General features: G+C 49.4%; 2 protein-coding genes and 1 pseudogene across 12 annotated transcripts; 1 reads left to right on the top strand and 2 right to left on the bottom strand.

The window, feature by feature from the left end:
• The first annotated feature begins 33,202 nt into the window (after positions 1-33,202).
• On the top strand, positions 33,203-82,600 carry PFKP (phosphofructokinase, platelet). Of its 2 annotated transcripts, XM_054507387.2 has the most exons (23): positions 33,203-33,394; positions 44,716-44,789; positions 54,950-55,027; positions 57,522-57,711; positions 58,851-59,016; positions 59,758-59,802; positions 60,002-60,110; positions 62,843-62,938; positions 64,163-64,255; positions 64,838-64,963; positions 66,168-66,232; positions 66,656-66,725; positions 66,865-67,011; positions 68,513-68,583; positions 69,064-69,151; positions 69,672-69,824; positions 73,922-74,074; positions 75,761-75,925; positions 77,480-77,541; positions 77,887-77,998; positions 78,921-79,020; positions 81,814-81,916; positions 82,192-82,600. In XM_054507387.2, exons 1-23 carry the CDS (start codon positions 33,283-33,285, stop codon positions 82,337-82,339), a joined length of 2,526 nt encoding a protein of 841 aa, XP_054363362.1. In that variant the 5' UTR covers positions 33,203-33,282; the 3' UTR covers positions 82,340-82,600. The 2 variants fall into 2 exon arrangements, with proteins under 2 accessions (XP_054363362.1, XP_045730453.1); XM_045874497.3 differs by lacking the exon at positions 73,922-74,074 and having other exon boundaries at positions 33,206-33,394.
• An 800-nt stretch (positions 82,601-83,400) lies between these two features.
• PITRM1 (pitrilysin metallopeptidase 1) lies at positions 83,401-127,496 on the bottom strand. 10 transcript variants are annotated; one of them, XM_045874493.2, is made up of 27 exons: positions 127,398-127,496; positions 124,962-125,061; positions 122,984-123,108; positions 122,523-122,674; positions 121,844-121,958; positions 121,673-121,769; positions 120,346-120,506; positions 111,422-111,548; positions 111,060-111,148; positions 110,130-110,258; positions 109,442-109,555; positions 108,143-108,239; positions 107,398-107,532; positions 97,811-97,949; positions 92,997-93,113; positions 91,819-91,951; positions 90,531-90,651; positions 90,352-90,428; positions 89,952-90,117; positions 89,611-89,711; positions 87,928-88,048; positions 87,119-87,190; positions 86,453-86,565; positions 85,199-85,324; positions 84,294-84,439; positions 83,850-83,952; positions 83,401-83,752 (listed from the first exon to the last, which is right to left on the bottom strand). In XM_045874493.2, exons 1-27 carry the CDS (start codon positions 127,448-127,450, stop codon positions 83,659-83,661), a joined length of 3,123 nt encoding a protein of 1,040 aa, XP_045730449.1. In that variant the 5' UTR covers positions 127,451-127,496; the 3' UTR covers positions 83,401-83,658. The 10 variants fall into 10 exon arrangements, with proteins under 10 accessions (XP_045730449.1, XP_045730450.1, XP_045730451.1 ...); XM_045874494.2 differs by having other exon boundaries at positions 122,984-123,090; XM_045874495.2 differs by having other exon boundaries at positions 122,984-123,090; positions 124,998-125,061.
• Positions 95,718-95,886, bottom strand: LOC123845191 (U2 spliceosomal RNA; annotated as a pseudogene).
• Positions 127,497-142,929: the final 15,433 nt, after the last annotated feature.

Below are 142,929 nucleotides of genomic sequence, written 5' to 3'. Positions count from 1 at the left end.
AGTCTGGGCTCTCTCTGCCCCTACAGTGATCCTACAGCCCTTGTGATGACAGGGAGAGGCCAGGGGGTCTCCTTTCGCCCCCACCCCTGCCCTGCCCAGTCCAGGAATGCACTGGGCTTCCCTCTGCACCTGCCCAGGAAGGGTGCAGAGAACACGTGGGCCGGTCCTGCTGTGCACTCCCCAGGTATCCTCACTGTGCCAGATAGCAATCCCTTCCCAGCCTTGTCCCCTCCCGGCCTGTCCCCCTCCCCCTCTCCTTTCTCCCACTCCCAACCTTTCTGCTGAAGCCCTGCATCCCTGGGCTCTCCCCATAGCCATCCCTAAGGCCAGCCTCTCTGTCTGAGCCCCAGCTCCCAGGGAGGGTGAGTCACACCATCCCAACCCCCAAAGTCACAGCAGAGTCACTGTCCCCCTCCCTTCAAACAGAGGAGGAGCCAAGGCATTAGCAGACCCATGGCTGAGCTGCAGGAGGGCCGAGCATCTACAGCCCTTTTTAGATGAAAAATGCACAAAAGGGCTCTCCAAAATGACAGCAAGATCTGTGTGGAAGGTGTGAAATTCAACTCACCAATAACAATTTTTTGCAATCACCTGAACTGGTCATTGATAATAGAATACAGGCCAAGCTTATGGATTTGTATACAACCTTCACTGATGGTTATTTACATGAACAGACCTTCTCTTTAGAAATGGCAAAATGGTAAAGCCAATTTATCATTAATTCTTTTAAATCTAAAGTTCATCTAAAGTCGTTCATTGAACATTGTACAAAACTGGCCATCACAACGGGGCGCCTGGGTGGCTCAGTCATTAAGCGTCTGCCTTCGGCTCAGGTCATGATCTCAGGGTCCTGGGATCCAGCCCCACATCGGGTTCCTTGCTCGGCAGGGAGTCTGCTTCTCCCTCTCCCACTCCCCCTGCTTGTGTTCCCTCTCTCGCTGTCTCTCTCTCTGTGTCAAAAAATAAATTAAAAAATCCTTAAAAAAAAAAAAAAACTGGCCATCACTACCATCAATCTAATATAAAAGCAGTCTCCTCCTCCGCGGATAAATGACATATTCATAGGCTTTATGGAGAGCTGCCATACAGAGCAAAATATTCCACCCACCCCCAGCTGGGACTGCCTGAGTATAGGACAGCCCAGGAAGCTGAAGCAAAGACGATTTCGTATTTAACCTGAGCCGCTTGATACAAACAGACCTCTCCTCATCCCAGATCTCCTCCTCTATCCAATCTGGGGATGGAGAAGCGAAAGATTTATCTAAAGCAGTACACTTCTGAGAGCAAGATTTAAACAGTAGTATCCATGCCCCTTAAGAATTTAGCTCATCTTAATAACTATCATACCCATTACTGTACATTCTTACAAGCTTGATTTTGTTACTAGTTTCCTATAATCCAATATCCCTTTACCCAACTCACCTGGAACAAACAGATTCCTACCTGCTGCCTGGCCTGTCCTCTCTTCCCAGGTCCTCGCCCACTTGGGGACCCCCTTGCTCCCTCAGACCTTCCCTGATGGCAAGCTGACACCCACCCTCAGTGCTGGGGTCCCACGGTTCACGATATCAGCCCCTGTCCTTGTATGTGTCCCAGATCTTCGCGTGTCTTTTCCTGATCTGTGCAGCAATTCTAGATTCCTTGAGGCAGAGACTGGGTCTGGAGAATGCGAATCTCTCCGTCACCATTCACGGACCTCAATACTCCTCACTAACTCCGCCGCTGATAAGCATTAGCGCGGATCGTGGTTTTCAAAGCAGCGGAGCCGAGGGGCAGGCGCCGATTGTAAGTATGGAAAGTAAGAGCAGAAACTCAGAATCATCACGGCGATCACCCACGATCATTGGTTTGTTCTGCATCGTGTGCACAAATACCTGAATGACTGATTGGATGTTTCACTTCTGAAGGTCACGCTAACGGCCTTGCAGGTCTACGTCCTTCTTACACGCACATCCACACAGATGCGTGTGCTTCTAGCTGCTCGTAACTTACACAGTGGGGCTTCTGGTCAAATCAAACCGAAGATTTGTCCGTTTCTTAAATGGTAACCTTCTAGGTTAGGTGAATTTGCTTTTATTTTGTTGCAAGTAACAAAATGCCTTCTGAGTGAGGCGTAACCAACAAGGACACGTAACTGTCCCGTGTAACAAGATGTTCAGAGGCGAGCTGTTCCAGAAGAGTCTGTTCTGGATCAGTTTCTCTAAGATGCTCTTGACTTCTGGCTCGTGGTCACAAAGAGGCAAACATAGCTCCAGACATCACATCCTCATGCCAAGTGTCCCCCCTTTGCCATGGAAGAAATCATTCCCCGCACACTTCCCACAGGCACCCTTGGCCACAGTGGGGTGATTTGCCCACCCCTAAAACAAGCCCTGACAAAGGGAGGCAGAGTGAGTGTGAGCAGCCTAGACTCATCACAGCTCAGTCCTCAGGATTGCGGGGGGGGGGGTCATTATCCCCAAACACATTGTCCCCCCTCCTCACACCAGAGCAAAACCAGGGTCCTAATAGGAAGAAAGGCCCTGTGGAGAGGTGGCTTTCGGGTATGCAACCAGCAGCACTGCTGTGGGTCCCCCGACCCAGAAGAAGTACCAATTACCTTTGTTCAGGTGCATCTCGTCGTCAACAGCTGAAAAGGACTAGAAAGGAGACAGTTCTTTCATCTCCATAAGACAGGAGCTGAGCTCCTGGAACTCACTAGCCTCGGCCCCGTTTACTTCGACTAAATACACCTCCAGTCAGAGAAGCTGTTCTTCCTCCTCTCCCAGCAGAGATTCACAGTGCGAGAAGACCTTTCTGGCTCCAGAAAGAAGCCGCGAGCTACTCCGTGTTGCAGAGCAGGTTCAAATTTCAAAGGAATCCCTGACCTCTTGGGGTCCAGGGGCCCCCGTCTATATCGGGCCAAACTCACAGTGGAAGCCACAGTGGGCATCAACCAACCATGTCTCAACTGTCCACACAGCCATGACTCGAATTTCACATTAGTGAATCCTTACTTCTGAATTCAGACAATGAAATCGGAAGCTTCCAGGTTACCGCAGGTTACCTTACGCACAGCTGTCTGGGAATAACGTTCTCAATGGCCCTCTCCCACGGAAAACAACAGCCAGGACTTCCGCTCCCCAAGCCCCAAATTACAAAGAGAGAACACAAAGCTCTCTGTCGCACAGCCCCCAAAATGGACTAACTTGCCCGAGTTACAGGTCAATTCCAGGTCCGGCAAGGCTGTTCCCTACAAGGTCCAGACTCACCGCAGCTGCTCCCCGGGAGGGAGTGCCTGGCCTCTCCACACCAAATGTCATGCTGACGTGGAGTCCAGGCTTGCTCTGGTCACCTGAGGCCCCAGTGTGCAGCCCAGAACTGAATTTCATGTGAATTCAGTAAACCTTCGAAAGAAAGAGTGTAATGTGTCTTCAAGAGTCATCCACCCAGAAATGACTTCGAAAGGACATTCAGTAATTCATTCACCAAATATGAGTTTTACTCTATCAAGGGCTGAGCACCGGGTATTCAAGAGGAACAGGAAAGACCCTGCATCTTGCTGTCTGGGCACACGTGTGGTCAACACAGAGGCTAAAGCTCATTGTTCCCTAAAACCACATAGTGCTAACACCCTAAACTTCTTCCTGAAACTCTGATTAAGCAAGCCAGCTGCTTTTCAGTGACCACATACCCATCTTTGATCTAGCATTTTTAGGCTTCCTGGAAAGTGTCCTGGGTAAACACTTGTAATATTAGCAGAGATGATTATCTGAGAAATTGAGCAATTATCTTATGTAGTCAGTTTATAAGGAAATGGTACTTGCTTTTGGGAACTGAAAGTATAATGTTGGCATAACCTAAAACAAAACAAAACAAAACAAAAAAAAAACCCTTCTAAAACCAGGACCAGAAAGCTAAAATTTAAAGAAATATTGCTAATTTCTTTTTATTTTTGTGGTAAAACAATTTAGCATTTTAACCATTTTTAGGTGTACAGCTCAATGGCATTAAGCACATTCATGTACAACCTTCGCCACCATCCATCTCCAGAACTTTCTCATCGTCTCAAACTGAAACTCTGTCCTCAGGAAAAACTAACTCCAGACACCCTCCCCAGCCCCGGACACCCCCCATTCTACTTTCTATTTTTTGACTCCTCTAGGGACATCGATAAGTGGATCAGACAGTATTTGTCTTTCTGTGACCAGGTTATTTCACTGAGCATAACGTCCTCCAGGTTCGTCCCTATTGTAGCAGATGTCAAATTTCCTTCGCATTTTAAGGCTGAATCATGTTTGTTGTATGGATATACCACATTATCCATTGATAACCACTTGGGTTGCTTTTAAAAGCGACTGTGAATCATGTTGCTCTGAATATGGGTGATAAATATGTTTGAGTCTCTGCTTTCGGCTGTTTTGGATATATACTCAGAAGTGGAATTGCTGGATGGTATGGTAATATTCCGTCATTCTGTTTTCCCAGGACTTCTGCATTCCCACCAGCAGATCACGAGGGTTCCGATTTCTCCACATCCTCCCAATGCTTGTTATTCTGGGGGTTTCTTTGTCTTTTATAGTAGCCATCCTAATGCGTGAGGTGATAGCTCACTGTGGTTTTGATTTGCATTTCCCTGATGCTGAGTGATGCTGAGCATCTTTCCATGGGCTTATTGGCCATTTGTATGTCTTCTTTGGAGAAATGTCTGTTCGGGGCCTGCTCCGTTTTTTATTCGGGTTTGTTTTTTGTGTTAATAATGTTAATCTCTTAACTAACAAGAACCTATTATAAAATTTCAAATGTTCACTCATGAAAGATTTTTTTTAAAGATTTATTTACTTATTTATTTTAAAGAGAGAGCAAGCAAGGGGGCAGGGGCAGAGGGAGAGAGAGAATCTCAAGTAGACTCTGTGCCGATTGTGGAGCCCGATATGGGGCTCAATCTCAGGACCCCGAGATCACGTCCTGAGCCAGAACCAAGAGTCGGACACTTAACCAAATGAGCACACCCAAGCGCCCCTCATGAAAGATTTTTATTTTTAAAAAAATCTCAAGGAAAGTCTTAGGAATGCCTGGATGGCTCAGTCAGTTAAGCATCTACCTTTGGCTCAGCTTATGATCACAGGGTCCTGGGATCTAGTCCCACACGTAGAGGACTACATTCCCATGTAGAGGAGCCTGCTTCTCCCTCTGCCTCTGCCTGACACTCTCCCTGCTTGTGCTCTCTCACTTGTTGCTCTCTCTCTCTGACAAATAAATAAATAAAATCTTAAAAAAAAAAAAAAAGAAAAATCTTAGACATGAGTTATGAAAGCAGAGGGAAGGGTGCTTCACACCGTTAAGCATACAGGGGCCCTGGGGAAATGTACAAAGCAAACCTGGACTTTGCCTTTTGTAACATTTGGCAGTGGGAGAAATTAGTTTTCAGCCCCCTGACAGAGTGGAGATGGCGGCCAGGCTGCACGGTGGGGGCATGAAATCAGCTCGTGCATCCCTCTTCTGCACTTAGACACACAGATGGACAAACAGCTTTCAGATCTCACTTGAATATTTTTTTTTAACCAAGTAAGTTATTTACTTTCCTTCTCCATTCAGCTGCTGTAAAAGGAGAGGAAAATGAACAGGACATCCACAATTTAAACCAGAAGAAAACACCAAAATTTTGTTCCGACCAACCTTCTACAGACTTGTCGATTTCATAGACCTCAACCATCTACAGACTTCATGGTGAGTAGAATAAGGCACCCCTGCCCGCCACGAAGATGTCCATGTCCAAATTGCTGGAACCTGTGAATACATTACCTGATGGCAGAAAGGACTTTATAGATGTGATTTTATTAAGTATTTTGAGATGATCAGGTTATTCTGGATTATCAGGATGGGCTCAGTGTGATCCCAAGGATCCTTAGAAGAGAGAGATCAGGGATGAGAGAAGAAGCTACATTCCCAGCTTTGAAGATGTGGAAAGCAGGTGGCTTCTAGAAGCCAGAGGAGAGAAGGAAACAGATTCCCCCCTAGAGCCGAAGGAAGGTTCCAGCCTGCCAGCACCTGCATCTGACGCCAGTGAAACCCACTGTGAACTTCTGACCCCCCAGGGCTATAAGATATTAAGTTTCTGGGCTTTTTTCTGTGTGTTTGTGTGTGCGTGTGTGCGTATTTGGAATTGTGAGCTCATCTTCGGTGGACTCGGTGGTAAGACCATGTGATCTGGGGCACGGGAATGTTTTTTCCAGAGAGGTTTTGCGCTTACTGCTGGCGGGCATCACAGAGATAGTTCTGAGCGTCCTAGTTATGGGTAGCTTCTCGGGTAGTGTACATTTCAGATGCAAGTCTGCGCAAGCAGCGAAGTTAATATTACATTTCTCAGGGGAGATGTTACTCTGCTGGAAGGACTCCATCAGAGCCCGCTATCTTTGTCCCCCTACCCCCTCATCTTCCCGCTAGGTTACTTGCACTCCACCTCGTGCACCAAGGGACAGACCCTTGAAGGGTCCGGGCTTCCTGCAGGATTCTCACCCTGTGCACCTCCCTGCCTGAGGCCGCAGGTGGTTAAACGCCTTGCGCAACCCCGAATTCATTCACTCACCACAACAGCATCTGCTCATCCACTTACCACACTGACTTTCACTCTCTTTGTCTCATCTGCCTCTGGAGAGTTTCCTTTCTTTCTTGAGAACTTAGCTATGAATTTACATTTCCGCCCTGAATCCAGCATTTCCAAATGTTTGTAGCAGAAGGGGTTTCAAGTGTATTCTTTTCTCTTTTTTTAACATATTTATTTATTTGTTTGTTTGTTTGTTTGTTTATTTATTTATTAGAGAGAGAGCATGCAAGTGGGGGGAGGGGCCCAGGGAGAGGGAGAAAGAAAATCTCAAGCAGACTCTGCACTGAGCACGGCACCTGACATGAGGCTCAATCTCATGACCCTGAGATCATGACCTAAGCCAAAACCAGGAGTCAGATGCTTAACCCACTGAGCCACCCAGGCGCCCCTCTTTTTTTATTTTAAGTAGACTCCCCACCAAGTGGGGAGCCCAGTGCAGAGCTGGAACTCACCACCCCGAGATCATGACCTGAGCTGAGATCAAGAGTTGGACACTTAACTGACAGAGCCACCCAGGCTCCCCTTGAACTCCATATTATTTTCTTAATAAAATCTTTATATATTTCTTGCTAGATGTATTTCTGTTTGCTTACTTTTGTTGGTATTTGGTTGCTTTGAGAAATAGAATATTTTCCGTTTTTACTGTTTATTGCTGATATGTAGGATAAGAACTGATTTTTATACCTTTTTTAAGCCATTAATAGTACTGGATATAATAAGTTGCTTCGATGGACAATGAGGTGATTTAAATTTGTGCTGTTGTGAGCCACCACATTTGTGATACTTTGTCTCAGCAGCCTGAGGCCAACAGGGGTTAAACAGCTTCCCACAGTCACCTGGTCACAACTTAGACCAGAGGAAGGAGTCCCCTTTGAGTGAGCCTGGTGGAAACTCCAACAAAGGACGCTATGGAAGCAATTATCTGATATGAGTAGACTGTAGGTGGTCTCAACTTCACACGCTGGGATATTGTGGTACCTGTAATATCTGTGATAATTCTGTGTAGCTTACGTACCTCGGGGAGGTTCATTCCTCCCTGAGCAGTACCGTGGTTCACATCACCAAGTCAGAAATGAGTTCCAGACCCACCTCTTACTCGCTGTGTGGCCTTGGGGCTTGTGACCTACCCTCTCGGTGCTGTATTTCTTCCTCTGCACAATGAGGAGAATAATACGACCTGCTATATCAGGTTGTCATGGACATCGACTTCCGGGAAGCTCCTGGGGCAGTACCTGCGTATCGAGGACCCCGACGGGAGTTAGCTCTTACAATTCCTTGTGTCACGAGAGTTATAAATATGTCAAGGAAATGGGCGCCTGGGTGGCTCAGTTGGTTGAGCGTCTGCCTTCGGTTCAGGTCATGATCCTGGAGTCCCAGGATCGAGTCCCGCATCGGGCTCCCTGCTCGGCAGGGAGTCTGCTTCTCCCTCTGACCCTCCCCGCTCTCATGTGCTCTCTCTCATTCTCTCTCTCTCAAATAAATAAATAAAATCTTAAAAAAAAAAAAATGTCAAGGAAATACAGTGCTTTGCTGACCTAGGATCTGCTATGAAAGTTTATAAAATAAATAGACCATTTTACTATTTTCGAAACCAAAGTGTACCCTTCCTTGTGATTATACCCTAAGAATTTGGTTTTGTTTCTGATAAGTAGCACAATTTCTAGGATAACGTATTTGGAATGACTCCACTTGGGTGAAGGTACACGTTCTCACAAAGAAGCTTGTCCGTCACCCACATGTCTCCACGCCCCACTTCCTGGGAGTGGAGGTACTGATACAGAGGAAGAAGGTTCACATTCCATCAGCAGAAATGCCCTGATATCCCAGGATGGGGGAAGGCAGGAAGGCGGGTGGGAGGGTTTCCACGCTGGTCCTGGTCCCAGCAGAGGGAGACGGTGGTCAGAGAGGGGCCCCTTTGCTCACTCACAGTCAGAAAGAAAGGGTCTCACAATTTTAAATATTCCTTCGCTTGGCTTTAAATACCTGAAGACTTTTAATGTTTGATTACCTTTTCTTTTGATATTATAATTCTCCCATTTGCATTAGAGTCCTTGACGTGTTTCCTGCTGTATTAATGATTAAACTCTTCCATTTTTATATGAAATCTTGTCTAAAATGTTTTTAGATAAAAGCTTTTCTGGGGCGCCGGGCTGGCTCAGTTGGAAAAGCGTGCGACTCTTGATCTTGGTCTGTGAGTGCGAGCCCCACGTTGGGTGTGGAAATTACTTAAATAAATAAACTTTAAAAAAAAAGCTTCTTTGGGTTTACAAGTTATCTTAATAACATAGGCCTTATCTGTGACCACTAGAAGGTTATATCTTCTCCTTATCTCATTAGACAAAGACACATGATGTACACATTGGTGTAAAAGGCAGTAAAGCAAATAATTAAATCCTAGCCAGAAAAGCCAGGCTGCTCAGCATAGTCCTATTCGACCCCATCCTAATGCCCCAAAATGACCAAGTCAGATGGTATAAGCTGATAATTCGAATGATTAATTATCATAAAGTACAAAAGACTCCATTAAAGACCTCTTTATCCTGGTCCTGGCTCTGTGAGGCGAAGGTAAATTACGGATCTTACCTGAATAGATAACTCATCTAAGGGGATAATTTCCAACACGGGAAATCCTCCCTGAATAAAAGGAAGACTAGGTGCCCAGGCCATAGTGCGTGCGGTCGATCTGGGCACGGCTGCATACAGCAGGCACTCAATAAACGGGTATGGAGCACACAGATGGGAGGAGAGACCAGGTGAGACAGCGCGTGTGCAAAGATGAACTGGTGCCCCGGCCCGGGTGGGGCGCTCGCGGGTGGGAAAGTGCTGATGTCCGTCCAAGGGCTCCCCTGGCCTGCCCCCTGCTTGGACACCGTCCAGGGATGTGCGGTGTGAAGCACACACAGAATAGACCCTCCAGGCAGCTCCTTCCTGCCTCCCACAGGCCTCACGCCCCCCGCTCCCCCCTGCACCTGACCCACCGTCAGCCCCCGTGTGAGATGCCGTTCGTGCACGCTGTCCTTCTGAGCCGCTTCCCTTCCCGACCTCACCGAGGGCAGCACCCAGCACCCACACGCCCCGGACCCTTCCTCTCTCTGAACACACCCATTCCACCCTAATGCTCGCGGACACCTGCCTCCAGCCACAGGGCGAGCTCGAAATATGAGCAGTCGGCAGCGAAATATGATGAAATATGCTTGTTGAGAGATGAGGAATACAAGAGCCAGTTTCAAAGAACATCAAATAGTATTCGAAAGTAAGGTCATACTTCTGCTTCAGCAGATACGCTGTACCCAGCCCCCATCTCACCCGGTTCCAGGAATATGATCGCATCCTGGCACCGATTCTAAAACCTTTTTATGAAATCATAGTAACGTAAGATGATAGACTGTTTTGTTTGCTTATCCTTGGACCAAATGAAAAGTTATCGACCTCTGTCATCCCCGAACATTTTGAAAATCTTCCTGGTGGTTGGCCTTCAAAAGTCAACCGACGCGCTATTCTGGAAGATCAGTGGCAGGAGTGAACATTGGGACCCTGCTCTACATGCTAGTTTTCCCTCAGTCTCCTTCGTGGTGCTGTTCAGGTGTCCACCAAAACGCAGCAGAAAGGACTGCACACTTTCCTCCAAACACATCGCCTTGTGCACGTTAAATACGTACAACCTTTTACGCGTCAGTCACACCTCAACAAAGTGGTTTATTTTTTTAAAAAAGATTTATTTATTTATTTATTTATTTTTTTATTTTAGAGAGGTGGGGAGAGGGGCAGAGGGGGAGAGAGACTCTCCAAAATACCCGTGGTAAAAACAAAACAGATCAAATATCCCAGCGCTCCAGGATGATTCGGCACGGACCGGGAGAGCAGGTGGACGGAGCAAAGCAACAGAGACAGACTGTGTCAGGTGGCGGTGAGGACTACTGGGAGGACTCCAGGGAAGGACGGCCGTGGGAGCACTCCACAAAAGGAGCCAGAGAGCCTCCCGATAACTCTCCGGGAGACGGCTCATAAAAGTTAGGATGCACGCAAAGTGCAGGTTTGCTCAAAACTGGACAGTAGACAGGAAATTAGATGGGCTATAGAGGTCCCCGCAAGAGCATCTCAGGACAGCTTGAAGTAAAATGAAACTCAGCCCGCGGAGCACGTGCAAATAAACTGACTGGCCTCCCTGAGAGAACCAACAGTCTACACCTTCCTGAGGGAACCAACAGTCTACACCTCCTTAAGGGAACCAACAAGGTCTACCCCTCCCTGAGGGAACCAACAGTCTATACCTCCCTGAGGGAACCAACACGGTCTACCCTTCCCTAAGGGAACCAACAGTCTACACCTCCCTGAGGGAACCAAAGGTCTACCCCTCCCTGAGGAAACCAACATGGTCTACCCCTCCCTGAGGGAACCCACACAGTCTACCCCTCCCTGAGGGAGCCAACAGTCTACACCTCCCTGAGGGAACCAAAGGTCTACCCCTCCCTGAGGAAACCAACATGGTCTACCCCTCCCTGAGCAAACCAACACAGTCTACCCCTCCCTGAGGGAACCAACAGTCTATACCTCCCTGAGGGAACCCACACAGTCTACCCCTCCCTGAGGGAACCAACAGTCTTCACCTCCCTGAGGAAACCAACATGGTCTACCCCTCCCTGAGGGAACCCACACAGTCTACCCCTCCCTGAGGGAGCCAACAGTCTACACCTCCCTGAGGGAACCAAAGGTCTACCCCTCCCTGAGGAAACCAACATGGTCTACCCCTCCCTGAGCAAACCAACACAGTCTACCCCTCCCTGAGGGAACCAACAGTCTATACCTCCCTGAGGGAACCCACACAGTCTACCCCTCCCTGAGGGAACCAACAGTCTTCACCTCCCTGAGGAAACCAACATGGTCTACCCCTCCCTGAGGGAACCCACACAGTCTACCCCTCCCTGAGGGAGCCAACAGTCTACACCTCCCTGAGGAAACCAACATGGTCTACCCCTCCTTGAGGGAACCAAAGGTCTACACCTCCCTGAGAGAACCAACATTCTACGCCTCCCTGAGGGAACCAACATGGTCTACACCAGTCAGTCACTACCCACGACCCCCTCTGTTTAAGGTGACGAAGGGCTTTCTACATGGCATTTCCTTTCCTCCTCAAAAGGTGAGCCCTGTGTGATCTTATTCCAGCTCAGTAGGCCTACAGCCTCCCCCAGAGCAAATCTGAGCTGTGTGTTAAGTACTTGAGGGGGGAATCTTTTAAAAAAAACACAAGTTCTGATAGGTGCCATCTCCTCATATCTGTGTGCATGTCCCTGTTGTTACAGACACTTCATCCCAGTTACTGTTATAATTTATTGATTTAAATGGTATACGCAGTGGGATTGCCAGCATTTGAGAGTTATGTCTTCAAAACTTTGCATGACCGTGCTCAACTGAACACCAGCTCATAGTCTGTCGCTAGTTCATTTTCCTCTTTAAATATGGCTTCCTAAGAATGATATTATATTTAATATAAATAAAGCATTATCAGAAAAGGTTTAAATCAAACAAATTGGCATTGACCCAATTGAACTAAATGTTTATGCACCTTTGAAACATATTCACACAAATACTTTCATCAGTGTCTGTTAGGAATATGATATCCAAAAGGCCGTGTGAAATGAGAATAATTTTTAAAAACTACAGTTAGCAATCTCGTATCAAATACTTAAAGTTATTTTTGTACAAATGTGGACAGAATGCCACAAATCATTGAATTGTTATCCATGAAAACTTTAAGCAGTTTTAATCTTGGATTTGAAATATGCAACCATATTTGTGCTTTCTCCCCACCCCCATCCCCAGAATAACATAATCACTTGTGCCTGTAAAACAAGAAATCAACAGACTGACCACATACCACAGAAGATTCAAGTAATGGTAAGTGGAGACTTGTCTAATTCACTTAAGAAGATAAACTCTGACTGTTTGTCCTTCAATAATTCATAATCTCATTAAAGTGTGAAGCATAAAGTAGGTTTAAGAAAAACACCTACCGCAAATATTTGTGCATGATAAATGACTGATTTAAGGTCATATGAAGCAAGTGACAGGTTTGCACCTTAACCTCTTTCCATACAGAGGAGGGCAGATGGTTCTGCTTGGCCCCATAGGGACCGTCTGGTCACGGGGAGACCCTCGGGGTGCCTTCTGTGAGGAGGGATGGAGCTCACTAGCGTCATTGCATCATAAACAGGATCAGTAAACAGTCTCACAACTAGAAAATACTTTTCTCAGAAATACCTCATTTATTCTGCATTTTTTGTGGAACCTAAATTATTTCGGAATCTATCTTTAAAACTATTTTTAAAATACCAAAAATAATTGTAATAAAGGAACACAGAGAGAGATTTTGTTCTTGCTGCCAGATTTGAGGGGGCTCTACATGACTGCTATTGCATTTACATTTACAATGTGATTAATTTGAAATGTACAAATGGTTAATTAGTTAGGGTGAGTCCTGAACAACACCATCCACGTGTTTCCCCCTACACTAGATGCGTAAGGTTTACTTTGCTTTTACTCTGTTGGAATATTGAATAATATCAATGAGCAAGAATTACCGAACACCAGCATGGTAAATAAGTGAGAACCTAGGGATTGTTTACTACAATGATAATGGTGTTAAGTCCTCACAAAGATGAAAGAAGTGCTTTTAGCTTAAAATGTAATAGATTGCTTCCTGTAATGTTCTCAGCCAACAACGAGAAGCTGTAGAAGAAAAAGGAACACGTTCTGCTTAATCCACAGTGACAATTCAAATTGCTGACAGGTATCAAAATGGAATGTGGTCTGCACCTAAAAGCTAGTGGCAGACCAAATACCATGAGTACCCAAGACACCGTGCTGGACGACCACAGAAAATCACATCTGTGGCAGCCCCAACCTTGGGGAGAAACTTCCAAACTCATATTGGATAAGAAGTGTGCAAATTCAGGGTGCTTGGGAGGCTCAATCGGTTAAGCATCTGCCTTTGGCTCAGGTCACGATCCCAGGGTCCTGGGATCGAGCCCCACATCGGGCTCTCTGCTCAGGGGGAGGCCTGCTTCTCCCTCTGCGTGCCACACCCCCTGCTTGTGCTCTCTTTCTGACAAATAAATAAATAAAATCTTAAAAAAAAAAAAAGAAGTGTGAATATTCGATAATACAATGTGACATCATAAAAGCTGCACAAATATTAACATACTTCAAGAAAAGGACAGTTCACCTCAAACCTGTTGGGTGAGGGAGGCTGATACTGATACAAACTCATATAAATGGACGACTTAGGAAGTGTCCTTATATAGGACTTAAGAAATGTTCTTTCTTTGTTTTTTTCACTGCAAATCATTTTTATTTTTTTAAGTGTTCTTTCTTTTGAACTTATCAAAGAGTGCAAATATAAGATTTCTGCTATCAGTAAATCGTCTGTTATTCCACAAATACCTTGGAAGTCAGCTTGAACCTGCTCAGTAATGGACAACAAGACACTAATGAAGTGTTTGGGGTAAAAAAGGAAACCAGACTCGCTCACCACCTTCTGGCTCCCCCCACAGTGAAGGGTCTGGCACCTAGCCATGTCGCCTCTGTCTGACTGCGGCCAGTAGGGATAGAAAAACCCACAGGGACTGACTCAACTGTTTCTGGGCAGGGCAGCTGGTTTCAAAAATTCCTTGTTTTTAGCCATACTTTTCCCACCCCTGTTTGCCTTTTTATTAATAATTAATCAATGGTTATTGATAATTACTTCCGAAGTGCCAGGAAAGCTCAGGTGTCATGCCTTGGATGAAAGTAGGTTCTCTAATTATCTCGACAGCCCTTCCGGTTGGCTTATCTTCACGTCCTTGATAAGATCCTGCAGACAGAGGCACTTAAATCCCTTCCTGAAAGGCACCCAGCTAGGAAGTGGCTGGGCTAGACTCACACCAGAGACTCACTCCCCAGCTCACACTTGTGACGAGGAAGTTATTTTTTGTTATATGTAAAAACCCCAAATTACTTGCATATCAGGAGGTCCTAGAAGAGCAGCAGAGCGTTGTGGCCAAGTGCCGGGGCCATGGACCAGCTGGATCGGGCCCTCCCAGTGGGTGACTGTGGGCAAGATAAAACGGTCTGTCACTCAGTGTCCCTGTCTAGTTACTGGGAACACAAGCAGGACTTCCTTCATAGGGATAGTAGGTGGTTGTATGAGTTAAAAACGCTTATAGGGCTTTAGAACAGTGTCCCACACATAGCAGAACACTCACTGAAAAATGATTTAATTTGATGCATCTCGATGGAAAAGTCCACACTCAAATTGAGATCCTGTTTCTGAGACCCAGTACTTGTCAGTGCAAAGCTTTTTTCAACGTAAGAGCCCCACACTGACCGAGGTGATTCTGAATTATATCATATTAGGATCTGCACAGTAGCTGTTGGATATGATTTACAAACATAAGTGACCTGACAGGAAAAGAGACAATGCAAAGGAAAGTCAACTCATGATTTGTGTTTCCCTCCTATAATAAAGCCCCACGTTTCTGAGCACACCCGTGATCTCTTGTGAAGAGAAACTTTAAGGATGTAAATTCTTTCTAGGATCAAGTAAGTACAACAGATACTTGGGAAAGAATCTCAATTATCTCAAGGTCAAATAAACCGGGATCCTTGTTCAACAAAGTGGAAGCTAAGATGCGGTTAGGAGATTGGGCGGGAAGTTCCCCTTGATTACCACATAAGTTTAAAATAGCCTTGTTTTAATAAGAACTTTGAGGAACCTTAAGGAGTGGAGTTAGTCAGAATGACTCATTACCCCAAGGACAAGGAGAAATAGTAAAGACTTTACTGTCTGGTCTTGGCTCATCACTGAACTCCATTTGCTCCTTGTGACCAAAATAGCCAAAACTATTTGAGAGACCGTGAACTTGCAACGTGGACCCTCTCATCTTCCCTTTAAAAGCATAAGATAACCTAAAACGAATAAGCAGCAAAATGCCCATTGTTCTCAATTCATACAATGAATTAGTTACCGGGGAGTCCAAAGGCCATTATACTGTTGATCGTTCCCAAGACTGCACATTTTGTGTGTGTGTGTGGTTTTAAATCAAGTCATTTTTCCTCTCTCTCAAATAAATAAATAAAATCTTTCCGGGCGCCTGGGTGGCTCAGTTGGTTAAATCAAGTCATTTTTTTTTTAAACAAACCTCTAGGCATGTTTACCCTCCCCCATCTTAATATTTCAAGGGCCAAGTTCTTCTATAAACATGGGAACTTCAAGTCCAGAGGGAATAATCAGCTCCAAAAGACATTCGTCATGAGTCAGCATCTCCTTAAAAAGTTTATCCAAAGGGCTCGGAGTAATAATTAATTCATATCTCTCTAAAGCAAATATTGCCTTCATGAGGTCCAGAGAAACGCTTAGGGTGGAATCACAATGGTCTGAAAAATAATGCGGTAGAAACGCCTATATAACACGGCACCCTCAGACAGAAATCACCTTCCTAAAGTCCACATTCTTTCGGGGGGGATTTTAACCCGATGTTTTATATGCTTTGGCACCAGAGTCTCCGTCGTCAGGTGGTGTCAACCCCATACATCTTAAGCAATTTACTTAAGTGGAACTTGGGTGAAAACAGAAATCACAAAGTGCTCATAGTGTGCAATAGAATATGCACATATATATAAATAGATTCCATTCACTCAGTTCTCAGTAAAGAATCGGTGATGAGCTATATCTACCGTCACTCCAGGAACATTCCTGCTGGTCAAGATTGTGTTTTCTCTGGCTCCTCCCTGCTTCCCAGACCTCCTACCACTGACATGTTTACTTCTCCGTTCAGGATTCTTATTCCTAAGTGTAGTCTTTGCTTATATATTTGTTCCAAGTGGAGTCTGTATATCCCATTGCTTTATGCCAAGCCAGGCTTCTCTTCCGTATGTTCTAGAAGATTTTGGACATGATTTGCGGGAATTATGCATCTCTACCCTGAGAGTATTCCCTCTGTTCCCCTTAGAGGATTTGTCTCCTTCTTTCTATTATGGCAACAGGGGTGGTGTTTGGGGTTCATTTTTACTAGGAAACCACTTCCTACCAAGAAAAGGAATTGAAAATGAGTCCTTTGTTTGAATAGCGCTGTGACTTGTCTTACGTGACAACAGTAGACTCGGTCTGTCTTGCTGTCTCTGTCTCACACACACTCCATACTACTCAGAACATCACTGTGTGATCATTTCGAGCTCAATGTCATGAGGGTTAAACACCATCATAAAACATCTGAGATTCCGTAATTATATTTCTATATCAGCCAGCCAGATGTATAATGAGAACCATTCACTAAAGGGCTCCATGTAACATCAGAGCCTCGACCTACGCATGGCGCGTAACTACTTTTTTCACAGAACAAACACCATGTGTGCTGGGAAGCGATCCATTTCAGAACCAGGGAGACTTTCCAGCAAATGTAAGATTCCGGAGAAAAATATTGTTGTTCTGCACTTACAAGTGACTGATGCCATGCATCTATTATAATTAATTTGTGATCGCGTACGTTTTCCCCTGGAAAGTATCCGGTAGGGGTATATTGTTTTATAAACACATAAGCAATAATGAGCCACTTCATTGTCAAAGTGTCTATGTAGGAGCATGAGATGCAAGGCTGTGTCATCTCAGCCTTAAAGATTTGTGTTTAGAAGATTTGAATTGAACAGATTATAGAGCACCTGACTCTCCACCTCATTCAGAACCATGCACACATGGTTCCAGGATAGTTTGTAAGTATTTCCCATGTGAAGAAAGGAATACTTTCTGGAAATGTATTTTTAAATGTAGGTTTTATTATTATTCAGGATGGTGAGATCAACAGAGCAGGAAGACTGTTGCTGAAAACCTAGTTTGTCTGCGGGGAGGAGCGCCCCGATGCCTTGCTGTGCCCAGTGGGGAAGCACTAGGGTGCGCGGGAGGCAGCGGGAGCGAGGGGGCATGCAGGCAGGAGCCTTTACTTGTGGGTTCTGCAAGAAGGAACCCACGAGGCAGCATGCACAGGGCTAGGAATGGCTAGTTTGATTAATTTTGGTGGGTTCAGGGAGAAGGAGCTGTCCCCAGCCGTCAGATACCTGACTCTGCAGGGATAAGGGTTGCGGACGGTAGCCCAGGAGTGTAATAGTTAACAAAGGAGCGTGGGGGTGCCGGATTGGGCTGGCTTGGTTTGCTTTCGAAAGGTGAAAGGCAAGCCCCCAGGCAAGTCTTTCACCAGTTTAGGAGTTGGCTTCCTCTGGGAGGGGCAGGCCCTCAGCAAGACCACAGAGGTCAAAGCATCAGAATAAAATGTTAAGAAAAAAAAAAGAAGAAGAAGAAGAAGATAGCAGGAGCGGAAGAATGAAGGGGGGGAAATCGGAGGGGTAGACGAACCATGAGAGACGATGGACTCTGAAAAACAAACTGAGGGTTCTAGAGGGGAGGGGGGGTGGGAGGATGGGTTAGCCTGGTGATGGGTATTGAGGAGGGCACGTTCTGCATGGAGCACTGGGTGTTATGCACAAACAATGAATCATGGAACACTACATCTAAAACTAATGATGTAATGTATGGGGATTAACATAACAATAAAAATATATATATTTACTATAATCTTAAAAAAAATTAATGATGTACTATATGTTGGCTACTTGCACTTAATAAGAAAAAAAAAAGAAAAAAAAAAACACACGTTTAACCGACTAAGGAAGAGCATAGGAACTGGTGCCCTTAAGATTGCGATGTTGCAGAGCCTGGGCGGGGGTGGGGAAGTTTGCAAGAAGAAAGGAGAAAATAGAATTTTAGCAAAAGGCAAAAGGAAATGATACACCCCAGCCCCTAGCTAGGGAGGGATGTGAGGAGGAAAATATATATAGAAAACATAGCAATTCAGGATAGTCGAAGCATCCATATGATGTGACAAATTAGGGTAGTTTAGACTCTAGAATCTTCTTCTGGAAGATTCTGCACAACTAAGGTCACGACATTGAAAGCCACAAATAAGTACCGAGGAATAAAAAATGATGTTATCCATAACTGTTCTATAAAAATAAAAGCAGTAATGTGGGTCATGAATAAAAGATGGCAACCAAATATTCTCTGTTCAAACATAGGTAACTCTGAAATCATGGTTTATTTGTAAAGCTTTCTAGGGAACGACTTTTCTAGAATCACCAGCTGGCCTCATATCCCAGGCACAAGGTGAAGTGGCTTGGGTCGGGGGCAGACCGGGTTCCTGGGGGTGAGAGCCTGGCTCTGAGGTTTGGCCGCCATTCTGCTGTGTGGCCACCGGAAAGTTTCTAACCTCTCTGAGACTCAGCTTCCTCCGCGATAAAATGTGGGTCCTGGAGGTCCTGCTTCATAAGACAGTCTGAGGGCTACATAAGATCATCCACAGGATTGTTCAGAGCCGCATTTCACATACAGCATGCGTGCAATAAACTTCAGCTGTATTTATACTGCAATAACGTGATCCTAACATTCCTAGGAAATCACCCATGACTATAATCTGGCAGGTCTGTCTAGTGATAAGCAGATGAACTAATGCGGGAGGGGCCATGATAAAGGTCGATGGACTACCCCAAGGTCAAAGCACACGTAGCTACAAGATATGATAGAGCTGGGAGCACACACGTGCCTATGTGCCAGACATCTCCCACAACGAATTAGTTAACCAATGAAGAATGTCTGAACATCTTGAAGAACCGAAATAAGAAACCAAAAAATACAGTGAAAGGTGGCACCAGGGGCCCCTGGTTATTAGTCACAGTTGGAGACACGTAGTCTCTACGTAAAGATGTGATCTCTAGTTTTCTAGGTTTCTAGAGAAGAAAAAGCAGTCCCTTTCAGCTGAAGGAGATTCTGCTCATTCATGAAATCGAGAGAATTTTCCGCCTCTCTGGGGACGATGCCACCAAGATGAGTCGGCCCTTTGCATTATCATTTTCTACCGTTGACCATTTCTCATTAAGACTAGACAGCACGTTTTTAATGTTCTGATGTGTCCAACTCAGGGTGCATATTACACTCAGAGGTTTTTCCTTTCTCTCTTTCTGAATTGGTACGGAAAACAGTGGTGGGTCTTAGAGGAGACGGAGTTCAAGATTCAGTGAAATCGTTTTCCTGGTGTAAGCCATACATGGACAAAGCCCACTTGGAAAAACAAGCAGAGTGCGCCAAAACGTCAGCCCAACGTCCTCGGGAAACTTTTATCATGAAAGGTTCAAAACAAGACCCAGTTAAAAAGAAAAACAAGGCAAGACTCATAGGACTTCATTTGGAGCTTTCGGAAGTCCTGAGAGAAGCTGGAGCAGGCAGTGTGGGGAGGGGAGAGGCGCGTGGATCAGTGGTGGAGAGCGAGGCACACGCTCACACTTACATGGCCCCTTAGTCGTCAACAAGAGTGAGGACGTGATTCGGGGAGAAAGGTTAGTCGTTCAACCAGTGGTTGTGAAGCAGCACAACCTGTTCGTTGCAAATGAAGAAAACAAACCAAGAAAGATGAAATTTAAGCTCTACTTCACGGTACGTACGAAAAATAACTGTGGAGGCCAACAGATTATTTTTAAGGATTTATTTATCTACTTACTTGAGGGAGAGCAAGCACAAGCAGGGGAGTGGGAGAGGGAGAGGCAGACTCCCCGCTGAGCAGGGAGCCCAATGTGGGGCTCCATCCCAGGACCCTGAGATCGTGACCTGGGCCGAAGGCAGATGCTTCACCGACTGAGCCACCCAGGTGCCCCTCTTCTCGTTTTTTTTTTTTTTTTTTTAATGGAGGTGCAGTTGATGGAGAGGTTGGTCAGAAGGCACCAAGTTTCAGCTCTAAAATGAGTAAGTTCTGCGGATCTGAAGTCGAGCGCGGAGACTGTGACTAGTAACACTGTGTCCCATCCTATCATGTGGCCAGCCCTGGCCAGGCAAAGATGCCAAGTGCCCTAACTTTCCCATCAGGGAATCACCTACGCAATCTGGCCCCAGAGGGTTGTAGAGGTGGGGTCCAGGGCCCCACTGGCAGGGGTCTGGGACCCTTGTGTGGTGGGTGAGCAGGAAGAGTACACACAGCTAGAGGAGGGGACGCAGGAAAGACCTAAGGGGCTGTCAGCGGCTGCAGTTATCAAAGATCAGGGGTCTTCTTCACATGCCGAGGCCATTTCTTGGTCAGTAATGCAAAGTGATTGAAGTGCTTCTCGGATCCTAAAATGCGTATAATCACCTGGAGAACCGTGTTGAAATGAAGCCTTGGATTCTGCATCCCTCGGAGGGATGTGGGTTCCGGGGAGCCCAGACAGCACTTGCAGTAACAGGGGACAGAGGGCAGTGAGGACAGATGGAACCACATTCCAAAGCATCATTTTTTTTAAGTAGTCTCTACACCCAGCACAGAGCCCAACATGCAGCTTGAGCTCTCGCCCCTGAGAGCTGAGATCAAGAGTCGGACGCCTAGCCTAACCGACTGAGCCACCCAGGTGCCCCTCAAAGGGTCGTTTTTAATATCTTGAGATAAATCTGAAGAATAATATAATATAATATTGTGTCACACACACACACACACACACACACACACACACACTGCACGTTTTCCTGATTGCAATGAAAAACAGGCTTTGTCCAGCTTGGAGCATCCCATGGTGCTCAGCGCAGAGACTCTGGATGTTTCTGGCCAGATCCAGCCGACCAACAGACAGAACCTTGCCAGCTCTCCAGAAATTAATGAAATCCCAAGTCTGCTTGATCAGGATTTTGCTTTCTCAAGATTCCAGTCACGGTAACACTTATATAAAGCTTATTGATTTGAAATTGCTCTTTACATATGTATGTATTTTCTAAATTCCAACTTTAGCTAGCTGGGGAAAAGAGCCAAGACAATGTATCTGGATTCCTGTTAGTTCCCATGTCATAAAAAGGGAAATGCACACACAGCTCAGTCAATGTGTGAGAGCGTCTCCATGTTGGACAACAGGTGGGCCACTGGGTCCTACGGACAGCCCCTTCCTCAAAAGCCTGTCACCGAGCTGCCTCATAGATGAGCTGGCATCCTTCTCTGTGAACAGAGACCGTGTCCGTCCTGATCTTTGTCTACACAGTGGGCCCTTTGGGGCCTGGGCCCAGCCTTCCAGTCCCAACCAGAAGGCACAACAGCCTGTGCCCTGCTCTCCCCGCTCCCTGCTCCCTCCCTTCCTGGCCTTTGGAACTTGCCCAGGGCACCCGCTGCCCCAGTGGCCTCCCAAGGAAGTCCCTGCCCAGGATGACTTCAGCCCTGGCCCAGGGGAGGGAGGCCTGGCCTGGCGGTCACACACGTTTCCTTTGAATTGTCCTTGGTGGAAAGCCAGGTCCCCACCTAGTGACCGCCTCCTTTCCCTGGAAGAGTGGGGCGGGCTGAGGGCTGGGAGGGAGGGGGGTCATCAGTGCCCTGGGCCTGAGAGCTCCAGCTTTTCTGCCATCCCCCACCAGGTGAGCAGACCGCAGCCCGACTAGTCTTCACCTCTAACTCACCAATCTCCCTCCTGTGGAGCTCAGTGCCCGTTTAGACTGGGAACATTGAGGGCCTGCCTCGCCCCCACCCCGCATGGTCAGCCAGGACCCCATCTGCTCCCTCTGCTCTGCCCAAACTGCCCCTTGCCCTGCCCCTGCACTCCCTTCTCCCCTCCACCCTGTCACTCCTCCCCCTGCTCTCCCCAACTGCCCTCCCGCCCCAGCCCCTGCTCTCCTCCCTGCACTCCCTTCTCTCCTCCACCCTGTCACTTCTCCCCCTGCTCTCTCTGTTCTCCCCTTGGTCTCAGTGCACTCCCCCCTACTCTCCCTGCCCTTACCCCGCTCTCCCTCTTTCTCCTCCTGTCTCCCCCTGCCCTCTCTGCTCTCCCCCTGCTCTGTCTGCTCTCCTTGCTTTCACCCTGATCTCCCTACACTCCCCCAACTCTCTTCCTACTCTCCCTGCTCTCCCCGCCCCGTTCTCCCCCTGCTCTCTCCCTGTTCTCCCCCTGCTCTGCCTGCTCTTCCCTCTCTCCCTACACTCTTTCTCCACTTGGCTGCAGCCTCTCCTCATGCCTGCAGACAACTCTTGCTGACTCCCACCTGCACAGTGTGCCCACACAGCTTGCTTTCTCCTTACACACATCCTTCTGCCCCATTATTCCCCACCCTTATCTGTCCTTCTAGTCACAGGTCACATGGCCATTTCTGGAAGCCAGTTAAACCCCTGGGCCCGGGTCTGACCCTCAGACATCCCACCACCAGTATCGGTCACCCCCCTGAGCCCAGGGAGGGGCAGACCCCATGCTGGCCAGGCTGCCCCCAGGGCACGGTCAGTAGGAGACATAACAGGGGAATATATGGAGGCGGCCAGGGCCCAGAAAGGGACTGGAAGGCCTGAGTGCTTGAAAAATGTCCCTGATCCTGGAAAACAGGCTGCTCTGCGGCTGGGAGCCTGGTGCTTACTGACACAGGACACACGCTGAGTCCTGCTTCTCCGCCTCGTGAAAGCCAGGAGTACAAATGCAGCTTGCTAATCTGCCCCAGCATGTGTGGGTGTGTAGACATGAGCCTGCGCGCATGCACACATATACACACACACGCACAGACACACACACAGCAGCGGGGGAGCCAGAACTAGTCCGGGAAGACAGCGAACTTGAAGGAGATCTCAGGAGCTCATAAACGCTATCTGGAATTAGCCCCCTCCAGGAAGATTTCCTGAAGCACCTCTCACGGAAGGTAATCCGAGGACCCATTTGCTCCTATAATCAAAGTCATTTCTGGAATGTCACCAAGCCATAGCTAACAAGATGCGAAAATAAGCTCTAAACATAAGAGCCTCATTTCTAAAGTGGAGAGTAAAGAGCAGAACCAGAGCAGCCTGAGAACGGTCATATTCTAGAAAAAGGATAATGGCGTGAACTGTACCAGCCCCTCTCCAAAACGCTTCAAGGGAAGGCTCTGGACAGTCAGTCCCAGATCTTTAGGCAAGAGTGATCAACCGTTCTCTCTTCCTCTCCGTCTCTGTTTCTCTCTGTGTGTCTCTCTGTCTCCCTGTCTTTCTCTGTCTGTTTCTCCAGTTAACATTTTGGTGGGAAATTCCTTTAAAATAATCCAGCATCTTTTTTACTCATCCCCATATACCAAACTGCCCTCTGATTTGTACATTGGTTTCCAATGATTTTGCCCACCTGCAAATGTCCACACTACTTGTAAAAACTCCTGTTGTATTATTTCAGTGATTCCAAATCACTAGACGTCAAAGGGAAAAAACCCTGCAAAACCCATCATCCAAAAGCGAGACTTTAGGGTGAAGCGGAATCTGAGTGCCCCGTCCCCGGTCAGAGCCGTGCTGACCGCTAGCGGGCACGCATAGGCCATTTCAATACCTACACTTTGGACTCGCAGTTGATTCTTCTTACTTTAGTTGTGTACTTTATTTTTTGGTTGTCTGCCTTAAAAAACAAAACAAAACAAAACAAAAAAACCCGAGAATAAGTTTTAAAAGAAAGTTTCTGAACCCTCTCCTGAGGTCAGAATGTTGGAGCTAAGCGGAAGACCAGGAGCCAGGCAGCCCCAGAGCGGTGCCTCCCGCGCCAGGACCAGGCGGCCGGTGCGGGGACAAAGGTTCCTGTGTGCGGTTCCACAGGCCCGCGCGCCCGGGAGGCACTGTGTTCTGGCCAGAGGGGCAGAGATCAAGTGAGGCAATGACACAGACTGGCCTCGGAGTGGGGTTGAGGCCCACGGGTCGGGGCAGTGAGGCCGGAATCACGAGATTCTTCTCTGGGAGAGCAGAGACTCTGCCTGCAGAGCGGACCTCCCTCCAAGTCCCCAGGGCCAGGGACACCGTGAGTGCCGGCATCCTGGACCAGACTGAGCACTCAGATTACCTGGAACCCCCGTCGCCCCCGTTAGTGGGGACCACGTGAATCAGCATCATGTTTCCAGTGACTAATTACTCCTGTCTCCAGAATAACGTTGTCTTCCTTGCTCACAGCAATGCTTGTCTGTTTCCTGCCCTTCTCAGCAGGGCGGTGCTCAGCTGTTCCCACGCCGGCCATTGGAGTGGGTGCAGGAAGCCGAGCAGACAGGTGTAGGACGTTGCTGAGCACAACCACAGAGCCAAGGAGGTCTGGAGCACAATAAGGGGACAACAGAAAGGAGACGCAGCAGAGAGAAATTCTAGTCACAGTGTTTCCCCGGGACCCACCAGCTAAGCTTCTGGGGGGATGTTACTGAAAGCAGGTTTCATTTCTTACTTCTGATAATTTGCCAAATTAAAAATAAACAGGAGCAGGTATGCATGCAGAGGAAAGGGAAGCAGGTGGGTGTCCCCTAGTGCTGAGTCCTTCCGGGCGTGGGGGTCACAGTCCTGCTTCCGGCCCTGCACGTGGAGGCCGGGCTGCAAGGGCCACAGACTTGTTCCTGGCTGGCGTCCGCTTAACATGTGCGCTTGACTGTGGGAAGAACCTGCTCTCTCCCTGCCTGTAGCTACAGCAGGGACATCTCCTTCTCTGTCTGCGGCTCTTTAAGCAAAAAGAAAATAAAATAAAGAATCAAAGTACTAGATAATAAAACAACTAAAACTAGATTTTTGTTTAAAAAAGAGGCTCTGGAATTTCTTTTATTGGCATTAAAATCAGATGGCACTGGGCCCCTAGAGCTCAGTTTAAGGGCAAATACTGAGAAAAGAAATTAGGTAGAAAATAATCCTACCTAATAATAGCAGTGGGAGGGGGTCTTCTATATTGTTCTTTCCCATGTAAGACATGGAGTGGGGGGAGAGGCTCGCGTTCTGTTTATTGAGTTACTAAATTCCTCTCTAGCCCCACGTCCCACTGCCCGCAGGTGTTGTGAGCAGATCAGAACTTGGTAGGCGTGGCTAGTCGGGGCGGTTGCGGGTCCCGGGACCCAGTAATTCTGAGTCAGGGTGTGATAAACCACAAACAGCAGACCCAGAATCGTGAGGGGCTCAGAGAAGGCAGAGCACTTCTGGCCAGAAGCATCACACAGGGCTTCGGCGGGGAAGAACGGCCTCGTGGGGGCCAGGACCGAGGATTGAGCTGCATCTGCCCATAGTGTGTTCAGACTTCCTTTTCCTTGCCATGTTCAGAACACCTTGCACTGTCAGTGGTAAATTTCTTTCTTTCTTTCTTTCTTTCTTCCTTTCTTTCTTTCTTTCTTTCTTTCTTTCTTTCTTTCTTTCTTTCTTTCTTTCTTTCTTCTTTCTTTCTTTCTTTCTTTCTTTCTTTCTTTCTTTCTTTCTTTCTTTCTTTCTTTCTCCTTTCTTTCTCTTTCTTAAGATTTATTTATTTGAGATGGGGGAGAGGCAGAGGGAGAGGGAGAGAGAGAATCTCAAGCTGACTCTCTGCTGAGAGCTTGGAGCCTGATGCAGGGCTCGGTCTCAGGACCCTGAGATCATGACCTGAGCTGAAACTAGGAGTCGGTCGCTGAACCCCCTGAGCCACTCAGGTGCTCAGTGGTCAATTTCAGTGGTCAGTTTCAACTTCGGTGTCCCCTAAGCAATTCCAGAGGGCAAGGAAGAGATGAGGCCATGGAAGCCATACAATTCTAGGCCTGAACAACCATTTTATTCCCCCACCCACCCCCACCTTCATGTCCTCGTTTATCCAATGAGGAAGATGGGTTATGTGATCCTAAAAGCCCCTTCTACTCTCTAGGAGTTTCTAGGAGTTCCCTGACAGATCAGCCTAAAATGTAAGCAGGAGGTACATGCCAGTAAGGGTCAGGTTCAGCTCGTAGAACAAAAAACTCAAGCTCAGAGTAGTTTACACATGTAAAGGTCTATCCTTTCCCATCAGAGGAATCTGAAGACAGGCAATCCGCCGCTGTGCACCAGATCCACAGACTTCAGAGGGCCAAGCCTCTTCTGTAGCTTCCTCTGCTTTACTGTCTTTACTGAGGATCTTCTAGAGCACCGCATGCTCCACTGTGGTGACTTGGATCTTGCCATCACATCTGCATTCCAAGCAGCAAGAAGAGGGAAAAGGCTGGTAGTTGGACTCTTTTTAAGCAGTCTTTCTGAAAGTCCTCCTCAACAATCCCACTTGCATCTCCTAGCCCAGAATAGTCACTCGGCCAGCTATATAGACAAAGAAGCCTGGGAGGTGTCCTCTTCTACTGCGCTGGCCCATGTGCTTAGTTAGGAGAGACAGGAGACTCAGCTGCATCTGCTTTTGAGTTGTGCCTTGAGAGAGGGGTGGAAATTCGTGGATGCCCTGGGCATTTATCACGAGCTCGGACCAGGGACAGAAGGAGTGAGGTCAATTTATGGGATATTGAGTGATCCGCCCTCATCTTGCTGAAAACTCCTGTGCTTGTGAATGTTTTCTTTTTCTTTTTTCTGAATTTGGAAGATTTGTAGGTCAACTATATGTAATGGTAAGACATATTTTTTCTTGGGGGCTCATGCAAAAGCAGCTTCGTGGGGAGTTGGGAAGAGAAGCCTAAACCCCAATGGAGGGTGGACAGAGACAGAAGGCTCAGGCAAGGCTGGAAGGAATCAAGGACTTCTCCACGGACTTGAAGCTGTTCCCTTGCACCTGCCTAAAGGCTGTGACGTTCAGGTGAGTATCCACACTCTGAAAGCCTTTCCAGGAACTGTCGTGAGCTTTGCTGAGTCTTTAGGGCCCTGGCTGTGGGATCGTGCCACCCTCCTGACGCCGGGGGGCAGGGGGGGGAACTCCTGACAGACCGCGTGGGACTAATCGGGGCTTCCTGAATGCTTTTTCCTCCATAAATCTATGGGACACAGAGATCCAGGCAGCCCTAAGCCAGGGTAATGACAGCAAAACACTGACCCAACACTTGGACGGAAGGAGAAACCTTGATGTTTACGACGTTTATTTGGCATTTTACGTGCCACCAAAAGAGAGCTAAAGTATAGGCTTCTCCCTGAAACTGGGAGGGAAGGGGACCCCAAGCTTGATAATCCCGGGAGACGGTAAGTGTGTTCTGTCTTCAAGTGAATGGATGCAGAAGGCAAATGACTGCAACCAACCCCACCAGAGAGAAGGTTTGGGGGCGCAGGGAGGATGTAGGAAATAGTACCACATCCTTTACACCTGAGAAACAAGAACAAGTGGAGTAATGGCTTTCAGAAGCTTTCTTGTTTGCTGATGGTTTGGGCAGACCTGGGATGGTCAGGGTCAGGGAGATGTTCCCAGACAGTGGAGGTCAGGAAGGCGGGCCACAGGGAGTGAGCTTCCGAGTCAGGGTGAGCTTCTGCTTCCTCCCTGCCCGTCTGTTTGCATCTCCCTGTCTCTGCCTCTCTCTGTCTGCAGCCCTCCAGTCTCCTAGGCTAAGCGAGCTGACTCCCCACATAATGAGCAAATGGCTCCAGAAATGGCCCTTCACTGAAGCCAGCAGAGGCCGGGGGCGTGGAGCCTGGCGGGTTGTGCAGTGGAACCCCTATGTGAACCTGTGGGTGCCATGCCAGGGAAACAGGAGCGGGGCCCCTGTGCGCCCTGCCTGTCAGACCCACGTGAGGAGGGACCCCACTTGAGGGGGTGAGCAGGTCACCAGGAAGTGGCCTGAGGGCACCCCTGTGCAGAGATGGTCAGCGTGTTCCACTGTAGAGTGCCTCAGAAGAGAGGAAGAAAGGCCTAAGTGAATGCCGGTCGGGCTAGAGAGGGTTGTTCATAAGGGGATAGCATGCCCAGGAGCGTCCCCATGCCCCCTCTCTGCTCCGCGGGAGAAACACGGAGCTCTGCAGGGCTCTCGGGCTGCAGGGGTTGGGAGGGGGACAAAGCACAAATGGCCGACCCGGCAACAGACTCAGGCCCAAGACCCCCAGCTCCCTCCCCAGGGAGCAGGACCCCGAGTCCCCATTTGGCCTGGGCTCAAACACCACCCGCCAGGCTTGCCCTCCTAAGATAAGAGGGGTTGCAGGTGGGCAGCCAAACAGAGACCGAGCACAAGTCAGAGGCGTCCGGCCCTTGGGCCTGCGAGCCCAGCTCTGCCCTCCAGCCGTCAGCCCTGGGCCGGCCCTGGCCACTCACGGCCTGCGAGTTCCCTCAGCTGTGTGCAGCACGCATATATGTACTTTGGGGGCAGAGGCAGAGGTCTGTGGCTTACATCAGAATCTCAGAAAGTTCACCCCCAAGTGTTAATAACTCCCGCTGGGTGCTGGCACGTGCCTCTACCACATGCATGGCCCGCGTGCTCGTTTGCAAACTGAAAACGGGTTATCGTTATTAGCTTGGCTTTCCGGTATTTCGGACTGTTTGCCCTTCAACGCCTCAGCCACGAATCATTTCAATTCTGATGGGGATGTAAGGAGCCACACAAACCAGCCATTACAAATCCAAACTTCCGAATGCCAATGGAGGGCACAGGCCTGTGGAGGCAATATGCAAATCAGCATTCAGAGTGAGCATTTCACAACTAACACGGGACAAGTCTTTAACCTGGCTGTACGTCCGAGGCAAGGTTCTCTGGAGAAACAGAACCAGTGAGATATACTTATATACATATGAGGCGGTTTCTCATACGGAATTGGCTCAGGCAGCTTTGGAGGCTGAGATGTCCCATGGTGTCCCATGTGCAGGCTGGAGATCCAGAAAAGTGGCTAGTGTGATTCTCGTCCAAACCCTGCACCCAGGAGTGCAGGACAACAGGGTGTCCCAGCTCAAGCAGAGAGAGCAAATTATCCTTCCCTCTGCCTTTTTAGTCTCTTCATGCGCTCAGTGGGCTGGCTGAGCCCCCTGACATTGGGGAGGGAAATCTGCTGCTCTGAGTCGCTGGATTCCAATGCTAACCGTATCCAGAGACACCCTCAGAGTAATGTTTAACCAAACCTCGTCTCAGGAAGTTATCCATCACTCTGTCATGTGGCTAGAATCATCATTTCCTTTTCTAACTGGGAGATCCCTCTATAACGTATTCTTCAAGACGGCCATCTCTCTTTCCTTCTGCTTTCTGAGGAAAGAAGCACCAGCAAGCCTGGAAAGGCCCAGATGATGTTCCTGGGAAACGGACCAACCCCTCCACCTACTCACCACGGACGCTGCACGCATGACTGGGGCCTCCTGTTACCCTAACCGCGCTGCTAGTATGGGGCAGTCTCCATTGGCCAACCTGCACCAACGTACCATGAAGGAAATAAAGTTATTCAGTGAGAGGCTCCAGGTTACTAATGGAGATGCCCAGAGGGTCAAAACTCTGAACAGCCACATACTTGGCAGAAATAGTGAGACTGTCTTCCTCTCCATCTTCCCCCCCAGTTTCTAGATATTCTCATTAGCTTCGACAATGTGATTCTGCATCAAGGTTTTGGAAAGCCTCCAAATGTTCTATATATAATTTAAAGTTTAGCTGTTAGATGCAGAGCAGAATTATTTTTAAATTTGGACAAGGACACTGAAAGACAACAGGCCCCAGGAAGCAGGGGCGGCGGCCACATTCCCTAGGTTAGCGGATGATGGAGCGTTGGTGCATGGACTTTCCAAATTCTAGGGAGCAGGAGAGGAACATGGGGCATGCGGAAAAGGCAAGGCCATGTGGTGTGGTTGCAGATTAGCTCGAAGCTAGCTGGATGGCTGGAAGGGAAGGAAATTGCCAAGATGAGGGGCAGAGTTATAGCCTGCAGGCCGGAAGGACTAGGACCGTTCCTCTAGCAGCCCTGAAGAAAACAAATCCTGCCAGCAACCTGGGAGTGTGTGCAGAGGGGAGCCTTCAGATGAGCCTTCAGACCCTGGCCCACAGCTGGCTGCAGCCTGGGCAGGTTATGGGCAGGGGCCAGCGAAGCCCACCTGAATTCCTGACCACGGGACAATACTTCCTGTGACATAAGCGTGTGCTGCCGTGTGCCACAGAAGTTTGGGGTAAATTTTAGGCAGCAACAGAGAACTAGCGCACATGTCCTATCCTGCTAGAGGTAAGCGATGCAGTCAGGAGGCCATGCAATTGTCCCCTCTGGTATCAGTTTCTCTTCCAAGGCCAAAGTTAAACAAACACCCCGCAAAAACCATCCAGTTGAAGGGTCTGAAGAACTATTAAAATACACGTATTGCAAGAGAATAAGAAAGGAGAGGGCTCCGTCTCTCCATATTAGCTGGCGGTCTCTGTACATGGCACTCTGATACTCTGAACAATGGGTCAGAGCTCTAGGCGGCAGCTGGGGGAGAGCGACGGGTGACTCCCCTGAGCCACAACTCTGCATCCATACATCTTAGCTTTTGCGAAACAGACAGAGCCTTGGGCGTCTGAAGACAGTTAACCTTACTGTTTTTAATTAACTATCACATATTTATCCCAAAACAATACTTGTTCATTGCAGGATAAGAGAATACCCACAATAAGCAAAAGAAAGAGAATAGAAATATCTAGATCTGTTTACATATACATGCACACTTGTGCACGCACACGCAGGGGCTCACGGTATTTGCCTCTTACGGATATATCCTGGACATATTTCCATGTCAATAAATGTTTATGCTCATAATAGTAACAGCAATTGAAAACTATTCCAGTACATATTTTTACCATAATTTACTTAACCTATTGTCATGTTTGGACTCCATTTATAGCCATTGTTTTCTTTTTTTTTTTTTTAAGATTTTATTTATTTATTGACAGACACAGGGAGAGAGGGAACACAAGCAGGGGAAGTGGGAGGGGACAAGCAGGTCTCCAGCGGAGCACAGAGCCCAATGTGGGCCTGGATGTGGGGCTGGATGTGGGGCTGGATGTGGGGCTGGATCCCAGGACCCTGGGATCATGACCTGAGCCGAAGGCAGACACTTAACGACTGAGCCACCCAGGCGCCCCTATATCCATTGTTTTCTATATTACAGGCAATTCAGTGACAAAAGGCCAACCTCTGACTTTACATTACAAAAATACCAATTGTATACGAAGTTAAAGGGCTTTCAGCTAAGATAGAATTCAGTGTGCCCCAACGTTTTAAAGTGTAGGATGCCCTAGGAAGGAGTGGGTGATTCTAGAGCAAAAATCCTAGGCTGCGGGTGTGGGACCTCTGGGTGCAGCCTGGTTCTGTTCCCCTGCCCTGGGAGAGTGAAGGGCACCCACCCAGGACTCCCAAAAGGCCCAGTGTTTCTTTCCAGCGGCCCCTAAGCTGCTCAGGCTTAATCCATTTGAGCAGTCACTCTCAGGCTTTGCAATAATTAGAACACACGGGGAGCTTGTTAAAAATACATATTCCCTGGTGTCAGTAATTCTGGTGGGGCTGGGAAAAACCAGGCCAGGGTGATTCTGATGACCCTGGGGTTGAGGGATTCACCAATAATACTGACCAGCAGAGGTCAGACCTCCAGCTCTAAGGCAGGTAGTTCTTTCTCTTTTACAATAAATTTTTGATGCTCAGAGAGATGAGCTAGAGGATCAGGTGTAGCTGGGAGGAGGTAAGCTCCTAAATGTGCGTATGGCCATCTTTTGGCGGGGGGGGGGGGGGGGGGGGGGGGGGGGGGGGGGGCTATGTAGATAGCTTGTTTGTGTTGCTATTACACACTTCTCTGGGTTAACTCAAGTCTTTCCTTGAGCTTTTTTCCCCTCTTGTATCCACTGGATAAACATTTATTGAGCCACTATCTGTAAGCTGAGGCCTGGTGCCACCCTACCGTGAACTGTCAATGGGGCATTTCTGAAACTCTTTTCTTGGGGTAACCTGCACTCCAAGCACAGTGCTGGGTGCCTGGTGACCCTAGGCCCCTGAAAGGGACGGGCTCCATATCCGAAGCAGTTAACTGGCATTGAGCTGAGCTCGGTGAAGAGTCGGCTGGTCGTTCATCCTTCACCCGAGGATACTGGATACGAATGTTTTAGGTTCGGAGATTCCCCGCAGAGCTGTGGGAGTTTCTAGCTGACAACACACGTACAAGCCAGTGTCCTTAGGTAAGAGCTTCGGTCTAATCTCCCCCGACAAGTCTTCCCTGCGCCCTCCACCGCCCCACTGTCTTCTCTGCAACCAGGTCCTGCTGGCTGGCTGGCTGGTGTCGCTAAGACCATCTCCTTGGTCACTTCCTGCTCCTCCTCTAGCCGGAGGCAGGCCCAGGGCTTGGTCATCGCCAACCAGCGACGCCCACTTTTGCCACCAGCTTGAGGATCCGCTGCACGTCCTCCCAACCCCAGGCCACAGGTGAAACCTGGGGGAGCCGTAGAAAAAGCTGGGGCGCCCTCGGCTCCGAGCGGGGAGGAATCCCGCGGGGAGCGCCTCCGTTGCGTTCTGCTTCCCTAGTAGCCGCGGGCCCCGCGCCCCCCCCCACCTGCCACCCGCAATGCTCCCACAATTGCTGTGATCCCGCCCATCTAAGATGCTCCGCCCACCTGCCATGCTTTTCTTTCCCCCGGGGATGCTCCCCAGGGGACCTTGATCCTCCTCCACCCAGCGATGCACCCTCCACCTGCCGCCCCGCCCCTCTCAGACCATCCGCTGCCCCCGCCCCCACCTGTGGCGCTCCTCCGCCGCGCTCCTCCCGCCCACGTTCGGCGCTGGGTCCGCCCGCTCCCCTCGTACCTCCCCCCACCTGCGGCGCTCCCCCACCCTGGACGCACCACCACCCGCCGAGCTCCCCGACTGGCCTGAGGCGCGCCCCCGCCCCGCGCGTCCCGCCGGCCGGCCCCCGCGCCCTGGAGCCCGCCCTTGGCCGCCCATTGGCGCGCGCCGAGCGGGCGGGGCGGACGGTTCCGAGTCGCAGTGGCGCGGGCGGGGGCACTGCCTGCTGAGCACCCGCCCCAGCACAGTCTCGGCCTGCTCGCCATGGACGACGAAGATGTCGCCAACCGCAAGGTCTCCTTCCGAAAGTGCCTGGAGCACCTCTCCGGGGCCGGCAAGGCCATCGGAGTGCTGACCAGCGGCGGGGATGCCCAAGGTGCGCGACCGCCTGACCGGGCCGGGGGATAAGTGATGGGAGGAGGGACCGGGAAGAGGGGATGGGGTACGCGGGGCAAGCGGGGACAAGCGATGGGAGCCCCAGGAGGAAGCGAGGGAGAGGGGGTACTGCGGCTCAGAGCAGGGTGGGGGAGAAATCCTGGCGCCCGGGAACCGCAGGGGTACCTTCCGGGGCAGGAGTGGGCGGTGCAGCCTCAGGAGGAGTCTGGAGGAGTCTTCCCTCCCGCAGGAGGAGGGAAGAATGTGGCCTTAGGATCCTTTATCGGGAAGATCAATTAATTTCCCCCCTCCACGTTTAGTTTTTAAATTGAGACTGGCTGTGGGGTCTCCTGGACGGCCCTTGGAGGTCATTTCTCGTCCGAGTCGTAGGGTGGGGCCGACACCCCTGGGAAGCTTAGGAGTTGCGCGGCCACCTGGATGCCGCGGCCCCCACCCCCCTCGCACCCCGCCCCCACCGGGTGGAAACAACGGATCCCCGCCGCGCGTCCTGCGGATTCGCGTCCCCCGCGCGGCGCGGGCGGGGTCCCCGCTGTTGCCTGGTGGGGCGCGGCGAGGGGCGCGAGGGGACCCCGCCCGGGATGCCCACGGCCCAGTTTCCGCTGGAGGCTTTCCACCGCTCTCCTGACAAAACCGAAAACTGAAATAGGTCACAAGGCCCGCCCCGCCAGCCTCCTCCGGCTGGGAAGGACCAGGAAGCCGGGTCTCTGGGACGTCACCAGCACCCGGGTTGCGGACTCCAGCCCTCCTCCCCCCACCATGTGGAGGCAGATTTGGGGGAGAAGGGGACCCAAGCCCAGGGCCCGCGGATACCTAAAGAGTATTTAAATTTAAAGGAGGGGGTGACATGGCCACGCCCGGGCCCCTGGCGCTGGGTGCACGTGGGGCACAGGGATTTCCAGGCGGTGGGGTTTCCTGATCCAGGTAAATCCCTGGGTGGGGCGAGCCGCCCGCTAGAAAGTGGATCGCCGCTTTGCGGGCGGATGCGTCCCTGGAGCCTAAGATCGCCCTGGCTGGGGACGCCTCCCCAAGCTGGGTTTGGTTTTTCTTTCCTCCTCTTTCTCCTACCCCTGGTGCCCGATTTTTCCAGATTTCCAGGACACACCAGGTGGAGGGATGCTCAGGTGCTGCGCCGGGCGCCCTCGCCTGCTGCCCACCGTCCGCGGTGCGCCTGACCTTGCCTTCGCCCTTGAGTCGGGCGGGGCTGGCAGGTTGGGGCGCTGTGGCCGCAGCCCCGCCCGCCGCGCGTCTACGTGATGCCCGGCCAGTCGCCGCCCGCGCGCCCTGCGCCCTTGGCCCTAGGCATCAAGTCCCGCAGCCGGCGCGCGGGGCGCAGTAGGTGAGGGGATGGCGCTTCAGCGCGGGCAGCGTCCCCGGAGCCTGAGTCCCCGGAGCGTGAATCCTCGGTGAGACCCGCCTCGTCCTGTTGTGGGCGGGGACCGCGGCGCCAGTCACCGCCCCCACCGCACAGGCCGCTTTTGCGCCCGCGAGCGAAGCCGGGCTGTTCTGCCTGAACTGGTATTCTAGTAAAGTGAGCCCCGGTGTAAAAACATTCCGGAGAAGGAAAAGGTGGTAGAGCCAAGGCCCGGATTGGGGAAATGCAGTGACACCGAGGATATCGCCCACGTGACGTAAATGAACACTTAGAGGTGTGCCACGTGGAGCCCTGTGGGGTCGCGGTGGGGCTAAGAGTGGCTTCCTACCACATGGCATAAAAAGCATGTGCGTCTGGAGACCTGCCCTAGCACGAATTAGGAAGCACAATTGGGGCCCTGCAAGGGAATACAACGTTGGCACAGGAAGAGGAACTAGTCTCTAAAACCACCAGGCTTCAAGGCCAGAGTTTCAAGGTTATTTGACAATTAAGGTGCTGTGTCTGTTGGGGAAAAAAAAAAAAAAAGCATTTATGTGTCCACTCTTTGGAATCCCTGTCCAAGAGTTTGCTCAGCTACTTGGTAAATGACGTGCAGGCACTGGGGACCGTGGTGCAACACACAGAACCTAGCCCGGCTCAGCCACTTGTGAGTAGTTCCAGTAGGGGCCAGGAAGTCCACCTGTCTTCTGCTTAGTGGAACAGGATACTCTGAGAACCCAAATTACATGAGAAGCCTGCTTGGTTGGTGTCAGGGCCACGGGAGATGCTCTCAGCTGATACCTCAGGGCTGGCCCAGGGAGAGCCCCTGTGCTCCCGGCATTTCACCCCAGGCAGAAGGGAGGTTTTCTTGGACTTCGTGCAAAGCACGGTCTCCCGCTTTTTTGCTGCTCTGACCTGATGGAGCATCTGAGCACATGTCCTTCTGAGAAGGCTTGTCTAGACATGTGCTCAGAGGGGCTGGTCTTAGCAGCAACATGTTTACAGACCCTTAGACAAGGTCATTCTTAGAGATATTGTCTGAGACGCTTGGTTCTTTTGCCATTTTATCCTGACTCCAAATTCTGTCAGTACTTGATTTTCCCTGCAGTAGAGAGAATTTGGCTCCTTGCTAAAGATCCAGGGGAGCATATGTAAGTCTTAATGTCAGGTTTTCCAATCAGATGTAAAATTTTGGTCAAATTCCAACTGGGGCGGGGCGGCGGGGGAGGTGAGCATAGCTACTATTTATTGGGCACATTTTGTGTCCCAGGAGCTTTACAGTTATCTCCAGGCCTGATCACATTGCTTCCAGATATGTATGTCTTCGTTTTGGAGGTGGGGAGAGAGACCTACGGAGACATAAGCAACTTGGTTTGGGTTACACAGCTCATATGTGGCCTCTATCAGTATTTAAACCAACTTCTGTCAGATTTCAGTCCCAGGGACTTCCCAGGAGGCCATGCTCTTCAGGGGCCTTGTAAAGTGAAAGTCCAAGTTTTAAAGGTTCTATTTATGTATGCTGTACTTACTTATTACAGAGAGAGAGAGAGAGAGACAGTGGGGTTGGGGGGAAGGGGGAGAGGGAGAGAGAGAATCCCAAGCAGACTCCCTGCTGAGGGCAGGGTCTGGCTCGTGGCTCCATCTCAAGACCCTGAGATCAAGACCTGAGCCAAAATCAAGAGTCAGATGCTTAACCCACTGAGCCACTCAGGGGCGTCCAGATGATTTTTAAACAGCTTTGGTAGTAGAGCAGAAAATACCTTTTTACAGGGATAGCACTAGGTCAGCCAAAGCCAGAGTGATGAAACACTTTGTTTTCCAGTCGAATTTAGTAATTATTAAAAAACAAAAGTAAATCCTGCATCTCTATTCTTACTGCCCCAGCCCCGCCCACTAAGGAAGACTATTTCCAGGGCTAATTACTTTTCTCATTCTTCGGGTTTCTTCTGCTGTCACAAGGCATGTCTGCAAGTTAAAACTGAATTTCCACCTTGCTGGACAGACAGCCTTTCCATGACTAAGTAAGTAGCTACCCTCGAGCAAGATTGTGTCATCCACCAAAAATGATTCATGGGCATAGACACAGTCTGTGGGATCAGCCAGGTGCAGATGAGAAGGTGGAGAAATTGAGTGCCCCCTGCAGGCAGCGTGGCTATAAAGTCCTCTTGCCTAAGGCGAAGCAAACATGAATACAGTATCCAGAGAATTCACATAAATTGAGTCTGTGTCAGTCTTTAAAAGAACAGCAAGAATCACTAACGTTTGCTGGTGGCGGGCGCTACGCTTGTGTGCACTAACTTTTTCTTGGTTCACGCGGGAGTGAGCGAGCTTTGCGAGGAACTGGCTTCCTTGAGTTCTAAGTGGTAGACGGGGCTGAGCCCTGAGGCTGCAGAGAGGATGGGAGGTCGTCTTCAGTGCATTTCTGGTGTCCAGCACAGGATGCGGCAGGAGGCAGGCTCTCAGATGTTTGCTGGATGGCTCCCTCTGAATCCCTCCAGGGCCCTATGGGCCACTCCCTTTCGTAAAATGCTGGGTGACTGCAATCCGGGCTCCTTCCTTCTCATTAAGTCATTCCAGTGACTTGAACCTTCACTAATCAGAAGCACTCTTCTATCTGCAGAGCAGGATCTGGGAATGGCTAATGCCTCAAAGCTTGGAACTTTATAGCGGTCGGCAGAAATGCGGGGCACTGGTGGCTGGAGCCCAGCACGGGGCGGTTCGGCCATTGATCACGTACTGCTTGAATATGGCACTGGGGCCCCGCTTGTGCAGGATCCTTCTGTATTCATTCGGAGGTGTGCTGGCTGCAAAACCCAGCTCGGTGCAGAGGGAAACGGGGGCCCAGGCCTGGGGGCCCCTTACTATCCTGGAACTCTGTACACATACGTTCTAGAGTAGGAGGATTTTTTTCCATGTAAAATTTAGTAATTAATTTAGCAAGCACGGTTGCATCTAGGAGGCGGTGTGTTAGAACTACAGTGCTCACCCCATGAGTGCCTTGGGCCATCAGCCACTGCACCCTCTTCTGTAATGCACACACTCTGCGGGGCACCCCCAGGCGACTCTCAGAAGCTAGACGCTTCTGTCTTCTTTCAGAAAAACTCAATCCTGCCTTGGGGGGAACAAACAGCTTTGGTTCAGAACTGAAACCTTTCATCAGGGAGAACTGGGGCCGGTGGGACACGCTCCACCAACCTGATGGACCGTCAGAAGCAATCACCATTAGAAGCCTGGAGATGGGCCAGCAACGTGGTAAGGGCAGACGTCGGGACACAAAACTGTAGGCCTAGTGCGGTTGTAACTAGGTTGGGAAGGTGTATTTGGATAAAGAACAGGCAGTCTTATGTTGAGAAAAAGCAAGCTTGGCACAGGGCTCCCTTTTTATTTGCTGCAGCGCCCCTGCCAGGAAGCTCCCGTGTCCTCCCACTGCCCCTTCGGGCCCTGCATCTTCGCCACTGTCTACTTAGCTTGCTGGGAATTACAGTAATTGTGCTTGTCAGGATAAGAAGCAGCAAAGCGTGTGGCAGAGCAGAGCCTCGAGAGTCGCAAGACTGATTAATAGGTCCTGGTTCCTGGTTCTGCTCTCTGCTAGCCTTGGGCAGGGCCTCTGTTTTTCGTTTGCAAAATGAAGGACGCAGAGTCACTCACCCGCTGTCCTCTTCCATCCTCCCTTCTTCCTCTTCCCTTCAGTGGAAGGAGGAGGACAGGGGGAGGCGCAGAAGAGAAAGGGCAGCACACCGCTCAGGACCCCGCCAGCCCTCCTGCCCCTGGGGGCTCGCGAGCTTCCTCCCTCCCGGTTGCATAGCCCTTCTGATTTTGTGGGTCTGGGTCTAGTGGGGGCCTGAGAATCACACCTGGTCCCCCACGCTTGCGTCCCGGGTGCATGGGGCAGTTTCGGAGGATGGCTTTCTGACCTTGATGAGAACCTTGACTGGGAAGGTTAATGACCCTAGGACCCCTTGTATAAAAAGGTGTAAATAAGTGACGTGGCTGGACGTTTCTTTTGGCCAGAAAATGGTCGGATGAGTGGTGTAGGGTGACTGGTTCAGCTCTGGGTTAACATTCCTATGGTCTGGTTCCCCTTTTCATATCCTCATCCCACCAATGAATGATGACCGTGGAGGTGCGAGGCCATGCCTCAGGCCGACAGTGGACCCCCGTCTCTCAGGGGGCTGGCACTGAGTGCTGGAAGCAAGCCAGACCTAGGAAGGAGCCCCTTTTTCTGCAAGGCCCCGGGCACCTGTGGTCAGGGACTGTGCACCGACCCCCAACCCACAGGGGCTGAGGCGTGAGCTGGGGCAAAGCAGCCCTGCTGAGGGGGGAAGTGTGTGTAGGGGCTGGGAGGAGGAGGTCAGGGCCAGATGGGTGAGGCTCCCGGGAGGGCCAGGCAATGAGGACTTTGGATTTACCTCGTGGGAGCAAGAAAACCCCTGCAGGTCCTGGCTGCTTCTGATAAGGGTCGTTTTGTGGGGCAGCCAGGAGGGGTGGGGTTGGGAGCCCAAGTTTAGGGTCTCATGGGGAGTGGATTGGGCCATGGCTGGAGGGCTGTAGGGGTGGAGCTGGGCCCGCCTGCCGCAGGGTGCCCCTGTGGCGAGGACCCAGGGATGTGGGGTGGATTTTGTAAGTGGAGGGTTTTGCCTCAGATAGGAGCTTACCTGTACTGCAGGAGGAAAGGCCGAGGACGGGAGCAGAGGTGGAAGCAGGTAGGCTGGTGAGAGAATGTTCTTTACAGCGGTGCTTACACTAGTGAGCAATGGGAAGACCCGCGGAAACCCATCAGTAGGAGCTTAGCTACTTTAGGTACCTGGAAGGGAATATTCATCCCCTTCTGCAAAGAGCTCTGCACTGATGCCCGCAGTAAGGTAAACACACTACTGCTACAGAGTAGATTCAGAACTAGATCCCATGCTGTGTGGGAGAAACAGGCTCCCACGCGAAGCCCGTTATGTATGTGACTTTACCCTGTCACCACACGAAAACAATTAATTGTAAATGTATATTTTATCCAACCTAGTAGTCAATCCCTCATCAGTATAAAGATCGTCAATAAGATATCCCACATTCTTTTTTTTCCATGCTGAGCCATGCAGTCCGCTCTGACTCGGCCAGGTGCCGCCGTCCCAGGGACAGTGGGGTTCCAGCACCTGGGGTGGCCATCTCAAGGGGAAGGTGATGAGCCGGGGGAAATAGCTCCAGACAGTCTGGTCTAAAGGGTTAAATAAGGAGACTGATTGTACTCTTCAGATCACGTGGGAAACAACAAGAATGAACCCCCATTATTTTATTAGAATCAACATATCCTTTGCTTCTTGCAGAATATCCCAAGTTTAAATGTTATCAGAGCAGATCTCCGGAGGCATTTGGAAACAGGTCCGCTGCACTCCATGACCTCAAGGAAGGAATGATCTTTCTTCTTATTTTAAATTATTAATTTTTTTATTATAATGTTTTAAGTTTTTGTTTTCATTCCGGTATAGTTCACATGCAGTGTCCTATTAGTGTCAGATATACAATATAGTGACTGATTGAACAACTCTTTTTTTTTTTTTAAGTGTTTATTTTAATTCAGGAAGGAATGATCTTAACGGCCCTGCTTCCCTGCAGGATATTTTAGTAAGAAGCAGTGGATATGTAAAATCAAGACAGCAGTTTAATGGCCTGTTTTGTCTGTCTCATCTCAAGTACTGATCACACAGTTCCCACTCAGCTGCTCCTAATTTTTTCAAGGTCTGTTCATTTCATTTTTGGTTTCCATAACCAACCTCTCCATTCCCTGCGGGCCAGGGTCTAAATTTTTACAAATGACAAGGAGGTTACTTTCCAAATATTACGATTCTGACCTGGTAGCAGGATTACATTTTCCCATGGTAGTAATGAGGAGAGTTGTTTGAATTCCCAGATCTGGCTACCAACACAAAAGCAAAAGCACGAGGAATGAAGCCCATCGTCCAAACTGTGTGTGACAGAGGCCATGGGGGAACATCGGGGTGTTCTCTGCTGTGCTTGGTTTTTGTCCTCCAGGGGCCCCTCCTTGGAAGATGTCCACCCGCAGGGCCCAACCCTACACCCCACTGGCAGGGAGCCCTGGCAGACCCAGCAGGCCCCGCCCCAAACAGTGAAACCCAGAACTGGGGACCAGCAGCCCTTTTTATTCCTCAGGTTTCCCTTAGGAGATTCTAATGCACAGCCATTGTACCAGAGGGAATTCGCTCGTCTTTTAAGTTAAAATATAACGGAGACTAAGGTTTATACTGCAGGTGTGCCCTTTATCATTTCTGTTCCCTTGGCTTTCCGTTTGTCTGCTCAGAGCCTGACTTCCTCATCACCCCTGGGGGACTCCGGACCCCACGGGCTTGCTGTGAGCATCCATCCGCCCTGAGCTGGAGGCACAGGCCCGCCCCACGCCCCACGCCCGGGGCTGGCCCCAGCTGTGGGAAGAGGTCAGCAGGTTTAACTCAACTGCACTCACTTTCAGTAAAAGCCCGGGGAGGCTGGAAGGTGGTTCTTAGGTGGTTCTTAGGCATCTTGTGGAAGATGCCGAGTCCGGCTCCTCCGTCCCTGCCCTCCGGAAGGTTCCACCCCCTCCCCGGAGGCTCTGGCAGCGCTGAGGGGACCCCCATTGCCGCAGGTGACCAGCTCCTTCTCAGGTGAGCACAGGTTCACCCCAAGAGGCTGGGGTGCGAGTCAGGTGCTGGGGCTGGTGTGAAGGTGTGCGGGCCACCCATGACAGGTCTCCTGGGCGTCCCCTCCGGATCACGTGTACTTGTCACAGTTTCCTCCTGCCATTGCTTACATTGGTTAGAACCCCCCAATTTATCGTGCCTTTAGGAGCGACCCCCTGGAGCTGTGTCCTCATAAAGGGGTGCTCAGGAGGGCGAAGGCCTGACGTCGGGTATTAATCATGCTGGTCACCTGGTGATCGTGCTGGTGTGGTTGAAGCGTTTGGGGTTAACTTCCCTGGGACAGTGGCCGCCGAGCGAGTCCTAGAATCCTGGAGTCTGTCCGAAGGGCCCGCGAGGAGCTGGGCCTCTCCATCCCCGTAAGGTCTGCGGGCGAGGCTGCGTGCGCCCTGGACCAGCTGCGGAGGCGCTAACGCCCCACACGTGTGGCCTTGCCCCACAGCGCGCGCGGGCGTGGGGCGCTCTCCCATCAAGAAGGGGAGTGGGTGGGCTTTCTGGAGGTCAGGAGCCCCGTCTCGAGGTCGCATCCGGCAGTCCTGGGGGAGCTGTGGGTTGTGCTGTGTAGAGGGCCCTGAGGTTCAAGGATGAGCATCCGGGGGGCGGGGCCAAGCAGGTAGGAGTCCCGAGGTGGAAAATCTCTCCCTGCAGATTGGCGTGCAAGCCCCGTAGGACCCACAGCAGGAACGTGGGCGAATTCGTGCTTGCGGAGGCTGATACGGTCAACCTCCGGCTGGTGCCAGGACAGTGCCACAGCGTGGGACCACGTTTCTACGGGGGTCCCTTGGCTGGCTCCAGGGGGCAGGCAAGGGGAAAAGACGCAGGGCAGCTTTTGCTTTTTAAGATGTTGTTTCTGGGGCGCCCGGGTGGCTCAGTCAGTTAAGGGTCTGACTCTTGGTTTTGGCTCAGGTCAGGATCTCAGCCCTGGGTAGGGCTCTGTGTGCAGTATGGAGTCCGCTTGGGATTTTCTCTGTCCCTCTGCCCCTCCTCTGGACCACTCTCTTTGTCTAAAATAAATAAAATCTTAAAAAAAAAGAAAGATTTTATTTCTAAGTAATCTCTGCACCCAAAGTGAGGCTTGAACTCACAACCCGGAGACCTAGAGTCACATGCTGCTGGGGCTGAGCCAGCCAGGCCCCCCTGATTTTTTTTTTAAGGATTTTATTTTTTGGCGCAGTTTTGTTTCATAGCAAAATTGAGTGGAAGGTGCAGACAGTGCCTGTATCCCCCGCCACACAGGTGCACAGCTCTCCCCACTCCCCACGTCCCCACCTTGTGGCACGTGTGTTATAGACGATGAACCTGCACTGACTCCCCATCCTCCCCCAAAGCCCATGGTTTCCACCAGAGTCCCTGCTGGTGGTGTGTGTCCTGTGGGTTTGGACAGATGTGGAATGACCGCAACCACCCGTGTAGCATCAGAATAGCATCACTACCTCTCCTGTCGCCCCAAGCTCCTGGTGACCCTGATCTTTTTGCTGTCTCCATAGTTGTGCCTTTTCCAAAATCTATTTTTTTTTTAACAAAAAGAATGTACTTATAAATTACTTGTGTAATTGCTAACCAAAGAGAAAAAGCCATTTCAAGTCCTTCTGGCCATGGTGTGGATAACGTTAGAGGGACATGTCAGGATTCGGGGCAAAGGTCAGGAGAAATGTCAGTTTTAGGGGCAGGGGCTGGGGAGGGCGTGCATACTGGGCGTGAGTCACAGGGAGCCATACCTGCAGCAAGAGAGCAAACACGGGCAGAAGGTGGGGGCGTGAGGGGGGAACAGGAGTCCATCGCGTCTTGATCTATGGAGTTTGCGGGGTCTGGAGGGACGAACACCTGTTAATCAGTAGGTCATTCAAATTCTTCATGTCATAAGCGAGGTTTGAACATGAAGTAGTGAGACTCCGGACACACACATGTCCACGTCCATGTAGATTTTATCTGTGCGTGAGCCGTGGACTGACTTCTAAGGTCCACAGCTCGTCCAGCTTTGGGCCTATGGCAGCCTTTCAGACTCGGCGCCTTCGAGAGCCAATGGCCTTATTCTCGCATCTCAGAGGAGGATCAGTGCGGCGTGAACATTTCTACCCCATCTTCCGAGCAGGTTTACCATTCCTGTACACACGAATGGAGTCTCCGTGTCTGTTAACGCCCCTGGGAGCCACGGCGCCTTCCATATGCCGTTACCAGGAGTGGCCTTTACTTCATGGCTGGTGTTCTCAGCATCTTCAGTCCCGATGTTGGTTTCTGAAATGTAAACTCGTGGAGAAGGCAGACTGGAGCTGTTGGGTGGGTGTGCTCGTGGAGTTTGGCTGGGAGCCCAGGGGCTCTACGCTGGAGGCTGGGGACTGTGTCCTCCCCGAGGCCCCGGCCCGGCCCTTGTCCTCATAGGCCTAACTCTTAGCCACGGTGATGACACAGGATTCTGCAGGGGCGAAATCCACGCCTGTTCACTTAGGTCTCCACAGTGGTCGTACCGCTCAGATGGGCTGCTCACAAGTGCAGCTCCCGGGGAGAGCAAATGAGTGTGGTGGACACACGAGACCATGTTGCACGAAGCTGCTTTGAGGGGTGCCTGGGTGGCTCAGTTGGTTAAGCTTCTGCCTTGGGCTCAGGTCATGGTCTCAGGGTCCTGGGATCGAGTCCCACATCGGGCTCCCTCCTCGGCGGGAAGCCTGCTTCCCCCTCTCCCACTCCCCCTGCTTGTGTTCCCTCTCTCGCTGTGTCTCTCTCTGTCAAATAAATAAATCTTAAAAAAAAAAATGCCACTTTAAATCCCCTTTAAGTAATAGCCCCTGGGAAAGTGTGGAAAATGTCCTAGATTATCTTGAGTAGGTATTTATAGTATATTGGTTTAATTTTTCTTTTACTAAAACAGCATTACTTATTTTGAATATAAGGCCATTGACTAAAAATTGTTTTCCCCTGGTAGCTGCTAATGAAATCATGTATTTTTCTTTCATCTCCTCCTCAAATCACCGAAATTGTCCTTTTCCATATAAATTTGAGTAAGGCTAACTGCACATAAACACCCCTCCCCGCTGGTGTCTAGTGAGCGGGCCGTGTTGCCTACAGCCCCCCGCGACTCTAAGGTGCCCCGGGCTCTCTCATGATGACACGCACCGGGCTGACATCGACCCCAGAGGGATGCGCCAGGCCCGTCCTCCACGTGAGGAGCCTTCTGTGCGGGCCCGCGGTTCACCCTTGGGCCCAGCGGGTCCAATGTTAGCGCCAGAGTCGTCCCAGCCTGGTCACTGATTCCTGTCCCTGTTCCTTCCACAGGTATGAACGCCGCTGTCCGTGCCGTGGTGCGCATGGGAATATACGTGGGGGCCAAAGTGTACTTTATCTATGAGGTCAGTGTTGCGTCTCCCTTGCACTTTCTCTGACTCAGGGACCTGTGCCTCGCGCCTTCCCCGGGCTCTGCTGACCCAGATGGGCTCTGCTGACCCAGATGGGCTCTGCTGACCCAGATGCGCAGGCTCAGGCCAGGCCAGGGCCCCAGGGGCCGGCGGCCGGGGGGCGGGGGGGGGGGTTCCCGCAGGGATGCGGGACGGGGGTGGCGCTCCCTGGTCTAGGTACAGGCCTGTGACATCTGTGGCAGGGAGGGCTCAGGAAGGGGAGAGCCCATGGGGCGCAAAATGGTCTCGTGGGATTAATGTATTTATTTGTAGCCCTTCTTCCCTAAAGAGGAGATATATTCATTTAATATGGGGGTGAATTTGAATAAGTGTTAAGGTAAGTGGAAGAAAACAGCCACTTTGAGCTTTTCATCATTACTGTAGAACCCAGACCGCCTCCCTAACAACCGTTTATGTGTTAACTTTGAAACCAAGCGCCTGAAACAAGACAACAGCCCTGGCCCATTAGCTCCTGGGGTCCTGATCATGGAGAAGTAAGCCAAGTTTGGAGGGAAAGCGCCAGTGTAGTTTGGGCTGTGCTAGTTATTTCAAAAACTATCAGGAAAAAATAATTTATATTTACTTTTTAAATTTTGAAATCTCATAAAGCTGAAAACACAGAAAGAAGAGCATATGTTTTTTAAATGGCTTGGTTCCTGCAAAACCACCATTAGTATTTTTTTTTTTTTAAAGATTTTATTTATTTATTTGAGAGAGAGAGAGAATGAGAGACAGAGAGCACAAGAGGGAGGAGGGTCAGAGGGAGAAGCAGACTCCCCACTGAGCAGGGAGCCTGATGCGGGACTTGATCCCAGGACTCCAGGATCATGACCTGAGCCGAAGGCAGTCGCTTAACCGACTGAGCCACCCAGGCGCCCAGTATTTTGTATTCTGATTCTTCCTGGGTGCCTGTCCTGTGTGCAGCACCGACCTAAACCCCCCGCGCCCCCCGCCCTCCAGGAGCTGACTGTCCAGGTCCTTTTCTCCTTCTGGGAAGTGGCTGTTCATAAGTCTGTGCTCACTGGGCCACATAATGGTTTGTGTATTGTTTGCTGGAAAAAGGTTTTGTTTTTTTTTTTTGCCGTGGGCTTTGGTGTGCTTTTCTGAGCTGTGGTTCTGTGAGTTTGGGGTTTGCATTTATCTGATTTGGGTGATGTTACAGGATGGGCCCAACCAAAGCTCTCCCAGACTATTGTTTGGTCCTGTTCTGTTTGCAGCTCTTTGGGGTCACGTTGCGCCCTTAAGCGTCGGCCCTGGGCTGAGGCGCTGGCCACCAGCTGCCCCCTCACCAGCGCGGACAGAGTGCCAGGCTCCCCAGGCTCCCTCCCCTGTCCCCTCCATTCGACGTCTAGTGTCCTACAGGTGTCCACATGTGTGTGCGTTCCTGCTACTTCTGGAGACTGCATGCACACAGACCTCTCTGCCTTTTTATCTTATTTTATCTTATTTTATTCCATTTTGGGGAGGGGTTGCCTTCTGCCTGAGGGCTGAGAGAGACCACCACCCCCTGGCCTGACCACAGTTCCTCTGTGAACCTGGTTTTAAAAATCTTCTAGGGGTTGGGGCACCCTCAGATGAGGTTCTTCTGTTGTAATTAACGGCGTGTTTTCAGATCTGCCGATCTGGACCCCCCGGCTTACAACGTGCCCTGCAGCGGGTGTCACCCTGGTCGGGGGCGCTGCAATGGTGTGTGGGCTGAGCTTCTGTCCTCGGCCCCCCCTGGGTCTTTGAGGTGACAGCGGGTGTGGGAGGGAAGGGAAGGAAGTCATATCCGGTATTTTATAGTGAAAGAAACTGACGCGTGTTTCTTTAAAAAAAGTTTGCTTTTTCCGTGTCTTCTGTCACCGGCAGGGCTGGGAGAAAGCTCCCATGCCCCATCAAACCAGTAACAGGGCTGGGATCTACCCCCCAGGGGCGTGGGTGTCTGGAGGCATTTTTTGACTGTCCCGTTATCGGGTGGGAGTGGTGCTCCCGGCATCTCACGCACAGAGAGCAGGGATGCTGCTCAGCAGCCTGATGCCCAGAACAGCTCGCACAACAAGGAATTCGTGATCTGGCCCCCAGGGCCCACAGTGCCGAGGTCTGGAAGCCCCGCATTGAACCAAGGGCTGGATGTGTCCTTGCTGTGAGTGTCCTTGCTGTGAGAGCAGGGTGGGCCTGTGCGCATGCTGAATTTTTGAGTGTGGAAACTGACATAGGAACTGTCGACGTTAATCCTTCAGACTTAAGTCTTGTGTTTCTGTTGGTTTTATTGGCTCTGTATTCTGGCAGTTTTAGATAGGATATTTAGTGGGACCTCTGTTACCAGACTGCACACATTTCCAGTTAAGGAATTGAGCAGGAACATAGCAGCTTTGCCCACACATAAGGACATTGGGGCTTCCTTAGGAGAAGAGCATCTTGGATTTTCTTCAGAGGAATCCTGACCTAGGAAACCAGATGCCTCCATCCCATTGTCCGCTGGGAGAGGTGGCCTGCTCTCCATGGCCTGCTTTCCTCCTGGCCACTTTTTTTTTTTTTAAGATTTTATTTATTCATTTGAGACACAGAGATACAGAGAGAGAGAGAGCATGAGCAGGGAGAGAGGCAGAGGGAGAGGGAGAAGCAGGCTTCCCGCTGAGCAGGGAGCCTGATGCGGGGCTCGATCCCAGGACCCTGGGATTATGACCCAAACCGACTGAACCACCCAGGCGCCCCCCTCCTGCCCACTTTAGGGGCTGTGTTCTGCCCACTTTAGAGGCCGTGTTCTTCACGCCCTCTCTGAAAGGTGGGGTGGGCTTGGCATCTTGCCCCTTCCCGCCCACAGATGGGCAGCGAGGAGTCCTGACTCTGAATGGATCCCATGTCTTTCAGGGAAATGCAGGGGTTCGTGCAGTTTCTCCATCAGGAAGAGCCAGAGAGAATCCAGGCTTAGGGTAGTGAATGTCAGGATGACTATTTTCGTAATAACTGGTTTACTGGTAATTGGGCCTTGGGTGGAAGATAGAGGGTGCATGGGGAGAAGAGCAGAGCCTCCAGGAACCAGGAACAGTCCGCCCGTGAGTCCTGGAGACGGGAAGCAGACGGGAGCAGCCTGGAGCTGGACTCACGTGAACTGAAGTCATCGGTCTGGAGAGTGGACCGTGCTTCTCGCGACACCCCTCCCCCTCCCCCTCCCCCCAGAAAAGAGAAATTGTAGGGAACCAGGGCTGTTCTTTACAGCTGCATGGGAGGTGGTCTTGGACTCACTGGAGACCAAGCCCTCGGCCGGCCTCAGACCCTCGGGCTTTGCCCTGGGAGACAGTTTGGAGTGCACCAGTTTGGGGTAACATCAGCTCTTCGGGACAGACGTCGACGACCCTGTCTCTGAAATCCAAGCCTCTCTAAAATCTGCCAGTTTTACCTGACTCATCCGTACCCTCCTAGCATGACTGCCCCTAAGACGGGGCCACGGGCCACCGGCCAGGACCACCCCGTGCCCCACAGTCGTGCCAGGTTTGTCCTCTGGGGGGGCAAACACACCCCTGTCGGGGACGCCCATCCGAGACCGATTTGGACTCAAATTGAGAAGATGTTTGGTTTTGTTTTTTAAAACCTCATTCAGCAACCTGTCCCACACGTGTGTTCATTTGTGGTCCAGTTTCTAAGCTTGCCTAGAGCTTTCAAGGTTGCCGGCACACCTAAACAGTTAAACAGGTTAGTGTTATGTAAACAAAGGGTTTGGGGTTTTTTCCTTAGCAGAAAGTTTGTGGGAAGCGGATTGATTAGAGAACACTGACGTTTCTGCCGAGGGCCTGGCACTGGCTTCGTGCTGTCTGGCTGGCAGCTGGGGAGGGCTGTAAATCTGGGCCAGGTCTACGTGTGGTGCATGACGAGCCCAAGGGCGCCATCTGGGAAGGCTGGGGCGGGTGGTGGATTAACCCATTCTTTCCACCTATGGAGCCAGTTGATTTTTTTTTTTTCCCCTTCTAGGCTAGGGTTTTTCCTTAGAGACCTACAGATGTCTTTAGCAACTTGGGGATGGTGATGGCAAGGACATCACGTGGCTTTTCAAGACTATGCTCAGTAGACCACCCTGGCTTCAGGTGGACCAGGGGGAGGAGATATGTTCTCTGTTCCTGTGATCTTGGTCGGAGAGACAGGCTAGTCCTATTTCATGCAATCTGTGGGCTCAAAATCCTATTAGCTGAAGGTTTTCCTGCAGATTGACAAAAATTACAGCTCTTTAAATAGGACTCACTTAAAAAGTGTTTTCTCTTTATAATAACACTTCCCCATTGGGCATGCTCATGCCAACCTGTAAATCTCCACAGGGCCCATATCCCTGTTTTCTGAGGCTCAAAGAAAGGCTGGAGTGGTGCCCATCACATTTAGCAGCTGATTGGGTTAAAAACAAGCATCTCCGTGTGTGCTGGTCAGGACTTCCTACTGAGAGGGCCTCAGAGCAGCTCAGAGCGCTGTTCTGGCCTCACCAGCTTCCGGCTGCAGGTGCAGGGTCTGGCCTTGCCCCAGAGGCCGGGGAAGGCTTTCTCTTTGGACCCTGGCCTCCCACAGAGCTCAGCGGGCTGGGGTCCTGGGCATCAGGGCTGACTTAATACTCCGATAAACAAGCTTTAATAATGTGTCTGCTAATAGGTTAATATCATTTTCCCCTTCCGAACAGAAACCCTCTGTTTGCCACAGGGCCCGTGACTTCTCGGATCTGATGAGCTGCCTGCTTTCACAATTTTGAAAGTCAGAAATGGCATGCTTGTGGCAGAAACACAGACAACCCAAACCCCACATTTCCCAACGGAGGCTGGGCAGGCCTTTTCAGATGTGGTGGTTCCCCTCCTGGCCTGACCTCCCGTCGGGGCCGGGCTCTGGGCTTCCCCGAGTGTCATGTGAGGCAGACACTGCCTGAGCGGCTGGACGCCACCCGACGGCAGGAGAGGGGCCCGGATGCCGGGGTGACCTCTGGGGGGGCGTGTCTGGTTTGTGATCCCTGCCCTGACCCATCCCGTCCCTGCCTCCCCCTGCCCCCAAGTGCCGGGAAGGTGTGACCTTCTGGTCACAGTGTGACCAGAACCACACTGTTGCCTCTGCCAGAGGTTTTACACGTAACTCTGCACCTTCACTTCCTTAAAGTCAGAGCTGCTTCACCACAAAACGTCTATCTGAAAATAGTACCAGGATGCCTGCACATGCAGTGAAATTATCAGTCTGCAGGTGACCAGGAGGTGAGACCGCCGAGCTGGAGCAGGTCCGGCCCTTTGGTTGGTGCACGGCTAGATAATGGAACCCAGCCCTGCTCGCCCTGAGCACCAGCTCTGACTGCCCACCTGCTCTGTGACCGGTCCTCCTGCTGCCCCCATGGTGCCCTGGGCTTTTCACAGGCTTGTACTAGTTACCGTTGCCATGTTTTAATCACAAAAGGATGGTCTCCTTCACCGCCTGCACCCCTCCTGTGTGTTATCACCATGCGGCTGGGTGAGGGGCTGTCTGAGAGGTAGCAGGCTCTCTGACCTGGAGGAGGTGCACCTGCTGTGTCCTGCTTTGGGTTTTATAACTTACCCGGAACTGGGGATTAGCAGCTTTGGTGTCAAGAAATCTGATAGTGCCGGACGGCTAAATCAATCCCACTGGTCTCTGTTGTCAGGTTTCCACAAGCACGAAGTGCTTGACCTTGCACGTTCTGACCTATTTTAGAAGGTCAGAGTTTGACCACCTCTTGCCAGAGACACGTGCAAAGGTGACTCTGAAGTCATGGGTTCCTTGAGCAGGAGTGGCTGTCGGGCCCTCCAGGCCAGGGCATCTGTGCCCCAAAGGGTCCTGGCGGGGGCCGAGTGGGGGCTGGGTGTGGGGGCGGGAAGGACTGCGGTGAACTTCCTGTAGCAGAAGAGTCATGATTCCTGAACTTTGAAAACCGCTGCCCACCCAGAGGACCTCTGGCCACCTCTTTCATGCTCACCTAGTCTTGCACGATGGCATTTACCAACTCTAACACTTGAGCAGTTCAGAGCTGACCTGTCTATGTGCTTGCCCTCAAGTTCTGTAAGCGAAATGCTTTAACTTACTAAGAAATAAGCCAGGAAGACAAAAATATGTATTTACTCAAGGCAGCAAAGCACGGGGAGAAGTCTCTGGTGTTGGTCACCGTGATATCTAGAAAATACTTTTGAAGGACGCTATCTTTGGTAGATTGTTTCCGCTGGTAGTTGGAGTGTTTGCCACTCAGTGAGCTCTTGACCCAGTAATTCAGGAAATCAGATGCAGAAAAAACCATTATCAAGTTGAGAAGACAGGTGCACTCATCAAACATACGTGTTCAAGGGGAAAAGCCCACTTGGCCATATAGCGCGGGACTATGATTTCTCTCTGGGTCTTTAATTTAAAAACCATATGTAGTATGAGATCTCTTATAAGAGAAAGCCACCCGCAGTGGACTAGCTCTGACTCTCCTCAGAACGGATTTAACAGGTGCCCAAAAACGCAGGTCACAGTGACCTCTAGATGCAGCAGTCTCTAGAGGAACAAACTGGAGACTACGCTGACTTTGCCTGTTGCTTAGAACCGTTTCAAACAAGAAGTCAAGCTGATTTCAGAGTTTGTGGCATGTTCCCAGATGTCACTGGACAGACGGCGCACTTGACCGTCTCCTGGGCTCATCGTGGGAATGAGGATCAACAAGCTGGCAGTGTTACTCGGGGTTAAAAACTCAGTGTGGCTTTGAAGGGTTTTCTGTGGTTTTTATTCCCGTGCGAGTCATCGAACTAACTCTGAAGGCAAATTCCAAGAAGTTCAGAAAATATTTTGGGCTCTGGCTGTATTGGGATAAAGTACTCAAGCCTCCAAAGAGACTTCCACAGAAAACAGCACATCCGAATTTATAAATTACAGTATATTTTTGTAAAATCAGTCTTCTTAATTTAGTAACCACTTCCTTGTAAGCGAAAGACCGCTGAAAATTGCAGCTGGGAGATCTTTTCTAGGGTTGCACGAGCTCCATGAGTCTGCAGATGGAGGGTGAGTCACTTCCTGCCGCGCCCAGGCGTGCGGTCAGGAGCACACTGTGGATACACTAATCACAAAAATCCCTTTATCGCTCGCTGTCCCAGGGTCTCTATGCCGCCCGACATAAAGGATCTTTGGAGAACGTTCTACGTTTCAAAATACGTGTTAGGATTTACAGAACAATTTTCCACGTTCCTGCTCCAGCAGTTTATACATGTTTTTATTAAGTCACTGTTTAGATGCTGAGCAAGAACCCTGAAGGCGAAGAGGGTTTTTGTGTTCCCAGCACGGCCCCTGTGGAGCAGCAGAAGCTGGGCACAGTGCTTGTCCGGGGGGCATGAGCTGCGGGAATCCTCCACGGGCCAGGGCTGACAGCCACATGCAGCAGAGACACCCCTGACAAGCTGGGGATGCTCCCCGGCCTCTGTGTCCTCGTCAGCCCTGCAGCGTCTGGGGCGGCCCCATCCCCTGGGTCCCCGAGGTGGAGTGTGCAGAAATCACTCCCGCAGCTGTGGGCGTCGAGAGGGTGTTCACATCCTATTTTTGCCAAAGCCTGTGGGTAGCACACTTCTCCACTCTGCCCCGCCTGGGACAGCCTCGCATACACCTGTCCTCCTGGCCTCAGGAGTAATGGTTTCTCTCGTCCTCAGCGCCATGTGCACAGGCTTGGGAGGTAAGACCTCATGCCTCTGCGTAGGGGCCGTGTCCGTGTCCGCAAGGTGGCCGAGGCTCTGGAAGCTGGAGTCAGCCTGCAGGCCCGCTCCCAAGTGGTGTCCCCGCCGACCAGGCCTCTTGGAAGTGAGCTCAGTCTGCCCCACTGTGGATGTGGGCTTGTTGAGTGCTGTATCTGCAGCAGGCCATGCTGTGGCATGCATGCAGAGTGATGGGGGCCATTCTTTACAGGAGCCTGGGAGTTTGCCACACTCGGTGAACTGGATCCTCCCTCTGTCTGTCCTCTCTCTGTCTGCCTGCCATCTAGCTATCACCTGGCTCTCTACCTATTTTTAATATTCTGTTGAAGATCCCTGGGACGCCCTTAGAAGCAAGGAGGGCTTGCTTTTGCAGCCTCTGTGCTTGGGGAGCTCACACACGGGGCCCCGTGTAGATACCGCTTCTCTTAAGAGCTCCCTTTCCAGGAACCAGGCCTGGATCAGATCACACTCCAGCTTATCACCCTCACCCTCCACAGTGACAAGCACAGCGGCTCAGTACTTTATATGGAGTGGGCTAAAAATGCACAACGCGCACCCTCTAAGGTTCACGGAGGTGCGTTTAGAAGGTGCGCGTCACTGCCCTGTGAAGACTGTGGGCCTGTGCTGGGGGCTCTGGAGCGTCAGAGCCCCAGAGTCACGTGCTCCGTGCAGGGGGCGCAGGGAGGCTGGCCAGCTCCAACCTGCACCTGCTCTCCGCTTCTCTGCTTCGTTCCAGGCCACCGGTCCCTTTGCTGGTTGTCACACGTAACACCTCTGTGACTGTGACATGCACAGGTTTATGTGTATTTATGTATATGTAACTATGTAGTAGAAAATATTACATAACTATAACCTATTAGATGTTATATACAATGTATGCTCTGTATAGTATATAAAATATATATTGGTTGTATTTGTAATAGTATATAGTGTATCAATATATTAGAAGTATGAAACTAGGATTATATATTGTATATAATATATTCCATGTCATATACAATGTGTAACTATATAACAAATATGTACAAATACAGACAGGGACACAGGTGTGTGTGTTGGTGGCCTAGTATTATGTGTGTGACAAATAGGAAAGAGGAGGGTGGCATGGAATGAAAGAGAAGAAAGAGAAGTTGAGAGCAGGTTCACTCTGTAGAATTTATAAAAGTATGTGTAGGGGCGCCTGGGTGGCTCAGTCATTAAGCATCTGCCTTTGGCTCAGGTCATGATCCCAGGGTCCTGGGATCGAGCCCCACATCGGGCTCCCTGCTCGGTGGGAAGCCTGCTTCTCCCCCTCCCACTCCCCCTGCTTGTGTTCCTGCTCTCGCTATCTCTCTCTCTGACAAATAAATAAAAAAATCTTAAAAAAAAAAAAAGTATGTGTAGATGTATTCTCTCTATAAAATATAGAAATAATTCTATAATACCGTGTTTCTTGATATAAAGATAATGTAGTAATGCGTTCTATGTATTGTATACAATAGGGTAATATGTGTTACATATTATTAAGATGTAACGTATTGACCCAGTGAGTCACGTAACATAGTAGCGCATTTTTGGCGGGAAGGACACTTGTAAGCCCAGGTGCATGCATCGACGGCCGTAAAGACACCTGTGCAGTTGATTAACTTCCACACACGGGTCTCTACTCCGTGGGCCATTTCCTTTTGAACAATCTTTATTTTTCCCTTCCTCTTGACCTTCACTAGATTAGGAGATCTGAATCCCCTGTAGCGATCTGTTAGGATAAACTTTCTAAATGGTTAGTGCCTATCCCCTTTGTAAGGTTAAATGTCCTGGAGAGAGTCACGCAGGTAGAGACGCTCGTGGATGTTTCTCGTGGATGTTTCCGGATCCCTTGGTCTTGTGTAGTCTGGGGGGGGAGCAAGATGCACCTGGAGTCGGAAGGTCGTGGTCCTTGGGTCTCCGGGCAAAAGTGCGTGCTCACATTCCGCACACTCACCGGCCCTTGGGGTAGTCAGCTGCTGCTAACTGGAAGGTAGGGCCGACTGATGGCTGTGCTTCTTTTCCGAAATCTGGTGTGTCTATCCAGAGCAGCATGGATCGCCCTGGCCAACTGAGGCCCCGACAGGAATGCCGTGTGATTGACACCACGGTTTGCATGCGAGTTTGGTAGATTACAAACCATTTTGGGGTAAGTTTCTCCCCTTTCAGGCTCTCAGGCACTGTCAGGTGATAAACTAGCTTACTCCCCATCGTACTGCGACGGGTCTGGCAAGAAGTTTCCCTTCACTGGAGATTCCATCAGGAGGCTTTTCTGCACACTGAAGGCTTAGAACGAGCACTCGTCTTGCACTGCTCCTAACCACCAGGCTCTTCGGGGCTCAGGGTCCTCATCCTTTGCATTTTACAGAATTCACAGATCCATCTAATATCTAATGTCTCACTAGGGTTTAACCCCGTTTTACAAGGATTCCCGTTCTCTTCCCCCAGGGTTACCAAGGCATGGTTGATGGTGGCAGAAACATTGTTGAAGCCAGTTGGGAGAGCGTCTCGAGCATTCTCCAAGTGGTACGTGCTGACTTCTAATACTCTGTTTCTCTAAAGTAAGTCCCGCTTTTAAAATGTTGGAAACCTTTTATGTGTAGGCTCCGGTAATACTTAACACGGATTAATGTGCTGCCTGGCGTTACTCTCACCTACTTACACGGTAAAAAACCAAAAACGCCACCTTAATTTGTCATTTCATTAACATTTTTAAAAAGCTTTTACATCGTGGAAACAGAGGATTATTCTTGCAGTAAAAAGTTACGTGTGACCTCTCGTGTTCCCTATGGTCCTTGTGGCGGATTTCGGGTTTGTTTTTGTTTTTTTTAAGACCAGATTAACATCGAGGCCGCCTCGGTGTGTTGGTGCTGTGTTCACAGCAAATACCCCCGCCTGTTGGATTTTTGAGAGTCACTTGGTGTCAGTGTAACAAAGCCTGGGAATGGTCCCTCCCAGGGCGGCAGGATTTAGTGGGAACCCAGCCTCCCGGTTCTGGCCTGAACCAGTTGGGGCTCATCGCTCTGGTGTGCACAGGAATGAGGCGAGTCTGGCTTCAGGCGAAACATTGGCTTACTTTGAATTTAAAAGAAACCTGCCTGATTGTTTCACGCCTATAAATTCCCCAAACATAGTAACCAAGGGAAGCCTCCTAATCCTCAGAGAGGCGGATTACATGGAAAGAATGGACTTGACGAAAAGTTCTTCACTCGTGGTTGGACCTGTTGAAAGGCATGTATTAATCTGTAACTCATATTGAGTATTTTTAAAATAGAAACCAAATTGGTACCATCCCACCGAAGGTGCCTAGTGTGACGGAAGGATGAATCAAATAAACGTGGCACGCAGATATAAGTGGACTGTATGCAGCCTGAAGAAAGGAAGGGACTCCTGCAGGCTGGGACGGCGTGGGCGGACCTCCAGGGCATTATGCTGAGTGAAATAAGTCAGACACAGAGAGACAAATACCTTGTGATCTCACTTACATGTGGGATCTAAAAAAGCTGAACTCCCGGAAACAGCAAAACAGTGGTTGCCAGGCGCTGGGGGAGGGGAAATGGGGACGCGCCGGTCACAGGGCACAAACTTCCAGGCTGAAGACCAGTGAGTTCTAGATCGAACCTACAAGCATGGCGACTGTGGTTAATAACACTGTATTGTACCTTTGAAAGTTGTTAAGAGAATAAGTCTTAGTTCTCAACACACATACACACACGTGCAGGTGACTGAGGTGATGGATGGGTTAGTGAACTTGAGTACGGTGATCATTTCACATAAATCCTATGTTTCATACCAGTGCTGCATAATAATTACAGTTTTGAAACTTTCTTAAATAGTAGACCTGGAAAGTTCTTACGACAAAAAAAGCTAATGATGTCAACTGATAAGTAGATCTACGAACCTTCTTGCAGTGATCACGTCACAGTGAGTGCATAGATCACATCAGCGCCTCACGCACCCACGCTCACACGACGTGCTAGGTCCGTCAGCCCGGTGGGGAGACGGTAGTGGGTGTACATGTGATTGCCCAGGGAGACAGGACTTGCAGGCGCCCCTGAGTGTGTGGGGGCAGGGAGGGGTGCCTCCTTTGCATTCCTCAGCTGTAGCTTCGCTCCTGGGGCCCCAAGCATGTGATCCCCTCAGTGTGGATGGGCTGCTGACGCAGCTCCCAGTTGTTAGAAATCACATGATCCTCCGATCGCTCTTGGTCGAAGCAAAGTCCAGAGAGCCAGCTTATCTTCGCTGTGTGCCCTGCACCTTCGGCCCCGGCCCCCCTCTGCTGTGCCCACAATGCAGACTCACCGCACTCGCTGTCATCAGCGCAGGCTCCCTTTGCAGGGGGAGCGCCTCGCCTTACGAAGTGAGCGTGTACCTGAAGGACGGCCCACAAATGCAGGCTTGATAAGCGCATCCGATAAGCGCACCCTGCTTTTTTCCAAGTGCAACTAGGAATCGTTCGTTTTTGAAAAACCAAATGTGGAAAATCACGACTTCTCACTCTCGGAAGTTTGGATGAGCCAACTTGAATTTTCTTGAGATTTAGCTTTCAAAAAGGGTGCAGCAGGGAGATGTGCAAAAAAGGAAAAAAATCCCTTTGGCTCACTGGTCTCTGTCTTGCCCGTACATATGGTGAACTCTGATGGTACCAGGGGCTGCTGGACGTGCTGCTTCTCTGGCCAGCGCTGCATCCATCTGAGGCTCGGGGGTGTGGGGTCAGCCGCCCCACGCTCTACCACTGCACCACAGGCCTCCTGCATGGCTGGGTCATCCTGCAGACTCTTCTCCTCTGCGTCTTTACCTGACGGCTGTCCCGGTCTCCTGACCCTCGCTGGCTCCCCGTGGGCATGATGTCCATGCCTTTGTCCATCGTACCCACCCTTGAGCGACTTAAAAGATTAAATGAGGGGAACCTAATTCTGCAAGTCCTGCACGTATACAGTGGTATTCACATGCGCTGAGCTCCCCCACTTCCTCTCCTGCGGGAAGAAAATAAACACGTGTGGTTTTGTTTGTTTTCCAGGGAGGGACCATTATTGGCAGTGCTCGTTGCAAAGCCTTCCGCACTCGGGAAGGTCGCCTGAGAGCTGCTCATAACTTGGTTCAGCGGGGCATCACCAACCTGTGTGTGATCGGCGGGGACGGAAGTCTCACGGGGGCCAATATCTTCCGGAAAGAGTGGAGCGGGCTGTTGGAAGAGCTGGCCCAAAATGGTACATCCCTGCCTCTGTGTGCTGCTCGTGTGGGTTTTCTGTTCCCTCCGTTCATTTTCCGTTCCCTTCAGAGAGCTCTGACCTCACACGTCCGCCCATCTGACTGTGGAGAGGCATGAGGGGGGACGGTGCAGGTCTTCCGCTCCACCACCCGGACACTTGACCCTGTGCCTCCGAGAACGATGAGTTCTGTGTTCCTGGTCCTGCCCCGTGCCAGGCACTGCCCACCCCTGGCACAGGTTCGGGGAGCGCTCCGGAGGGCCATCTGAGCTAGTAGGTCTCCTGGTGTGTCCCCACTTGGCAGAGGAGACCCAGGGGCGGAGGAGAGGGCACGCTGGGCTGCCCTTCACCGCCCCTCCCTGCTCCACCGGGGCTCCTGAATGTCCACTTGTTGCAAGACTTGAGCTGAGATGTAGCAAACGCTCTGCTGGCCGATCTGGTCGCGTCCCTTCTCAGGCCGTGGGGGCAGGATTCTCGAGAACCCCCTGTGTTCCGTGACCTCTGTCTTAGAAGGGTGGTGATCCGTAATTCCGGTTCAGCATAAAACGTGACAGTGGGAGCGAACTGCCTGAAGGAACAGCACCTTCATGAAGCCGTTGCCCCAAGCCTCTGAGGTCCGTTCAGGGACTGGAGGTGGGCCGTCGGCCGCCTGTGGCTCGAGTTAAAGGGCACCTGCTGCATACGGGCCTGCCGCAGGCTCCGCGGTGGCCCAGAGGGGTCGCTGCTGGGTCCCCGCCTGTGCCCCGCTGACGAGCACATCTGCCGACCGCGCAGTGTTTGCTGAGAGCCGGGAGGTAGATCCCCGCCGACAGCCAGCCCCACGCGTGTGAGAAACCAGCGTCCCTAAGTACCGAATTCTGTGACGGGGCCGCGTCCTCACTTGGAGGCACGCGTGCCCGAGGCCGTGGCCGGAGAGAAGTCGGGTTCGACCCGCCGGACGCCGGGCACAGGCCCCGCGCGCCCGTCCGGCCATCACGCCCTACATGTGCAGAATGAGGTGGTTCAGAAGCCAAAACTGCACGTAGGAAGCCAGTGTAGAACCCCAGCTTTCTCGACCCGGACGCCCTGTTTCTCAGCAGCCTGGCGCCCGTGGCGTCGGCGCGGCTCCCGGTCACGGCCGGTGCTGGTTTCCCATGCAGGCGAGATCGACAAGGAGCAGGTGCAGAAGCACGCGTACCTCAACGTCGTGGGCATGGTGGGTTCCATCGACAACGACTTCTGTGGGACCGACATGACCATCGGCACCGACTCCGCCTTGCACAGGATAATCGAGGTTGTCGACGCCATCATGACCACCGCCCAGAGGTGACAGATGCGTGGGAGCCCGGGGAGGGCCGTGGGGTTAGATGTGCTGCGGTGTAGACGTCCGTGCCCGCCCTTCCCGGCTCTCCAGACCGGTGTTTTGATACAGTCTTGTTACTGAATGTTAGAAACCAGAGCAAGAAAATGGTTTCCCATTGACTTTTTATTTTCAACTGTAAAAGGTTACTCCTGTCCCTGATTTTAGGAGACAAAAGTGTTTGCTGGAGGGAAGACAAAATAATCCTAGCAGGAAGTCCTGTGCAAGGTCTGCGCGCGGCAGGACTGGATGTGGCCCCTTGTCCTCTGGCGCACTTGGCGCCTGAGGGCCCCGGGGGCGTTGGGGGAGCCCAGCGGTCGTTCCTAGCACCTGGAGTGCTCCCCGCCCTGCAAGCGCATAGCCCGGGCCGGCTCCCTATCCGGCGTGAGCTGCGTGTGCTGAGCGACGCGGCCGGTCCTGCTCCTCGGGAGGAGCCTAGAGGTGTCCTGGGAGTGCGCGTGTGTGCGGGAGAGCGAGCGCTCGCTCTAAAGTGTGTAGCTTCAAAGCCCCTTTGCGCGCAAGAGCTCGAAATGCTAGCACGGTGGCATCTGCTTTTGTAGAAAATGGGCCCTTTTTGGAAGCTTAGGTGCCGGCCATTACCATGAAGCAGGCTTTCCACCCTGCTTGTCAGTCAAAGTACTTCCCTGTTTGCTTTTCATGCGGTTCCCAGGGGTGGTAAGTGGATGTTTCCTTTGTCTCTTTTCCAGCCACCAGAGGACCTTTGTTCTCGAGGTGATGGGGAGACACTGCGGGTACGTATGTGTAGATGCAATTTGGATGGTGAGCACCCTCAGCTTGGCCCCCTCGAGAGCCCTGTGCCCCACAGGACAGACGCCCCCAGGCGGGAGCCCACTGTTGCCAATGCACGCTCATGTCCCGACTGCCCGGGGCCACCTCCGAGCTGTGGCTGCCCGGCAGCAGCCTTCCAAAATCGGTGCCGTTTCCGAATAGGTACCTCGCCCTGGTGAGCGCCCTGGCCTGTGGAGCGGACTGGGTGTTCCTTCCGGAATCCCCACCAGAAGAAGGCTGGCAGGAGAATATGTGCATCAAGCTGTCCGAGGTAACGTGCGTTCTGTGTCCCTCGACTGCCGGTGCCTCTGACCGCCGTGTGTAGCAGCCTGTGGGGGTCCCAGTCTGGATGGAAACTCTGTAGTTCTCAAGTGAGTCCAGGCTTGTCACGTAGGGTCTGCATTCACTGGCTCTTCACGTGCCCGGCTGCCCCCAGTGTCACAAAGGGGTGCAGTAGAGAAACCCCCAAAGCTTTGTATTCCACACAAAGCAGCAGCTGAAGGTTGAAGTAGTCTTAAGTAGAGATGATGGCTGTTAAGAGAAATCGGAGTCGGGGAGGAAATCCTGTTCCGTCTCCACTCACCAGTGTGAGCAGACACGTGTTTTGACCGCAAGCCACTCCTGGGCTGAGCCGTCCCCACCTCGCTGGGCGTGCGTCAGGTATGGTGGTGGATGGGGTACTCTGGACCAGGCCTTTCCTTCTGTTTGTGGTCTGGGGTTGCCTGTGTTCCCCCCTCAGCATTATTAGTGGAGGACACGTTGCCCTCTGGGAAGGCTTCTCAGGAGGACATACGAGCTTAGCTCCTGGGACAGAAATCCCAGCGTGGGGTGCATTTCCCAGCCACGTCATCACCGTCCTGCAGGTGCATAATGTAAGCATGTGGCACGGCTAGTTACGGCTGCATTCAGCAAGCACACACACTTTGCAGGTAGCCAGGTCACGTGTGCATTGCCACCACCTTCAGGTGACAGGTTCTAAGAAAGGAACTTGAGCAACGTACCCAACAAGCTTTGCTGACCCAAACGTGATGTAAAGAACTGCTGGTGAACGCCATAGCTTTGCTGGGAAGAATCGTGCCCATGGGAAGGTGGGGCTCAGCTGCGGAAGACCGGTGAACGCAGGAATGCCCCAAGTCCCAGTATTAACCGTGGACGTAATAAATCCACTCATTGTTTCTTGGTTCCGACCTGGGGACATGGGCCAGCTGGTGTGGGGTGATTCGTGGCTGGCTGCGTGACATTAGGGGTGGCACTGGCCTTAGACGGGGCGTGTGTGGCTCTGAGAACATGCATTTAATCACCAATCCTGCGGGGGCGGTGCCTGTTCCCGCCGGCCATCCTTCCTCCCCGCTGACAGCCCCAGGCCTGGTCCAGGGCAATGCGGTCACCGGCCAAGTTCTGGCGGCAGCCCTTGGGGACGGGGAAACACGCCCTTGATCCGAGACCGTGCATAGCGGTCACAAGGTCAGGGTAAGGTGGTAGGGCTGAGGCCCTATTTGGTTTTTAGGTGCTGAGTTTTGGATTTGGCCATTGTTTCCGTATCTGTGTGGTCTTGTCTGCAAACCTCCTTGGGTTTCAGACTTCATGAACAAGCTAGCACAAGAACAAGAAAGAGTTGGGGTCCCCGCATTAAGTGCTGGCGGATGTAAGGCGGATGGCTTGGACTCCCTTGTGCAGAAACACTTGATCTCGTCGTATCTGTAATTAATTTTTATTGGTTGTGGATGTAGCACTGTAAGAATTTTTCCAAATATCTTGTCAGGTAAGTTGGCCTAGGAAGCAAGCCTCAGAGCATGCCCCAAATCCGAGGCATTTTGGTCTAAAACAGGAAAGGCCTCTCTGAGGCATCACAGGTCCTAGGGTTGGGCCTCGGCTCTGCCACCTGCAGGGTGACCTTGGGCAGATGACCCACATTCCCAGGTCCTGAGTTCCTCAGGCCCCTGGTGCTGTCATGAGGACTCAGGGAAGGAATGCGTGCAGGTGTGGACATGGGAGGCGTCCGCACACCTGTCCAGGCACGGCGGCTTATCTTCCCACGGGCATGTGTAGACGACTCTTGTTCTGTAACCCTCTGGAATACTATGTTTTACGGATGCGTGTGGCTCCGTGGCCTAGTCCCGTATTCATGGACACGTCACATTCACTCTTTTTTTTTTTTTTTTTCACATTCACTCTTGTAGCTGCATCTTTACATCTCTTAGGAAGTATTTCTGACTAGTAAGCTCTTCGAAGTGGAGCACATTTATATCAACGTAAAAGCCAGCACCACACAGCAGATGTGCTTGAGGTGCCCTGCGGGGACCGGGCGAGCCTGGCCAGAACCAGCCAGCAGGGCGGCACGGGCCTGGCGGCCTCAGGCCCTGCCTGCGCTGGGGCTCACAGTCCCCACGGGAGGAGGGTCTTGGGACGGGATAGAGAACAGACTTGCTGAGAGTGATTTCCGGGCGTCGCGGGATGACGGCCGCCGTGAGCCTGTGGGGACGACAGATGTGGGCACCATGCCGGTCCGGCCGGGCCCGCGCAGGTGCGCCTCCACCTCTGCGCTCTCCTCTGCACCCCTCCTGCCTCCGGTGCAGGCCTGGGGCTCCGTGCTCTGACAGCAGTGGCCGGCCTTTGTGGCCGGGCTCACGGTGGGGTGGCGGGAAGCTCTGGCTTCCGAGGAGGTTGGAAGCCTGGTTTGCAGTATAGACACGCTGCAGGGCCCATGGCTGAGCTCATTGCCTGCTGGGGCCAAATGGCAAAGGAGCATGGCCCCCAGCCCAGGGCTGCCTGGCTGCTGGCCTGCGTCTGGGGTGATCTGACGGGCCCCTCCCGCCCCTGCTTCCTCCAGCTTCGTGCCCACAGTGCCTTGACCTGCCCCGCCGGTTGGAAACCCTGCTTGCGAAGTTAGGTGACAATTTCTACCTGGCAAGAGGCCAGTTCACCTGGGGCGAGGGGCCCTGGATTTGTTTGTTGTTAAAATGGTTTAGGTGTTTGAGGGTGTTCATTTTCTGTTTCCTCCAGAACCGTGCCCGGAAAAAAAGACTGAATATCATAATTGTGGCTGAGGGAGCCATAGATACCCAAAATAAACCTATTACCTCTGAGCAAATCAAGGAGGTGAGTGTGTCCGATTTTGCAGTTCTCCTCGGGCGCCAGCCTGGAAACGGGAGAGGGTAACGCGGCTGGCAGGGTTCGAGTTTGGAACGTTGTATTATTATCATGAAAACACTTTCTGTTCTTCCTGATATTTAAAGATGTTTTCGTAATGACTCACGACTTTAACGGCATGGGTCTCTTGAAGTTCCCGCCTTATTGTCGGGAATATTCCCCGAGGCCTCGGAGCCGCCCGTCAGTCGGGGAGATGCAGCGGGATGGGGGGCGGGGGTCCCAGTGCTGGGCATCAGCTGCCCCCGCCACGGATAAGGCTCAGGGGCTGGGGGGTGCACCCTCCGTGCTCTTGCAGGCGAGAGCGCCTGTTAGGCATGCGCCCATGCTGCACCCGGCCCCGCGGAGGGGCCCCCCCGGAGGCCCCGTTGCTGCGCGGCTCGCTCGAAGGTGCTGGCTCGTCGCACCAGCCCCGGGGTGGGCGGGACGGGCCAGGCTCTCCAGTTAGGCAGGTGGCTCCGCACGCTCCAGACGGGACACCGGGGAGACAGACCGCCAGACGGGCAGGCAGGCTCTGGTTGAAGCCGTCCATCACAGCGAAGGACGTTATCCGCTTGGCTTTGCAAAGTGGTTTCTCTCCTTTCCCTAACCAGCCGAGTGCCTGAGCCCCGAACGTGGGGAGCTGTGTGAAGGCGCTCGGCCAGTACCGAAAGAAGCAGTAAGGGCCAAGGTTTTCTTTCCCACTCCAGCGAAGCTGAGCGTGAATCCTGGACTCGGGGGGCCGCAGGCTTCATGGAACCCCCACCCCGTTTTTATAGAGGAGGAGGTGAGGTCTGGGGAGGATGGGGCCTGGCCCAGCTCTCGTGGGGCCCAGCCCGAGGGGGCGCCGTGGTTGACCACAGCGTGCTTTTCAGATTCAGCTGTACCAGCTTAAGGGGCTGCCGGGAAACGTCTGCATTTCCATAAAATATCACGGATATCGTGTCCTTTTTTAAAAAATCATGTTACTTATGTTCATTTGCAAGGTAGGAGAGACAAAGATTTTATTTGATAATAAAAGCGTTCTTTTTAAGAAAAACTTCAGCTCACCATTAAGCTGAACATCCTTTTAGGAAGTGAAATTTAGAAACTAGAATTTTTTCCCACGTCGGTGTGAAGCGAAGAGTAGAGAGACCTCTGGGGCGCCAGCACCCTGCACGAGGTGACCCCCTGCATTACGTGCTGTGTTTCCTGTAGCTCGTGGTCAAGCAGCTGGGATACGACACGCGGGTGACCATCCTTGGACACGTGCAGAGAGGTGGGACTCCTTCGGCCTTTGACAGGATTTTGGTGAGTGAGGATGGAAATGGTCAGGTGCCTTCCCCTGGGAGTGAGGAGGAATGGTTTGTCACAAAGACCGTCCGGCTCAGAGCGTCTCTGCCTGCAGTGTAGGTGGCCCGTCCTGGACATGCTAACTGTGCTCGGCCCCCAGTCACACAGATGCTGGGAGACCCCCAAACCTGGGGGGTGAGGGTGGCAGGGACTCTAGAGAACACAGCCTGCGTGCAGGTGTCTAGCCCAGGCCCCAGGTCAGCAGAGGCCCAGTCCAGTTTCGTGGGTGTTGGTGTTGGGTGCCCTCCGTGCCTCTGACCTTCCCCTTCACTCCCCTGTGCCAGCCACTTCCTAGTGGGGCCGAAATGTCCTTGTTGGAGGTGGGTTAAAAGTAAGCAGGTGGACTGTCGGTAGCTCTTCGGGACGCAGTTCAGGAGGATGGGAGGCAGGTTGAGTCCCTCTGAACACTGTGGGACAGGCTCTGCTCACGGATGCGTCTGCTGGGGCCACCGAGGTCGTGCCTCTGAGGAGCCGGTGGCGGGAGGGCATGCTGCCTTGGCCTTTGACCTTGTCTTTGACCTTCGCGATTGTCCTTTCCAGGCTAGTCGCATGGGGGTGGAGGCCGTGGTCGCCCTTCTGCAGGCCACCCCAGAGACCCCGGCCTGCGTGGTGTCGCTGAGCGGGAACCAGGCTGTGCGCTTGCCGCTGGTGGAGTGCGTGCAGATGGTGAGTTCCGGGCATCCCCGCGCTCACTGAGGAGTCTGGTGCGGCTTCACTGAGCTCCCCCAAGGCACAATGTCGTGGGTCTGGGGCACATGGACTAACCTCCGCGAAGGTGAGGTCAGTGTGTCGGGAGGGAGCGTGTGCAGACGAAGAAGACGCGGAGGAACACGGGTCTGTGGGGCCCGTCCCGGGGGCGAGGTGGACGGGGCTGGAGCTCTGCGATTTCAGCTGCTCCTGCCCTCCTGTCCCTGAGGACCTTCCGACCAGAGAAGAGGCCGTGGGGCGGCTAATGCAGGTGACATCCTGATGTGCCCCAGCCTCCTTCAGGCCCGGGAGGGGGTGCCCCTGGACGTAGGGAAACGGGCTGTGGTTTTCCAGGTCACTGGCCACCTGAGGAGGTGGCAGCGAGTCACATTAGATGCCGTCCCTGTCTTTATTCTCCAAAGCCTATCCGCGACCGCCCTTTTCTTGGCCTTTCCGGCAGCTCTGAGTGAACGTACTGTGTAACCTAGACAGAGAGGTGATTACGTAATCACGTCCGGGGACTTGTTGAAAGTAGCCATAGAAACACGCTTTCCAGAAGGCTTTGGGGGTGAATAAATGTGCGTGCACGAGCGTGTGCGGCTGCAGGTGCGTGTGCATCTGCTATCTGTCAAGGGCCTGGCACGTTCCTCTCCCCAGTGACGACAGGGGGTCGGGGGTATTTTTCTTAGCGCACAGATGAGGGAGCTGACGTTCAGAGGGGAATAACTTGCCCAAGATCCTCACGTCGAGAGGGGCGGAGGCGGGCGTGAGCGCTTCCCCAGGGCTGCCGGCCCCCCGCACCACCATCCCCCCCACAGCGGCCCCCCGGCCCCTCGAGAGGCCGGTTCTGTCATGCTTCTTCCTCACCAGAATCCAGTGAGGAGTTGCTCAGAAGGCTGCCTGTCTAAGAGCCTGGTTTCGCTCTGGCTTTGCTCTCGGGGATTTCAGGATCTCCCTCCCCAGCTGGCTGTGCCCACCCCCATCCTTGTTCCCAAGCTGCCCGAGCCGCGCAGGCCCAGGCAAGTTCCTCGCAGCCGGCACTGGCTGTGACTTGCTGACCGTGGGCTGCCAGGCTGGAAGGTTCGGCGCGAAGCGGGCGGGCAGGAGCCGCGGAGTGCGGCAGCTCTGCTCATCCACAGACGTGGGAGTCTTGACACGTTCTCTCTTCCTTATTTGTTTGAAGACCCAGGACGTGCAGAGGGCCATGGACGAGAGGAGATTTAAGGACGCCGTGCGGCTCCGCGGGAGGTGACTATCCGGAGGGCTCTGCGTTCTCGGGCTGGCACTCTCTCGTGCTCCTTCGGTCCGAGCGCACAAAGTTGAAGGCTGAGACAGGCCGCGGGGCGCCGCTCTGTGGCCCGAGGGCCCTGATGGGTAGCTGGTCTGCTTTCTGGCCAGTGGGGCTGTTGAGAGCTTAGCGAGGTGCAGATAGAAAGGGGTTCGTGGCTGGCATTTTGAGAAAGACGCTGGAGTGCACAGAAGACCAGGTCTCTCAGCCACACGCACAGCACGCACCGTCGTAACTGGAAATACCCGGGGCCCTGGGGACGTGGGGTGGCGCCCCGAGCAGGTGCGTGCTGTGTGTGTCCGGCACAAGCCACCCTCCCAGGGGAGCCCCTCACGCTCTGCCCGCCCTGTAACCTCAGGCCCAATGGCGCCCTTTCCTTCCAGGAGCTTCGAGAGCAATCTGAACACCTACAAGCGGCTCGCCATCAAGTTGCCGGATGATCAGATCGTGAAGGTAGGGGACGCTGCGCTGTCCCGAGAGCCACCCCCATGTTCCCCGCGGACCCGCGCCTCTGGGCTCCCGGGCTGCGCACCCACCATGCGCTTGGTGGTGTGTGCGGCGCGGACACGGCCTGCCCTCCCCTGTCTCGCAGAGCAACTGTACCGTGGCCATCATCAACGTGGGGGCGCCCGCCGCCGGGATGAATGCCGCCGTGCGCTCGGCCGTGCGCGTGGGCATCTCAGACGGGCACAAGATGCTCGCCATCTACGACGGCTTTGAGGGTTTTGCCAAAGGCCAGGTGAGTCCCTGGGGGACGTCGTGGGGAACGGAGGACTGCCCTTCCTCGGCCGCAAACCTACGGCTCTGTGAAGAGGTGGACACGGTTGCTGCTCTTTGGGACGCCTTCTGCTCTGGATCCATCCTGGGGTTCGCGCTCTGGGCCCTGCAGGGATGCTCTGCGTGGAACGCACCACCGGTTTTGTCCCGGGGCCACTGGGGCCGTGGGGGCCGTGGGGGCCGTGGGGGCCGTAGGGGCCGGCCTTCGCGGGGAGGGGCCAACAGAGGCTATTGTGCCGTTGGAGGGGGCGCGGCCAGCAGGCACTCAGATGAGAGCTGGTGGAAAGAGCGAGCACACACTTCTTGTGTGCTTACTGTGTACGCTCAGTACTCCTACGAGGTCTGCAAACCCGAGATATCAGCCCCGTTCTCCTTACGCAGAAACGGAGGGGCACAGAGACACTAATTCTGTGTCACATGCTGCAGGAGCTTAGTGTGGTTGAGGCTGCAAGTGTGTCCTGCCGGACCGTATTTACTCACCCGATCACCCAGCAACACCCTGAGTTCTTACCCTGGGGAAGCCAGCTGGTGCAGAAAGCAAAGCCCCTCCGCCGGGTTGTAGCTTGGGGAGGGAGAGGATGGTGAGCGAGCAGGGGGAGCACGGCCTGGCACCGCGGGCAGGGACCCCACTGCACAGACGCCCAGAGGAGGGAGGGGGTCTGCCCTGGGACCCTGTGGACACACGGCCCCGGGAAGGGATCTCAGACTGGAGACGGAGGTGCTGCGTCATGTCCATGAGGACGTGCAGGCCGGGCCAGGACAGCACCAAGGCCCAGAGGGGCTCGGGACGGCGGGCTCACGCTGCTGCTGGAGCAGCAGAGTGGGGGAGTGGACGGGGACGGGGCCAGGAGGCTGGTAGGTGATTGGAAGGAGTTTGGCTCTTGCTTGGAGAAGACAGGAGGGTTTTGAGCAGGACGGGACCCATGGAGGGGGGGACTGGACGCCCAGGGGGAGGCGTCCGGGGAGCAAGCAGGGTTGGGCTCGGGGTCTTTAAGAAGTGCAGGCAGAAGACCGGAGTTTGGGAGGAATTGGTGCACAGAGCAGACCCCCAGGTTGGCGCCCGTGTTGGCAGACGCGACCTTTGCTCCTAGGAGTGGGGAGGGGGCCGGCGCAGGAGACGGCGTGTGTGCGCGCCTAGCTGGCCTCAGCTGCGCTCTTTAGATTTCTTCCAATTTTTAAATAAGTTTCCCTTTAGGTCAGTAAAGAAAAACAGTCTCTGTTTTTCTTGCATTCCCATGGGTAGAGCTTGGCCAGCCGAGGTCTGGATCTGATCTGCGTGGCTGGGGGTACGCGGCAGAAGAGCTGGGCCCGGGCGTCCTGGGTTCTGACCCGCTCAGTGTCAGGACGGGGGAGGGGTGGGCTCCCGAGCGCCTCGCAGGCTTCTGGGGCGGCGGCCCTGCTGAGGGTGCAGACCCGGGAGCCGTCTGCACAGCTGACCCCCCCGTTCGTTTGTCGCTCCCCAGATAAAGGAGATCGGCTGGGGGGATGTCGGAGGTTGGACTGGCCAAGGAGGCTCCATTCTCGGGACCAAACGGTAATTCCCCCGTCTCGATTCTGACCCGCTCTTAGGAAGGAGAAGGACCCCCCATCCTAGAGGAGTAGCTGGTGCAGAAAGTGCGGCTGGCTCACCTGCCAGCCCCCCGCCCTGTGAGCGGCCCGGCTCGTGCCCTGGAACAGAGACGAGGCACGTGGCTTACAAATATTCACAAGCTTTTATAGTGCATTTTTTTTTCTGATGAGGCATTAGGATTCTTTTAAGGTCCAACAACTGCACAGCTGAACGTTTGTTCCAGTTTGTGTTGTTTTTGTTTTTGTTTTGTTTTAAACAGACTCTCTGCAGACTTGCTTTCCCAGCTCCGCTCTCCGGCCTGGGTGCCGCTCGTGGGGGCTGCAGGGCTTGGCCCGGGGCTGGGGGCCGGGCGAATGGGGTTGGGGAGGCACAGCGGGTGCTGGTGGGGTGTCACCCGCTGTGCAGGGTCTGTCCAGCCTCACGCCTTCACTGAACTGTTTCTAGCACGCTGCCTGGGAAGTCTTTGGAGGACATTGCCATACAGATGCGAAAGCACAGCATCAACGCGCTGCTGATCATCGGTGGATTTGAGGTACGTCCCTGTCTCTGGGCACCTGCTGGTTCGTCCATGCTGGAGGTTTGGGGGGTGAGCGTGGGCAGGCTTCCGGCAAGCACAGTGCAGTGGGCGGGGGGCGGTAGCCCCTGGGCCCCGGGGGCCACTGCAGGAGCCGAGTTGGGGCACAAGCATGGGACTCCCTACCTGGGATGCATCTGTCCACTGAGTTCTCATGCGTTTCAAGTCTGCAGAAATGATGATCTCTCAAATTCAAGGCCCAATGGCCATCAGAGAGCAGGGCAGTTGCGTGGCCCTATCACTTCCGATTGCATGTTGGACCGCAGACCTAAATTTTTTTTATTCACCCAAGATCGGTCCCCTAATAACCTTTCCACTTGCTTTAAAGAAAACATGAGGACCTCAAATAATGAGACCCTTGCCCACAGGAGATGTGGTGTCGCCTCTGTGTGACGCGGTCTGGTGACCCTAACGCCTTCCCGTGGTTTTAACGGCCCCTCCGCTCCCCTCCCCCCCCACACCTGCACGCCGCTGACAGGCTTACCTGGGACTGCTCGAGCTGTCAGCTGCCCGGGACAAGTACGAGGAGCTCTGTGTCCCTATGGTTATGGTCCCCGCCACGGTCTCCAACAATGTGCCGGGCTCCGATTTCAGCATCGGCGCAGACACCGCCCTGAACACCATCACCGACGTAAGTCTGTGCGGTCAGCAAAGCAGGTGCTGCAGACGCTAACCCGGAGGGTGCCTGGCCCGCTTTTATTTGCCGTGCACTAGAGACTGTGAAACCTGGGCTTGTTTCCAGAAAAATCTTTTTTCTTTCCTTTTTCTTTTTAAAGCCTGACCATCTCTAATCCAATGCCCAGAGTTGTTTTATCACCACCTCTTGTCCTGTGCCGCGGCCGGGATGATGTGTCCCTGCCGAGGCCCATCGATCAACACAGAGCATCTGCAGCCCAGCTCGTTGTGGGCTAGGGTTTTGTGATTTGGATAATCATTGAAGTTAGGTTTCTTTTGGCTGGGCCAAACTGACTTCACTCCCATAACATTATTTATTAATTTTTTAAAGATTTTATTTATTTGAGAGATAGTGACAGAGAGTGAGAGAGAGCAGAAGCGGGGGGAGCAGCGGGCGGCGGGGGGAAGTTGACTCCCCGCGGAGCAGGGAGCCCGATGTAGGGCTCCCGGGATCATAACCGGAGCCGAAGGCAGACGCCCAACCCACTGAGCCACCCAGGTGCCCCAGCCCGTAACGTAATTTATTACGACAGATCCTGGGTCTGATGGCCCCTGCATGGATGTTTGAGGCTAGAACCTGAGCTGAGGATTCTCTAATTTTGTTCACCGACCTGAACCCACCAGTGGCCTCCATCCTACCTGTGGCTCCAGCCACGAGCACCATTCTCCCTGTTGTAACTTGGGGACTCTAACTCACATCTGAAAGATCCCTGACGCCCTGTTAGTTGTTTTGGTCAAAAGGCAGTAACACAACAGAAATGCACTTGTGTTACCATATTTGTGAGTCACACTGGGGAAACGGCATGGGAGCTCAAAGCACAGTAACCAACGGGATACATTTCTTCTTTTTAATCTGGCGTCTGAAATTTTCCAGTAAATTCTCCAGTCTTTATTTTCCTTGTGGGACACAGATCCCATGAATGTTTTTCTAGGATTTTTTTATTCTTAACCCCATGGGAACAAATTTGTCTCTAGTGCTGGTAAATAAAAGAAATGCTTTTTAAATAAAATTCAAATGGTAAGTAATGCTTAGCACTTGCTTTTTTGTGTTTTGTTTTGCTTTTCTGAGCTTCTTCAACTTTGTGGTTTCTTTACTAAAAAACCCTGCCCCACGTCTCCTGTGTGTCCACACTGGAGCGTCCCTGTCTGCACTACTAACCTGTGGCCGGGCCGTTGAGCCCACTGTCCTGGTGATCATTGCTCCTGCTTTGGCTGGTGTGAAGCAGTTCTGCTCCTGATCGGGCTCCAACCTTCGTGGAAGGGTCACTGTCCCTCCCTGTGCATGACCGTTGTCCAGGCTTTCCTGCTTTTTTCTCTGCCTTTGGCTGGAGTTTGCATCTGCTTATGCTCAGTGGAAGCAACTGCAAGTTCATGTTTCCTAATTGTCACCTGCTCTGACCCTCCTGGGGGTGGGGGTGGATCGGGACTCGGGACTTGTCCTCGGCAGGGCCTGGCCCCGGTTGGCGTTCACCTCCCTGTGACACGAAGCCAGGAGCCTTCCACTTCAGAGTTGCAGGTTCCTCTGCTACAAAACATGGTTTCCAGGTTATAAAGATTAGATATAAAAAATATGCAGAACCTCTAAATGATCCGCTTTGCTCCCCTTGGAGGGATTTGGAAATCTGTTATATGATCTTTTAAATCTGGTTTCTCATTCGTTTGATTTTCTCCCACCAGCTGCCCAGTTGCAAGGTCGGCAGCTTTGTGTCCATGCCGGTGCCAGACCCACCCTCACTAGGCGAGCAGGTGTGCGGGTGTGCCGAGGCCCCGAGCCCACGGGTGGCTAGGGACCCGTGGTGAGTCGGGTGCTCAGGGTGACCTGGGTAAGAGCTTCGACGCCCACGCCTGGGCCTGCTGAGCGTGTCCTGGTAGGGACGCGGGTACGGGCACGGCATGTGGACATCGCCGGGTTTCTTGTAGGGTTGTGTTTGTGCAAGCCAGAGTGAGGTTGTGTGTTGCTTAGGAGGTTTGGATCTGGGTTGGAACCCGGCGGGGCTGGCTGCATAGAGGGGAGCGGCAGGCTGGAAACGTGCCATAGGGGGCTGAGGTGACGGGGCACAGGGCGCTCTGCGTCCCTCCTGATCTGCTCCGGAGGGACCAAGCACCCGTGAGTTCAGTGCAGGTTCGTGCGCCTGCCCCAGGAGCTCCTCCTGGCCACATGGCTGGCCGCCCGGAGCGCTGGGATTCTGCCCCTGGGGCACGTCGGCGATGCCAAGGATGGTTTCGGTCGGCAGAATCGGCTGTGGGGGCACCGCTGGCACATGGTGGGTAGAGGCCCAGCTGCTGCTGACCCCCACGACCTCAGCACAGCCCCAGCTCAGCCCCACTGCAGGGAGCCATCGGCCCCAGTGTCCGCAGTGCCGAGGCCCCTGACGTGTCGCGTTCTTGGGCGCTTCCGTCACTGTCCTCAGCGATGACGTCCTCCATGTCTGTGCGTACGCTCGGCTTACCCGTGCATCACTCAGAACAGGCCTCTGTGCATCTCGTGTGTCGTGGAGGCTGCAGTGACTCTGGGCACCTCTGAGCAGGGGTTCAGAAAGCCGTCCCGCCACGGCTGCGCGCTCGCAAGGGGGCTGCGTTGGCGTCCCCAGAACTAGCACACGAGCCATCCCGCTCCGAGCTGAGCCCTGTGGTGCCGAGGAGGCTGGAAGGGTGGCTGCCCCGTTAGGAGCTCAAGGAGATGGGAGCCAGGGTTATTTCCCCCCAAGGTGTCTTGTCTTTTCTTGGTGTTCATGCAGGGGTGTTGTGTTGTAAATCCTGTGCGCTCAGAGCCCGAAGCGGAGGTCCGCGTTGCTCCCCGGACTTTGGGCCCGACGTCCCCTCCAGCCCTACCCCTGCTCCCTCTCCTGGCAGGGCTGCCCCCATCCCCACTGGAGGGTCCCAAGAGTTTTCCTGGAGATTGAGGGAAAGTTCTTGTGGTTATGGGATGCCGGATTTAGAGATGCTGACCGCCCTCCTGGCCCTGTGACTCCCAGGGACAGCCAGCTGCACACCTACCCACGCTGGCACTCCATACGGGGCCCCGAGCTGGACCTGGGGCCGGAAGGCAGGGAGGGTCCATGCGGGGACAGGGGGGCAGGCTGAGGTGGAGGAGGGCAAAGGCAGAGGGGCTGCGAGGCAGGGGAGTGACCCCCTCACCTGCCTCCTGGCCGCTCCCTGGACTAACCCACCATAGGCCACAGGCCCGCCATCCACACGTCCTCGGGCCACAGGCCCCTGGGACCCGATGTGTTTTGGGGAAACATGGGGCCATGGAGAGCATGGGCCTCTCCGGGAGGCCTGGGCCGTCCCCCTTCATCCGTGTGCACTCCTGCCACAGCACTCGGTGGTCACGCAGGGGGGTAAGTACAGCCCTACAGGGGTCCGTGCACCTGCGGGTGGTCTCTCAAACCGCCCAGCCGTACAGCGAGCCTGGTGGGTTCGGGGACGGTGGACGGTGGGCCTGTGTCCACTAATGAACACTTGGACTAACACTGAGGTGGGGACCGCAAACCTCTGCCTGCGTGCTTGCGAACAGCCCCGTTCTTTGACCTCGGAGGCAAACACATTTACCTTGGGGTCCCCGAGCAGTGCTGGGGCTCAGGCCGCTCCATGCTGTTGTGTCAGGCTGGGAAGGGCTTGGGGAAGAGCAGGGGTGCACCCTGCCGGGCTCTCCAGCCCAATGACTGCTTGTCGCCCTCTGGGCTGCCTTTCACGCCGGTGCCGGGGTCCCTGCTGAGGCCGAGCCGGCAGGGCCCCGCGCCCCCGTGGACCACACGAAGCTGTCAGGCTGGCCTGGCCCCGATTATGCTCCCACCCAATTGGCCTCCCTCGGGGCTTCCGAGCTGCCAAGAAAGGTTCGTCCGCCACTAACATGGCCCCTCCCCCGGCTCCTGCTTTGCTGCCTGCCTGCTTGCGTCCCCTCCTCCTGGAGGCCTGTGCCCCATGGCAGCATCCCCACTCCCGCAGTGCCCCTCGCTGCAGACCCAGAGCTCCCACGGCCCTGGCCCCGTGGACGCAGCTCACAGGGGGGTCCTGGGGAAGTCCCGCTGACCGCCCGCACCGCTGCTTCAGGCTTTCGAGAGCGCCATTCTGTTCGCTGATGTGCGCGACCGCCACCAGGAGTTTTGTGTTCCCATTTGCGTCCTGCCGGCCACCATTAGCAACAGTGTCCCAGGCACGGACCTGAGCATGGGCTCTGACACTGGCCTCAATGCCGTGGTGGAGGTAAGAGGGCCCCGTGGCTCCATCAGGCCGGGCGCGGGGGGTCTTTCTCTTCCCCACCTGATGCTGCAGAAGGAATGAGCCACAGTTAGGATTCCTTTCGTGGTCCATTAGTGGGAGCTCATAGCGTAGGGAGAGCCTACCACCCACTGTCAGCTGGAATGAGGACGGTCCTCCAGCACTCTGGGTGATGTGTTCTTGCACACCCCAAAACAAGAGGCCCTGGTCTCTTGTGGGCTGTGTCCAGGAGGCTTGCGCTTGTGCTCGGGGGGATGGCCAGCCCGGACGTGGGGTGTGTGCAGGGATTTGGGGCCTGTGATTGTGAAAGCTCTGGGGGAGAGTAGGCACGTCTGCAGCTTGGACACGCCCTTGGTTGTGCAGGGGGAGGCTCGGCTCCCGGGGACGGCCCCCCATCCTCGGGGGTCCGGCAGGTCCCTGCACTGGGCACTGACTGGTCTGTGGGGTCCATGTGGGAGCCAAGGACTTCCGGTAGCACAGCGGTGGGCTGCTATGGGGTGCGGTCCTCCCCTAACAGGAGGAGGGAAGTGGCCAAGGGTGGGCCGTGTTCTTGACATTCACGTCCCCTGGGCTCCAGAGACACCTGTTCAGCAGACACCTGATTCTCAGGAACATCCCCGTCCCGGTCCACGGGCTCTTTCCTGTCTTCACTCTGTTCTGAGCTCCACCTTATCTTTTCACACGACTTAGGTTTTTAAAACACGTGTGATAAAATGTTAGCAGCGTTGGAACTCTGACTCCCGAGTTTCGAGTCCAGTGGGGCCATGCCCAGAGACTGTGCTGGGAGAATCATCCGGCTGCCGCTGCAGACGTCAGTGCTCCCGGATTCCTCGCTGTCCCCCCAAAGGCAGAGCACCCCCTCCGTGTACCCCCAGTGCAGGGTGGGGCTGCCGTCCGTGCTGAGGCTTTGTCAGTGCTGGTTTTAGTAACTGAGGGGAGCATGGCTGCAGTTGCCGGGTTAGGACCTGGTGCGTCTGGGGCCCGCTGTCCCCCGGCCATCTCCCGGGAGCGGGACAGTGGCTGGAGCTGGTGCCGGAAGTGGGCCACGCCGGGGAGAGGTTTGGTGGGTACTTGCAGATGTTATTTCGGGGCCAAGCCAGCAAGCGCTGGACCGGAGTGGTTGTGCGGGATGGAGCCAGGTGAGGGCACCGTGGTCCCGGGAGCATGCACGTGGTCTGCGCCGGCGAGGCAGTGCAAGGCGGCGGATGGAGGGGTCTGCTGTTGCACCCCTGAGCCTGTGTCCCGAGCACGGCCCGCGGCAGATGTTTTCGTAGGAGACCCGCTGTCTGAGCGTCTGGAAGACTCCGGAGGGCCTGTGTCAGGAGCCACTGTCCAGCTCCGAACAGAGCTGCCCTCAGGGGCTGGAGTGTTTGGGGTAGACTGAGAGTGACCAAAACCCAAATGTCACAGGCAGCTTTTCAGAAGAAGCCAACCTAACAGACGTTGCACCGAGCCCATAAAACCTCACGGTGCCCATGTCCCGCGAGGCCACGTGGGCAGCTGCAGCGAGCTGGTCCCAGCCCCGCCGCAGTGGGCAGTGTCGGGACACGGGGTCGGTGAGCACACCAACCAGGGACAGGGGGGGTCGCCGGGGTCTGCAGCCTCAGTCTGTGCGCGTCCCAGCCTGGACACCCCCACGCCGGAATGACCCGTGTTCTTCTCTGTGGCCAGACGTGTGACCGCATCAAACAGTCGGCCAGTGGGACCAAGCGCCGCGTGTTCATCATCGAGACCATGGGGGGCTACTGCGGCTACCTGGCCAACATGGGGGGGCTCGCCGCCGGAGCCGATGCTGCCTACATTTTTGAGGAGCCGTTTGATATCCGAGACCTGCAGGTACGTTGATGCCGCGGGGCCCTGGGTGACACGGTTGTGTCAGGGGGCTGGCTCCGAGGGGAGGGCGATGGGGTTGACAGGACACCAAGGTTTACACACTGTCAGTGACCCCCTCACCGAATTGAGGGGCGTGAGCTGATGCACCAACTTCCCGTTAGACCTCCGTCCGCGGGTCAGCCCAGTGTCCTTGTGGTGTCCATGTGGGAGGGTGGCCGGGGCACATCCTTCCTGGAGCCCCGAGGCCCGCCTGCTGGAAAGGCTGGGTGTAACGGGGGCGTGCACGGCGCCCACCGGGGTGGCGGGACCTGTGAGGTCACGGTGCGGCGGGCTTAAGGCACTAAGAACAAAACAGAACCAAACTGAACGTCTGTTCTCTCTGGTTGGCATGCTTCCTTTAAAGAGTTTTTTTTTTTTTTTTAATTAACAATGTATTTTTTAGAGCAGTTTCAGGGTGAGGACAGAGTTCCCCCGCACGCCTGCCCCACACCCAGCAACACCCCACCAGGGTGGGAACGTTGTCAGAACAGATGCCCCCCCACCCACGCTGATGCATCCTCAGCACCTGGGGCCACAGCTGACATCAGGGTTCCCTTTGGGATCCCAAGGCTGACATGCGCTTTCCAAATTGGCAAAGGTTCCTAGGGCCCAGCTTTATGGGGGGTGAGTGGCCAGTGCAGGGGAGTCGGGCTGCGCAGCCCCCGTGGGAAGAGAGGGGAGCTGGTGGGAAGGCTCCAGGGGGGCATTGGACAAAGACAAGCCTTAGTAAGACAGACACAACTCAAACCCACAAAAATACAAATAAAACTAACTTTGTGCTGCTGACGTGAGCACAGGAACTTTAAGGTCTTTCTATGTTTCTGGACCACATAAATCAAGTAGAGACCTGCTTGATATGGATTTCTTCACAGTGTGGAATTAAATGTTTGTACTTCAGAAAGCCACCTCAAGACCGTGCTCGGCCAGCGCATGTCTCTGCTCCGGCACACGGGCCCTAACCACTGTGATGACGACTGAGGTTTGCTTACACGCAAACACCTCCGTTCCTTGCCCAGTTTCTGTGCTCAAGACACAGGACTCCTTTCCTTATAAACTCTGTACATGAATTCAAGTCTGTAACAGCTTCTCCTGGCCCCCAAATCCTTAGGCAGTTAGGAGATGATGTACGACGTCAGGTACACCAGTTTTTCCTCCGTCGGGCAAATGAGGAGCGACGGACACCGGGGACACACAGGCTCAGTGCACAGATGATGTGAATTCGCGATTTCAGAGGGAAAGCTATTCCTTGTGGAAAGCGTGCTGCAGGGAAGCTGGGCCCCGAACGCTGTCCCTGTGCCCAGTTGAGCGACAGCCCTCCCGGGCCGAGCACGCTGCCTGACCTTGTGTGCTGGTCTCTTCCGGCCCGTGTGCACCCCCGGTCTGTGCGTGCCGGGCGCTGTCCTCTGTGCCGTAGTGGGAGCCCTGACACGCTCCCTGCTGCGCGTGCGATACTAGGGTCACGCGGCGGGCGCCGGGTCCAAGCCTCCCGTCTGACGGACTAACAACGCTCTTCCCTAGTCCAACGTGGAGCACCTGACGGAGAAGATGAAGACCACCATTCAGAGGGGACTCGTGCTCAGGTACGGACACTCGTCCTCGCTCACTGAGCCCGAGCTTCCCAGACGACCCGGCCCCAGGGTCGGAACACTCAGGGGCGGTCATCAGTCACCACTGAAGAAATGCAGGAGGGGCCGTTGCACACTGCGTCAAATACGGCATACGTTTACATAACTCAAGGGTACTTCGCAAAAATTCACTTTTGCTTTGTAGTTTTTTGTTTTGTTTTGGTTTGGTTTTTAAAGATATCACCAAGTCATTTCTTTAATTAAGCCACTGGCATTTCTAAAGAACACGTGTAGTCCAGGCGGGCACGGGCCGGTTGCCCACCCGCCGGCGCCCTGAGCCCGCGTCTCCCCTCGCCGCAGGAACGAGAGCTGCAGCGAGAACTACACCACGGACTTCATCTACCAGCTGTACTCGGAGGAGGGCAAGGGCGTGTTCGACTGCAGGAAGAACGTGCTGGGCCACATGCAGCAGGTGGGGCCTGGGGCCCGCGCGGCACTAAGCAGGCCGCCGTCCGGAGGCTCTGTGTAGATGGATGCCTTATTTTAGCCACAATGGGGAAAAAAACTGTGTGCTCATGAGATGTTTTTAAACATCTTGGCATTTACTTCCCTATGTCATAGTTCCATTTCAGTCATACCAGATACCACCAGCTTTAGAAATTCTGTGTTGGGGTAGATGGAAGACGATCAATGTTCAATGTTGGAAACGTTGATTGGAAAAACCTAATCAAATGAAGTACTTCATTCAGTTTTGGGCCTTAGTAACTATCTACACATCAGACAAATGATACTTGAGATTTGCACAAATTCGGAATGGTCTGGAAGGAATCTTGGGGTGCGCTTTGGTTTGCAAGCACGTCCCAGATGACAAAGCCGGAGATGGGTGTGGATTAGGGCCACAGCTCAGGAAGGCATACCTGTCCTGGTCCCAACACTGCCTCCTCTCCCCCCTTCCCCCCGCTATCTTAGGGTCTTTAACTTAGGGTCTGCTCCTCCATTCCAAAGGGCCCGTGCGCATCTGTGTATTTTTGTGGGAGCTAGCCCACAGGGTTGGTCAGATTCTTAATGGAAACTGTGACCTGTTCCGCCCCAAAATAAGACTAAGACATCCGATAGGAGATTTGAAAATAATGAAGCTGCGAGCTGCACAGCCCCATGAAGGGTGGGGGTGAGCACTGGGAAGCTTGCCTCGCAGACTGAGCTCTGGCCGCAGGTCCCAACTACATACGAGCAGGTAAAAACATGCAAGAACAAAAACACAAACCCCCCCCAAACCCTTATTTACAGATCCTGAATCTCTTAAAAGTATGATGTGCGTTTTGTGAAGTAATCGTACCTTTCAGGGAATTTTGACAAGCTGTGTCAGTAACCTCTCTGTAACTGTCCGCCCACAGGGTGGAGCGCCTTCACCCTTTGATAGAAACTTTGGAACCAAAATCTCTGCCAGGGCCATGCAGTGGATCAGCACGAAACTGAAAGAGGCTCCGGGCAAAGGTAGGGAGCGGTGGCCGTGGGCGGGGACGGCCACGTCCTCTGGGACCACGCTGCATTGCTATGTGGCTTTCAAGGCTGTCATTCAGAGTGACCCTAAAAGGCAGTGCTTTTTTGCTCCTGCTCGTCGGTGGCGGGAGGCGCTCCGTAGTCCAGTGCCGTCCTCCTTGAATCGAGGATGCTGCCCATACACTAGGCTCCCCCAGCAGGACCCTAGATGTGACCTTCCCTTGTCTTTGGCCACACGGCACACTCTGAACTGGCCTTGACTTGGGACACCTAGGACTTACGGATTCTTCATGACCTTTCTTTTCAGAGAAAACAGGAACTGGCAGGTGTCGGGACGGTTTGCTCCTTCCAAACCTAGCCTCTCTTCCCGCACATTTCCCTCCCTCCCCACCAGAGGCAGCCTCGGAATTGCAGAATCCTTCTGCTTTCCCGTAGTCCTGCCACCTCGGGGACACCTTCACAGGCCCCTGTGGTTTACGTGAATGGAAGCCGACAGTGTGCATTTCCCTTTGCTGGGGTGTTGATGTGCACCCGGCTGGTGTTCCTGACCCTTGGCCCGCATCCCGGCGTCCCCAACCACAGGCTCACCTGCAGCGCATGCGGTCTCCTTGGTCCTGCCCGCGTGACATGTGACCTGTCCCTGTCGGGCTGTCGCTGTGACGGGGGCAGCTCCACTGTGGCTTTGAGGCGAACCTTCCAAAGCGAGGAGGGGAAGACAGCTTCCCTCGTGCTTCCTTCAGGGTCCCGCTGCTTCCCTGAGTTCTTCCGGTATTTTCCTGCTTTTCTATTGCTTAGTAACACTTACCTTGTTGACATATATTTTTTGCTTTTATATTATTGTATAGACTTAAAAATGTTTTGATGACTTCACAAAAACTTGTTTTACTTTATATTCTAGGAAATTCTATTTCATATTCTGCCCATCCCATATTGCAGATAGGGCTCTCGTGGGGCTTGTCATTTTGTGCAAGGCACCTCTCCTCAATCTTTAGGTAGACTGCTTACCTTCTCCTTTATGGTTTGAGCTCTTTTGCTCTAAAACATTTTTACATTTACTTCTTTGATCCACTTGAAGTCTGAGGTCTGATTTCATGTGGATCATCACTTACTTGGGTGCCATTATTTGAGAAGTCTCTAATCTCCGTCACAGACCAGGTATCTGTGAAGCTGGTGGGACAATCTCTGGGTTACTGGGTTTGCGGTTTGGCATTCAGTTATTGATCCTTGCCAGTATTCCAGCTTTATACTGATAGCTGGAAAGGTGAGGCCCCTCTACCCTGGACTTTTTGGTTTCTGCTATTCTTGGTCCTTTGTGCTGTCACAGTCCACCAAAAACTCTGTTGGATGTATTAAGGGAATTACATTTAATCAAATCATTTGGGGGAGGAACTGACATTTTAAAAATATTTTCTAATTCATGAACACTGTATCTCCATATATTTAGGCCTTTCCGTATCTCTTATGAAAGCATAAAGATCTTGCAATATCTTTTGCTAAGTTTATTCCTGACTCGGTATTTAAAAAAATGTTATTGTAAGTATATATATTTTTTTACTTATTGCTGGCATACAGAAATGCAACTTTTTTTTTTAAAGGTTTTATTTATTGGACAGAGAGACACAGTGAGAGAGGGAATACAAGCAGGGGGAGTGGGAGAGGGAGAAGCAGGCTTCCCGCTGAGCAGGGAGCCCGATGTGGGGCTTGATCCCAGGACCCTGGGATCATGACCTGAGCCTAAGGCAGACGCTTAACGACTGAGCCACCCAGGCGCAGAGGCCGCATGCAGCTCCCGGGGGAAGGTGCTGGGTGGCACCACTCTCGATGCCCCCCCCCACCGAGACCTCACTGCAAAACCCAGCTGAATGCTCTTTGCGCTTTTAGCCTTTTTTTGTAAAAGCCAAAATCCTCTTTGGATTTCTCTTGTTAGCGGAAATAGGGACCAGGACACCTCCTGCTTCCTTTGTGGGGGGCGTGGGCTATGGAGTTTACCGAAGTTTACAGAAAGAGCAGTTTTGTAAGTTCTGTTTTCTAGGAAATTTTCTGGTGCCCATGGCACTTTAACCCCCTTTACTGCGGACACCTGACCTCACCCCCGTTTTCCTGACCAGTCTGACCAGACCTGTGTCCGTTTCATTTCTAACCTTTGACTTAAAAAACAGCAAGGCCAATAGATCCAACCTAATTTTAGTCTTCAAAGAACGGACTCTGACTTTGATTGTTTCCACTTTGGGATTTTTCCCCACTTCACCTGAGGATGCTCATCTTACCTTGAGGCCTCCCCGTCTATGCACACACGAGCCTCGGCTTCCGATGCCATCTCACCGGAGCCGGCTCTTTCTGCGATGGCAGCCAGTGACACCCTGTCTCCCCAGCACCGAGAAGCATGCGCCTTCCTTCCTTAGCTCTGGGGGCAAACCGCTAAGCGCAGGTAAACCCGCCCCTCTCGGGGGGGGAGTGTGCAGGGCGAGGGGCCGTGCCGTGACCCAGGCGCCTCCTCATCCCTGCCCTCCCCCGCTCTAGCCCTGTGGGGGCTCAGTGGTACCGGAGCCAACAGCCCCCGAGGAAGCATAGTCGTGCGCCGGGTCCCTGGGCTCGTTGCCCACCTCATCTGCAGGCTCCTGAGTGCGCAGGGACCCCGCCTCCTGCCCAGGCCGTCTGAGTTCTTCTCTGCCCCCGCCAGGATTCTGCTTCGCACCGTCAGCAAACCTCCTTTTCTCCCTCACCTCTCCACCTGTCCTCAACGTTACCAATCATTTGTTCTGACATCACTCTTTCTCTCTTTTACAGGAAGAAGATTTATGAGCGATGATTCCATCTGTGTGCTGGGAATAAGCAAGAGAAACCTTCTTTTCCAACCTGTGGCCCAGCTGAGGCAGGAGACAGACTTTGAGTAAGTAAATAAGCCCTCTCCAGTCTACACCTCAGTGCGGGGGCAGGAGTGCGGGACGGGGCGGAAGGACGCCGCTGCGGGAGGTATGGACACGAACCCGTTCTCACGATCTAGAAAACACAAGCCTTTGAGAAACAGGGCAGGATTTCTAGAAACACACAGAATGGTTCCCAGTAGCTTACGAAAACTGCTGGATCCTCCATCAGCCCCCAAGTGCACGAAGCCCGTCCTCCGGGATGAGGCCGTCCTGACTATTGCTTCCTCCTGCCCCACAGGCACAGGATCCCCAAAGAGCAGTGGTGGCTGAAGCTGCGGCCGCTCATGAAGATCCTGGCCAAGTACAAGGCCAGCTACGAGGTCTCCGACTCCAACCAGCTGGAGCCCATGCCTCACCGAGGCCACGAGGAGCCTGCTGCCATCTAGACGCCGCTGGACCCGCCCCACCCGGCCAGTGCAGCTCGGGACTTCCGTTTACCACCCGTCTTTGTAACACTTAAGTTATTTATCGGCACTTTGATGCGAGTACTGTTGATGTTAATACCTAGTCACAGAGCCCCCATCCTGTGTCCTTCATCCCCACGGGACCCTAAGACTCCAGCACGAGCTGTCGGCTGTGTCTCCTACTGTGTCCTGCTTTAAACCGTGCGTAGCCAGTAGAATTAAACATTTAGCTCAAACTCCCAACTGTGGTCCTCTGTTTTTTTAGGTAGGAGTTTAAATCCTCAGGATCTGGGCAACTGTAAAGGTTTTTCCGGCAGTTCTGGGGGCAGGGATGGACACAATGTACTGGCAGCAGTGAACTAGGCCCTATGCAAGGACAAAGGCTCCGCTCTGACACACAAGAGAGGTGACCCAACTCCTTCTAAAGTGATGCCAGGCGTGGAATTAAAAACAAACCAGCAATGTGTGTGTTAAGAACAAGGCCAGCGTACATGCACGGTTTCGCGCCTGGCGCCCGCTGAGCCCCACACCCTCCTACCAAGGAAGCACGTGCCTGTGTCTGGTGGGACCCACAGAGCCCTGCTTCACTGAGGACAGGGAGCTAGCTGACCTACATCGGTGCTAAGTGAACAGCATTTCTGCCTCTTTTGTCGTCTGAGACGTGCAGAGAGCTGGAGGGTCACAGCCAAGGTCTGTTCAGAGACTGAGAACGGCACGGTCCAGGAAGAACCAGCGCAGACTGTGCTTTCTGTGGGAGATCCGTAAGGTCACAGACGCTCCCTCCCATAAAAACCGTGGGAGCAGCTTAATGCGCTTATAGTCCGCCAGGCCACCCATCTGTTCCAGACTGTTCCACGGGTCTGTGGTGTGAGCACACTGGTTTTATAAATCAAGGCACCTCAGGTATCTTTGTTCACTTATTTTTTAATAAAGGCCCCAAGAATTACTCTAGCAAAATGTCACTTAAAATGACTAAAGCACAGGTAGGTCAGGGCAGAGCGTCTTTTATTTTTAAGTTTTTAAAATAAATGCTCCAGAATCAGTAAGGTAAAATAAGCGTTTATATCATCAATATTTTAAAATTATCATCTGTGCAACTCTAGCATTTAACACATAATTATTTCAATTTATTCTAAGACAGAAAAGCTTGGTCTGACCAGCCACACAAGAATGAGGTATGAGCAAAATGTCGGGGAAACAGTAACTTCTCTCTTTCAAACTAAATTAGCTCAGGCTTCATGTTGAGGAGCCCCACATGCCTGTAGGTTCGGTTGAACTCCTGAGCACATCAGAATTACTCGCTATTTTATTATCCATGACGGGTCCTTGGCGATTTTTGCATTCTCTGGTCCAAGCAGAGCCAACCCGTGTGCGCTCTTCCCAATGCCAAGGTACCTGGAAGGCAGGTGGGGATACGTCAGGGCTGCTTCCCACGTTAGAAGCCTGGGGCAGCCACGGGAGGGCTCTGAACACTAGGCCACGTGGTACATACTTGTTGCTCACGTCGATGAGATCCTCGTGGCTGACGGCGAATAGCTGCTCCCGGTGCACCTGCTTCATCTCATCCGAGAGGCCACACAGGAAGTGGTCCAGCCCTGACCATGAACACGCTAACTCAGGCCAGCTGACCAGGGCGGCAATCCTGTTCTAAGGGCACCCGAGGGACACACTTCCACCAGAGGTCACACTGTTGACCTTCACGTGCCCACCAAGCCGTTCCCCTTGGGGGTGGAGGCCAAGTCAGAGTGGCTCCCTCCCCCAGACTCGGGCCTCAGATCACTCAAGCTCTGAGAGGACAGAATGCCACCCTCTGCGAGTGGCCAACACCGAGAAGCTCTGGCTCAAAGGGGACATCTGTGCATCATAAAGGAGGATGGAAGAGGGGTACTGTGGCAACACCAGGTATCAGGTGCACTGTGTTGTTCACTCCAAATACCTCTGTCTGAAGGAGCCACGGGAGCGTCCACGACGGAGAAAACAGAAAGCTTTGCTTCGTCAATGTCCTGCTGTGTGAACCTCCCAGCCTTAGCCCAGTCCACAGCCTTCGAGAAAGACTGCAGCGTCTCTGTGGAACGTGGATCCCTAGGAGACCAGAGAGACCCATGCTGACCTACTTCACCACCAGATTATTAAATACCCCTCTCTGATTTTGCGAAGAGAGGAGATCAGGTGGACAGGGAAGACGACTCATGGAGAGACACTAAGAATGGTTGAGTAAAACCCCTCACATCCTGAAGACACACGCGGACTAGACGAATAACCCCCCATAAAGGGGCCGGAGAGCTCGACGCCCTCGCTTCCTGCTCTGTGCTCAGCAGCATGCGCCCCGCAGCGGACACCGAGGGCGGGGTCACAGCCGCACTCCCGTCCTTCTCTACAAGCACACACACGTCCTCCAAGCGCCCAGGGACGTGGTGAGGCGGGAGCAGAGAGAGACTGCATCAGAGGGGCAGCAAACTCATCCTGCCCGCAGAGTATTCTAAATACTCCGTGTCCTCGGAAACTTTCTAAAGAAAAGGGGCAAGAAGAGTCAGGGCCGTGACCACGAAGTGCCCGGCACCCCACTGAGCCTCTGTGCTGGACACGAGCCCAGAAAGCTCTCAGCCGGTCTCCTCTGTAACTGAATCTGGGTGTCTGGTAGCGGGCGTATTTAAGCCAAAGTCTCCCATTATGTACTCCTGCTCCTAGACACGGACAACCGAGAGGGTGCTGCTGGGTGTGGTGACGCGCTGAGGAAATGAGAAACAAGGGGAAACACGTCTTCAAAGGCTGAGCCCAACATGTAAGACAGTGACCCGCGGATGCTTAGTGGAGCCGGGGAGACGCGGCGCTCAGACTCACCGGTATGAGTAAAGTGTAAACACCCCGTCACGGCTGAGTCTGGCGCCTCCACCGTAAGCACCACCCTTTTCTCGAATTTCTGTATGCAAGAATTTGGCAGTCATCAAGCGTGCAAGGATCTTAAGACTGAAATGAATGATTAAAAAGCACAAGTTAAAAACCATAGGCCTGGCAGGGAAGTATCGGATGTAATATAATCATGTACTTGCTGTCTTTCTTAGGTGAAAACTCGCTGTCTTACATTGGGTAAAAACAAAAATACAGTAAGATACACTCTGGTCTCCCCTTTCCTAATGAACGAGAACAAACATGAGGAGAAAAACCTAATATGAATTTTCAAACGAGGGTTGTGGGGAAAGGTGGTGGGGGACGCGAAGGTCCCTCAGACACGTTTAGGCCCTTCCTGGCTACGGCACACACGGACACTAACAACCTGATCAAGGAACACATTACTAAACTTTATCACTCAAGGCAAACGTACAAACCATCCTTTCTCTAAATCCCCCCACTGGTGTGCGCATGGGTGTCTCTACCAAAACACAGAGAGCTCTTAACCAGATTTCTGTAGGTATCCGCCCTAAGAAAACACACTCCAACAGAGTGACCTTCTGAGTCCTACACTCGCAACAGAAGTGCAGTTATGGGGGGTGCCCTGCAAAAGAAAAGGAATATTCTAGCAAGTACCTTCACAGGACAGAGAGTGGGGCCCTACTCTCCCCTGACTGGTCTAAGTCCAGACACTAACTGGAGGAGCAAACAGGTGTCCCCGGAAGACGGTGGTGGGGGAGCTGCTCATATCGTGGGTTTGTGGTGCCAGACCTATGCAGACTGGCTCCCTACTCCCAAACAGGGCCTGAGGGGCTTACCTGCCACATAATTTTGAACATTCTGAATTACACAAGGAACACAAGGTCACTGCTAGAAAATTATACAGAGAAAGGGGGAAAAAAAAATCGATACTCCTACTACCCAGGGTCCTTCTTATAACCTCTCCATGCTTTAAATCTGTTTAATAGAATACGTATCCATAGTCTGTAGAGCTCAACATACAGAACCCATGTTTGTTTCCCAGGAACATGGTAACAAACTGACCACACTGCTGAACACCATCCTGTGAGTCTATTTCCCTCATGGAAACGTCCTTTCCCTTGAACCCAGAAGCAGCCTTGCGTGTCTGCGCCCTGCGTGTCCACCAGCCATCCCTGCCCTCCCGTCCCCTTCCCGGGAAGCCCCTGCCCACCCCTGGCCCCGTACCTGGCGTGGTCTGGGTCTGCGTAGGGGGCAGTCCTGATGCATTCGCCCATGTAGTTCACTGGGAACGGAAGCAGGAAGTGTGTCTTCATCTGGCACGGTTTGAAGGTGGGGTCCTGAGGAGGACAGGCCGGCCGTGTTGGCTCCTCCTGCGGGCTGCCCCCCCACCTCGCCCCCACTGTCATCAGGTGCTCATGGCTAAGGGCAAAGCACTGGCAATCCTGTCATTCCACACAAGTGCTCACTTTACAATGGAATACTCCAAAACCCTGACCCGAGGCTTCAAAATACAGTTCCTCAATCAGAAACATTTCCTCCTACATGGTTTCCATCCATAAGTGACTGTATGACCTCATCTTTGCATTTTCCCCCCCGAGATATGTTAAATCGCCATCCTCTGATGAACCAAACCAAAAGCCATCACCAACAAAGCAGAGCAGGGAGAGGGGTGCACGGTGCCCAGCTGATGGTGACACCCCCAACTCGGCAGTCCGCCGTGCAGGGTGAAGGCACGGGGAGCACAAGGGCCCCGGACAGGCCCAGGGCCTGCACCCCTGCCTGCAGGGGAGGGGCCCCCATGGCTGAGGCACCGGCCACCCCACACTTGACAGGGCACAGGTAAGATGGGAAACCGCTCTTCCCAAGGGGACAGGGACTATGCTTCCTTACTGTTATCAGCTTCCTTATGACTTGGGGGCCGCTAACATGGGTGCTTCCATTGGATCCACTGGGTGCAGGTTTCTGAAAATAAAATGTTTCCAAGAGAAATGAGAAAAATCCCAAACTCAACCTACATGGCTACGGTATGGTCTAGGAAACTCACGGCCAATAACAAGTGTTGGGGCACACATGCTTCTGTGTTTCCAGTAACACTGTTTGAAACAGATGGGATTTCTGTACGGGCTTCCAGACGGTCAGGGAGAAGGAGGAGCAGGCCAGCTTCTCAGGGACTCTGCTCCCGGCAAGACAGGCCTATTCTGCCCGACAGGGTCACAGGCGCACGAGCATCAGCTCACAGTCTGCGGACTGTGCGCCTTCTCCAGGAGAAGGCTTCTGGACTGTTCTGGTGAGCTACATGAAAGCCGCTCTGTACGGTCATGGAAGTGGGCGGCCGGTGCTAGGTACGACCCGGAGAACGAGCCCCGCGCTGCGGCATCCCAGGCCTGCTTTCTCGGGTCACTTTCGGGCCATTCTCGCGCTAGCATCACGGATCTCAAACCCGCCGCTCTTCCCCAGCAGGAGAGTGTTCACTGCGAGGCTCCAGTGACAAGGGAACACGGGACCGAAGGCTGTGCATTCACTTCTCTCCTGGATTAGCTAACACTGGGCAAGCCCCCCCGCCGTACTCTGGCTCCTCACGTGCCATGGGGGCATCGGGGGCATCGTACCCATGCACGGCACAGTGGTGGGAACGAAAGGGGCCACCGGAGACCCTGGGACCGCGCGCTGTGGCCGCCACCCCGTGAGCACGGGCTCACCTCAACCACGTTCAGGCGCACCGGCTTCCGTTCCGTTTTACTCTGACCGACGTTTCTAACGAACTTTTCTACTGCTTTTTCTGCCAGAGACATCTGCTGAGGCGTAGCATTCATGGAGCACCTATTCAAAAATCACAAATATCTAAGAAACCGTCATTATAAAAATAAAACACTCTTTTACTCATTCGGTATTCTGCATGAGTAACACAAAAAAGGGACCACTACATCCATCTGGTATCAAATCATGTTTAAAAGTATTAAGAAGAGGGCGCCTGGGTGGCTCAGTTGGTTAAGTGACTGCCTTCGGCTCAGGTCATGATCCTGGAGTCCCGGGATCGAGTTCCACATCGGGCTCCCTGCTCAGCTGGGGGTCTGCTTCTCCCTCTGACCCTCTTCCTCTTGTGCTGTCTCTCATTCTCTCTCTCAAATAAATAAATAAAATCTTAAAAAAAAATAAAAAAAAATAAAAGTATTAAGAAGAAACAGGAGCCCGATAAAGAAGTAATACAACCGTCTCCACCGCACTTTTAAGTTACCAAAAAGGCTTTGCCATCAGGTCTGGGCCAGAGCCGGGGCAGGGCCATCGGGATGCCAGGAGCCCACTTCTGACGTCTGGCCCCGTGGAGAACACGGAACACAGATCTGCCTACCATGCCTTCGGACTTATATTATCGGAAGGCAGAAAACCTACATGACTGTCTAGAAGAGGAATCAGCAATGTGAACATGTGAACTGGTCATTAAAGTGGAAAAGTTTAAGTTGCCAAAAAATTCCTGTGCTCTCAAAAACATATTTGTATGTAATTCTTCTAAATCCCACAGAATCACAAATCCTGCTGTCATGTGCAAGTTACTTGAACAGTACAGACTACGGACCGTGTCTCTCTTTTCCTTTTTGGCCCTCACTCCTGAATTTAGTTTAATAGCAGGTACCACCATATTAATGCTAACTACATTCCAGGAACTACACCAACTGCTTTGGAAACTGTCATTTATTCTTTGCATAAATCTACACAGTAGTGTTTTATGGACAAGGAAGCAGAGGGTCCGAGTGGTTAAGTGCCCCAGGCAGTGCACACCAGTGTTGCCATCCCGGATGGTCGTGGATTCCCGAGAACTGACCCGGGAAGATACTGGGGATCTCGACAAGGTACTACAAGCTAATCTAAACCTGTGTCCTTGCTAGTGAGATGCTGAAAATACGGTCAATCACCTGAACATTTCATTCGCACTCACAGCCCTGAGGGCTTAAGGCTGTGTGTGACCGATGTCAGATGTTTTCTTACCATCAGGGAACTGTTCTCATGAGAAACTGCGTTTTTACTCTGCTCTTAAGCAAGCTAACCTTTCCTGTCTTGCAATTAACTTCTGGAACCAACATAACTGAACACTTGCAAGAAATCTACTTTCCAGTTCCAGGATTAAATTAGCTTGCTTTCCTTCCCACCTTCCACAACATTAACTAAACTTAAAATATTTTTTCTCATAAAAAATGATTTCTTGATGATGATAACATCTGAGGTCTAGAATGAATTCTATGACCTACCCCAAACACTGTCTCTGAGCTAAAGTTTATGTAACCACAGCTTCAAGTGAGAAGAATCTAAAAACTACACTTAAGGAAACGGGAAGAATGAGAAGATGTCTGTGCAGAAACAGCCCGGGGTGGGGGGAGGGGCGCTACCTCATGTTGTCACAGTGTAGTACGTGTTCCTGGATGTGCGGGAGCTTTCTCAGCACCGGTCTGATGTCTGTCATTTCTGCGATCCTCTTCATCAGCCTCACCTGAGCCAGAGAAACCGACATCTGGAGACAGACCCCCAGACAGGGGGTGACCAGACACTCCTGCCCAGTCTGGAAACCAGACAGCCTCGACTCGGGAATCTGGCTGGGGGACCAGTGGGCTGGGAGGGGTAGGACAAGGAGGATGAATTAAGAGAATCTTTCCCTATAAAATTTGGTCAGAGTTAGCTTTTCTGGGATATAAACAGTTTGTCACCAACTCTGGAAGACGTGGCTCATCACCTGATCCATCCCACTGAAGGTCTCCTGCAGGTCTCCCGTGGGCGTCAGGGTCCTGGTCGCCCTGACGGATGCGTAGAGATGCCCAGAGTCTGGGATCCCATTGGACAGCTCTTGAGCGGACATCTTAACCAACACTCTGAAGTGTTCTTCTTCTTCAAAGCACGGGCTTTGTAAAAAGAAAAACGTATTAAGTTCCTGGAGACCGACCCATATCCCTTTCAATACCATGGAAAATTAATTACATGTAAGTTTTCAGATGATGTAAATACCCCCAGGAGTTACAACTAAAATCAAGCTCAGAAACCAATAACCAAGAAATGAGTAAAAACTCCTACTTTCACAGCACTTCAGACTCAGTCCTCTGATCTAGCCTCATGATTAGGTCTTTATAAGTAGTTACCTGTTGAATATTTCACTCCACAGATGCATCATATCTGGTAGGTTCCTATCGAGGCAGAAAGATGAAAAAAGCACACCCTGAATCATGAAAGAAAGAAAAGAAGAAATTATTTAAGAGGGAAAAAAAGGATGCTGGAGACGTGCTCTGGAGTGCGCTGGGACGCGGAAGCATGACGCTACCTGCTCATAAGTGTCCAGATGCGCGGCGTCGGGCAGCACGTGGGGTGAGGCGGCCATCCCGCCCGTCTTCAGCTCTATCTGCTGTGCCTGCCTCCTGTAGTCCAGAAGGCCACAGCCCAGCCTGTCAACAGCAACGGAGGGGCCCTGGCTGGCAGCGCAGTCTTGGCCGCAGGGCCAGGGCCGCAGCCTCCATTCCCCACGCTACGGAGGGCAGCCGTGCGCCTCTCCCCGTGGACGCTGGCGCGTTCGGGGAGGTCACCGGGTGGCTTCCAGGCTGTGTGCGCAGGGAGCATTACGCTCTGCTCTGGCGGGGCCGAGCTTGCCGGTCTTCCTAGCGCTCCCGCCCTCCTCGCTTCTAGAACGGCCTGGCACGGACAGCATCTGCCCACACGCTCACACTCACAAAGGAGACCTTTTTGAGCTTTTAGGAAAAGCAGAAGTCATCTCAGGTGGGTGATGCTTTTCCAAGAAACATCCTGTGCCCAACATAAGAAGTAACTCGGGCCACAGCGACACTCATGGGGTCCCCCGAAACGGCTGTGCCTCAGAAGGACCAGCAGGGGGAGCCGCGGAGGGCAGAGAACATGGAGAAGGTCCAAACGAGGGGTCTTCCCCAGACACCTGGCGGGGTGCACAGGACCCACATCCTCTGGCTCCTACCCCGGGAAGGCTGTGCGTGTGCCATGAGGGGTGGCCAGCCTACCCCCTACAGAGTCTCCTGGCCCTCGCCGTCCCGGCACATGGGAAAGGAAATGTCCGGGCTCCGACTGCCTGCCCCTCAGCCACCGGGACCCAGCAGAGGAATGGCGAGGTGCGGTTGCATGTACTTGCCCGTGTTCTCACATCGACCCAGACACCAGCTTTATAAGAGCAGTAGCGATTACAGTTAGCTTGGTGGAGGAGGGCACACAACCCGGCCTCTCAAGGTTACCCCGTGCCTACACGTCAGATTTAGTTACTTATATTTTCTGATTAAAAAACAATCATTTTCACAATTTTAAAAGGAACTAAGTTGCTGAGATAGATGTAACTGTATTACCTTGTACTCGAGGTTTATAAATGGTTTAAAGTTCTACATTTTAAAATGAAAATATGGCTTTTGTAGGAAAAATTCTCAACAAATATATTACACATTTTACTTACACGGTTTAATAACGCTATGGGTTTTTTAAATTAAAACTGTATGCTGATAAGTGATTGCTGATGCACTAAAAATAACTACATATACAGAAAAATCCAGGGACAAAATATGCAAAGATGCCCTGATTCCACAGTGTGTGTGTCTTACTTGGTGAGGACACTGCAGAAGAGTGGGACGTAGGGCCTGAGCTCCTCGGGGAGGGTGTGGAGGCTGGTGAACGCTCTGAAGTACACCACGCCGTTGGTGGGCTGAGCACAGTACTGCACAGGGGTCTTGCCGGCTGGAGAAGCAAAAGGCAGCTAACTTTTGAATTGTGAAATCACTGTTTAGTATTTTTAAAATGCTGGTGCCTTTCAAGAGTGTTTAAACTTTCTCTCAGCAAAGACTACTACCCGTTCACAGTAAACACTGAGACAGTCTTCAACACTAAAATAATACACGCCTTTGGAAGGGCTGGAACAGGAGCAGTGTTCTTCGGGCTCTGAGGCTGCCCTAGTGCTTGAGCTGGCCCAGGCCCGCCTCGCCCCACCTCCACAACCCCTTCGTGCAGCCCTGCACGCTGACACGGGACTGAGAGCTCCCGCCTGCGACACCTGAACCCACTCTCTCACCCATCTCAAATGCTGTCCGCCCCCCCAGGTCTGATGATCCGCTGGGCACCTGGCACCCCATGGCCTCCGGGGTCCCGACTCACTCAGGGGCACGTGCTGCGTGCTCCAGGCCTTCCAGCACCAGCATGGCACCGCAAACCAGCAGAGGGGGCGGGGCACTGACTCACAACCTGTCACTCACCCTCACTCATTCTCTTCATCCCTTCACTGATAAACCAAAGCTGGGGGCGACTAAAACACAAGTGGGATGCTACCCCCACCCTCCCGAGGCCTGGTCCAGAAAGAGAGATGTCACCCATGAGGGCACCCCCATGCGCCAGCCGTGGTGAACAGAGGAGCTGGGGGAAAGCAGGAGCGAGACGCCCTGGAGGAGTGCGGCAGGTGGTCGAGACCTACCCCCCGCAATGCCAGGGCACAGCTTGCCCAGGATGGACTCCGGCCCCGATGGGCTGATGCTGCCCCCCACCCCCAGAGCCGCGAAGCAGGCCGGGCCAGAAGGAGTCCGTCCCATGCAGCCCCGCCTGAGCCAGATCCCCCTGTGGTTGAGGAAGCAGCGCCCCCGCCAGGGAAGCACAGAGATCCCAGCACACGAAGTCCGTGGGCAACGCACGGGAAAACCCACCCACACGCCCCGTGAAGAGCAAGCCTATAAAGAGCACGATGAGCTGCCTCACGGAACACGTCCCCCCGTGGCGCCTTCTTCTGTGGACCGACCTGCCAGGGCCACCTCCAACTCCGTGAGCGGCACGCTGGGCTCGATGTCCGACACCTTCAGGGCCGGCAGACAGGAGGCGTCCTGAGGTTGGCTCTGCTGAGTCTGTAACTCTAAGCCTAGAGACAAGCAGGGGGAAGAGTGCTCAGCACGGCCACGGAAAGGTCTGGGAAGGTCCGCCGCCGCCGTGCTCCCATAGCTGCTCGCAGCGGCTCCCGCGGACAACCGGCCAGCCCGAGCGGCCAGCAGCGTGCTTTCAGCTCCCACTGCTGGTGCCCGGCAGACCCCTTCCCAAGCGCGGGAACCTGCCGCAGACACCGTGCTTTCCTGAACTCTCCTGTCCTCGCTGGACGCACAACTATTTTGCTTGGGGGGGTGCGGGGGGCGGGCTTTGCTCAAGCAGTTTCCCCTCCACCCCCACATTTTATACTGAAGCCTTGAAAGTTCAACCCACTGTTTCCAGGGTTTTCAACCCATTTCCTGCTGGACTGAAATTTAGTAACTTTTATACTTGTCTATTCTGATTTCATCTGCACTAATCTCAGCACCATGCTTGTGTCATCACATAAATTTCACGAACTCTGGAAACGCTCAAGCACAGCTTTTCTGGGCCTGAGCCCTCACCGATCTGGTAAGAGGGGAGAGACCCCTCCTTCCTGGAGTCACAGAACCGCCCAGCCCGTCCGGGAGGGAACCCCAAAGGCTCGGCACATGCACCCGGTGACAGCAGTGAAAGGTACGCGAGTGAAGACCCCCCAGTTTACAGAGTTCTGTCAAACAAAGAGATGGGAGCTTCATTTCCCATGGCAATCTAAGGAGCTAGGCTGAGCTGGCCTCCAAGTCCGCCTCCCTGAGGTCCCCGAGCACCTGTCCCTTTGGGGGACCTGCAGGGCAGCCCTGCACAGGCCAGGGACTGCTGCCTCAAAGGGCTCAGCCGCCCTCCCTCCGGCCCCTTGGGGGACCCCTCCGGGAGGCACTGAGGAGCGGGCTCCGTGAGTTACTGCAGACTTCCCAGGCCCTCCGTCACTTGTGTGTTTCCTCCATCAACTACTGGCGGACCCCTGCCCCTCGACACCTCTGGGGTCTGTATGTGGGAGCCTGCTTCCTGCCGCCCCCGTGTCCTGATCCGAGACTGGACCAGGCCCACCCGTCATCCTGAGCGGCACCCTTCCCCCAGACAGCTCCTCTCCAGAGCCCCAGGTCGGCAAAGCCATCCCCAGCAGCTTCTCCTCGGCCAGGCAACAAGCTCCCATGGCAGGCGCTACAGCCCTTCACGACAGCGCATGACCGCTTACACAGACATACCCCAAACTGGAGGATCGTTTCAAGGTCTTCATAAATTAATTTCCCATTCCCACTGTTTTCACTGGTGGTTAGCTAAAGATTAAACTCTGATTGCAGATTGCTCCCACGGAAGTCCACGACTGAGACTTACTGACCTGAAATACCCCTTAAATGCACTAGCAGGGCCTCCTACCTAATGGAACTCTGTGGTGATCTGTAAAATAAAAACACGTTTTTGTAACACAGGCCTCCATCCACTCACACGTGGGTGTGGACCAGAGTACACGGGCTTTCTTAGAACCAAGCCCACCTCCATGGCCAGGGCAAGAATCTGACAACTCAGGGAATGTACGATCTGTTGCTTAGGCCTGGAATTATGTTCCGTGCTATAAAGGGCTTTAATCAAAAACAAAATGGGTGGGACTACATCAAACTAAAAGCTTCTGCACAGCAAAGGGAACCATCAACAAAATGAAAGTCAATCTACAGAATTGGGAGAAAATACCAGCAGGCCACATCTGATAAGGGGCTAATATCCAAAGATATAAAAGAACTTATACAATTCAACAGCAAAAAAAAAAAGCCCAAATACTCTGATTAAAAATGGGCAGAGGACTTGAATAACTCATTTTCCTAGAGAAGACATATAGATAGCCAAGAAAAATATGAAAAAGTACTCGGAATCTCTCATCCATAGGGAAATGCAAATCAAAACCATGATGAGATATCACCTCACACCCATCAGAATGGCTTAAGTCAAAAAGACAAGAAATAAGTGTTGGTGAGGATGTGGAGAAAGGGGAACCCTCTTGCACTCTGGTGGGAATTCCAACTGGTGTAGCTACTCTGGAGAACAGTATGGAGGTTTCTCAAAAAAACAAACAAACAAACAAAAAACCAAACATAGAACTACTATATGATCCAGCAATTCTGCTCTGGGCGTTTATCCAAAGAAAACAAAAACTCTATCTTGAAAAGGTATCTGTACCTCCATTGTACAGTGTTGCTCACTGTGGGAACAAACTAAGTGTCCACCGATGGATAAAGATGTATATATACAATGGATTATTATTCAGCCATAGAAAAGGAAGGAAATCTTGCCATTTATGGCAACATAGCATTATGCTAAGTGAAATGAGTCAGACGGAGAAAGACAAATACTGTACGATCTCACTCATATGTGGTACCTGAAAAACCAAACACCAAGCTCACGGACATGGACAACAGATTGGTGGGTGCCAGAGGCTGGTGGTTGGGGTGGGAGGAATGGGTGGAGAGTGTCAAAAGGTACAAACTTACATAAGTCATGGGATGCAATGCACAGCATTGGTGACTCTGGGTAATAGTGCCGTGTTGCATATTTGAAAGTTGCTAAGAGAGTAGATCTCATGACTTCCCAGCACAAGAAAAATAAATTGCGACTGGTGACAGATGTCAATGAAGTGCGTTGTGATCACTGCACTGTGCATGGTACTACACACCTGAACATGTAAGGTACCACTGATACCTCTAATTGCTTGCTTACTTAAATCCACTTGGTATACTGGGCTCCAATAGAGCACACATCAGATACTACAGTTGATCTTGGCCAAAAGGCCAAGAAGCAATCAACATCTCAATTTAGAAAAGGAAGATGGGACTTGTCCACTGGCACTCCCGCAACAGAAGTGATTATTATGCAATTACGTTACTCACGATTAGCTATTAAATGTATGAAGAGCTTAGAATAGCTGTATGCAAAACAGGAACTCTGAGATAGAGAGTAAGAGGTTACACGCTGAAATTAACTCTGCCTTGACGAGATTAAATCATCTGAAATTTAGCATTACTTACTTCCTATCTAAAGCCAACTCTACCACCTGACAAACCTGATAAATCCCTCAAGTAATCCCAGCCAACTACCACTTTGGTGGGGTAGGTGGTGTCTGTGTGTCCTGTATACCTACTTTGGTAGATTTTAATATATCATTTACATATGACAAAATCCACAGTTCTAAAGATATAATTCAATAAGTTCTAACAAATACAAAAAGTAATGTAATCATCACATCACGATAGAGGACATTTCCATCCCCCAGAAAGTTCCTTCCTGGCTCCCTGCAGGTGACCCCCTGAGCTCACTTGCCTTCTGTTAGTAGAGTTTTATCATTTCTACAGTTTCATATAAATGGACTCACTGAGTAGGTATTTTTTGTGCCTGCTAATTTCACTTAGCACGATGCTTTTGAGATTCATCAATATTGAGTGTATCAGCATTTTGCCCCTCTTTATGGCTGAGTAGTATTTCATGGCATGGATATACCATGTTGATGGAAATGTGGGTTCTTTCAAGTTTGTGTGGACATACACTTTCATTTCTCTTGGGCAAATACTCTGGAGCAGACCACTGGGCCTAACAGTCCGTGTGTTTAGACATTAAGGAATTATGTAACTGACTCGGTTTTCACCCACGCCTGCACCACCCAGACCTGAGCAGGGCCTCATGACCAGCATGAGGCCTTTGTCCTTCACTGAGACCTGCCTCTTCTGAACTCAAAATCATACTGTATGCAGTGCTCACTTGGCAATTCACTATGGATCACAACATAACATATATTTTAGTGGCGTATTAGAGCCCCTGGTAAATAGCAAGTACTTATAAAATTTGTAATTGAATAAACCTTATGCAGCTACAGTAATCCCCCCCTTATCTGTGGGGAGCATGTTCCCAACACCCCAGTGAATGCCTGAAACTACATGGATAGTACCAAACCCTATACATACTTACCTATAATCGAGTTCAAATTAAAAATTTGGGAGTTCAACTTAAAAATTTGGCACAGCAAGAGTAACAGCTAATGATAACACAGAAACTGACAACAATAAATTGTCATAAAGTTACGTGAACATGGTCTCTGTGTCGCTTTCAAAATCTCTTGTTGTGGGCGCCTGGGTGGCTCGGTCAGGTAGGCGTCTGCCTTCGGCTAAGGTCATGATCTCAGGGTCCTGGGATTGAGCCCCACATTGGGCTCCCTGCTCTGCGGGGAGTCTGCTTCTCCCTCTGCCCCTCCCCCAGCTCGTGCACGCTCTCTTTCTCTCTCTCTCTGATAAATAGAATCTTTCAAAAAGTCTCTTGTTGTGACGAATGGAGGTGACATAATGCCTCCGTGGGGAGGTGAAGTGAGGTGGGGATGCAGGCACTGCGGCGCAGGAGGCACCACTGACCTGATGACAGAGCAGAAGGAGTGCCATCTGCCTGCAGACCGCGGGTGACCACGGGTAACTGAAACTGAGGACCGAGAAGGTGCGGATTGGGGGGGGGACTAGTGTGCCTCTTTCCTACGACTCTTGCCTTTCCTGCTAAACTACAGGATCGGTCTCCTTAGAATGAGGGCATGGGGATAAAGCCATCACATCCAACGTTGACCTTCGTTGTTGCCCAATAAATATTTGTTAGTTGAAATGATACTTGCCTCCAACTATCCACTCATTTTACAAAGTTCACTGGGTTCGGGTGAAGGCTAGGGAGTTAGGACAAAATTAAACATCTGACCTTTTTCATAGATCTGCTGCTTGTCTTTCGGGGAAAGAGAGTCGACTTTTTGCTTTAGTTTTTCTGTCTCCATCCATGCTTGCTTCTCGGGATACTTGTCATCGGGTGTCATTGACAAAGTCAGCTTGTGCGGATTATTCTGCAGGTACAGCAACAAAGGTCAAGCTGAAGCAAGATCTCACTGGAGCCCAGCACGCTGACAAGCCTCCAGTACCACACTCTGGGGCAGGAGGAGCCTGCACGTTTTGAATAGCGATAACAGAGCATCCCTCAAAGGTGGTCCTGTAGAAAGCCCCTGAGGCACAGGACACCCCGGCCACCACAAAGTAACTGTCATTCACACATGCTGGGGTTCTCACTATTAGGATGCTTACTGTTACAGGTACTAAGCCTAAACCCGAAACGTACCAATATTCAACATTTTCTTTATACCTTACTTGTACATGTTTTACATTATAAATCTTTGACTTTAGTCTAAGTCAAAAATAACAGAATAAAATAATATAATCTTTATCTAATCATCTTTAGAGTATTAACTTCTCAAAGATTAGAACTAAATTCTTCACTCAGCATTTCATAAATTATGAGGACAAATTAAATGTCCCCCTAATGTAAAAACGTTAGATTTAATGTGCTTGTCTCATTCATTTCAACATGTGTACGAGTGTGCGTGCACACACACATGCTCTGCTCATCTATTTGTACTACTACAGGGAGGAAAGAGAACCAGACTACAGTATAAACTTTATATTAAGTACCTTGGAGTAACAGAGACGGCAGGTCAAGTGCCAAACCTATGCCCCGTGTCCATAATGGCATAAAGCACAACAGAGCTGCTCTTCATAGACACTACAGTCCAACCCCTGTGGTAAAGCCTTGTAAGTTCTACCACATTCATGACAGTCTACCAGGGCATACACACCAAGTACAAATGCCCTAAAGCAAATGTAAACAAATGAGCAAATGTCAAAAGAATCCATCATAAAAACAACCAAAATATCCACACACTCAGGTGATTGTTCTTGTATTCTCAACAAACAAAAGTCAAGGTACCAGATGGCTTCTCAGGTGAATTCTACCAAACATTTAAAGAGTTAACAACTAAGTTCCTCAAACTACTCCAAAAAAAAACCAGAAAGGAAGGAAAGCTTCCAAATACATTCTATGAGGTCAGCATTACCCTGATACCAAAACTGAAGACACTACAAAAAAGAAAACGAAAGGCCATATCCCTGATAAAAATCTCCAACAAATTATCATCAGCAAACCACATTCAGCAATAACATTAACACGATCATTTGCCAACAGATGCAGAAAAAGCATTTGACAAAAATTCAACATCTGTTCATGATAAAAACTGTCAACAAAGTGGGATTAGAGGGAACATATCTGAACATACAAAGGCCACATATGGCAAACCAATAGCTGGCATCATATTCAATGGTGAAAACCTGAGAGCTTTTGCTCTAAGATCAAGAATGAGATAGGAATGTCCGATCTCACCACTTTTATTCAACACAGTACTGGAAGTCCTAGCTGCAGCCACCAGACAAATAAAAAGGCATCTAAATTGATAAGGAAGAAGTAAAACTTCACTATTTGTAGATGACATGATACTAAACATAGAGAACCCTAGGCTCCACTAAAACAACTACTAGAATAAATGAATTCAGTAAAATTAATACACAGAAATTGGCTGTATTTCTACACATCAATAAAAAAGTAGCAGAAAGAAAAATTAAGGAAACAGTTTCATATACAATTGCACCAAAAAGAATAAAATACCCAGGAATAAACTTAACCAAAAAGGCAAAAGACCTGTGCTCTGAAAACTATGAAACACTGATGAAGGAAATTGAAGATGACATACATGGAAGGATCTACCGCGTTCACGGGCTGGAAGAATTCATATTGTTAAAAGCCTATACTACAAAGCAATCCACAGATTCAATGCGATCCCTATCAAAATACCAACAGCATTTTTCTCAGAACAAGAACAAATCATCCTAAGATTTGTAAGGAATCATAAAACACCTAGAATGCCCAAAGCAATCTTGAAAAGGAAGAACAAAGCTGGACGTATCATAATCCCAGATCTCAAGCTGTACTACAAAGCCGTAGTCATCAGAACAGTATGGTACTGACACAAAAACAGACACGTAGGTCGGCTGGAAAGACGGCGGTGGAGGGACCCTCAGCTCAACGCATCCCACAGATACAACTAGAAACACTCCCATCAACGTAAATAACCCAGAGAAGAACTTGAAGACTGGCAGAACAAACTCCTCTCCAAGTAGAGAAGAGGTCACATCAGAGAAGGTAAGAAGGGCAAAGACGCAGTTTGGGAGAGAAACAAACCATGGCTGTCCATGGCAGGGAGGGAGCAGGTGATGCAGAGAAGGGTGAAAAACAGACTTTCACACTGGGAAGCCCACCAATGGGGAAAATGAATCCCCATAACATCTGCCTGTAAAAACAAGAGGGGCTGAACATTGAGTTCTTACACCCAGTGGGACACAGAGTCTGGAATCTAAAACATCAGCATCAGAGGGTGTTAGGAAGTGGAATCCCGCCCTTAAAGAGACAGCACTTCAAACAGCTGTGCAGATCTAGCATGGAACCAGCAGTAGGAGAACCGCCAGGGGCAGACAGGAGGGACAGTGATTTGCTCATCTCAGAGCGTGGCCCAGAGAGACAGGGATCAAGGAGAGTTCCCTGCAGGAACAAGGGAGCTGGTTGGCACCACTTTCCTCTCCCACCCCCCACATAAACAATGGCCATCTGTGGGAACGAGGACCACACTGACACGCCTTACTTAACTGACACCAAGCCTCACCTCCACCATGCTTTGGTGGATCTGTCCTTCCCAGCAGCACTCATCTCAGTCCTGGCGCTGCGGGCTCCCTCCCCCAGAAGACTGGCACAAACCCTGCCAACACCACATCTCTGACGCATGTGTTTTGAGGGAACTCAGTTCTAGTGGCAGTGGGGGCAGGGCTTCACTTCACAAGCAAACCACTGGACACCTAGTTAAAACGCGCCCCAACCCTGCTGGGAAACAAACACTGCCCACAACAGGCAAAGAGAGCCTCGAGAGAAAACTGGACTCAAGGAAAAAAGAGGCCAGGACTCAACAGCAAGGCACATGCAACACACATAGGAGAACATTCCCTGAAGCTCCAGGCCCTGGGGAACAGGGGACACTGCACTGCAGGGCACGCCAGGACCTCTTCTTCATAAGGACACTACGGTTAAGAGCAAGAGAAATAGCTGACTTTCTTAACACAAAGAAACACACAGAGAGTTGACAAAATGAGGAGATGGAGGAATATTTCCCAAATGAAAGGACCAAACCACACCAAGAGACCTAAAGTGAAAAGATTTAAGCAATATGCCTGACAGAATTTAAAGTAATGATCATAAAAATACTCACTGGACTAAAGAAAAGAGTGGATGACCTCAGTGAGACCCTTCACAGAGAGAGAAAAAAGAACCAATCAGAGATGAAGAACACAATAAATAAAATAAAAAATACAACTGATGGAATAAATAGGCTAGATGAAGCAGAGAAATGAATCAGTGACCTGGAAGACAGAGAAATGGAAAGTAACCAAGCTAAACACATGAGAGGGAAAAAATTACGCAAATTGAGAATAGTCTTAGCGAACTCTGATTCCCATCAAGCAGAATAACATTTGCATTACAGGGATCCTAAAAGGAGAGACAGAAAAGGGGAGAGAATATTTATTTGAAGAACTGATAGCTGAAAACTTTCCTAATCTGGTGGGGGGGGGGAACAGATGACAGATCCAGGAGGCACAGAGATCACCCCAAAAGTTCAACCCAAGGAGGTCCACACCAAGACAAACAGTAATTAAAATGTCAATACTGATAAAGAAAAAAATCTCAAAGCAGCAAGAAAGAAGAAGACGTTACATACAAGGGACCCCTTAAGGCTACGGGTGAATTTTTTAGCAGGAACAGGCCCAAAGGAAGTGGTATGACATATTCAAAGTGCTGAAAGGGAAAAACGTGCAGCCAAGAATACACTATCCAGCAAAGCTATCATTCAGAATAGGAGACCTAAAGAGTTTCTGAAACAAACAAAAACTGTAAGAGTTCAGGACCACTAAACTAGCCCTACAAGAAATAGTAAAGGGGACCCTGAGTGGAAAGGAAAGACCATAAGTGAGATCATGAAAAGTAAAAAACACAAAAGCAGTAAAAATAAGTATTTCTGCAAAAATCAGTCAAGGGATTCATAAAAGGATGTAAAATACAACACCACATACTTAGGGAGAGAGAGGTAAAGAATGTGTTCAAATTTAAGTGGCCAGCAACTTAATATAGACTGCTATATGCGGATGTTATATACAAACCTAATGGTAACCACAAATCAAAAACCAGGAATAGATATGCAAAAAATAAAGAGAAAGGAATTCAAGTATATCACTAAAGAAAGCCAACAAATTATGAAAGCAAGAAGAAAGGATCAGAGAAAATCTAAACAAACAACCACTAAACAAGAAACAAAATGGCAGTAAGTACATACCTATCAATAATTAATTTGAATATAAATGGACTAAACGCTCCAATCAAAAGACATGGGGTGATGGAATGGATAAAGAAACAAGACCCACCTATATGCTGCCTACAAGAGACTCCTTTCAGACTTAAAGACACCTGCAAATTGAAAGTGAAGGGATGGAAAAACATTTATCATTTAAATGGAGTGAAAATAAAGCCAGGGTAAGCAATACTTACATTACTTAAAACAGATTTTAAAACAAAGACTGTAACAAGCGGCAAAGAAGGGCACTATATCATAATAAAGGGTACAATCCAACAAGAAGTCATAACGTTGTAAATATTTATGCATCCAAATCCATACATAATACAGTTAATAATATAAAGGAACTGGGATGCCTGGGTAGTTCAGTTGGTTAAGCATCTGCCTTCAGCTCAGGTCATGATCCCAGGGTCCTGGGATCTAGTCCCACATCGGGCTCCCTGCTCAGTGGGGAGCCTGCTTCTCCCTCTGCCTCTGTTGCTCCCCCTGCTTGTGCTCTCTCTCTCGCTTTCTCAATCTGACAAATAAATAAATTAAAAAAAATAATATAAAGGAACTGATAGTAATACAGATCACATATTAGGGCATAAAACAAGTGTCAACAAGCTAAAAAAAAAAAAAAAATCATACACCACAATCAAGTGGGATTTACTCCAGGAATCCAAGGGTGGCTTAGTATTTGCAAAGCAATCAACATGATACATCACATCAGTAACAGAAAGGATAAAAATCATATGATCAATTCAAGAGATGCAGAAAAAGCATCTGACATGTATCTTTTCTGATCATAATACTATGAAACTAGAACTCAATCACAAGAAAAAAATCCAGAAAGAGTACAAACACACGGAGGTTAGGTAACATGCAACTCCACAATAAATAGGTCAACCAGGAAACAGAGGAATAAAAAAATGCATGGAAACAAATGAAAATGAAAACACAATAGTTCAAAATCATTGGGAGGCAGCAAAAGCAATTCTAAGAGGGAAGTTTCTAGCAATACAGGCCTATCTCAAGTAAGAAAATTCTCAAATAAACACCCAACCTTACACCTAAAGGAGCCAGAAAAAGAACAAAACCCAAATTCAGCAGAAGGAAGGAAATAATGAAGATTAGACCAGAAATAAATGAAATAAATAAACAGAAACGTAAAAAGATCAATGAAACCAGGAGCTAGTTCTTTGAAAAGATCAGCAAAATTGATAAACCTCTTGCCAGGCTCATCAAAAAAAAGAAAGAGTACCCAAATAAACAAAATCACTAATGAGAGAGAAGTAACACCACCACCACAGAAATACAATTGTCACAGAATACCTACATGCCAACATATTCAACAACTTAGAAGAAATGGATGCATTCCTAGAAGCATATAACCTCCCAAAAGTTAAAAGAGAAAGAATTAGAAAATTTTAACAGACCAATTACTAGCAATGAAATGGAAGCAGTAATCAACAATCTCCCAACAAGCAAAAGTCCAGGACCAGATGGCTTCACAGGCCAATTCTACCAAACATTTAAGGAACAGTAAGTACCTGTTCTTCTCAAACTATTTCAACACATAGACGAGGAACGAAAACTTCCAAAGTCATTTCATAAAGCCAGTATCACCCTGATACCAAAACCTTATAAAGACACCACAACGAAAGAGAACTACAGGCCAATATCTGATGAATTTAGATGCACAAATTCTCAACAAATTATTAGCAAACCAAATCCAACAACACATTAAAAACATCATACAACACAAGCAAGTGGAATTTATTCCAAGATGCAAGGGTTGGTTCAACATTTGCAAAACTATCAACATGATATGTCACGTCAGTAAAAAAAAAAAAAAAGAGAGAAACACCACACGATCATTTCAGTAGATGTAAAAAAAAAAAAAAAAAAAGCACTTCACAAAGCACAACATCCATTCATGATAAAACCCTCTGCAAAGGAGATTTGGAGGGAACATACCTCAACATAATAAAGGCTTTATATGAAAAACCTACAGCCAACATCATACTCAATGGTGAAAAATTGAGAGTTTTTCCCCTAAGGTCAGAAGCAAGACAAAGAGGTCTGCTCTCACTACTTTTATTCAACATAGTACTGGAACTCCTAGCCATGGCAATTAGACAACAAAAAGAAATAAAAGGCATCCAAATTGGTAAGGAGGAAGTAAAATTCTATTTGCAGATGACATGATACCATGTACAGAGAAGCCTAAAGACTACCCAAAAAAACTGTAGAACTGTTAAGTTAATTCAGCATAGTTGCAGGATACAAAATCAATGTACAGAAATCTACTGCATTCCTTTACACTTATAATGAAGCCACAGAAACAGAAATTAAGAAAACTATCCCACTTACAAATGCACCAAAAACAGTAAAATACCTAGAAATAAACTTAAGAGGTGAAAGACCTATAGTCTGAAAACTATAAACACGGATAAAAAAAATTCAAGATGATGCAAGAAATGGAAAGACATTCCATGGTCATGGATTGGAAGATTAATATTGCTAAAATGTCAATACTAACGAAAACAATCTGTTTATTTAATACAATCCCTGTCAAAATACCAAAAGCATTTTTCAGAGAAGTAGAATGAACAATACAAAAATTTGTATGGAACCAGAAAAGACCCTGAATAGCCAAAGCAATCTTGAAAAACAAAACAGGAGGCATCATAACTCCAGACTTCAAGCTATATTACAAAGCTGTAATAATTAAAACAGTATGGTACTGGCATAATAACCATGAACAGACATTTCTCCAAAGACATACACATGGCCAACAGACACATGAAAAGATGCTCAACATCACTCATCATCAGGGAAAAACAAATCAAAACCACTAGATACCACCTCACACCTGTCAGAATGGCTAAAATTTACAACACAAGTAACAAGTGTTGGCAAGGATGTGGAGAAAGGGGAACTTTCTTATGCTGTTGGTGGGAATGCAAACTGGTGCAGCCACTCTGGAAAACAGTATGGAGGTTCCTCAAAAATTAAAATGGGGTGCCTGGGTGGCTCAGTCAGTTAAGCTTCTGCCCTGAACTCAGGTCATGATCTCAGAGTCCTGGGATCAAGCCCCATATTGGGCTCCCACTCAGTGGGGAGTCTGCTGCTCCCTCTCCTGCCCTTCCCCCTGCTTGTGCTCTCTCAATGAAATAAATAAAATCTTTAAAAAAAAAAAAAATGGAACAACCTTATTTACGATCCAGTAATTGGGTTGTGGTCTCAGGGTCGTGGGATCGAGCCCCACGTTGGGCTCCATGCTCAGCAGTTAGTCTGCTTGGGGTTCTCTCTCACTCTCCTTCTGCCTCTCCCTCCTGCTCTCTCTAAAATAAATAAAAATTCTTGGGTGCCTGGGTGGCTCAGTTGGTTAAGCAACTACCAGCTCAGGTCATGATCCTGGAGTCCCGGGATCGAGTCCCGCATCAGGCTCCCTGCTCAGCAGGGGGTCTGCTTCTCCCTCTGAGCCTTCCCCTCTCATGCTCTCTGTCTCTCATTCTCTCTCTCACAAATAAAAAAAAAAAAAGAGTTCATTAAAAAAAATAAAATAAAATAAAATAAAAAATCTTTAAAATATTACATGAACTCAGTTGATAAAGCAGTGGCAGGGTTTGAGAGGACTGACTCCAATTTTGAAAGAAGTTCTACTGTGGGCAAAATGCTATCAAACAGCACCACCTGCTACAGAGAAATCGTTCGTGAAAGGAAGAGTTAGTCGCTGTGGCAAACTTTATCGGTGTTTTATTTTAAGGAATTGCCACAGCCATGCCCAGCTTCAGCAGCCACCACCCTCATCAGTCAGCAGCCATCAACATCAAGGGAAGACCCGCCACCATCAAAGATTATGACTCACTGAAAGCTCAGTGTTTGGCATTTTTAGCAGTATTTTTTAACTAAGATGTGTATGTTGCTTTTTTTAGACATAATGCTATTGCATGCTTAACAGACTCCAATGTAGTGTAAACACAACTTTCCTCTGCAAAGGGAAACCAAAACATTCATTTGACTTGCTTTATTGTGATATTCGCTTTATGACTGTGCTCAGGAACCATACATGTGCTGTCTCCAAGGAATGCCCGTAGAAGGAAAGCTGGAAAACCAACAAATACATGCAAGTGACACAACACACTGTTAAACAACCAGTAGGTTAAAGAGTAAGTAATAGGGGATCTTAGAAAATACCGGGAGACAAATGAGGCTATGAACAGAACATACTGAAAACTGCAGGACCCCACAAAACCAGCGTGAAGAGTGACACATACACAGTTAACTCATACATTAAAAACAAAGACCCATGAGTAACCTATCTTCACACCCTCACTAAAGAGAAAAGTGAGATCAAGCCAAAGCTAGCAGAACAAAGAAAACCATAAAAATTAGATCACAGATCAGACTTTTTCAAACAGATCAACAAAAGCGCCAAACCTTCAGATACACCAAAAAAAAAGGGAGACTCGACTAAACTCCGACGTGGAAAAAGGCACAATAGCACGGAAAGTACAGAAATAAGCACAAGGGAATACTCGGAAGAACTGTACGGCAACCTGGACAACCTAGATGAACAAACTCCTAAAACCACACCACCTTCCAAGACTGAAGGGTGAAGAAATAGAAAACTCTGAAGAGATCAGGAACTCATGAAGACACTGAATCAGTAATTAAGACAAAAAAAAAAAAAAAGGCAAAACACTCCCAATGAAGAAATCCCAGGAATGTATTTTTTCATGGGTGAATTCCACTAATCTTTTAATGACAAGTGAACAATTCTTATCAAAACCTTCCAAAAAATTGAGTGGATAGTATAATCTCTCAACAAAACAAAACAAAAGTGCCTACAAATGTTTTTGTTAATTAATACACATGCATAATATCTTCATATATAAAAGACAAACTCACGTATTCATATAAAAAGCCAGATTTCATCAGAATGAACTAAATTTGTTAATATGAGCACTAATTAACAATTAAGAAATTACGTTACTTATTCATAACATAAATTCTCCAATTTCCTTACTTTAAAATACTGTTTTACTTTTTCTTGCAAAAACTGTGGATTTTCCTTGAGGCACTGTCTGAATCGAGCCACCTGACTCCCCAGCTTCAGGAGCTCTACAGGGTCCCCATCATGATTCCAGCAGGAGGCGATGTACTGCAACCAAGAACGTAACATCCACATGCACATTACACTACGAACTCTACATCAAACATAACATTTTATTAAGATCTCAGTTTCTGTATTTAAAAATACCACAATGATTGTAAGAAAAATTAAGTCATTTTTTGGTTAGGAAAATTTTAAATCTGTTTTTTCTCTAATAAAGTGAAGGACAAGTTCTAACATTTTCAGGAGGGATGCCTAGGTGGCTCAGTCAGTTGAGTGTCCGACTGTCGGTTTTGACTCAGGTCATGATCTCAGGGTTGTGAGATCGAGTCCTATGTTGCGTTCTGCACTGGGTGTGGAGTCTGCTTAGAATTCTCTCTCCCTCTAACTGTCCATCCTTCCCATGTATGCACTTTCTCGCTCTCTAAAACAAATGACTTAAAAAAAAAGGTATCAGAAAGCCAATAACGCCTGTAAAAAGACACAATGTATTATAAAACTAAATTAAATTTGTATCATATCCAAAACGGCACAACTTTCACGGTTCAAATGAATGGTGCTATGAATATTCACCTGTTTCCAGCACTGTCAAGTACCCACTGATCACAACAGTAAAAACAAAGTACAAACAGAAGAAGATAGAGGAGAAATTACATACGGACGTCAGGGTGAGTCCAAAGCTGACAGACTGATGCTTCATTTGTATTTCAATTTTATGAAGGAGAGCCTCAATTCGGTCCTCTTCAAATCCCTTCCTAAAGAAACAGAAAAAAGATGTTAAAAAGACAATCAATACCCATGTGAAAAGGCAGCAGAAAGTCTTTAAACTATTCTAAGTGAACCACTGTGTATTTTATGAGGTAAAGAGACAGCCAAAAAGAGACAGGAGGAGGTAGGCTCCCTCCTTGGACAGTGTGAGAAGAGTGTGAGGACGGTGTGAGGATGGTGTGAGGACAGTGTGAGGACACTGTGAGGACGGTGTGAGGATGGTGTGAGGATGGTGTGTGGACACTGAGGACAGTATGAAGAGAGTGTGAGGACACTGAGGACGGTGTGAGGACAGAGGATGGTGTGTGGACACCGTGAGGACAGTGTGAGGAAAGTGTGAGGACACTGAGGACGGTGTGAGGATGGTGTGAAGACGGTGTGAGACGGTGTGAGAAGAGTGTGAGGACGGTGTGAGGAAGGTATGAGGAAGGTGTGAGGAGGGTGTGAGGAGGGTGTGAGGAGGGTGTGAGGAGGGTGTGAGGATACTGTGAGGACAGTGTAAGGACACTGTGAGGACGGTTATGAGGAGAGTGTGAGGACACTGTGAGGACGGTGTGAAGACACTGTGAGGACGATGTGAGGAGAGTGTGAGGACACTGTGAGGACGGTGTGAGGAAGGTGTGAGGATGGTGTGAGGACGGTGTGAGGAAGATATGAAGAAGGTGTGAAGATGGTGTGAGGACGGTGTGAGGAGAGTGAGGAATGTGAAGACGGTGTGAGGACACTGTGAGGATGGTGTGTGGACACTGAGGACAGTATGAAGAGAGTGTGAGGACACTGAGGACGGTGTGAGGACACTGAGGATGGTGTGTGGACACCGTGAGGACAGTGTGAGGAAAGTGTGAGGACACTGAGGACGGTGTGAGGATGGTGTGAAGACGGTGTGAGACGGTGTGAGAAGAGTGTGAGGACGGTGTGAGGAAGGTGTGAGGAAGGTGTGAGGAGGGTGTGAGGAGGGTGTGAGGAGGGTGTGAGGATACTGTGAGGACAGTGTAAGGACACTGTGAGGACGGTTATGAGGAGAGTGTGAGGACACTGTGAGGACGGTGTGAAGACACTGTGAGGACGATGTGAGGAGAGTGTGAGGACACTGTGAGGACAGTGTGAGGATCGTGTGAGGATCGTGTGAGGACGGTGTGAGGAGAGTGTGAGGATGGTGTCGGGACTGCAGAGTGCAAGCCACACGCACTCGATGACTTCCTCGATTGTCCTGTCAATGATGTCCCGAACGGCATGGGTGTCCTGCTCCGCGATCCCCTGCAGGCCCACACTGAAGTAGGCCTCCCGTGTGTAGCCGTTGTATCTACAATACACAAGTGGGTCACACGGCAGAATTCCGACAACTTAAGAGATCCAATACTCTGGAGAACAGAACTATGGACACTCCAACCTCCCAAGTCTTCCAAGAAAAAGCCCACTGAAGCAGTCCTCAGATATAACTGAGGAGTTATGAGGAGTTAAACTAGAGTTATGGCAAAATTAAATCTAGAAATGAAACGGCTGAGCTTTACAAAATCTTAAGATTTGAAAAAATATTTCAACCTGGCGTTGAAAGTGGGCAGCCGTACACCATTCTGAGGTCTTGGTCAAGCTATCTTTCTTTTTTCTTTTCCCAAATGTGCCCTCCAAGGGATAGAAAACAGCTGTACTGGACTAGTGTTCTCATGCACAGTTCTGTGCTGGGGCAGCAGCGGAACCATCCTATGACTGTGGGATATCGAACATTCTCCATCCCTCACTCCTCCCAGCAGATGCTAATAACCTCCCCCCCCCCCCCGCCAGGGTTGTGAGCACCAAAAACGTGTCCAGATACGGTCAAATGTCAAAACTGGCCCCAAATGCAAACACCACTGATCTGATCAGATAATGAAACTTACCCAACATCAGGAGAAAAATCTGTGCCAAGTCCAGATTCAATTAAGGCTTTGTAGAAGGGGGAGTTGGGTCCACTGATCAAGAGTGAAGACAGAAGGTTTAACGTGAAGGCTTCAAACGTATCAGTGATGCTTCATTTAAAAACGGGGAGGGTGGGGGGTAGAGGGGGAGAGAAAAAGGGAAACTGTTGGCCTTCATAAATATTTTCAAAACCATTAAAATCACTACTAAATCAACACTTTTATTTCCAAAGAAGCAGATGTTCTACAAATGCTTGCATTTTAACTTTTAAGTTATATGGATAAAAGAAAGTAAACTGTTTTTTAGTCTGTAAAGCTCTCATAAACTAGACTATTTTGGAGTCCCGAACCATCAAGCTGACTTGGCTGCAGATCAAATGTCATCCCATCACAGCGCACCAAGGACTCTGACCTGTGTCATCTCAATTACAAGTGTGCTGTCCACACACAGACAAGAACAGTGAGGAGATGGGGCAGTCGGTCGAGCAGCACGGCCACCAAGGGCAGCCAAACCTGCCGCCGCACAGCTGAGGACACCTGCCTGCCCACGTGCCCGCAGTGACCACATCTCTACGATGACAGAGCTCCATGGGTGGTACCTTGTTTTGAAGCCAGTGTTCACTGTGCTCTCCTCATGCTCAATGGCATCCCACCCCCAGAAATGTTAACAACTGATGTCCGAGCCTGTTTTCTCCCCAGAAATAAGCTTTAAAATGCGGTAAGAAGTTACTTTTTTTTCTGGGTAGCTACTAAAGGCAATTACCCCCAAACCACCCCAGATGTTGTTAGCGTCTTCCCGGCCATCCAACAGCTGCTCAACTCCTAAATCCTCACCATTGAGCCATTTAATGTGGAGAGTTTGCCTCCAACCTGTCTAAGCTGCGCTTGTCCCACTTCACAACGGACACTTACTCTGGTAAGAGGAAGCTGACCCCAACGGTTGTTTGTTTAGAGGAACCTGCAGCCAGTGAGTCCGGGCCACATGTTATATGGAATTCTCTCTGTAAAACGATGTGATGCTTTAAGTAGGTACAGAGTACGAATGACTGGGTTTAAATAGAGTAAGTCACCATAGGTATAAAGGGGTCCAAGAGATGCTCTTTGCTAAATTTTCTTTTTCAAACAAGTAACCATGCCTTAGGGTAAAGAAGGTCTTACATTCAAGTCAGAGGCCACAACATTTGAAAATCTTATTACTGATACACAGTCTGACTCTTCACGTCAGTGTATTTAGTAGGTAAAAACACCGCCTACGCTCCGGATGGGGCACTTACTGGCTTATCCCAAGGCTTCTGAGCTGGCACTGCAGTGTTTGGCTCAATTTTCTCAAATTTACTCAGGGCTTCTTCGTGAATTTGTTTCAGATGCTGTTCTAATGGAAAATTGCCATAAGTGAAGAACCTGAAATGTTCAGAGAATATATTAGTCTATCTTAGTTTAAAAGATGAGAAATCAACAGAGGTGCCTTTTTGTAGAAAATAGAAGGTACACAGAGTAGGAAACTAAACTCACCTCATCCCACGGATACAACTAGGTAAAAGTTCCATTAGAGTAAATAATCCGGAAAACAACCCAAACACCAGCAGAACAAACTCCACAACTAAATGTAGAGAAGAGACCACACTGGAGAGGGTGGGAAGGGCAGAGTTGCTGAGGGAGCTAAACAGACCATGGGACTGTCTGCTGGAGGAAGGGACCTGCGGGCGGGAAGCAAAGGGTCACACCAGGGAGCCCACACAGAACATAAATCCCCTTAACATTTGGCTTTGAAGACCAGAGGGGCTGAATTTCACGAGTTCTTACAACCAGTGGGATTTCAACCTGCAACTTTAAAAATCAGCAGGCTCGGGCGCCTGGGTGGTTCAGTTGGTTAAGAGACTGCCTTCGGCTCAGGTCATGATCCTGGGATCGAGTCCCACATCGGGCTCCCTGCTCTGTGGGGAGCCTGCTTCTCCCTCTGCCTCAGACTCCCTCTGTCTCTCATGAATAAATAAAGAAAATCTTTAAAAAAAAAAAATCAGCAGGCTCCGTTCTGGGAGAACCTGGAGGGTGCTGGGAAACTGAGTCCCTGCAGAGCACAGTGAACAGCCAGTGGAGATACAGCACAGAAGCAGCAGTTTGAAAAAGACAGGGGCATAAAGCAAGGAGAGTGGTTGACTACCTCAGAGTGTCCCAGAGGGACAAGGTCATGGGAGACTCCTCCAGCAACAGAGGAGCTGGCAGGCACCACTTCCCAACCCTGCACCTCAGCAGAAGGGCGGCCACCCGCGGGAACCAACCAGCAACTCATGACTTCACCTGCTTCCATGCCTCCCCCCTGCAGCCAGGCCTGCCTCAGTCCCAGGGCTGTGGGTCCCCTCCCACAGAGGACCAGGGCACCCCTGGCCAAAACCATGTCTCTCCCAAAACACACATTCTGCAGGACCTCAGTCCCGGTGGTGGTGGCGGCCAGTCACCTCCAGCTGAGGACACACACACACACCCCTTGTTAGAACGGCATGCCCTGAGCACGTGCACTTTGCAGATCGCCCCACCAGACTCCAGTCTCCCCGGTGGCAGTGCTTCTCCTCTGGCAGAGGACCAGCGCCACCTTGTGAAAACTGCACACTGCCCACTACGCTCAAGAGCAGGGGAAACGGCTGACTTTCCTGACGCACAGAAACAGACGCTGAGAGCCAGACAAATGAGGGGACAGAGGAGTAAGGTCGAAATGGAAACACAGGACAAAACCAGAGCAAGAGACCTAAGCACAACAGAGATACGTCATATGCCTGATAGAGAATTTAAAGTGATGATCATAAAGATACTCACTGGACTCGAGAAAAGAGCAGAAGACCCATAAAGAGATAAAACAGAACCAATGAGAGATGAAGAACACAGTAACTGAAATTAAAGATACACCAGACAGAACAAATTGCAGACTGCAGGAAGCAGAACGAATCAGCAACCTGGACGACAGAACAATGGAAATTAATCAAGCTGAGCAGGTGACAGAAAAAAAATTATGCAAAATTACAAGACTTGCATAATAACATTTGCATTATATGGATTCCAGAGAAAAGAGGGTAGAAAATTTATGTGAAGAAATAACAACTGAAAACTCCCCTAATCCAGGCAAGTTAACAGACATCCAGATACAGGAGGCAGAGAGTGTCCAACGCCCCACAAAAAATCAACCCAGTGAGGTCTACATCAAGACACATAGTAATTAAAATGGCAAAAATCAGTGATAAAGAGAATTATAAAAGCAGAAAAAGAAGAAAGTTATGTAAAAGGGAAACCCAAGGAGGCTATTAGTGGGTTTTTCAACAGAAACACTGCAGGCCTGAAGGAGTGGCATGTCATATCAAAGTGCTAAATGGGAAAATCTGCAGCCAAGAACACTGTATCCAGAAAGCTGTCATTCAGAATAGAAGGTGAGATGAAGAGCTTCTCAGACAAACAAAAGTTAAATAAGTTTATGACCAGTAAAAAAGCCCTACAAGAAATGTTAATGGGGACTCTAAGTTGAAAGGGAAGACCATTAGTAAGAGTAAAAAAAGGAGGACACACAAAAGCAGTAAAAATAAGTATATCTGTAAAAACCAATCAAGGGTCTCTCAACATAAAAGGATGTAAAGTATGACACTATAACCTAAAACATGGGCAGCGGGGTGTAAAGAACGGGGTCAAATTTAAGCAACCATCAACTAAATAGAGACTGCTATGTGCAGAAGAGGTTATATACAAACCTAATGGTAACCACATATCAAAACCCAGTAACAGATATGAAGAAAAAAAAAGAAAAAACACAGAAAAGAATTTAAGTATGGCACTAAAAAATTTATGGCAAAAGAAGAGAGCAAGGAAGAGAGAGAAAAACCAGAAAAATAACCCTAATACAAGTAACAAAATGGCAATAAGTACATATGTATCAATAACTACTTTGAATGTAAATGGACTAAATGCTCCAATCAAAACACACAGGGTGACTGGTAAAAAAAACAAAACACAAGACCTATCCATATGCTGCCTACAAGAGACTCACCTCAGACCTAAAGACACCTGCAGACTGAAAGGGAAGGGATGGAAAACATTTCTCATGCAAACAGAAGTGAAAAGAAAGCTGGCTTAGCAATATTTACATTGGATGAAATAAACTTTAAAACAAAAACTGCAACAAGAGACAAAGAAGGACACTATATAATCATAAAGGGATCAATCCAACAGGAAGATACAACAATTACAAATACTTATGAACTCAACACAGAGCACCCAAATATATAACACAGTTAATAACAAATATAAAGGAACTAATCAATAATACAATAATAACAGGGGATTTTAACACCCCATTTACATCATTGGACAGATCATCTAAACAGGAAATCAACAAAGAAACAATGGCTTTGAATGACACATGGACCAGATGGACTTAACAGATACATTCAGAACATTCCACCCTAAAACAGAAACACATTCTTTTCAAGTGCATGTAGAACATTCTCCAGAATAGATTACATGTTAGGCCACAAAACAGGTCTCCACAAATTCAAAAAGATCAAAGTCATACCATGCATCTTTTCTGACCACAACACTATGAAATTAGAAATTATAAGAAAAAATCTGGAAAGACCACAAATACATGGAGATTAAATAACACGCTACTACACAATGAATGGGTCAACCAAGAAATCAAAGAGGAAATTAAAAAATACATGGAAACAAATGAAAATGAAAACACAACAGTCCAAAATCTTTGGGATTCAGCAAATGTTTTTAAGAGGGAAGTTTATTGCAATACAGGCCTACCTCAAGAAGGTAAACCTCAAGCAACCTAACCTTACACCTAAAACGAGCTAGAAAAATAACAAGGAAAACTCCAAACCCGCAGAAGGAAGGAAATAATTAAGATGAGAGCACAAGTAAGTGATACAGAAATTAAAAAAAATAGAACAGATGAAACCAGGAGCTGGTTCTTTGAAAAGATTAACAAAATTGATAAACCTCTAGCCAGGCTCATGGGAAAAAAAAGGGGGGGGGAAGAGGACCCAAATAAACAAAAACACTAATGAAAGAGGAGAAGTAACCACCAACACCACAGAAATACAAACATTTATAAAAGGATATCATGAAAAACTATATGCCAACAAACTGGACAACCTAGAAGAAATGGATACATTCCTAGAATCATATAAACCCAAAACTGAATCAGGAAGAAAGAGAACATTTGAACAGACCCATAAGCAGAAACAAAATTGAATCAGTAATCAAAAAACTCCCAATAAACAAAAGTCCAGGACCAATCGGCCTCACAGGTGAATTCTATGAAACATTTAAAGCAGAGTTAATACCTATTCTTCTCAAACTTTTCCAAAAAATAGAAGAGGAAGGAAAACTTGCAAATTCATTCTATGAGGCTAGCATTACCCTGATACCATAACCAGATAAAGATCCCACACACACACAAAGAGAACTACAGCCATCATCTCTGATGAACATAGATACAAAAATCCTCAACAAAACATTAACAATCTGAATCTAACAATATACTTAAAAAATCATTCACCGCGATCAAGTGGGATGTATTCCCAGGATGCAAAGATGGTTCAATATGCACAAGTGAATCAACATGCTACACTGCATCAATAAGAGAATGGATAAAAACCTTACGATCATTTCAAAAGACGCATAAAAAGCATCTGACAAAGTACAACATCCATTCATGATAAAAACCCTCAACAAAGTAGGTTTAAAGGAAACACGTCAACATAATAAAAGCCATATATGAAAAACCCACAGCTAACATCATACTCAATGGGGGAAAACTGAGAGCTTTCCCCACTGGTCAGGAACACGACAGGAATGTCCACTCTTACCCTTTTATTCAACATAGTACTGGAAGTCCTGGCCACAGCACTCAGACAAGAAAAAGGAATAAAAGGCATCCAAGTTGGTAAGGAAGAACTAAAACTTTCACTATCTGTAGATGACATTATATATAGAAAACCCTAAAGACTCCACCAAAAAAGTACTAGAACTGAATTAATTCAGTTAAGATTGCAGGATACAAATCAACATACAGAAATCCGTTGCATTTCTATACCCTAATAATGAAGTAGCTGAAAGAGAAATTAAGAAAACAATCCTATTCACAATTGCACCAAAAATAAAAAAAAAATACCTAGGAATATACTTAATCAAAGAGATGAAAGACCCGGACACTGAAAACTATAAAACACTGATGAAAGAAATCAAAGTTGACACAAATGGAAAGCTATTCTATGCTCACAGGTTGGAAGAACCAATACTGTTAAAACTACCCAAAGCAATCTACAGATTTAATGCAATCCCTATCAAAATACCAACACCATTTTCCACAGAACTACAACAAACAATCCTAAAATTTGTATTGAACCACAAAAGAACCCCAAGAGCCAAAGCAATGTTGAATAAGAACAAAGCCACAATACCAAGATTTCAAGATATACTACAAAGCTTTAGTAATCAAAATAGTATGGTACTGTTACAAAAAGACACATAAATCAATGGAACAAAATAGAACACCCAGAAATGAACCCATGATCATATGGTCAATTAATCTTCAACACTGCAGGAAAGAATATACAATGGGAAAAAGACAGTATCTTTAATAAATGGCATTGGGAAAACTGAACAGCAACATGCAAAAGAATGATAGTGGACCACTTTCTTAAACCATACACAAAAATAAATTGGACTTAGGATTGAAATGTCAGGCCTGAAACATAAAAATCCTAGAAGAGAGCACAGGCAGAAATCCATCTGAGATGGGCTGTAACAATTTCTTTCTAGATAGGTCACCTGAGGCAAGGGAAATAAAAGGAAAATTAAACTCCTGGGACTACACCAAAATAAAAAACATCTGCACAGTAAAGGAAACAGTCAACAAAACTAAGACACCTCAACATAATAAAAGCCATATATGAAAAACCCACAGCTAACATCATACTCAATGCGGAAAAAGAATGGGAGAAGATATTTGTAAATGACATCTCTGATAAAGGGTGAATATCCTAAATAAAGAACTTCTACAACTCAACACCAAAGAACCCCAAGTAATCCAATTAAAAAACAGGCAGAAGACATGAACAGACAGTTCTCCAAAGAAGACATCCAGATGGCCAACAGACACATGAAAAGATGTTCAACATCACTGATCATCATGGAAATCCAAATCAAAACCACAATGAGATACCACCTCACACGTGTCAGAATGGCTAAAATCAACAACACAAGAAACAACAGATGTTGGCGAGGATGTGGAGAAAGGGGAACCTTCTTACACTGTTGGTGGGAATGCAAGCTGGTGCAGCCACTGTGTACATACCCGTGTTTATTGCAGCATTATTTACAATAACCTAGATACAGAAACAGCCCAAGTGTCCAACTACAGATGATTCAATAAAGAAGATACGGTATATACGTACAATGGAATATTACTCAGCCATAAAAAAGAATGAAATCTTGCCATTTGCTCTGACATGGATGAAGCTAGAGAGTATTATGCTAAGTGAAATAAGTCAGTCAGAGAAAGACAAATACCATATGATTTCACTCATGTGGAATTTAGGAAAACAAATGAACAAAGGGAAAAAAAAAAAGAGACAAACTGAAAAAAACAATCTTAACTCTAGAGAACACACTGATGGTTACCAGAGGGAACGTGGTGGGGACAACGGGGGAAATAGGTGATGGGGAATCTTGATGAGCCCTGAATAATATATGGAAGTGCTGAATGAAGATACTTTACACCTGAAACTAATATAACACTGTATGTTAACTACAGTAGAATTACAATAAAACTTAAAAATGGAAGGTACGCTGGGGCACCTAGGTGGCTCAGTTGGTTAAGCATTTGACTTTGGCTCAGGTCATCATCTCAGGGTCCTGGGATCAAGCCCCACATCAGGTGCCCTGCTCAGCGGGGAGTCTGCTTCTCGCTCTGCCCTTCCCTACCCTGCCAGTGTTCTCTAATAAAATCTTAAAAAAAAAAAAAAAAAAATAGAAGGTACACATACATAGCACCTAATAATAAAACTGTTCCCATATTGAAATGAAGTTTGTATAGAAATACATTCTGTTCCCTTTTTTTTAAGATTTGAGAGTGAGAGTGCCCTCCGGGGGAGGGGGGGGGCAGAGGGAAAGGAAATCCTCAAGGAGATTCCTCGCTGAGCAGGGAGCCCAACGTTGGGCTCAATGCCAGGACCTTGGGACCACGACCTGAGTCAGAGGCAGACACTTAACTGACTGAGTCACCCAGGTGTCCTTCTGTTCACTTACTTTGACTACAAAGACCAGATAGAGGCTTTGACCCTTTTTATAAAAAATACAAATCATGCAAAAGTGATTAATTAAGTGTAAATCTGCCACAAGTTGCTCTTTATTTTAAATGTACTATAAAGGTGTTTCAAAAACAAAGTAACTGATATGTTAAAATATTTGATGGTCTTAGCTACAGGAAGATAGTAATCCATCTACCACTGACAAATTAAGAACTTCACAAAATTCAATCTTAGGCTACAAATTTCAGATTACATGTTTTTAAGACAACACATTTATCCATCCAGGGGAAAAAGGGTACAATGACACAGCTGATTTCTTTTTCCTTTAATACGCTGTTGTCTGAGCTAAGACTCATAGATACAGAAAATAGATTGGTGGTTGCCAAGGCAGGGGGTGGATGAAATCTGTAGAAGGGGTCCAAGGTTCTAGTTGTAAGATGAGTAAGTCATGAGGACATAATGTACAGCATGCTGACTGTAGTTAACAATAGTGTATCTTATATTTAAAAGTTGCGAAGAGAACAGATCTTAACAGTTCTCATCATAAGAAAAAACCATTTGTAACTATGTGCAGTGATAATGTTACCTGGATTTATTGTGGTGATCAATTCACGGTATATGCATGACCCAAATCATTTTGTTGTACACCTAAGGCTAATACAATGCTATATGTCAATTATATCCCAATAAAATAAACACATCTGACTTTGGGAGCTAATATCTTAAAGATCCTTTAAAAATGTCCGCTCAATGGTTTAGAGTGGCACTCCAATAACAAGTAGCATCCCTGGCGTCCAGGGAGACCCTCTAAATGCCTGTCTCCACTTGGTTGGAGGACTCCTTGGAAAGAAGTAGCTACAGATCTGGAGCAGAAGGAGCCTGGATTTGGGGGGCACAGAAACTAGTTACTGAAAACTAAGAAGACATAAGACGAGCTTAAAGGAATTCCCCTGGGACACAGCTGAAACAATTTGAGCATAAAAAAAATAAGTAAATAAATCAAAGTTGCCAGCAAACCAATCCAGCAGATGGCCTGTGTCTACAGGGAGAAAAACAGAGCTTTACACAGAATATATGGGCCTCATTTGGCTCAAACATATATTTTGGGTACTAGCGGAAAATCTGGATTTGGAATAAGTAGTAGGTGCTTTCACGCAAGTGTTTGTTAAATGTGAATATAGTACTATGTCCCAAAATATCTTTATGTTTCAGGGTCATAAATTTAAATATTAGAGGTAAACCATCATGATGACTGTAATCTCCTTTAAAATATGTTGACAAAGAATATTATGTGGTATGTGTATAAAGTTCATTATTCTAGGCTCTATATTTTTCTGTATGCTTGAAAGTTTTCATAACCAAAATTTAAATTCTTTTACATTTAAAGTAATCTTGAAAATATGATTTTCCATCAGTGTTTGATTTATAAATACACATACTGGTGTTTTACTACTATTAACATCTTAAACAAGCAATTGGGTCACAAAGCAAGTATCCCAGGTTTAGTGAAGGGCAACCACCATTTCGGGAGCACTTCCCTGGCAGGGGCTGCAAGCTCTCCGGGTCCCAGGTCAGCCTCAGGAGGGGACAGTAGCCTGCACTCCCGTGTTAAACATCAGAAAGCTGAGGCACAGGGAGGGAGCGTGACAGCATACGGCTCCTCCTTCATGAGGTGGTGTCACCATCATGCTGGGCACGTAAATTCTTGCTATAGACGTTCAGAATGAGCATCCACAAAAGAGAGAGGCAATCCATTGTGAAGAATCCTCTAAATTTATACAGTTCTTCACAAACAATTCTTCGCCAAATGTGAGAGAAGCCATGTCATTTAGTGTATGCAAATGAGTCTACTCTTAATCAACCCACCATTAATTAAACTATAAAAATGAAATTACCTAGCATTACTGGGGTGGTAATGGGTAGCATGGAACTGTTTAAGCTGCTCCCACGTGAGGTCTGGGATGCACAACGGATGGCCCCCGGAGATCACCGAGTACGTGTGGTCAGGCAGGAGTCGGTTCTGAAGGTGCTGCGAGAATATCTTCTCGTTGTCTGTCTTCAAATTTAAAAAAAATATATAAGTGTGTGAAAAATAACACCCAGTGTTATGTTACAATGCAGCAAATTAATCACATTCTGGGAGCAATTCAAACTGTCGCAGTGGTAAACAAGGCGGTCCATGCAGATCCTAACAAAGCATGCAACTCATTCACAATCTCCACACAGGACCCAAAGATCAGGGGTCTCGCAAGAAAAAACACTCTGCAGTGTGCATGGGCCACCAGCAAAGGCACAGCTGAGGGCCAAGGGAGGGACGTGCGAACCAAGGAAAGAATCACAAGGGTCCCTGCCCATGAGCTGCAGGAAGGGGTCCCATTGGCTTCTGGAGCAAGAGCTGTGACTGTAACTTGAGTTTCCAGAAGGTGCTGGAAGAAATGAGGCCCGAATCAAGTAGCCCCATTTGTCAGAGCAGGACTCCAAAGTCAGAGGGGCTGGGAGGATGGGCCCAGAGGAGAGGTTCTCAAACTGCCCAGTCTCAAGATCCTTCATACTCCTAAAAATCAATGAGGACCCCAAAGACCTTTTGATGATGTGGGTTTCCTGATTACACAAGAGTGTGTGTGTACACATAATTTTTCTGTGTTAGAAATTAAAGCTGAGACATTTTAAAAGGTTACTTATTCACTCATTATCTTAACCCATCAGTACATGTTATCAAATATTTTTTTGGAAAACTTTCTCAGAACAAAGCAGAAATATCACTGAGAAAAATAGCACTGTTTTGCACATTTTGCAAATCTCCTTAATGTCTGGCTTAATGAGAGACAGCTAGACTCTATCTGCTTCTGTATCCTATAAACTATTTCAAAACATGTAATGCAGGCTTGGGGAAACTCCCGAATGAGAAAAAAAGACAAGTTCTTATCACTGTCATGCAGCTTTCATCTGACAGACCTCCTGCAGACCACAAACCAGGGGTCCCACCCCACAGCTCAAGAGCTGCTTGCTGCCACAAGGGCCCTAGAAAATCGGGAGCGTGGTCCTCTATTGTCCTATGGCTGGTGCTCACTGCACTGTCCCCCGGCTAGTCCAACAAGTCCCACATGAGAAGTGCATCAAATGATATAAGAGAACGTCCACTGTCTTCCAGACCCTTTTACATCCCGATATTTTACACAGAAAGATCACCGGAACAGTTTTAAAAAGGAAAAAAAAACTCACAAATACTCCCTTCATTTCATTAAAGACGACTCCTTTAAAGGTCAAGGGTGTCTGGGGGTCCTTCGGATTCTCATGTTCTAGTCGCCATCCTTCCTGCCTAAATAACGGTAAGTAATTACACAATGATAATGACTCCAATACTAAAGTCTAAATTAATTAATCATTACGTACCAGAAATCTAGTTCCCGCAAGCATGGGAAAAAGGCTGCATCCAAATACACAGATAGGAGATTCTGGAAGTCCTTGGGATTTTGTGTGGAAAATGGGTACAGAGTATAGTCGCTAGCTGGGTATAAATGAAAAGATTTTAAAAATTCGACAGATTCCCACAGGAATGTGCCACTTCCAGCCCCACCCCCAGCCCCCCACCCTGAGCCCTTACTGTCCCGGGCAGGCCTGGCTGGGGGCGGGCGGAAGGGGCACAGCCAGCCATGACCTCACACGTCTACACTGAGGGCCTGACCCGCAGGATGCGGACACAGCACACCGCTTACCTGGAGGCCTGGGCACTTCTCTGCGCCCAGCAGAAGCCCACGTGCTGCCCGAGTTCCTAGAAATCAACTCAAACACCACCACTGCCATATTCACATATGCCACCGAGCTCAAATTTTATAGCAACATCTCCAAAAGAATATTTTGACCTTTTCCAGAAAAATGTCAGATATGCCTTTTCCCTAAAACTACAGTTTTTATAATGCGACCACAATGTGGCTTTCCTAAAGGATTCCGCTTCCAGCAGCTTTGCAGCAGACCAGAGGACGGTGTGTGTGCTCTGGTCTACAGGCTGCCAGCCTCACCCCCCGCCGCAAGGAGGGGACCCCGCATGGTTCGGCCGTGGATGCCTGCTCACCTGTGAAAGCGTTCATGAACGTGGACAGCGAGCGATTGAGCATCTTGAAGAAGGGATCTCTGCACGGGTATTTGCGAGAGCCGCACAAGACGGTATGCTCCAGCACGTGCGGGACGCCGGTGCTGTCCATGGGCGTGGTGCGGAACTGCACGCTGCGCAAGACAAGAGAAGCAAGCCCAAGGCTCAGGCGGAGGGCACGGCTACGGCCGTGACTGCACGTATGACCACTCGGACCACCCAACCGCTCACCAACACGGTCTCCGACGACAACCTAGAAAACCACTAATTCAGACTCTGAGCTTTTACTCTAGGCAGCTGAGGACATAAACTCATTTCACCTTTTCCTTCGGTTTTCAGGATACAGTCTATAAAAATAAAACCTGGGTGAACGAGGATTTTAAACTATGTAACGTATGGCAGACATTCTCGGTGGAACGTGCTCTCACGATGCCCCCACGCACCTGAACAAGTTGTTGGTGTCTTCTCTGGCCAAGTGCAAGTATTCTGCTCCTGTGCTGTCATGGCTGAGCTTCACTGCGGTCAGGGACAGTTCAGGGATGGCCGTTACCTGAATGAACAAGAAATACTGGACAGGTAAACTCAGATGGGAAGGCGTTCGGCACAGGTATGGTTATACTGCAGGACCTGGCCTGTGTCATCAGGCAACAGTCGGGACTGGAGGCTCATCAGAAACCACCTTGTTCAAACCCTGAATCTCACAAACGAGCCAAGTAAGACCTATGTACCTGACCATCCTAGGCGCCTTTTCTTTTTGCATGCTTACTATCTGCTAGACTTTTCTGAATAGTGCCCGGGGAACCCTTTGAGGAAGGGATCCTCACCCCCATCTGCAGATGGAAACGCTGAGACTCAGAGGGATGGTCAGACAGGGATGCAGACCCCATCTCTCACACCAGGCTACACTGAAGGAGTCCTGCTCTCGCCTACGATGCCTGCAGTTGGCTTCCTTTTATACACATCATGGCAGGAATGCTCAGAATGGCCCCGCTGGGAGGTAAATGCTGGAGTGGGCCATAGCCTGGGACTGAACTGTGCCTCATCTGGTTTATGCAGTTCTGAGGAATTCCCAGGGGTGCGCTGGGGTATCACCAGTTACCTGCTCCTAGTGGGAGGGTCCAAATCACCTCCAATAAAAACAAACACATCCTGACCCCGAGGACGGCAGTCTCCTAGCCATGTAAGCCTCCCAAAAGTTCCCGTGGTTGTTGGCACCTTAGAAAGTGTTATATGGTCCAACCATGCCAGGGGCCTCTCCCTTTCAATCACAATAGCGCATCACTACGATAGCCACACCATTTATCACCACTTTTCAGAGGCTGTGAAGGTAAACTGTCTGTGCTTACACAGCAAGCTACCAGCAGGGCAGAGGTTAGAACTCAGGTGTCCCGAGCGTGCTGTGGGGGCCTTCCACGCAAACATTACTTGAAGAGGCCTGTGATGCCGGCTTAGTTTACAAGTATTAAATTATCTATATCTAAGAACTTACTTTGTAAGAGATGATCTACGCATTTAAAATCAGTTCAGTGAACTGTCTGCCTCCAAACCTCTTTCACGGGAACTACTCCTCAAACAAGGATCATTGTTTTATCAGAAGTTTCTGTAACACTTAAAAAATACAGAAACAGAACTCTGAGGTCCTCCTTAACAGTCACTATTCTACATCCAAGCTCCTCTGCATGGCCTTTAGGGACCTCACACATGCTCTCACCCACTGTCGTGAGCCCCTCCCTCAAGTTAACTGGCCCCCCAGAACCCTGCCTGGAACTACCACCATGGGCACATCCAGCCCTCCGTCTTCCACTTACATACCCCTCCATTCTCCGTGAACCTGTCCCCATGCCCCTCCAGCAGAGCACCCTCTCCTCCCGTCTTCCTCTTGGTCTCATCACGTTCCCCCTCGTACTGCAGCCGCACTTGTATCCTTCTGGACTGTGAGCTGCCTGCCTTTTGAGTCTGGTACAAGTGTTACCCACAGCATGAAGCCAACTGGGCCAGTCAGTGATGTGAAAAGCATATTTTTCAGTTACTGCGTTAAAAGAAAAAAACACTGTGAACGTACAGGCCCACGATCTCTTTACTCAGATGGCTCAAAAACCAAGTTTTTGTGGGTGGAGCAAACTCATGTGCTAGGAAAACGTGACCCACACAGATGTGGGGCAGTCTGAGCACAGTGAACAGTCGCATGTGTGGATGCACAAACATCAGTGTGTGTGTGACTCCAAATCTAGAGACATTAGGCTTCAAGGGGCTGGGTTGAGGGAAGGGACTGGGGATCCCTTATTTAAGAATCAGGAAATTCTTTCACTTGCAAACTCCACTCAGTAGACCCCACTGTGAAACAGGGAGGAACCAGGGCAGGGACAGAGACGCCAGCTCCCCCTGGGGTCTGGGCTGTGCAACAAGCTGGGCCGTGCACACCTGGCTTACGGTGAACCCGTGGATCTGCTCTCCCACCTCGTGCTGCCGAGCTCTCTCACAAGCGCTGGTGCCCGTCCTCCTCCACGCTCGGGGGCCGGCACTGATCCACGGGAGGAAAGGGACCAAGGTTAGCTGCTCCTGCAGGACAACTGTGCGGCTACCGTAATTCAGCAACATCACGAAAACATTTTCACGTCATCAAAACATTTCAAATAAAAATTAAACCTTACACCTTACAAACAGATTCCAGAAAACTGATTTCTGGATTCTTTAGTTCTTTCAATTTTATTATCTTTATCTCTACTCAGCTAAAGCTTCATATCAACTAATAATTGCATGTTCCAAGCCTTTTATATGTAAATGCTCATGAATAACTATAATTATGTAACCAATTTTCCTTACCTGTATAAAAAACAACTCTCATGTTAAACTGACTTTTTCCATCTCAGTACACAGTATCGCAATAACTCCCATTACGCATCTATGAAACTGGTAAAAAGTAAGAAATCTATCATTGTCAGGACTGCCTAAACTGCAACTAGGTGTGCAAATAGTAACAATTCCCGAAAAACATTTGGCATCATTTAAATTAGCAACTATTCACCTCCGTATGTGTGTCCTGGAGAACTTATACTCATCATGTACCAGCACACACCCTTTATGTTGGCACCATTCCTAAGAGTTCCAAACTCCACCAACCAGGACATCCATCATCAGAATGGATAAATTGGGGACTATTCAATACATGAAATAAGCTTAGCCATGAATATGGATGGACTACAACCACACTAACAAAAATGTGGGTCACATAATTCTAAACCAAAAAAAAAAAAAAAAAATTACAAAGGCTAGACACAGTATCATCCTACTGTGTTGTACGAATACATGTAGATGGTAAAAATATAAAGAAAAACCAACAATACGGATGGAGCTAGGCAGTATTATGCTAAGTGAAATGAGTCAGAGAAAGACAAAGGCCATATGATGTCACTCATATGTGTAATAAGAAACAAACGAGCAAAGGGGAAAAAAGAGAGGCGAATCAAGAAACAGACTCTTAACTGCGGAGAACAAACTGTTACCAGAGAGGTGGGTGGGGATATGGGGGAAAAGAAACTGTTGATCCATTGACTCCTGCAGCTGCTGTATCTCTGGAGCTTACTTACTCTTACATATATACATAGATCTATAAAGCAAGGAAACAAACCAGGAGAGAGATCATATCTAAGAGGGAGAGAGGGCCAATCATTTAGGGGTAACCTTAATCTGGGTAACGGTGACACTATTTTTAAATATTTTCCCTCTCAACTGTATTATATGCTTTAAAGAATTTTCTACATTATTATATCTCACAAAAAATATTTCTTTTGAAGAAGATACATACAGAAACAGAAAAAAAAACACTGATTCAGTCGTTATCAGGTAACATTATGAAGATGTGCGATCATCAGCCAACACTTTCCTTACTGACCTAGCTAATTTTAGAAGTATGGAATCGAGGATTTTAAGATGTTTTTTACCATCAAGAACACAACCCCCCAAAATAAATGCTCATGCTGAAAATGCAGAAAAAGCCTGAGGCAACATGGGCTTTCCCCCATATACTTCCTGGTACCCAACCACACACATGAATAATGCCCCTGCTGCCGAATTCAAACACACCACCTGGGAACCCAAAAACGAACACCCCGGGCTTTTTCATATGGGCTAACAGCTAAACTGCCCCATAAAATAAACAAGGTTTTGTGAATTAGCATGAAACAAAACTTATCTACAAACTCATAGAGCGTGATCATTCAAGGCTGGATTGTATCTTTTTTTCATAAATCTAGTCATTTTAAAAAACTTCAATTTCTGGAAGCTCCAATTTTATTAAGAACACTGCAGTTTAAAAGCACTTCGTGTGGAAGCCTCGGGTGTCTTGAGGGCTCCCTGCTCACAAGTCGAAGACATGGGAGCAATCATGTTAATGAGAACCACAAGCTGGCGATTACCTTAATTACACGTATTAAAATCCACATCAATGACCATTTTCACTTCAAAAGCCCTGACAATCCGCACACAAGGCCACCCACTCTGGGATCGCCTGAGGTCCCAGGGGCACGGGGGCTCCTCGGGCCTCGACCCGCTTTACCCGCAGGCTTTCCTGGCGCGGCTCCCAACCCTGACAACTGGCCCGGAACTCCTTTCCTTTGGCGGGGGGATGCGATGTGAGGGGGACCCACTGCACCGTCCCTCACCCAGGCTCTGCAAGGCTCCCCGGGCGAGGGGCGTCGGGGTCCGGGAGCCCCAGAACAGGGAGCTGTGGTGCGGCACCGCCGGGCCGGGACAAGACCCTGGAGGCCCCGGGTTCTCCCCCACGCCGGGACCGCCCCTGCCGCCTTTCGCTCTCGCCTCCTTCCTCTCCGACTTCTCTCGCTCCTGCCCGTGTCTCACCCGCCATTCAGCCGCCTCAGGAAGCAAGGAAGCCTCCGGCCGCAGCGCCACATGGCTAGTGACCCGCACCAGGTCCCCGTCGAAGCTTTACTTACCCAGACGCACGGCGCGGGGGCGTGACGCATCGGCCGCGACTCTCATTGGTCAGCGGGCACGGTGGCGCTCTCTCCAATAGGCTGGCGAGGAAAAGGGTGGGCTCCTGATGCGGCGGGGCAGGACTCGGAGGCCGCGGGGCGCGGGGTGGGCGGGGCAATAGGCGGAGGAGTGTCGCGGGCCTTGGAGCCCACGAGAATGGCGGGGGCGGGGCTTGCGTGCGGAGCCCGGGGCTGGAACGGAGAGGGGCGGAGCCCGGCGGGGGCGCAGCAGAGGGCAGAGTCCGGGGCGTGCATGGGGAGGGGCGTGAGCGATAGGGGGCGGGCCTGCGCAGGGGAGGGGCGGGGACTGTGAAGGCGAGGAGCGGAGACTGTGTAGGCGAGGGGCGGGGACTGAGCAGGAGAGGGCGGGACTGAGCGGAGGGGCGGGCCTGCGCCGGGCGGGGCGGGGACTGTGAAGGCAAGGGGCGGGGACTGTGAGAGCGAGGGGCGGGGACTGAGCGAGCGAGGGGCTGGCCTTCGCAGGGAGAGGCGGGGACTTCGGGGGGAGGGCGGGACTATGAAGGCAAGGGGCGGGCCTGCGCAGGTGAGGTGGGTTGCACAGGTTGTAGGGCGCACTCAGGCTGGCCAGGTGAGCTACCTGTTTCTCAGGGCTTTGTGGGGACATTGGTCTCCTGAAGGAGGTCGTGAGCCTGCACCTGTGCGTGCTCACAGCTCTGTCTGCAGTTCTCCGGTAGTTAAGTGAGAGTAAAGGACGTCCAGCTGGGGGCCCGCTAAGTGCCTCAGCCCCTGGCTACGGGGCTTGGGAAATGGTCCGAGGACTGCACCAGACGGTTTCCAGGGTCAGGATGCCATGATGTCACCCTCCTTATGAATGGTCCCGCTCAGAATGTCCCCAGGGAATCGTAGGACAGCTCAAAGCACCTGCAAGGGTGTTTTGACTCACCGCTTTCCCTACCTGCATTTCATGTCTCGGAAGACTCCGCACTTCTAAGCTGACCAAAGTACCCACGTGCCCTTCTTGAAACGCACAGATAGGCTCCAGGAGGGCAAATCATGCGGGTGGGTCGCACTGCGCCTGTGGGGTGGAAGGGCATCTGGGATTAACCACACCTGGGCACTGCAGCGGTGGGGTAAGTCCGGCCCTACGTCTGTCTGCAGATTCTCAGAGCCATGGCCTCCTCTCTTCTCTTTCTCCCTCATTCCTTCCCCCTGGCCCTCTCGTGCAGATGGACTCAAATCTCCCCGCCCCTGCTTCTGGACTCTAAAGAAAGGCTTCTAAGTAGACAGGTGCCATCTGTCTGAAAATATAAATGCTGTGGCAGCGATGGAGAGGGTAATAGTGCATTGACAAGCCACTAAAAGTCTCCAAAAAACTCTCCACGGTGCCATGGACTCTGCAGGTAACTGAGTACCTCTTTATCCAGAGGAGAAACCACCTGAACCAGAACAAACAGAGGTGATGATAAGAAGTCACTAATACAAACATGCTCCCTGCATAAACCTTTCTTCCTTGGGGAATCTGGGTGATAAATGTTGCTGAGTCACCACAGCATCTCTGTGATCCTGCAGGGACAGTTGGATATTATTAACCCTACTGAGAGTGTTTAGGGAAATGAGCACCAGAAGTTAGAGTATTTTGATTTCTATGAAGGATAGATGCTATATAAATCCAGTAATTGTCACTTACTGGTATGTTCCCACAGCATACAACCTCATTGATGGCTACCTACACACACACACACACACACACACACACACACACAATTTATATATAACTGTTTTGAACAGCACTCAATATAATTTTAACACTCGTATGTAATCTCGATGTATATTAAAAAATCATTGCAATGTAGAAGTTAAAAATTAAAAATTGTCTATGGAATATCCTATGTTTCAAAAACACATCCAATGTCATAATGAAACACTGTTTTAGTCAGATAAGCATCGATCAGAATAGGTGCTGTCTGGGATGTAGAAAAGCAACCGAGTGAGTATTTGAGGGTTACGGATTGGATCACATCTCCCCAGAAAGATATGTTGTGACCTCATTTGAAAGTAGGGTCTTTATAAAGGAAATGAAATTAGAATGAAGTCATTAGGACTTCAGCAGTGTCCTTATAGAAAGGGGATATTTGGGCCCTCTGGCACATGCAGGAGGCCATGTGATGATGAAGGCAAAGATCAGGGTGATACTTCTATACTATACTTCTATACACCGAAGAGCACCGAGGATTGCTGGTACACCAGAAGCATGGAGCAGATTCCCTGTCACAGCCTCAGAACAAACCATCTGCCCATACCTCGATCTTGGACTTCCGGCCTCCAGATCTATGAGACAATGAATTTCTATTGTTCTAAACCATCCAGTTTGTGGTACTTCTTGATGGCCACCCCAGCCAATGAATACAGAAACGTCAAGGTTCTTTCACCTCTCGAGGAAAAATACAAAGTGCGTTGTTTCCCAGGATTGCACGTCATTGACATAACGCATACTTTTTGGAAATCCTTTATTCCTGAGTCTATCATAAACCACAACTGATGACTGTTGGACATGCAAGGTGAGGGATTAGCTCAGTGCCTCCAATGTTGAAGTTATAAAATTATAGAAATGTATAAAAGATCAACAAACACTGCTAATGACATGGAAGAAGGAGAAATCCCCATCCTAAAGCCTAGACTCCAGTGCTAGTGCTCCTTCATTGTTTTTCATTCAACAAAAATATATTGTGGGTCACCTATGTGCCAACCTGAACTCTGCCACCTGGATTTTGAATAAGAGCCTTTCATCTTCTTTTGAACTCAGAAAAACAGGCCCGTGATTTTCTGCAAGTCGACTTTCAACCCTAAGATTCCACAGTTGTGTTATCTCGGGTCTTAATTGTGACATTGGTACAGCATCAACGCCAGCCTTCAGCTTTCTTTTTTCTGTCTGCTTAAAATGACCCATTAAAAAATTCACATTAGGGCGCCTGGGTGGCTCAGTTGGTTAAGCGACTGCCTTCAGCTCAGGTCATGATCCTGGAGTCCCGGGATCGAGTCCCGCATCGGGCTCCCTGCTCGGCAGAGAGCCTGCTTCTCCCTCTGACCCTCCCCCCTCTCGTGTGCTCTCTGTCTCTCTCATTCTCTCTGTCTCAAATAAATAAATAAATAAATAAAATCTTAAAAAAAAAATTTCACATTAATTTGACAGATTTTGGTTTCATTTCTGCTTCTAGGTATGTTGTCTGATACCCACCTTTGATGGAGAGAAGCTCTTCACTTGAATGTACTTTGACTTCAGATGTTTCGAACAGTTGTTTCAGAAAATGTAAGATGTTGAGATTCCTCTTGGTTAATGCGCCTTTAATAATACTAGTAATAATAATTTTGAAAGACCTTACAAATTTATATATATATGTGGAAAAAATCCAGGATTAATCATAATTGAAGAAAAAGTACATTAAAATAACAATGGGATATTACATTATCTATCAGATATAATGGTTTGATAAAATCTAAGACCAGTGAGGCTAGTGAAGTTACGGAGATCAGGTACTTTTATGCTCTGAGGACTATGTGCTACTCTCTATATTTACCTTTTGGAAAGCACTTTGGCACTATTTATACAAATTTTAAGTGAGAGTACTCTTTAGCAGAAATTTCACCTTGTGAGAATTACCCTACAGCTCTATTCTCACAGGGCACAATGATGTATAAGTAACAATGTTCTTTGCAGCATTTTTGACTATAGCAAATATTGAAAAACATTAAAGTCTACCAAGAAGAGTTTTATTAAATAAAATATAACACATTCATATAACTAAATACTACACAGATAGTAAAAATAGTGGTATGCATTATTTTTCATACATATATAGCACAAATCAGTAAGAAAAAAAGAGCTAGATGTGGGCTGAAACTCTCATTGAGTGGGAAAAATATACTCCCATTTGAGTGGAACAAGTCAAAAGGAGATTTTAATTATGGACCTAACAACATTTTAATGAAAGGAATTTATGAAGTCTAAATAGATGGCAAGATAGTCTATATTCATAGATAGGAAACAGTAAGATAAAGATGTCATTTCTTTGCAAAAAAAAAAAAAAAATGCAATGCAATCCCAATAAAAATCCCAACAGATTAGGAGCACAAAATGATCCTAAAATACAGATGAAGGATAAAAGATTCAAGAACAGGCTAAGAAATTTTGAAGAAGGACAGTGTGGGAAACTTATATTAGCAGATATTAAGACGAGTCCTATTATTAAGGACTTTTATAAGTCTATAAAAAGCTATAAGAAATAAGACAGTGTGTTAATATTAGCACTGAGAGAGTCAAAGATTCTAAAGGAATATAAAGAAAGCCAGGAATAGGCACCTAGAAGGAGGTCACTGGAGAACAGACTCAATGACTCTTGTAATTTATATGGGAAAAATTGAATTGCTGGTTCAAAGCATTCTGCACCTACCCCAAGGCCATAGTGATATTATATTTCTTCAAAGGGCTTTTTCACTTCTGCTTTTAATACACATGATTTGAATTTTGTTTCTGCTTCCTGTAAACAGAGAAATCCTCAAGATTAAAATGACTACAGAATAAATCGTTAGACTGGACCCCCCTCAAGGTGCAAATTTAGAATTGGAGTCCAGGCAAAGAAAGGACTCCACCTGCATCTTGTCCTTAGCACATATTTACTGCTGCCTGAAATACTTTAGCAGGAGACAGACTTGTGTTCCAAATTGAGCAAAATGCTTAAAATGCAAATACTCATTCACCTAAATTCACACTGAGACAGAATGACTTTTATTGAGTAGTGGGTGGAAGGCTATGAGGACAGGGTGTCATCACTAGGTTGAAAGGATAAAATGAAGAAGGAAAATAAAACTCTGGGGACTTCCAAAGCCAAAGTTCATTTTCTTCAAATGTTTCTTCTCCAAGGCTAGCCATTGCTTACATTCTGTTTTGTCTGTTTCTGATGTTTTATCTGCAACCCAAATGCTACTGTTTCCTTGTGAATGACTTGGTTCCTGGTGTAACTAACCCACAGCTCAGTAGGCTGGTTACAATATTCAGGTCCAGGCTCTGAGTTTGACCCTTTATCTGCTCTGTGGTCATGGGTTACATTATAAAACTGAAAACACTTTATAATACGTTTGTAACTGGTTTCCAGGCAGGAGTACAATGGGGTCCATTATCACTCTGGTTGAATAAATATTTATCGGACTCTTAGGATAAGCTACTTAGCTGTGGCCAAAATTTGGGTAAAAGTTTAGAAACTAGCTTTTCAGGCAGAGATTAAAGACATAGTCCCCACTTTTATGGAACTTTTGGTCTAGCATAGGTTGCAGAAAAATAAGTAGGAAATTACCGTGTTGTCGCAAGCAGTGCCCTCTGGAGGGCAAAGGCAAAGATTTTACCAGCAAATGATGGCTCAGAGAAGCCTTACTGGAGAATGGGACACATTGGACTTTCCCCAAATGGGGAATTAATAAACAATGTGACGTGTTTGTATTTATTTCCCATTGATGCTACAACAAATTACCACACATTTTCTGACTTAAAACAACATGAGTTAATTATCTCACAGTTCCGGAGGTCCGAAGTACAGGTCTCCCTGGGCTAAAAGAAGAGCAAAGGTCTGCCCTTTCCCCGGAGACTTCAAGAAGAATATGTTTTCTTGCCTTTTCCAGCTTTGGGAGGCTGCCCACATTCCTTGGCTCATGGACCCTTCTTCCAACTTCAAAGCCAGCAATGGCTGGTCCAGTCTTTCTCCTGATGCCATTTCTCTATATCTGTTGCTTCTGCCTTGCGCTGTCCTAGTTAAGGACCCTTGTAATTATGCTGGTCCCATCCAGATCGTCCAAGATAATTTCTTTATTTTAAGATCATCTGATTGGCAACCTTAATTCCATCTGCTATCTTACATCCTCTTTGCCATGTACCCTAACATATTCACAGGTTCCAGGGATTAGGATGTGGACATACTTGGGGGCCATTATTTGGCCCCACCACCATGTTAAAATAAGTCAACTTCCTGTATTATGAAATGCTAGAAGGATCTTTCAAAATAAAATATTTATGTTTGTGCTATAGTGTTAAAATTAGTATCTTACTAATCTGCTGTTGATACTTTAGAATACAATTGTCAGGTTTATAACCTAAAAAGAGGAAGTCTATGGCTATCCATTGCCTTCCCCACCTACAGCCCTTGGGCTTTCCCCCTGAGCTTCTTCCTTGAGTTCCACTTACTGATCAAAACCACTATTTCACAGAACAAATGTTAAGTTTTATGGCGAATTGTTGGTCTTTTCAGCAAAACATGCTACCATATTCTAGCTTATTTGTTTGAAAAAGGAATTTTGACATGCCAGAAATAGAAGAAAATGAATACTATAATTGGATTTCCAGACATCACTTTTTGGAGTTTTGAAACAAATACCTGTCAGTTAGAGAAAGAACAAATGGCTACATATCAGAGGAGGGAGGAAGGGAAAAAATGCCCATGAGAACATTTATTTAGTATTCTTATGCATTATTATATGTGGCAGTGAAATAAATATTCATTAATGAAATGTCTTTTTAGTGGAAACAAGCCAGAGGCGAGAGCAAGAGCATATTTATACAGCATAAAGCTCAATGGGAGAAAAGCTGTTTTTGTTACTTCTGAATTGGTTCTTTTTTAAATTCAGAGACCATATCTTTAAAGTAGGTTCATTTCAACACATCTTTCGACATATTGATCTTGAAAATTACTCCTTTATTGATAACATTTATAATAAAGGCGTCATCTCCTTGTTGAAATACACTTCTTGAGAAAACAATGAGGATCTTTTTAGGTCAGGAGCCAAATAAATTTGTGCCAGAGTGGACATGATGGGTGAGAATTGGCCCTGTTATCCCCACGGCTGGTGTGTAGTGGGAAGCGCAGGACTGGTCCCATTCTAATGCAGGACTGGTCCCATTTCTAACGAAAGTGTCTTTAGGGGAACTGAGTTTGAAAACACAAAGTTGGGAAGGTCTCAACTCAAATATTAAATCTGAATCCAAGGGGAGAGAGAACTAAGAATCAGGAATTGGATGAGAGAAAGGCATGGGCTCCTGAGGGACCCTGCACATCACATGTTAGTACTCAGTTAGTACTCATTTCTATCCTGCCCCCACCCCCAGCGCCACCACACATGTGCGGTATGTAGGTAGAGCTCTGGGCTTAATGGACAAGCTGGAAGCAGATGTCTGCATTCTGCACCTTCTGACTCACAGACTCCTTTCTAAATTTGTGTACCTGTCTGATATATTTCCAGATAAATTAAATGTTGGGATGTCCATTCATGATCATTAGCAAAGCTTTGAAGGCAGACGGTGGATAACCTGAGTCATCATGATTCAAACAGATAGGCATTTATTTTCTAACTGATTTTATCTTTCACCTGAAACCATCTTTTATCTCAGGTTATAAGATGATGTCATGAGCTGAATTGTTTCTCAACCAAACTCCTGTGCTGAAGCCCTAACTCCCAGTAATCCTCAGATCTTCAGAATGGGACTTCATTTGGTGATGGGTTTTTTATGGAGGTGATTAAGGTAAAATGAGGTCACTAGGACCGGTCCTAATCCAATCTGACTGGTATCCCTATAAGGAGAGGAGATGAGGACACAGACTTGCAGAGAGGGAAGATTATGTGAGGACATGGAGGGTCGGGAGAACAAGACAGCGTCCGCATGCCCAGGAGAGAGGCCTCGGTAGACACCAGCCCTGCCCACGCCTGGATCTCAGACTCCCGGCCTCCAGAACTGGGAGACAACAAAGGTCTATTGTTTGAGCCCAGGTCTGTGGTGCTTGTTTCGGTGGCCCCAGGAAACCAGCACAGTTGACTATTAAGAGGGAGCAGACAGACTGATCTCAGGGACACCAGATACTGTGTCCAGAGGCAGACAACAGAACATATGGAATTTTCATCCATGATAAAGGAAGCATTTTAAATCACTGAGTAAATGATGATTATGTAAGAAATGATGTTGCGACAAAACAGTTCAATACAGACCCATTTTTTACACCAAAAGAGATTTCAGATAGGTCAATGAGTTTAATATAAAATGAGTTCATAAAAACATAAAAGAAAGATGGATGAATTTAAAACACAATTTAGGAATTATTTATATGTATGATATAAAAATCCAGAATCCATTAAAAAACAACAACAACACTGATTTGGGGCACCTGAGTGGTTTGGTCAGTTGGGTATCCAACTCTTGATTTAGCTCAGGGTCATGGGATGGAGGCCTGTCGGGCTTTGCGCTCATTGTGGAGTCTGCTTGTCCCTCTCCCTCTGCCCACCCCCGCCCCTGCCCCCCATGTGCTCAGCGGGGTGTGCACTCTGTCTCAAATAAATGCATAAATAAATAAATAATTTTTTTTAAAAACCTGGTTCATTTGTCAGTATAAAATTTAAAAATATGTGCACAACAAAAGTATTGTTAAAAATTCAAAAGACCAACCCCCCTCCCCCCCCGCCAAGAATTCCAAATCACATGGCAGGAAAAGGCCTTAGCATACAAACAATTTTTACGAATCTCTAAGAAAAATACAGATCATAAAAAATGGTCAAGTTGTTTCCAAACTAGAATTACAAATGACCAATTAAAAAAAAGACCCTCCAACTCACAACTAAGGAAATAAAAATTAAAATAAAAATGTGAAACCATTTTTAACCAGTCCCGTTGGCAAAGATTTAAGTGTTTGACAATTGTCGGTATCTAGAGTAGCCCCCTCTTCCCACACGGTGGGAGCATTGATTGCTGCAGCTGGGGCCCAGGAAAGAGGTATTATTTTTCTATCTTCCTCCCTGCTCGCTGACCCCATCTCACAGAGAGGCTGTCCTCCCAGGCTCCTGCAGCCACTGCAAAGGTACATGCCGACCCCATTGCTCCAGGTTATGACCCAAATCCCTGGTCTTCCCCTGCACATGCCCCAGTCTGCTGGGCTGCCTTCGCCCAGCTCCCAGGGTCAGGAGCCTGTGGCCGCCAGCAATCTCTACCAACATAGGGCTCAACTCCCTGTTGTGGGACGCGTGCTCTGGTGTGCTGGGCCCGGGTCACACCCCTGCTTTTAGCAGATTCTTAAAAAAGAGGGACAACCCATTCAATATTCTTCTATAATAACAAGGAGCCGGACTACATGTGCCCCTAGGACGAGATGGCCCATTCTAATGCATTTTGCCACCAGCCTAAGCCTGTTCCAATACATCCCCAAGAGCCATGCTAAATATCCTGGCAACTGCAGACAGATGCATATAAGGAAGGAACAATGTCCGCACAGAACAACATGGATTGGAGAAAAGGACTCCCAATGAGCCGGAACAAGGACACTGAGAAAAGTTGGCGAGGCCAAGGATGTTTCTGTTAGCCCTTGGCCAACATCTGATGAAGGCGTTTCCCCCAGCAAGGTTGAATGTTAACTCCAGAGATGCACCTGTCATAGCTTATTTGGCACATGTGTGTATGTCTATCCTCTTTCTAAATTGCACACGCATTGTACTTGACATTCTTTTATTTAGTCTTTTAAATAATAGCTCAAAAAGGATAATCATACTTTGCAGAGTTTGGAAATTCCCAAGGCACTCTCAGATTTAATAATGCACTAGAAGGACTCAAGGAATCACGGAAAGCTGTTTTACTCACAGTTGTGGTTTGTCACAGCAGAGGGATTGAGATGAAAGTCGGCCAGGGGAAGAGGGGCCAGGGGGCAGTGACCAGGACATGCCAGGCACAGAGCCTCCAGTTGTCCTGTCCCGTGGGAAGCGCTAGCTTCTCCTGGCAATGATGTGTGGCAATACACATGGAGTTTTGTCAACCAGGGAAGCTTCCAGAGCCTTGGTGTTTGGAGTTTTTATTAGGATTCTGTCATAATTGACTGCCTGCCTGTCTGATCTTTAGTCTCCAGACCCTCTTGGACTTGAGCTGATACCATGTATCCCACAGCCCCCACCAGAAATTACACTCTAGACGATCAGTGTAGCCCCAGGCTCCAGATAAACAGAGATACTCCCATCAGGCAGGAACTTCCAGGGGCTTAGAGATGAACTTCCAGGAGGCAGGGGCAAAGGCCAATGCTCTCTGGGTATAGTTAGTTCTTGACTACACGTACTTTAACATATTACTACAAAAATACTTTTGAATTTAGGAGATACGGGTTGAGCAACACAGGTCCCCAACTGGGTGCTCAGCGAATAGACCAGGTAAGCCATACCCTTTACAAAATGCTGTTCGACGAGGCTTATTTTTGCATTTGCAGAAAGAATGTGCAACGTATTTCCTTGAATTAGCACACATATGAGACAAATCAATCAGTGTCCACAGCCCCTCAAGAGAATGGCCACCATTCCTCGGACGGCCAGTGTTTGTCAGCGACAGTATGAGTCCCAAGACCAGATCCTTCGGCCCAGCCTGATTTAGAAATGGGCCCCTCGGCCAATGACGGTCCGTTCACAGGCTGGCCTCGGGGCTGTGGCATGATTCAGTGCCAGTCTCCACTCAGATGTGATTAACTGACATTATCAGCTGAGCCTACCGGAAGCCCTCTCCTAATGATTATATTGGAAATCAAGGAACGGCCAGGCCAGTAGGAAGTGAGGGGAGTGTGTAGAATACAGAGTAGTTGAATTATGTTGATGGGGAGTGGGTTCCCAAGGTCCCTCCTTGTGCGATCTTGGAGTGGCCTTGGATGATAATGCAGTTGACTCCCACACAAGCTGGCCCTCTTAGGTTTTTAAAAATTCCTCTGAGAGGGGCGCCTGGAGTGCTCAGTCATTAAGTGTCTGCCTTCAGCTCAGATCATGATCCCGGGGTCCTAGGATTGAGCCCCGCATTGGGCTCCCTGCTCAGCGGGAAGCCTGCTTCTCCCTCTCCCACTCCCCCTGCTTGTGTTCCCTCTCTCACTGTCGCTCTCTGTCAGATAAATAAATAAAATCTTTAAATTAAAAAAAAATTCCTCTGAGATTCAATCTCTTCATTGCCATACTCATAATCAAGCCTGAGTGCGTCTATTGCTTACGATCAACAGAGGCAAGTTGAAGCAATTATCAAAGGTCAGTGCTGAGTCAGTCAAGGGCACAAGGAGCTTAGATCATCCTCACTTTGAATGAAAGTTGAAGGTTTTTCAAAATACAGGCGATGCGAATCACTAATGCTTTCTCCTTGAGGAAACCTTTGCGTGCCTTTAATAACAAAATATTTTGCTTAATGTCTTTAAAAATGTAGATGGCAGGTCCAGATGTACCACCTATTACTTGGTTCTTCACATTCAGTATCATTTTATTTTACTCTCCATGAATATTAATTATGACAGACTGTATTTCCTCTTTCCTGAAGTCGTATTTTCATCACAGTTCAATAATGAATATTGAAATTTATCTTGTGATTGTTGATAGACAACAGTTTACATAAAAGTCTAATATAAGTGATCTGACTTCAATGAATCTGTGGGGTGGAAATAATTTAATGAAACATTTCACAAGGAAAAGAAGACTTTTCTGTGTACAATCATCAATTTGGTTCGGTTCCTGGATAAAATAAAGTTGTTCCATGAATAATATCTGTCCCGTCTCTGATTTCACAGGTAAACTGATCTTTCCCAGGCTTTTGGAAAGGCAAGTGTCAATTGAAGGCGACAAGGTCACTCAGAACAAGGCCATGGACACGATTCTGATCTTGAATTGTATTTGGAAGGTGGCAGCTAAGTTGCTTCAACAGGTACCGGGCTGGGAGTTGAGGCCTGGGTCCTGCTTCGCTGTGTGGCTTTGGGAAATGCACATAACCTCTCTGGGCTTCAGATTCATTTTCTACAACATAAAGAAGTTCCAGCAGACCTCCAAGGTCTCTTTCTGTTCTAACCTTCTGTTATTTGAGGAATTCATTGGGCAGCAATGATGACACTATGGAGAACTCCAACTTTTAAACAAGTACCACTTTTTAAACAAGTACCACATCAGAGAAAACAGGCCTATGTCTGCTTGTCTCCTGAAGGAGCTCAGACCTGGTTTCACATCAGACACAACAAAAATTCTGCTGAGGAATGGACTAGATGGATAGACCTCTATTGTACAAATACCCATCATAATGTATACTTGTGTGTTTTATAATATTTTAAAATGTGACAAGAACAATTTTGTACCTAGAGAGTATCCTCTCCCCTCCAGCCCAAGAAAACTATTCCTTTACTTTACTTCCCACCCATTTTTATTACAACTGTATGTCATCCTAAAATATACATCTTTCTTAGGGTAGTGGATTTTTTTTAAAGATTTTATTTATTTATTTGACACAGAGAGAGAGAGAGAGAGAGAGAGAGCACGAGTTGGGGGGGAGAGGCAGAGGGAGAAGCAAACTCCCTGCTGAGCAGGGAGCCCAATGCAGGACTCGATCCCAGGACCTTGAGATCATGACCTGAGCCGAAGGCAGACACTTAACCGACTGAGCCATGTGCCCCAGGGTAGTGGATTTTAACCTTCTAAAATGAGGTTATGTCATATCAAACCATAAAATGACAAATTTGGGGGACTTGCTCTTTCTACATACTCTTATGTTACCAAGACTTCCATGGTTGGCTGTTAGAGCCAAACTGGTGGTGGGGGTGTTGGGTCGTGTGACCGTGAATGGAAAGCACCTACTGGAATCGCTGGAACATGGCAGTGCAGACGTCAGCAGGCACGTGCGGGAGATTTTAGCTTCCCGACACAAGCCAGGAGCAGGTTTCCATCTATCACGGACACAAGGAAAAGTCATTTCTGTACATCTATCCCTTCAATGAATTCTCTCATTGTTTGCGGTTAGGTCTCTGAAGGTACCAAATAACGTCCACTCTTCGGTCACCCTATTTCCTCTGATGATAAAGTAGTGTTCCCCCAAATAGGGCTGCATCCCCAAATCCTGGGGTCAGATGTCCGGCGACCATGTGAGTTCTGCAGCCACTAGATGGGGCTCTTGCCTTTAACTTCCACCCTCTCCTTGGCAAGGAGTCCGCTTTTGAGTACACGCGTCCTTTACGGGGTTTATTTATTTTTACAGAAATTGCTTTCATGACAGTTATTCCAACGCACAGCCACTTCATGCTGCCTTGGCATTGTCAAAAGGACACGTGAGGCAAAGCAATTGTTGCTGTAAAAAAATGAGCTGCAAACGGGAGTTTCCCAAAGACTAGGAGCTTTGATGCTGGACAATCTATAAATACACGCCCAGAGCCCGGGTGTCCTGACGGAGAAGCCCTGCACTTGGGGCCCAAAGTGCGCGTGGGCTGTCCTGCTCCTCGAGCTCCTCAACTTCCCCTCTTCCCTGTGCTCTGGATGTGAGCCCCGCTGCCTCGCCCGCATGGCCCCTGGTCCTGGTGTCCGTGGAGTTCAATGTCACCTTGCTCCAGGCCTGCACCCCAGCATTTTATCCCAGCAGCCACAGGAACAGGGATAAGCAATAAACGAGCCACTCGAGCCATGTCACTAGAAACTCCTTTTTCTAGAACTTTTTTGGGGACTCTAAGGAAAGATACTCCATTCTTGGCTTCGGTCCCCAGATGACGCAGGGAGAGAACAGAGCAGGACTCCTGCATTCTCTGCACCCCGCACTTAGTCTGTCTGAGGCTCCCTCTACTCTGGGGTCTTTGCAGCTTTAAATTTGACAACCCAAACTCCTGGAGATACAAAGTCGAAATTCATTTGTTGATTTTCTGACCTGGCTGCTTTCTTGCCGTAATTTTGGACAAAGGGCCTTGTTCCTGGAAACACTTCCCCTCCTCTGCCATGGCTTTTGTTGCATCTTTGTGGTCCCCCGTGTGTGCCGTGGGTAATCAATTGGGACACCCACTTGTTGGCTTGAGAATTTCATAGCCGACTTCATTGCCATGGCTCCATCAGCCTCACAGTAATGAGCATGTCCATCTTTCCAATCCAAGGCGAGATGTGACTCAGGTTTACCCATGCACATCAGCCTAACAGCCTGACACCCTGGAAGTGCAGGGAAATCTGGGAAATGGGAGGAGAAGCTGAAGGTGCGTCTTTTCCATGTGGGGAGCTCGTTTTCTGGGGCCCCATCTCTTTATTGAATGAGCTCATGGTTTTTGTCAGCTGGTTGACAAACTGAAAGCCACCATCTGTGTTCTGACTTCTTAGTAACAGCCTGGGGTCCCCCAGAGAACTTTACAGGTAGGTCAGTGTCCTATGCCAAGTGCACGCCACACTCAGGGCCGTATGCTTGCTGTTCTCTTTACCCGGGATGACCTTGTCCCAGACAACCATGCTTCCTGCCCCACTTATAGGACTTGACTCACCTGTGATGCCATCCCTGACCGACTCCCTAAGCCTTGACAGCCCCCTTCTCCTCCCCTACCAATATTTGGTGTTTTTACTTCTATTTTTTCCCTATGCACATGTTTATAAAGATACGGTCATACTTAATGTTGTCATCTGAGACCCGGGTTTTTCACATACTCCTTCCTGCTGATATTTCTCTGCCCCCAAATATTCTTCTGCGTCGTGATGCTCAGTGGTCGTTCACCACTCCACTCCACTCCATTCCACAATCAGACTGCGTCCCTTCCCACTCTGCCTTCTCTTCTGCCATTCCGTTGTCACGAATGCTGAGTATCAGTTTATCTCTTAAAACATCTTCATGGGAGATTCACAATATGACCCCGAATATTAAAAATAGCCCTAAATTACCCTACGGAGACCCTGGCTTTTCTAACATAAGACCTATTTCCTTTTAGGAAAGAGCTCCTCCAATTGCCATCATTTCTGGGAGAAAATATTCCAGCAGGATATCGGATGGAACTTCCGCAGTGCATTGAGCCGTGCCTTCAGGCAAGAGCAAGGCCCGCACGCCTCCACCAGGTGACGTCAGCTCCTTCTTGGGCTGGCGGGAGGTGGCACCGGTGCCCATGTTCCCTGGGGCAGGAGAACGGGATTCATCTCTCTGTTCATCTCCCCCTTTGTTGCAGGTTGTTCATCTCAGGCACTTATATTAACGTGATTGGATTTTGTGCTGAATATATTTTGGTGAATTGCAAACTGTTCTGCAAAATCAAACTTGCCAAAGCCTCTCCTGGGAGACTGGTTTGGAGGATTGTAACAAGAATTGAATATTAGGTGATTACAATTCAATAGAGTTAACATTTTGGTACTTAAGGACTCCCTGTTAATGAAAACACTGACAATTTCTGTCTCCAAGTTTTATCCCTATTACAATAGAAAATGGAATCTCTAACAAACACTTCCAATTTCTGCTAGCCCATTGTGACTACTGTCTCATTTTGCCTCAGCTGCATTCCTCCAAATTTAAAAATAAAAATCAATACCCTTAGACAAGATCACCCCTTCTGCTGAAATCCATGTGAATACATATTTATCCACACCCCTGTTTCTAAACTGAATTCTATTCCACGTGCAGACAGAACATGGCTGGGGTGGCAGAT

Source organism: Mirounga angustirostris, unplaced genomic scaffold, assembly GCF_029215605.1.
Source record: "Mirounga angustirostris isolate CCGP_5_RB_7025 unplaced genomic scaffold, mMirAng1.0.hap1 SCAF_5, whole genome shotgun sequence".
Classification (NCBI taxonomy): Eukaryota; Metazoa; Chordata; class Mammalia; order Carnivora; family Phocidae; genus Mirounga; species Mirounga angustirostris.
This window is presented reverse-complemented; position numbering and strand designations above follow the sequence as displayed.

What these genes read in the sequence shown, in the direction of transcription:
- PITRM1 (XM_064592143.1), bottom strand. Translation starts at nt 127,450, where the DNA reads ATGTGGCGCTGCGGCCGGAGGCTTCCTTGCTTCCTGAGGCGGCTGAAT. An exon ending in ACGGGTTCACCGTAAGCCAG is followed by an intron (nt 123,109 to 124,961) that starts GTGTGCACGGCC and finishes TTACCTGTCCAG; the next exon opens with TATTTCTTGTTCATTCAGGT. An exon ending in CTCATCGACGTGAGCAACAA is followed by an intron (nt 83,753 to 83,849) that starts GTATGTACCACG and finishes CCTGCCTTCCAG; the next exon opens with GTACCTTGGCATTGGGAAGA.
- PFKP (XM_054507387.2), top strand. Translation starts at nt 33,283, where the DNA reads ATGGACGACGAAGATGTCGCCAACCGCAAGGTCTCCTTCCGAAAGTGC. An exon ending in TTGATATCCGAGACCTGCAG is followed by an intron (nt 75,926 to 77,479) that starts GTACGTTGATGC and finishes GCTCTTCCCTAG; the next exon opens with TCCAACGTGGAGCACCTGAC. An exon ending in GAAAGAGGCTCCGGGCAAAG is followed by an intron (nt 79,021 to 81,813) that starts GTAGGGAGCGGT and finishes TCTCTTTTACAG; the next exon opens with GAAGAAGATTTATGAGCGAT.